This window comes from Anas acuta, chromosome W (assembly GCF_963932015.1).
Source record: "Anas acuta chromosome W, bAnaAcu1.1, whole genome shotgun sequence".
Classification (NCBI taxonomy): domain Eukaryota; kingdom Metazoa; phylum Chordata; class Aves; order Anseriformes; family Anatidae; genus Anas; species Anas acuta.
This window is the reverse complement of record NC_089016.1, coordinates 1544080-1685242: the sequence shown is the minus strand read 5'-3', so window position 1 is coordinate 1685242 and position 141163 is coordinate 1544080. Positions and strand designations below refer to the sequence as shown.

At 46.0% G+C, this 141163-nt stretch overlaps 5 protein-coding genes and 4 long non-coding RNA genes across 11 annotated transcripts; 3 read left to right on the top strand and 6 right to left on the bottom strand.

The window, feature by feature from the left end:
- The first annotated feature begins 14243 nt into the window (after nucleotides 1–14243).
- LOC137847309 (maestro heat-like repeat-containing protein family member 6) lies at nucleotides 14244–18841 on the top strand. 2 transcript variants are annotated; one of them, XM_068665597.1, is made up of 10 exons: nucleotides 14246–14680; nucleotides 14823–14980; nucleotides 15118–15265; nucleotides 15945–16082; nucleotides 16504–16680; nucleotides 17197–17352; nucleotides 17503–17604; nucleotides 17977–18079; nucleotides 18341–18400; nucleotides 18635–18841. In XM_068665597.1, exons 1-10 carry the CDS (start codon nucleotides 14675–14677, stop codon nucleotides 18769–18771), a joined length of 1185 nt encoding a protein of 394 aa, XP_068521698.1. In that variant the 5' UTR covers nucleotides 14246–14674; the 3' UTR covers nucleotides 18772–18841. The 2 variants fall into 2 exon arrangements, with proteins under 2 accessions (XP_068521699.1, XP_068521698.1); XM_068665598.1 differs by lacking the exon at nucleotides 18341–18400 and having other exon boundaries at nucleotides 14244–14680.
- A 26311-nt stretch (nucleotides 18842–45152) lies between these two features.
- Nucleotides 45153–68454, bottom strand: LOC137847158 (maestro heat-like repeat-containing protein family member 6). The gene is made up of 6 exons (XM_068665453.1): nucleotides 68326–68454; nucleotides 67632–67787; nucleotides 67379–67480; nucleotides 66904–67006; nucleotides 45563–45622; nucleotides 45153–45328 (listed from the first exon to the last, which is right to left on the bottom strand). Exons 1-6 carry the CDS (start codon nucleotides 68431–68433, stop codon nucleotides 45189–45191), a joined length of 669 nt encoding a protein of 222 aa, XP_068521554.1. The 5' UTR covers nucleotides 68434–68454; the 3' UTR covers nucleotides 45153–45188.
- LOC137847227 (uncharacterized) lies at nucleotides 51513–53775 on the top strand. Its single transcript, XR_011090875.1, has 2 exons — nucleotides 51513–52751; nucleotides 53181–53775. It is a non-coding gene; the product is annotated as an uncharacterized lncRNA (long non-coding RNA).
- On the bottom strand, nucleotides 60155–61450 carry LOC137847279 (uncharacterized). The gene is made up of 2 exons (XR_011090914.1): nucleotides 61050–61450; nucleotides 60155–60620 (listed from the first exon to the last, which is right to left on the bottom strand). It is a non-coding gene; the product is annotated as an uncharacterized lncRNA (long non-coding RNA).
- Nucleotides 68455–68888: 434 nt separating the features above from the next.
- On the bottom strand, nucleotides 68889–71529 carry LOC137847467 (uncharacterized). Its single transcript, XM_068665736.1, has 6 exons — nucleotides 71428–71529; nucleotides 70801–70905; nucleotides 70494–70649; nucleotides 70186–70337; nucleotides 69654–69801; nucleotides 68889–68966 (listed from the first exon to the last, which is right to left on the bottom strand). The coding sequence occupies exons 1-6, from the start codon at nucleotides 71503–71505 to the stop codon at nucleotides 68889–68891; spliced, it is 717 nt and encodes a 238-aa protein (XP_068521837.1). The 5' UTR covers nucleotides 71506–71529.
- Nucleotides 71530–71752: 223 nt separating this feature from the next.
- LOC137847299 (uncharacterized) lies at nucleotides 71753–73542 on the bottom strand. The gene is made up of 4 exons (XR_011090917.1): nucleotides 73178–73542; nucleotides 72849–72974; nucleotides 72511–72590; nucleotides 71753–71788 (listed from the first exon to the last, which is right to left on the bottom strand). It is a non-coding gene; the product is annotated as an uncharacterized lncRNA (long non-coding RNA).
- Nucleotides 73543–81749: 8207 nt separating this feature from the next.
- On the bottom strand, nucleotides 81750–89811 carry LOC137847085 (uncharacterized). Of its 2 annotated transcripts, XR_011090788.1 has the most exons (7): nucleotides 89284–89811; nucleotides 88126–88274; nucleotides 87138–87286; nucleotides 85914–86064; nucleotides 84769–84849; nucleotides 83028–83281; nucleotides 81750–81951 (listed from the first exon to the last, which is right to left on the bottom strand). It is a non-coding gene; the product is annotated as an uncharacterized lncRNA (long non-coding RNA). The 2 variants fall into 2 exon arrangements; XR_011090789.1 differs by lacking the exon at nucleotides 88126–88274 and having other exon boundaries at nucleotides 89284–89810.
- A 2021-nt stretch (nucleotides 89812–91832) lies between these two features.
- LOC137847160 (nucleoporin Nup37-like) lies at nucleotides 91833–126252 on the top strand. Its single transcript, XM_068665454.1, has 8 exons — nucleotides 91833–92199; nucleotides 99282–99368; nucleotides 107939–108158; nucleotides 109744–109868; nucleotides 111025–111097; nucleotides 117873–117944; nucleotides 124654–124728; nucleotides 126016–126252. The coding sequence occupies exons 3-7, from the start codon at nucleotides 108003–108005 to the stop codon at nucleotides 124657–124659; spliced, it is 432 nt and encodes a 143-aa protein (XP_068521555.1). The 5' UTR covers nucleotides 91833–92199; nucleotides 99282–99368; nucleotides 107939–108002; the 3' UTR covers nucleotides 124660–124728; nucleotides 126016–126252.
- LOC137847466 (uncharacterized) lies at nucleotides 102502–103868 on the bottom strand. Its single transcript, XM_068665735.1, has 5 exons — nucleotides 103448–103868; nucleotides 103153–103329; nucleotides 102902–103057; nucleotides 102646–102805; nucleotides 102502–102539 (listed from the first exon to the last, which is right to left on the bottom strand). Exons 1-5 carry the CDS (start codon nucleotides 103730–103732, stop codon nucleotides 102502–102504), a joined length of 816 nt encoding a protein of 271 aa, XP_068521836.1. The 5' UTR covers nucleotides 103733–103868.
- Nucleotides 126253–141163: the final 14911 nt, after the last annotated feature.

Sequence of the window (141163 nt, the reverse complement as noted above, 5' to 3'; positions counted from 1 at the left end):
TGTCTCCTTCCTGTTTCTAGGTCCTCCCATTCAAAAGCAAAATAATCCCTAGATTTTTCTTCTAATGGACATACCCCATCCTTCAGGCCTATTACACTATACCAAATATGTTGTGGGGTGTCCTGGTGTGGTGGTTTTACCGTGCTGGGCAGCTAAACCCCACAACCGCTCTCTCACTCCCCCTCCTTTAGATGAGGAGGGGGAGAAGTAAAGCAAAGAACAACTCACGGGTTGAGATAAGGATAATTTAATTAAAGGGAAACAATTATAATAATTAAATAAAGACTACCATGAACTAAACAATTTAATTAAGGGGAAATAAAAAGGGAAAGGGGAAAAGGGAGGGGAAAAGGAAAAATAAAAAGAAGGGAGGAAAACAAACAAACAAAATAAATGAAAGCTATATGGAAGTGCAGAGGAAAGAAATTACTCTCTACTTCCCACAAATGAGCGATGATTGACCACGTCCTTGAAGCAAGGCCTCAACGCACGCAGCCGGTGTTGAGAGGAGGACCGACGTCTTCTCAACGAGAGCCCACCCCTCCCCTCTTCTTCCTGTTTCCACCTTTTATTGCTGAGTGTGACGTCACATGGTATGGAATATCCCTTTGATTGCTTTAGGTCAGCTGCCCTAGTGATGTTTCCCTCCTCACTTTTTGCCCACCCCCTAGGAGGGTTAAAGAAAGGCCCGATGCTGTGCCACTGCTGCTCAGCAGTAGACACAACGCTGGTGTGACAACTCTGCTGTTCCAGCTACAAGTACAGAGTACGGCACTGTATGGGCTGCTGCCGGGAAAGTTAACATTCCAGCCAGACCCAGTACACCTGGTTTCAGTTTGGACAGAGTTAATTTTCTTCCTGGTAGCTGGTAGAATGCTACCTTTTGACTTAGAATGAGAAGAGTGCTGATAACATGCTGATGTTTTAATTGTTTGTCCTGGTTTCAGTTAGAACAGAATTAATTTTCTTCCTAGTAGCTGGTGGAATGCTGTGTTTTGGCTTAGGATGAGAAGAGTGCTGTTAACACCCCGATGTTTTAATTGTTGCAGAGCAGTGCTTATACCAAGCCAAGGACATCTCAGCCTTTTGCTCTGTCCTGCCAACGGGCAGGCTGGGGGTGCAGTAAGAGCTGGGATGGGACAGAGCCAGGACAGGTAACTCAAACTAGCCAAAGGGGTATTCCATACCATCTGACGTCATGCTAAACAATATATAGGGGTGGCTAGCCGGGGGGAGGGGGCCGGACTGCTCGGGGTTAGGCTGGGCATCGGTCAGCAGGTGGTGAGCAATTGCATTGTGCATCACTTGTTTGTACATATTATTAGTAGTAGTACTATTAGCATCATTATTGTTATTACTATTATTTTCTGTCTTAATAAACTGTCTCTATCTCAACTCGCAAGCTTCACTTTCCCATTTCTCTCCCTCATCCCAGAGAGGGTGGGGGGAGGGTGAATGAACGACTGTGTGATGTTCAGCTGCCGGCTGGGTTAAACCACAACATGGTATCAAATGATTTAATAGTGTATAAGGATTTGCTACTACCGGGAATTTAGTCACTGTTCTTCAATTCACAGCTCTTAGATCTTGATGGTATGTCCCATCAGCTTTCTTTATGGGTAATATAGGCATATTATGGTGGGACATACGTTTTAAAGACCGTCCTTGTAATAGCCGGTCTATGACTGGTTTTAATCCCTTTCTTCCTTCTAATGGATTGGGATACTGTTTTATAGGTTTCTGGGATTCTGTTATTTCTACCATTAGGGGTTCCATTTCCAACTTTCCCAGTTCCCCTTCCTTATACCATACTCGGGGATCTATATCGCCCTCATCTTTTGTTAATGCATATAACCGGACTTTCCCATTTTCCCCTATAAGCTTTAAGCCCATTTTGATAATCAAATCCCTTCCCAATAGGTTATATTCTGCTTCTGGAACAAGCAGGAGATCATTAAGACCCACATAGGTCTCAGATTCCACCTCAACGTTTTCTAATATTGACACAGGGAAGGACTCCCCTTTTGTCCCTACCACAGACATTTGCTTTTTCCCTTTTTTCAGTCCCCTTGGTATATTCTGAACAGTCGATCTTTCAGCCCCCGTATCTACCAGAAATCAAACTTCTTTGTGGGGACCTATTAATAACTTTATCAAGGGCTCTGTAGATGTTTGGGTCCCCAGAAGGTATAGCCCCTGACACCCCTAATCTTCTTTAAATATTTTCTAAGGTTAGTCATATGGAGGAGGCAAATTATCAAGGGGGTCCCTCCCCTCCTTACCTTCTTCATCCTCCTTTTTGTAATTAAATTAAATATATGAGTGGTGGGCAATACCGTTAGTCCCAACTAGGCTGCAGCATACTTGTTCTCTTCTGCATCCATGGGTATTCTACTATTAACATAAATGTTCAATGCCTGACAGACCCAGTCCTCTGTGGACCCAAATATCGACTAAGATACATGTACATGGGGTCTTAAGGTTTCTTTTGGCTTTTTAACCATACAAAATGAATCATTCTTGCCTTATCCTTATGTTTAGTGCTTCTAAAACTATCCCAATATCTTAACATTAGCCCTAAGGGACTACCCAGTGGAGTATCTGGTAATTTTTCCCCCTTTTTAAACCAGAGGCCACTCCTCAAACCTCCTGAGTCTAAGGATCTGCTTTGTCCCTGACCCATTCCTGGAACTTCTTTTTATACAAAAAAAAAGTTCTGAAACTCATGGCTGTGCCTGTATGTAAAGGTGTCTTGTGAGTGTTATCCCACCACAAATACCTAGAACAATCACTTCGGTCCTTCACCAGCTGAGTCCCTTGCGGGATATTGGAACCGTGGTTAGAAGGCCTCCGCACTCGCTTCGGAACTAAGTTCCATCTCAATCACACCCTTACACACAGTCACACAACTGAATCCACCCAACTGAACGGCATACTCACAAAACGATAAATCTTCATTCACATTGTGAGATATGTTCATCTGATTCGTCTGTCTGTCTCTGAGTCCTGCCCTGGCAATTTAGTTCTTCCACAGATGTGGTTTCTTCCCTTTCCTCCCCGTGTCCCAGTCTCCCCTTCATTATAGTCAATTTATCAAATCTTCAGAAATATTCCTCAAATCCATGAGCCTATTTGCTTTTGTTACTGATTCCAAACTCATTCCTAACAGTTACAGCTTTTTTGCCTTCTTTGTGGTTGATTTAGCACTGCTATAGATGTGACTGGAGTGTCTCTGTGAATGGCCTGTGAGGAATGTTTTAACAATTCGTGAAGTGTCAATAGAGAGCTATCTGTATTTGTATGTTCTTTCTTTGAAGTCTCTGATGTCTGAGGGTTTCAGAACAACTGCTAACAATTAGTAACTGTTATGACTTCTGAATGGGACACTATGCAAGCCCCTGATATCTGGCCAGGAGATTAAGGAGAAGAAAGAAGCTGAAGGACGGCTAGAAGGCAAAACTTGCAGGGAACGCTGTGTAAGCTTTTGACATGCTGCCAAGGAGTACAAAGGGGAAGGACAAGAAAAAAAAACTGAGAGGAAGACTATGAGCCTTCAGCATGAAAGACCCCCGGAGACCCCCAGAGGGACCACCAGAGACTGATACGCATGCTCCAGTAGGAGGGTTTGGATTCCGGAAACTAATTATAATAACCCGTTTTTTTTTAGAAGTAGTAATGAATATGTATCAGCCTAGGAGCATAAAAATCAGCTGCTTGATGTAACTGGTGTGCGTTTAGGTGGAGCGGAGACTCCCGACGCACCCAGCGCTGTTTGCTTACCTCTATTCTTTTAATAAACTGTAAACTTTGTTTATAATCCTATTTTGGGACTGAGCGATTTATAACAGGATCTTCGCGTGCAGAATTATGGGTTTAAACCAGAGAGCTCTTTGTTCTTTACTTGCTTCTTATGTTCGTAATCCTGCTGGGCTCCGTACTGCTTCCTGCAAAGGGCCACAACGAAACAAGGGTGGGGGCACCTCCCTTAGCTGTTCACAGCCTTGGGACCCAAAAGGATCACATTGGGGTCACCAAATTGTTATAAATTCTGAGTCAATTTAGCTTTATAAGATTTATTTATGGGGTCAATAAAAGGCAAGGAAACAGCGCTGGGTGTGCGGGGAATCTGGGCTCCTCCAACACACTCACAAATTACAGCAGGTGGTTGTTTTTTATGTTTCTAGGCTAATACATATTCATTACTACTTCTAAAAAAAACAGGGTTAGTATAATTAGTTCCCAGAATCCAAACCCTCCCACTGGTGCATGCGTATCAGTCTCCGGTGGTCCCTCTGGGGGCCTCTTGTGCTGAAGGCTTGTAGTCTTCCTCCCAGGCTTTTTTTCTTGTCCTTCTCCTTTGTCCGTGTTGGCCGGATGCCAGAGACTTGTGCAGCGTCCCCTGCAAGCTTTGTCTTTTAGTCGTCCTTCAGCTTTTCCCTTCTCCTTAATCTCTTGGCGGATATCAGAGACTTGAGTAGTGTCCTGTGTAATAGTCACAATAGTTAGCAGTTATTTTGAAACACCCCCAGATATCAGAGACTCAAGGTTTACCCTTCAAGCCCTCTATTGACACAAATTGCTGAAATATTCCTTACAAGTGGCTTCTGGTAGATTTATGTCCCACTGTTTCCATGTCCCAGTACCCAATGCTCCTAACATAGTCTTTAACAGTCCATTGTGCCTCTCAACCTTCCCAGAGGCTTGTGGATGATAAGGGATGTGATACACCCACTCAGTACCATGCCTCTTGGCCCAGGAGGTGACAAGATTGTTTCAGAAATGACTCCCATTGTCAGGCTCGATTCTCTCTGGTCTACCGTGACACCACAGCACTTGCCTTTCTAGGCCCAAGATAGTGTTTCAGGCTGTGGCATGGTTTACGGGGTATGTTTCCAGTCACACAGTAGTTGCTTCTATCATGGTGAGTACGTACTGTTTGCCTTGGTGGGTTTGTGGGAGTGGTCTGATATAGTCAATTTGCCAGGCCTCACCATATTGAAACCCTAGCCACCTCCCCCTGTTCCAGGAAGATTTTACCTTCACGGCTTTCTTGGTCGCAGCACAAGTCTCACACTCATGGGTAACCTGTGTTATGACCTCAGTGGTCAGGTCTACCCCTTGATCACAAGCCCATTTGTAAGTGGCATCCCTCCCCAGATGTCCTGATGTTTCATGGGCCCATCAAGCTACAAACAGTTCACCCTTACGTTCCCAGTCCAGGTCCACCTGAGCCACTTCAATTTTTGAAGCTTGATCCACTTCTTCATTGTTCTGATGTTCTTCAGTAGCACGACTTTTGGGCATGTGGGCATCTACATGACATACATACAGGTTTTCTACCCCAGCAGCAATATCTTGCCACAGGGTAGCAGCCCAGGTAGGTTTACCTCTGCGCTGCCAGTTGCTCCGTTTCCATTGCTGCAGCCACCTCCACAGAGCATTTGCACCATCCATGAGTCAGTGTAGAGATATAGTACGGGCCATCTTTCTCTTTCAGCAATGTCTAGGGCTAGTTGCATGGCTTTTACTTCTGCATACTGACTCGACTCGCCTTCCCCTTCCATGGCCTCCACAACTTGTCGTGTGGGACTCCACACAGCAGCTTTCCATTTCCAATGGCTCCCTACCACATGGCAGGATCTGTCAGTAAAAAGACATCCTGCTTTCTGTCTTCTGGCAACTCATTCCTGGGCAATTAGCTTTTCTCATTCAAGTCCGCTGTGTAATTAATGCTATTCACTTACTCCACGTAGCATCAGTCGCATGGTGTGTAGTGGGAATTTTCCCTTTGAACATCAAATGTAACACTGGTAGCTGTGGTGCCAACAGGAGCTGTGCTTCTGTACCTACAACTTCTGAAGCAGCTCGAACACCCTCATATGCCATATCTCTTTTTCAGTTGGGGTGTAATTGGCTTCTGATCCTCAATCACCCCAGCTCCAGAAACCAAGAGGTCGAGTTTCTTCTGGGGTTTTCTGCCAGAGGCTCCAGGTGAGGCCATGCTCTGCAGCTGCAGTGTAAAGTATGTCTGGCACAGCTGGTCCGGTACAGACAGGCCCAAGGGCTACCGCACGAGCTATTTCTTGTTTTGTTCAAAGGCCTGTTGTTGCTCAGGGCCCCACTCAAAATAGTTTCTCTTTCGAGTCACTCGATATAAAGGACTCACAAGCTGACTATAGCCTGGAACATGCATTCTCCAGAATCCCACAAGGCCTAGGAAAGCTTGTGTTTCTTTATTGCTAGTTGGTGGAGACATTGCCGTTATTTTATTGATCACATCCATCGGAATATGGCGACGTCCATCCTGCCATTTTACCCCCAAGAACTGGACTTCCTGTGCAGGTCCCTTGACCTTACTCTGTTTAATGGCAAAACCAGCTTTCAGGAGAATTTGGATTACTTTCTTCCCGTTCTCAGAAACTTCTTCTGCTGTGTTGTCCCACATGAGGATGTCGTCAATGTACTGAAGGTGCTCAGGAGCTCCCCTTTGTTCCAGTGCAGACTGGATCAGTCCATGGCAAATGGTAGGGCTGTGTTTCCACCCCTGCGGCAGCCGATTCCAGGTGTATTGGATGCCCCTCCAAGTGAAAGCAAACTGCGGCCTGCATGCTGCTGCCAAAGGGATGGAGAAAAATGCATTAGCAATATCAATTGTGGCGTACCACTTGGCTGCCTTTGACTCTAGTTCGTACGGAAGTTCTAGCATGTCTGGCACTGCAGCACTCAGTGGTGACGTGGCTTCGTTCAGGCCACGATAGTCCACTGTTAGTCTCCACTCGCCATTAGACTTTCGTACTGGCCATATAGGACTACTAAAGGGTGAGTGAGTCTTGCTGACCACTCCTTGACTCTCCAGCCGTGAACCAACTCATGGATGGGAATCAGGGAGTCTCAGTTGGTGCAATGTTGCCATCAGTGCACTGTTGTGGCTGCAATTGGTACCTGCTGTTCTTCAACCTTCAGCAATCCTACAATGGAAAGGTCTTCTGAAAGGCCAGGCAGGGTAGACAGCTGCCTAATCTTCTCTGTGCTTAAAGCAGCTATGCCAAAAGCCCACCGGTACCCTTTTGGATCCTTGAAGTACCCTCTCTTGAGGCGGTCTATGCCAAGGATGCAAGGAGCCTCTGTGCCAGTCACAATGGGATGCTTTTGCCACTCATTCCCAGTTAGACTCACTTCAGCTTCCAGTACAGATAGTTGTTGGGATCCCCCTGTCACTCCAGAGATACAGATGAGTTCTGTCCCTTGGTAGCCTGATGGCATTAAGGTACATTGTGCACCAGTGTCCACTAGAGCTTTGTATTCTTGTGGTTCCGCTGTGCCAGGCCATTGGATCTACACAGTCCAATAAATCCAATTATCTCTCTCCTCTACCTGGCCAGAGGCAGGGCCCCTCTAGTCCTGGTTGGAGTGTCTACCACTTAATTCTTGCAAATGAGAAGCAGAGGTCCCTTCATCAGAGTCAAGAATAACATCAGCTCTTCTTCTGCCTCTGGGGAACTGCCCAACAGAAACTGGAGCAGCATTTTTCTTAGGAGCCCCTGTTCTTGCTGTTGTATTTCCTTTCAGTTCACATACCCAAGCAGCTAGGGTTGAAGTAGGTACACCATCCCATTTCCTCATATCTTCCCCATGGTCACACAGATAAAACCACAAGGTGCCACGTGGTGTGCGTCTTAGATACTCTCTCTCTTGAGCAGGAAAATACTGATTCTTAGTGGCTGAAATATCACTCTGTCTGGATGAGGATGGGATATTCTCGTTCTACGAGGTGGTCAAGTCATTCAGACAGTTTCTCCACAGCTGAGACACAGGCCCATAGAGGAGCAGAGAGAGAGTCTTCATATTTTTGAAGCTGACAGGACAGATTGTGCACTGTTGGTCCCATCCCCTCATCCCACTGAATTACTGCCAGCGTACTGGCACGTGCTGGTGGTGCACTCTACACCAATTTACGCGACATGGATGTTGTGCATTGGACTTCATCGGTATCTTGAGGTGTCTGGGCATTGTCCAAATCACTATAAATCATCTCCAGCACATCTAATTCCTGCAGATGCTGGAGACCTTTATGCATAGTGGTCCACTTGCCTATTTGATATACCATATCTTCCTTGTGGGTATACTTTTCTTTCACAGCTGCCAGGAGCCACCTCCAAAGGCTGAGAACCTGTGTCCCTCTCCCAATTGCTTTGTCAATTACCATTTCAATTTAGAGAGGGATCCCAGCTGCTTGGCTTCATTGCCTTCTAATTGTTGGCTATTGGCCCCAGCATCGAAGCAGCCAGGTGAGAATGTGTTCACCTGGGCGTCAACTATAATCCTTTCGTATTTCTCACAACTCACTCAGGGATAGGGATCAAGTGGTTTCTGTTTCCTTTATGATTTCCATCTTCCTGCTGTTTTTGTCATGGCTCTGCTTTAGAGATGCCTGCCTTTTCCCCTTCTCCCTCCTTCTTAGGAGAGGCTTCTTTCCTTACTAAACAAGCTGACCTCTGTTTCCGTTGTTTTGACTTGACTATGGGGGCGACTGATACCATGGTTGGTCCTCTGGGTCAGCCACAGCATGTGTTATCTGGTCATCAGACTCAGAGACTTGCTCCCTCTCTTCAAGGTGCTGGATGATGTTAAACGGTGTTTGATAGGAGTAAGCCAAAACCCAGGACAATGCTGCAAGCTGTCGTTCTCCAGCACTATCAGGGTCAGGACATGTGACTCTCAAACATTCCATCAGGTTTTTAGGATTTTGCATTTGTTCAGGGGTGAAGTTCAAAACTATTGGAGGAGACACCCATGACAGGTACCTGCCTATATCCTCCCACACATGTTGCCACCTGTCACAAGACTGTTTCAAGACAGATTCCCAGGTAAGCTTCCTAAACAATCGACTAATCTTAGAGAGGAAACCCGTTATTCAGAATTAGAAATAGCAATATACGGGTTACACACGGATATTCAGAATACTCCAAAACTGTTGTAATTAGCCCACTGTGAAAGAAGGAGGAGGTACCATTCCTGATATTATTCATAAACTGACATCCAGATGAGGAAAAGAAGGCAGTGTAGTTCTGAATATTCTCTAAAAGATAGTTTCCATGAGACCCAAATGATAACAGTGCAGAGCCTGAATGACAGATAAAACTCAAGGCCAGCGCTTGGCAGCACAGTGAATTAAAAAAAATAAAAAATGAACACAGATTGTAGCACATTCTCAGATTGGATATAGAGGAGAAATGAGAACATGACACAGATTGCATGACATATGATCAAACAAGCCAATATTAACATGACACTGAACATGGTGACTAGCAAGTAAGTGTGCTAGTTGTAAGTGTTTTAATCAGTTCTTTTATCTCAACCCTTTGAACCCCACGTTAGGCGCCAAAGTGGACTGTGGTGGTTTTACTGCGCTAGGCAGCTAAATACCACAACCACTCTCTCACTCCCCGTCCCTAGAGGAGCAGGGGAAGAAGTAAAGTATGGAACAACTCATGGGTTGAGATAAGGATAATTTAATTAAAGGGGAAAAAATATTAGGGAAAGATTATTATTAACTAAACAATTTAACTATAGGGGAAAAAATGAAAAGGTACCAACCCCCAGAAGTGATAAACAACACGACAGGAAACACATACAGTAAGTAATGTGCTATATAACTCGGTTCAGAAAGCAGGTATTTAAAATGTAACCTCTTCCAGAACGTAAGCAGCATGAAATAACACTAAAGAACTAAAAGTTCTTTATAGAACTAAAGGTTTACGTCCTCATGAAATAGAATTATTTAAGTACACAGATCTTTACTGCAAATATTTTTACAAATGAAATATACGGATTTTTTTTCTTTTTAAATGGCTCTAAAGAGAACGATATTTGTGAATCAGTTGCATCATTTTTCATATAGGGGAGATAATGAAGCTCGGTCCTCTCTTTAGATTTCGGTTGAATGCATGTCATGATATGATCACTACTCAGCCCGCAATCAGCTTGGATCTTTTGATCGCAGTAAGATGTAAAACCCTTGAGCGTGCATTAACTTCTCCCATTTTCCTTGGCTCCTAAAAAAATAGCATCAACTGCAAGACAATATTAAAATTTATGGAGCCATTTCCTGGGCCTGCATGCAAGAGCAGCCCTGAGAAGAGCTGAGAACAAGGGAGGGCCCTGAGCCAGCATCACCCAGCCGGGGGCATGACATCACAGGAGGACCCTTTGTGACACAGGCCAGTGTCATCTGGCAATAGCTGGTGCTGGCACAACGGCCCCTCCAGTGTCCGTCAGGACAGCGAGGGGATAGGACAGGAGCGAGTGGGACTGGTGAGGTGCCCCCAAGTGCAGCCCACGTCTTTCCTCACTGCCTGTGGCTGTCCTGAGCCTGCCCCCTCCTGACTCTCTCATCACTCGCAATGGAGGAGAGACCCCCCAGCTGCCCCAGGGTGGCCTGGGAAGAGAGTGAGAGCTCCGATGAGAGCAGCTCTGTATTGGAGCTCTTTGAGGTGTGCGAGGTGGAGTCGCTGCAGTCTGGTGAGTGAGGGTCTACGCTGGGGTGGGCAGGGCTGGGGCCAGCCGTGCCCCCTGCTTGAAGCCAGTGCCCCCTTCCCTTGCTTCATCCTGAAGCCCCTCTACAGTAATCCTTGCTCTCCTTCTGTCTTAGATGATAGCTGGCTACCTGTATACGAAGAGGAAGAGGAAGCTGTGGACTTCATCAAGGTCTACATCAAAAACAAAGAAAGGGTAAGAGCAACCCTTTCCATGGCGGCTGTGCCTGCATGTCCTGGCCGTGCCCCAGCTCTGCTGCCAGGCTGCTGGAGGGCTGCTGGCTGGGCAGAGCTGCTGCCCTCCAGGCGTCCCACACAGCTCCGCACCCCACAGTGCTGCGGTCCTGCTGGCTGTGGCTCTCCCCTCACGCTCCCTCTTGGTATCTCTGTGGCTGCCAGGATGATGTGCAGAAGATTATGTTCCTGAGGAATATCGTCACTGTGTTCACAACCGCACAAGAGAAGGGCTTGTTAGAGGGCCTGGACACCTTCTGCCGTGAAAATAAGCTGGCAGCAAACATCCAGGTGAGGGGACGTCTGGCAGGCTGGGGAAGGTGGCGAGGCTCCCTGGGCATTGGGCAGGGGTGACTGGGGACAAAATGCATGGATGTTGAGTTGCTCCCTGTGAGATTGTGGATGCTGCTGGGACCTCAGTGTTGGAAGGTGCAGGGGGCACTCTGGGTGCCGGTGCTGGGCTGGGGACCCCAGGGCTCCTCTCGTCCTGCCCAGCAGTGCTGGCTCTGCTGGCGCTGGGTATCAACGGCTGCCAGGTCCCATCCCGGTTTTGCTCTGCAGGTGCTGCTGGACGAGGAGCCCAGGGACAAGCTGTGCACAGTGGTGCGGCAGCAAGCCATGCTTGCTATCTCTGCCTTGAGGTATGTGCCCTGTCCTTGGCTCAGCTGGCATATCCCTAGCGCATGGTCCTGGCAGATCTGACCCTGGCAAGGAGGCATTCGCCATCCAGGCAGCGCCTCTGCTCTCCCCTGCTCAGGGCTTGTCCAGAGGACAAAGGGAGTACTGAAGCTCTCTGCTGGGAGGTCTGAGGACTACCCTCTTGCCCCGGCCAGCCTCATGGAGAAGGACACTGATCCCAGCAGGGCTCCCCATCCCTCCCTTGGAGTTCTGCCCATGGGAGGTCTGTGTCCTCCTCCCTTTGTCATGGAGGCACTGCTGCCAACACCAGTGTCCCTCTCTTTGCAGCACAGTGAAGGTGGTGCTGGAGGATGAAATGATGTCTCTGTTACTTGCATCCTTCAAGAGCGTGTTCTTTCTTCCTCCGAAAGAGGAACTGGACATTTGCCTCTACGATATGGTACGTGCTGGGTGAGCTACAGGAGCCCCCATATCTCTTTGAGCTACCTCCTGGCTTGCCTGTATTTACAGATGGCTGAAGATCCTTGCTGGGCAGGGTCTCAGCCTTGCTTCACCCCATCACATCCCTCTCACCCTTTCCGTCTGCCTGGCTGTATCCAGCGCTTGAGGCCTGGTCTGCACACAGCACCTTTTCTGCCCTGAGGCCTCCACCGGGCAGCGCGCAGAGCTGCAGCTGTCCTTCCTTGGCAGTAAGGAATGTGGTGGTTTTACCCTGCAGGGCATCTGAGTTCCACCACAACTGCTCTCTCATTTCCTCTCCACAAAGGGAAAAGTGGAGAAAATACGATGGAAAGGGCTCAAGGGTTGAGCTAAGGAAAGGGACATCCCTCAACAACTATCATCAAGGGCAAAACGGGCTCAGAGTAGGAAGATTAATAAAATGTATTACCTATTTCTAACAAGCTAGAGCAGTAACTCAAAAAAACCCGGAAATGCCTTCCCCCATCCACCCTCTTCTACGTCCTCCCCCCCCCAGAGGAGCGGGGGAATGGGGGTTGCAGTCAGTCTATAACACTTTGTCTCCACTGCTCCTTCACGGTCCCTCTCTGCCCCTTCTCTGATGTGGGGTCCCTCCCACGGGATGCCATCCTTCACAAAGTGATCCTGTGTGGGCGTCCCACAGGCTCTTCAAAAACTGCTCCAATATGGCTCCGTACCATGGGGTCCATCTGTCGGGAGCAAACTGTTCCAACATGTGTCTCCCATAGGTAGCAGATGCCCCCAAACCAACTGCTCCTGCTTCTCCTACTCACAGAGGCCACCCCTGCAGACCCCCAAAACCGTGCTATGTAAACCCAGTACAAGGGGGAGTTTAGCACATTCTCTTAGAGCTGTGAAGGACCACTGAAAGCCTGACAACACAAAGATTTGTCCTTCTTGCAGACCCTGAAAAGTATGGACATCATGCTGCAGACGTTGCTGATCAGACCTCCTGCCTCCAGCTTCCCGGAGAATTTGTACAGGATCTTGCAGGTTGGTAGTTTTCACAGTGGCTGTTCCTCACCCTAGAATGAGGTGACATATAACAGTGAAGAGTGCCCCCTGTGCCATGCACACAGACCATAGCGCCTGCCAGGCCTGTGCCCAGCACACTCAGGGGAGCCAGGGTCTGTCCACCAAGCTCTTCTAGGGCCCCGGTGTCCCCTGGCTGCTGTCAACATCCCTTGCCCTCCACACGTCCTTCCTGTGTCACAGCACAGCTTCCCCGCAGCACTCCTGGGCCTCCTCTGCCCGCAGAGCTCTCCTTGCACCAAAGCAGTGGTGGATTTGAGAGAATTTGAGCCCTGCCCTTGTGCACCACACTGGCAGCATCTGGAGCTATCGCCCTGCTTTCCTTGTCCCCTGTGTTTTCCTTGCCAGGTGTGAATGGGGTAGAGTTCTCCTGGGACCTGCCCATCCTGCACAGGAGCCCAGCCCCGAAACTCTGTTCTCCTGTCCTCCAAGTAGACGTATCCCTGTGGCACTGCATAAACCCAGGCCGTTTCTGCCTGCAGTGGTTTAACCTGGCCAGAGGGTTGAGATAAAGCCAGTTTATTAGGACAGAAAAGAAGGGAAAATAATCATAATAATGATTATAGTACTACTAATAATACACAATGCAATTGCTTCCCACCTGCTAACCAATGCCCAGCCTATCGCTGAGCACCCGCTCCCCCCACCCCAGCCAGCCCCCCCTATAATTGTTCAGCATAACGCCAGATGGGATGGAATTCCCCTTTGGCCACTTTGGGTCAGCTGTCCTGGCTCTGTCCCCTCCCAGCTCCTGCTGCACCCCCAGCCTGCCCGCTGGCAGGACAGAGCGCGAAGCTGCAAAGTCCTTGGCTTAGTGTAAGCACTGCTCTGCGACAATTAAAACATCAGCGTGTTATCAACATTATTCTCAGCCTAAATGCAAAACACAGCACCACACCAGCTAGGAGGAGGAAAATTAACTCTATCCTAGCTGAAACCAGGACACTGCTCCAAAAGCCAGCCTTCATGGAGAGGGGACAGAGAACTGTGTTCTGGGGGCGGGAATGGGAAGGAGCCAGGCCTTCCCTGGGATGGCATCTGCCTACTTGCCTGGCTACAGGGTTGGCCTTGGGATTTGTGTGAAGGGACCCCATGGCTCAGTGACCCACTGAGGGCTTTGCTCCAGCTCTGGGAATCCCTAATGAACGTTGTGACTCCAGCCAGGAGTTCAGCAGTGCTGCTTCTGCTGGAGCAGTTGTCAGCTCCCAGAGCACACCAGCAGCTTTGCTTCCTGCAGGTGCTGCTATGCTTCACGAGCTCTCAGAACAAAGATGGAAAGGAGAGAGCCATGGAGAGGATCTGGAGGCTGACTGGTTTCATTTCTACCCGTTTTCATCACGAGGTAAGGACACAGGCACCCTCCAGCCAGGCCGTCTGCCCTTCCCTATGTTCCAGGGCAGCCTGCAGCTCAGGGGTGCCTGTGAGGCAAAGCTGGCCACAGGTGGGGGCCGTCAGCACAGCTCTGCCCTGAAGGGAGGGTCTTTCTTTCTCCTTCCCCCTGATCTTCCCTCCCCAGGTGCTGCTCTCTGACTTATTGTGTCCTGTCTTTCCTCCCTCCCTTCCCTTCTCCCTTCCTCCCTTTCATCCTTTGTTTCCTTCCATAGCCAATTGGAAAATACTTCCAGTCTTCTCAGAGGACAACCATTGTCCTCAGGACACTTGAGACCATTAGAGACTGCTGCATCGACGACAACAAGAATCAGTGGGCCAAGTTCACGCTGGAAGTGGCCGCGAGAGACTCTGCCTCCTGGCTGATGGATGTAAGCAGCGGATTGCCCTGCCCTTGAGACCTTTCATCCCTTGCTCACATCCTGCCTCTCATACCCAGCAGCAGTTCCAGTGGCAGCTGGGCAACTGGCTGCAGTCCAGCGGCAGCCACATTCTCTCCTGTGTCCCTTCCAGGTGGAAAGGATTCTGAGATTCCTCCATGAAAACCTGAAAAGGAGCGACAGCACATCTTTACTCCGGCAGAGCTTCTTCTTAGTACTGAAGGCACTGACTAACCAGTTTCCCAGGGAAGCTCTCTTAAGCGTGCTGACCAACCTTCCGCCACTTGACAGGTACCACCCCAACAGCTCCCTAAGCACACAGCGGGTCAGGGCCAGGGCTGTAGGATAGCCTGGGACCTGCGGGGCTTGTCTGGGTCACAGCTTTGTGGCCAGGGCAGCCCTGCCAACAGAGTGTTCTGGGCTTGCAGCACTACGCTGGACATGTGGAAGGTGATGCTTTCCTTTCCAATGACTTCAGAGAAGATCTTGGAGGAGCTACAGAATGTTCTCGAGGACAAACGGGTGTGCAGGTCTCTGCAAGCCCAGCCTGTGCACACCAGCCTTCTTAAGTTCGCTGTGAGTAACCAGAGAACACACCTTGCTCCTCTTCAGGGCTGTGTGCGCTCCTCCGGGAGAGGCACAGTCCTCTCCCTGCCCCATCTTCCCCAACCTGTCGCCTCTTCCAGGACTCATAGACACAGCCCCTTAGGGCCAGCACCAGCCCCCCTACATCAGCCATATGGGGTCCCTGTGCACAAAGACGAAGCCTACCCCTTTACAGGCAGTGCTCACTTTTCTCCATCTCCGGCATCCCCCTACCTTGCCCTTCAGAATGGAAACCTGCAGCAGTGGCAGGGCCAGGGGTATTATCACAGCAATGGCTGAGGCTGGGACAGAGCCGTGGTCTTTGCACAGCCTGGGCAGGCTGTGAGGCCGGGGACAAGTAGCACCTGTAGCCTGCTTTGTGCCAGTTCATGCTGCTCTGTTGCTCCTCAGAGGCATGGCAGCAAGAGGCTGCGGACAGCCAGAGGGCAGGAGGAGCAGGCAAAGAAAAGGTGCCGCGTGGTGCCATGCACAGGGCACAGAGGGGCCCTGTTTTCTTCTGCAGGCACAGCTGCCCCAGGATGAGCATCTGGACAGGCACCTGGGTGCATTTCCCCCGCACCCTGCCCTGAGCTGCCAGGGGAGCCAGGAGCTGCGTGGTGATGGGCATGCTGCAGGCTCTGCCCATCTCTCACGGCTGTGGTCTTTTCAGATGATGCATCCAACTGAACATGTACTATCGAATTTACGTGACCCAAAAAAGCTCCTGACGCTTCTGAGTCTTAACAGCCTGCCGATCCTCTGGCTGGTGCTCAGAGCCCTCGTCATGCTGTCGGAGACATCTCAGATGGTGAGTCGGACTTTGCCAAACAAAGCCCTGTTGGCAGCCTGGTGCTGGGACAGGAGGCAACACCATGGCTTGTCATTAGCTGGGAGTCAGGAGGTGGGGTGATGGTGGCGGTGGGGCCTGGTGGCTGCCTGTGCAGCGTCCCAGGAGCTTTCCAGATGGATTCCCTGGGGGACATGTGCAAAGCAGGTGACTAAGGGGGAGAAACGGAGCCCTTGCTCTCATCACCTCCCTTCCCCATGCCCTGCTCTCCCAGCTACTTAATCACCACATTCGTGGCCATTGCCTGATGGAAGGTTGCTGGTGAGATTCCCATGGCAGCTGCCAGGAAGTGAGCAGGAGGCTGGTGCTCTGGAACCAGAGCATCCTGGCCAGGGTGGCTGTCCACCTCTTGACTAAATACATACGGTGTCTTTCCGTACAGGTGACGGACGTGCAGGTCCTGCTGCCAGAAGTCATGGAGACTCTGCAGTATGAAAACACGCACATCAACATGAAGGCCCTGACTATCTTCAAAAATGTGATTCGTCATCTGGAGAAGAAGGAGGCCAGCCCCATCGCTCTGACACTGGCTGGGAGACTCCTGCCTCTGTTTAACGATGTAAGACTGCTGTTGGTGACTGAGCCCCGCAGACGGGCACCCTGAAATGGCATTGCCCTTTGGTCCAGGCCTGTGGGCAGCACTCGGGCAGGGCCTTCTCCTCTCTCTGCTCCTCTGGGTTATTGTGGGCTGTCTTCTGGGCTCTGCAGTCCAGCAGGGCTTCTCGCTGTCAGGTATCCAACTCAGCACAGCCAAAAGTTCCCTGTGCTGAGGCAGAAATGCAGAAGCTGAGGAGACAGAGTGTGCCCCAGAAGCCTTACCGAAGCCCTTTCCCAGGGGAGCTCTGCTTTGACATGGCTGGTGCAGCTACTAGCAAAAGTGCGCTGGCTTGTAGCACACTCCATGGTACAGGCACCCCGTGCAGGAAACCTGTTGCTTTGCCTTGTGCAGGCCTCCAGCTCCTTTGTTCCAAACATGAGGCTTCACCCTTCACATGAGCCACCTTACGGCCCTTGATCCCCATGGACAGGGGGAGGCTGGCAGTTGGTGAAATCCTCCTTTTGCCCTCCCTAACAGGTGTCCAGTGAGGTGCGAGAATGCTCCATGCTCCTCTTCAAAGACTTGATGGAGTCTGTGCTGTGGTGGAAAAAAGGAGAAATGAAGAAGACCGTGCACAGGGCCATTATTCCACTGCTTTTCCGGATGAGTGACAACACTGAGAGTGTGGCCAAGGTACAGATTTCAGACCTGGCCATTGACGTGGGCACTGGGTGTGCTGACACCAGAGGGGTATTCCGGGCATGGGGGGGCCAGGGCAGCAGGCAATCAGACACTTTAGGTATGTGTGTGCGGTGCCATCTCCCTGCCTCTGCTTCTCCACAGGTCTCTGCAGTAATCCTACTTGCTTGTGCAAAGTTCCTGAAGTGGAAACAGCTTGAGCAGCTGGCTCAGACTGAGGACATCTGGAAGATTGGGGAGTACTTGGTAAGGAGAACCACACAGCCCCAGGCCCCATATGGACAAGCCTGTCTGACATGCCCAGGCTGCTCCAGCCCAGAGTCCCCCACCTGCAGCTGCATCGTGGCTCCGTTCCCTCCAGCACAGAGCCCCAAGGGCTCCTCTGCAGGCCCCTCTGCCTTCCCCACCCCCAGGATGCGGGAGGAGACCCTAGCCCATCTGGGCCTTGGCAGCGGGACAGAACGGTCTCCTAACTCTTTCCAAACCTCAGCCCCACAGAGCTCCTGGCTGGGAGCTGGGGATGGCCTGGGGGAAAGGGGAAGGGGGGTGCTGGCAGGAGGGAGTTGTCTGGTTGGCTGGGGAGGGTCTGTGAGCTCTGTGCCCTTGTTCTTTCTCCAGCTCAAGCAGAAGAGGAGCAGGGTGGAAGGATACCTGCAGCAGAGCCTGCCATACCTGTGGGATGATCAGACCAGCTTGCGACAGATGGCTGTCAAATTCGTCGGTGAGCCAAGGCCCTGCTTCCCTGTCTGGGCTCTGCCCTGGCAGCAAGGCCCAGCCCTGTGGGCCCTGAAGCCCCTGATTGTACCCCCAGGAGCCCTGTGTCTCCCTCAGCCCCCTGCCCATGCAGGTGGGCCTGGGGTGTGCCTTGCTCAGGTTCCTCCTTGGGCACTGTGCTTGCAGGGGGGCTGGGGGCGGGGGGCAGCGCCTGTCTATACCAGGGGCTGTGATGGGGAGCAGGATCTGACTGGTGCTCTTTTCCTAGCGTTTGCTGCAATGCACTCCAGGGACCTAGACAAAGAAGACCTGCATGTGATCATCACCTGTGAGTGAGGGCAGTGCTGGGGGTGCTGGGACCAAGTGACAGGGGGCAGAGCCCATGCAGTCTGCAGCCTTGTCCTGCTCCAGGGAAATGCTGCAGGGGCAAAGGGACATGCTAGCCGGACCTGTTCCTGCTGGCCCTAGAAGTATACGATGGGGTTGGCATGGTCCAGAGTGATGCTGGATGGTCTCTGTAGGTCAACAGGTTGCATCTCTGCTCTGTGTCTTTCTGTCACAGTCCTCCGAATGCAATGTGACACCCATCCATCGATCCGTATCCTGGCAGCTGGGACCATAGAGATCCTGCAACGTCAAGTACAGCAGCAACCCGCATCAAGATGGGCTAGGCTAAAAGCACTGCGCTGCTGGCCGTGAAAAGCCAGGGAGCTGCAAAGCTTCCCTGGGGAAGATCTCTCTGAATAAAACTGCAACTACATGACCAGTCCCTTGGTATCCTTCAGTATTTGTCTTATGTGGCCAGGTTTTGATAGGGGGGTTCTGCAGGGGCAGCTTGTGTGAGAAGAGCCCAGGGGATACTGCAAGGCAAGCAAGGACCATCCCCAGAGGGCTCCAAAAAGGACTCGCCGCCAGAGGAGCCCATGGAGGAGGAGGTGGATCTGTCCTGAAGGAGGCTGCAGTCCATGGAGAGGCCCCACAGAAGCAGACTCTGGAGTGGAGCTGCTGCCTGTGGAGAGCAGCCCACAGTGGAGCAGGAGGCCTGGGCCCCCCTTCCCCATTCTCCTGTGCTGCTTGTGGGAAGGAGGTAGAAGAGTGCGTAAGCGAGGAAGGTGTTTCTCGTTTGTTTTCGATTCTCACTGCTCGAGTTTGTTATTGACAGGAACAAAGAGAACGATGTTTGGGTGCTTTGGGGAGATACATGTTCCCTCAGATGAGAAGCACCGGTTCACTGGAAACAAACTCGTGTCCCCCTGGGAGGTGTTTGTGGACCACAGGGAAGTGCTGCGGGTCCCCAGGAAAATGCCTGGATGCCCTTGGACGTCGTGCTTGCATACCTTGAGGAGCTGTTACATTGCACAAAGGAGATGCTTGCATGCTCCAGAGACATGCCGGGGTGCCCCTGTGTTGTGCTTCCTTGCCCCAAATCTAGGCTTGGGCACTCTGGGCATGTTCTTGTGTGCCTCCAGGAGAAGATGGTGTGCTCCTGCAAGGTGCTTGGATGCCCTGAGGAGATGCCAGCGTGCCCTAGGAAAATGCTTGGGTACACCAGGGAGATCCTTGGTCTTCAAGGGAGGTGATTGCGTTCTCCAGCAAGGTGTTTGGCTGCCCCATGCTGGTTTACCTTAGGGAGATGCCTGGGTGCTACAAGGATGTTCTTGGGTGCCCCTTTTACACAGTTGGATGCCCACAGATGATGCTGCTCTTTCCCAGGGAGGTGCTTGGGTCCTCCCTCCAAGGAGATGCTTCTTTTCTAAGGGGAAATGCTTTTGGGTAACGCAAAGAGGTTCTGGGATGCAACAGGAGATACTTGAAGGATGTACTTGGGTGCCCAAGGGAGATGATTTGGTGCTCTAGGTAGAATCCTAACTTCTCCAAGGAGATGTTTTTGTGGTGTGGGAGAATTTTTCAGTGCATCCACAGTGAGATGCTTGAGTGCCAATAGGAGATGCATGGGTCCACCAGGAAAATGCTTACGTCCCCTGGGGATATGCTTGGGTGCCCTGCTGACATACTTGAGTGACCCAGGGAGGGGCTCCTGCCCCCTGCAGAAGCTCTGGGGTTCCAAGGGAGATGCTTCCCATCTCCAATGAGATACTTGTGTGCCCCTGTCCTGGTTTCAGTTAGAACAAATTTAATTTTCTTCCTAGTAGCTGGTAGAATGCTGTGTTCTGGCTTAGGATGAGAAGAGTGCTGATAACACCCCAATGTTTTAATTGTTGCAGAGCAGTGCTTATACCAAGCCAAGGACATCTCAGCTTCTTGCTCTGTCCTGCCAACGGGCCGGCTGGGGGTGCAGTAAGAGCTGGGAGGGGACAGAGCCAGGACAGGTGACCCAAACTAGCCAAAGGGGTATTCCATCCCATCTGACATCATGCTAAACAATATGTAGGGGTGGCCAGCCGGGGGAGTGGGGCCAGACTGCTTGGGGTTAGGCTGGGCATTGGTCAGCGGGTGGTGAGCAATTGCATTGTGCATCACTTGTTTGTACACATTATTAGTAGTAGTACTATTATCACCATTGTATTATTTTTATTGTTGTTATTATTAGTATTATTATTTTCCTGTCTTATTAAACTGTCTTTATCTCAACCCACGGGCTTCACTTTCCATTTCTCTCCCCCGTCCCAGAGAGGGAGGGGGGAGGGTGAGCGAACGGCTGTGTGGTATTTAGCTGCCAGCCGGGTTAAACCATGACAGTCTTTTGGGCGCCCAACATGGGGCCTGAAAGGTTGAGATAACGGCAGATCTGACCAGAGAGTGTTAAACTAAAATTGGTATAAGTATTAGATCTGCTTAATAGTTACTTGTCATAATGCTGATTGCTTTAATCTCAAGTCCAGAGAAGGGCGACGAAGCTGGTGAGGGGTCTGGAGAACAAGTCCTACGAGGAGCGGCTGAGGGAGCTGCGCTTGTTCAGCCTGGAGAAAAGGAGGTTCAGGGGCAACCTTATTGCTCTCTACAGGTATCTTAAAGGAGGCTGTAGCGCGGTGGGGGTTGGTCTGTCCTCCCACGTGCCTGCTGACAGGCACCTGGGGAGTTTTAGGTTGGATGTTAGGAAGAACTTCTTTACCGAAAGGGTTGTTAGACATTGGAACGGGCTGCCCAGGGAAGTGGTGGAGTCACCATCCCTGGAGGTCTTTAAAAGACGTTTAGATGTAGAACTTAGGGATATGGTTTAGTGGGGACTGTTAGTGTTAGGTCAGAGGTTGGACTTGATGATCTTGAGGTCTTTTCCAACCTAGAAATTCTGTCTGCCGCTCCTGTTTTCCAAATTGAGTATTATAGCACATTATTTTCCGTATGTGCTCTCTGTCATGTTGTTTATCCTCTCCGGGCCCTGGTTTCAGATCATTATGGTACTGTGTGTTGTAACAGTGGCTTATGAGAAGATGAAATATCTGGTCATGACTCTAACTTGGTATTTGTACTCAGTAACATCGTCGACTCTATACTTTGGAAACCGTATCTCGGAAACTATTAGCAATTATACCTGTTGCCTTTTTTCATCAGGGATCCAATCTGTGGAGGGGAAAGGGGAAGATATTTTTTCTTACTCGATCACTCTCCCTTTCTCCTTCACCACCCTCTTATCCTCCAAACTTGTTACAATAGCTCTCCAAGGTACTAAATATCCTTGGGATACAAGGAACACCCTCAAAATCTAAAAGCTTACCCCACTTGCTTTTCAAAATTAAACTTTTTTAGGAAAAATGTTTAAAGTTTAGACACTTACTCTGAAATAAGGAAATGATTAGATCTTCTTTCAATCCCCCCCCCAGCCCCAAGACACACACACGAAAAATAATTATGGATGCGATTATGGAAGCATTGACAAAGGCAAGCGTGATTAATATGTTAAAATTAGAATCACAAAATATCCAGAGTTGAAGGGACCCACAAGGATCATTGAGTCCAAATCCTGGCTCCACATAGAACCACCAAAATTCAGACCATGTCTGAGCGCATTACCCAAACACTTGAACTCCAGTAAGCTTGGTGCCATGACACTTGGGGAGCCTGTCCCAGTGCCTGACCACCCTGTGGGTGCAGAACCTAACTATGCAGTTCCTAACACCCAGCCTCATCCTCCCCTGTCGCAGCTCCATGCTGTTCCCTCGGGTCCTGTCGCTGTCCCCAGAGAGCAGAGCTCAGCGCCTGCCCCTCCACTCCCCTTGTGAGGGAGCTGCAGGCCACCATGGTCCCCCCCCCCCCCCCAAGCCTGCTCTGCTCTGGGCTGAACAAACCAAGGGACCTCAGCTGCTCCTCATCTGTCTTGCCCTCTAGACCATGTTTGTAGCCTTCCTTTGGAGGCTCTACAGTAGTTTTGTGTCTTATACTATGGTGCCCAAAACTGCACGCAGTACTCGGCATACCACTACTTATACTATACTTGAGTATTCACAAAATATTTGAGAACTGTATCTCCAGCTATTAAAGTTGGCTTTCTATTTCTATTTAGCAATCTCTCCACAAATATCCCTTTTACATCCCAAGGCAAAATAGTAACACCATTAAAACACGATGATTTTACATTAACTTCAAATAAGCTAAAGACTTTCAACACCTCACCAGCTCCAGCTCGGATCCACTAATTTTTCCCTGTTGGTTCCCTGGGATTTCAATAACAGAAGTCCCACTGATTAAAGTTTTCAGGTTTATATTAAATTACAATGCAGCTCTGCCCTTATATCCAAAAATATAAAATTAGAATTACTTATATTGCAGTTCAGGATCCTATAAGAACAAAATTCTCAGAATTTAAGAATTGATAGTTTTGTCATAAGCAAAGAAAGCAAAGACAAGAAAAGGCCATTAAGAAAAGGAAAGATATAAACCTTTGGTAGCTGTGGAATTTCTTCTTATTCAACAGGAAATATGACAAATGTAAGCAGTCAAAAAGAAGGGGCCAAGAATATTTTTATCATACGTGTCACAATCAGAGCACCAAGTGAACCTATTGGTAGAAGTGCTATCTAGGGCATAAAGTCAGTAACAAAGAGAAAAGCACCCAAGTGCATTTTACTGAAACACTCTTATCCTGATGTCAGATTGCTGGGAAGATGCTTGCTCACTTGTTGGGAACTATGTTGAGTTGTACCCAAATATTGTACTGAAACTGACACTCAAGGAGGAAAGCAAGCTTGGAAATGACTTAAGCTTCACCATTTCAAACACTGTTAGACTGATACTGTTTAGGTGGTTGAATCCAGTATCCCCACAAAGTCCTCAGTTGTCTACTGCAACAGATCGGCATTGTCTGCATTTCTACAGCTACCACTACAGTTGGTGCTCAGATTTCTTCTGAAAGTAAATAAGCGTTACTTAAGTTGAAAAGTAAAATCTAAATTTCTCTCTTACCATTTCACTTTGCAGCATCAGGCAAATTCTTTAACTCTCAGTCAAGACAGTATTTGAATGATAATATACTTGCAAAAAATATGTATTCCCTACTGTTTAAAGGCAGATTAAATCTACGTCAAGTCCCTGCCATGAAAGGACTGTCTCCCAGGGAATAAATTTGTGCACTTGCCCCATGCACACGCTCATACCAAAGAGATACAGAGCTTGAATATACTTTAAAAAAACAATATCTTAATAGAAATAACTGGAAAAGGAAACCTGTATTTCATCTTCCATTAAATTTTCCATATCTAAAAAGCATTGAAAAAGAATTTATTATATTTATATACATATATATATGTATATATATATATATATTTTTTTTTTTTTTTTTTACCTTCGCATTGCTCTGGTCCTGTGAAGGCACACAGCCTCTATTTTCTGGTACATTCATTAAGCCAGTAATAAATTCTGGCAGTTGAACCTTTAATAAAAAGAAGTGAATAAATTTAAATACAAAGATGACTGAAACACAAAAGTAGTACTAACACCAAGTAAAGCTACGATTTTCTCCAGCTTGCTAATGTTTTGAACACCAAAAGCTACTTTTTCTTTAGTCTTTAGAAATACAACTGTTCTAAGAGAGAAATGACATGCAAGACTCAAATTAACTCAGGACAACCTTTACAGTTACTGCCCTAAAAGCAGCTGCCTTTTTTTTAAAAAAAAAAAAAAATGGCCTCATGTGTAGTAGTTTTTTTTTTTTTAAAAAAAAAAAAAAAGTTAAGAAAAGCAATTGCATCTTCCTGAATTTTAGTCCTCCTTTATGTCTTTTGTAGAACTGTTTGAGTGCAGATTCTCTAAACTTAAGTAGGCAAGTTTGTTACAAGCATACCTGTCAGACTCATACAACAATTTAGGTTAGAAGGGATCTTTTGAGATCACCTAGTCCAGTTACTTGCTTGAAGCAAGACAAGTTAGACCAAGTTGCTCAGTGATGTCTTATCCCTACAAGACAAATCCCTTACCCCAAGCCAAAGTTAATATCTCTAAAGGCAAGATTCCACATCTTCTCCGGGCAACCTGTTCCAGTATTTGACTACTTTTTCATGGACACAGCTTTATTCCCAACTCAGGAGGAAGAGTTACTCCAAGCAATTGAAATATCCTGTCCTTTACTGACTAATTTTTCCTCTAATAATGCATGTTACCTTCCTGCAAGCAGACAGATAACTCCTCTCTGTAATTTTTGTTACAAGCTCGAAATAGGTGCAGCTAATTCCAATGTTTACTATTTTTTCATTATAAGTTTCCTTTGTCTTTTAATCTTCCCATGCTCTAGAGAGCACAGAATCAAATACAATCATGTGGCATGCTTGTATTTTAAACTTCCTTTAATTGCTACTAATACACAACCATCAGACCCAGCAACACGGGTTCAGGAAAGTCCATCTCACTAATTTGATATCCTTTTATGATAAGATCACACTCTTAGTAGAGGAAGGGAAAGCAGTGGATGTAGTTTTCCTGGATTTTCACATGGTTTTTGACTTTGTCCCTCATGGTCCTTCTAGACAGATTGCCTAACTGTGAGGAAAACAGACTCACAGTAGGACATTTGGACTCAATTTTTGCAGGTCCCTTCCAACTGCATCCATCTTATTCTGATCTTTGTTACCAGATCAAAATATACAACCAAATTTTTGTTATTTCCATAGTCAGACTGCAATATGTACTACAACTTCTCTAGCCTGGAGCATGGCCTCATGTGTAGCGTTATAACATCTGAAGCACAAGAAACTGCAACAGATGCTTGACTGAGTAGCTGAAGTGGAACCTCTTGCGGTCTCTGGAAAAATCTAACATGAAGATACATGAAGAATATGGAGATCTTTTTTTGCCGTTAAGAGCGAGGTATTTTTCAAAATGAAAACCAAAACTATTTGGACTGCCTATCAACATATATCCAAAACTCCATGACACATTAATCACTAAGCTTTGATCCATCTACATCAAGTCTCTACAATTCAGTTTTCAGTTCTGTTTGTGAGAAAGAACAAGATACTCAGTGGAGCTGTGATCTACCCATCCAGCAAGACAGCAGAAATATGCAATTTTTGAATGGATCTAAGATCTCTTAAAGATTTAATAATTTAAAGTCATCTGTTCCTCCAGAGAAAAGGAAAGTCATTTGTGACTAATTCAAGACTTCCGTATATATTTTAGATGCACTGTAAATCCATAACTGGAATCAGAAATATGGTAAAACAGAGATCAAACAAACAAAATACTTACAGGGACTATGCTTTCCTCTTCAGATACAAGTGCAAGAGCATAGCACTTCTGACATATATCTATGATATCTAACATATTGCTGCTTGCTAAGAAGGTATCTGTTAGAGGATGCACGGCCGAAAGCACGACAGACACCAGTAGAGTCAGATCATGCTGCTCCCATTTATTGCCCGAATAGCCTCGCTTTTATAGTGAACTTAACAGGGGCGGATAGTGTCTCACACAAGATTATTGGTCAAAAGCACTCGGACAAACAACTACAAGAAAACAACCCCACCGGCAAGAAAACAACCCCCTTGTGATTAGCAGTCACATAGACCTTGTCCTTGAAGCCAGCTACTGGTAACAATATTTTTCTGAATTCCTCAATTGGGCGATGTGGGAACACTGTCATGGGAACTTCTCATAGTTGCCCTGGTAGCTTGGTTTGCTCAGCTACAGCAGGCCATGAGATTTTCTAAGGCCTACTCCTGGTTGCTTAAGGCAAGCTCAGATCGAACAATTGTTCCACGGACTCACGTCCACGCCCTGTATGCCAATTGCCAATTCCCAACAGGTATCATAGGCTTTTTTAACGTCAGCATAATTTTCTGGCTTTTCCATGTTTTCATGTGATAATCCTAGTTTGTCATGTAACAAATATTTCCAAGTTTCCATCACATCATTAAGTAATACCGTGAAATCTCCGTGGTGCTAATAGGACAGAAAAAACAAACAAACAAACAATGTTTTATGTTCAGCATAGCTTTAAAAGTTACTTTAAAACAAGATACATATATATATATCTTACAGAACAAAATTATAAAGTAAATATTTGCATTTGTAACGAACAAAGTAGTACTTATAATTGAAGTTATTCCGATGCTTTGGTCTTAGAGCTAACTTTTTGAAATAAAGTCCTTTATCCTGATCTTTAAAATGCCAGGCATATATTTTGAACTTTACTCATAAGAAAATATAAGAAAATAAATTGATTTTCACAGGACTACTGCATAAATACAGTTAATTATTTGCAGAAATAGCGTTCATCACAGCAGACATTTACCTTCCAAAAGCAGTAAATAATATTAACATGGTTCAAGTAGTGATCTGGGAAAACATACACCATCTCCCAACCAAAATGAACATTTTTCCCCCCTCCCACGTTAATACTTTACTATAATGTTGATAGCACTGCTACACAGATCTAACAAATGCATTAAAGCAACACACATCTAATTATATCCATATATCCCTTACTAGTATCATAAATAACATCAACCATATGACACTATCTTACACCCAGCTTTGGGCCCACACTCCCTTACAGAATGATTAGATTACATTCCCATGCACCCATCTGCCTCCTTCCTCCCCCCCAAATGAAAGAGAATTATAACTTGACAGTCAATTAGAAGATTTAATAGCAATTAATAGAGTTAAAGTGCAAATAAAGTAGGCAAAAAAATGACATAATGTGGGTAGCACAATAACTACCAGCATGTTTTCAGCAACTGAAGAATCTTTCCCTATTCTAGGCAAAAAATAAAATTTATTTTATTTTTTGTATCCAAGTAATGTAATGTATCCAAGTAATGTAAGAGGCTGGTTTCACAGCTGCAGTCCCTTTCCTTTTTCTACTCTCGAGAGAAGTGCACTCCGTTGACCTTTGATAGACAGAAACAGAAAATACATCAAGAGGAAGGACTAAAATCACATTTGATTTATCTATCAGTTACTTTCCCCCTCCCCTCCCCCCAAAGGATTTACATCAAAATAAGGTCATCTGCTATAAATGCATTTATAAATAGGGGTGCGTCCAATAATGATCCCTAAGCACTTCTGAGATGTGCAAACGCTTGACTGTAAAGCAATAGCTTGCAGTTTTATTATGCAGAAGCCAAAAGGGAAAATATAGAAAATGCTTCTTATTAAGTCTTTACACGGAAGAACCGAAGAGACTAAAAATAAAAGACTAAACATGGGATTATGGACTGCATACAATCTTGTAAATAAGTGGAAAACTTAAGGACCAAAGTTGTTAGCAAAGGTGTCATAGTCGGGGTTTACAAGAACAACAGCAGGGCACAAGCGAAAAGCAAAAAGGTAAAAGTCACAGAAGGCAGGAACAAATAAGGATGGAATTCACAGTTCTAAATCAAAAAGAGTAAGTGACACATCCCTCTTATTTGAGTAAAACTGAATGAGGTCTTAACTGGATTGCAGCCTACAACCTTCATTGTCAGCAAGAAGACGGGAGAGTTTAGGAAATGCTGCACTTGGGTACAGTATATAACACTACTTAGAGGATCTCTTATTTAAAGGAGATGAGTATTGTCAGTGGTTAAAGACTGCAATAATGAGGAAGCCATAAAATAAGTTCAATCCCTTTAAGCAAAACTACATTCACAAAGAATTACAGTCAGAACCTGACTGTAAGTTAAAATACATAGCAAAGGCTTCTGCTACTCTTCTGTCCAACCCCCCCCCCCATCACAAGAAGGGCATAGACCTATTACAATGAGTCCAGAGGAAGGCCACAAAGACAATCAAGGGGTTGGAGCACCTCACCTACAAAGACAGGGTGTGGGAGTTGAGACTGTTCAGAAGAGAAGGCTCCAGAGACCTTAAGGGGTCCTACAGCAAAGCTGGGGAGGGACTCTATCAGACAATGTAGGGATAAGACAAGGGGGAATGGCTTTACACCAAAAGAGGGTCGATTTAGATTAGACCTTAGGAAGACATTCTTTGCTGTGAGGGTGGTGAGGCACTGGAACAGGCTGTCCAGAGAAGCTGTGGATGCCCCATCCCTGGAAATGTTCCAGGCTGGGTTGGATGGGGCTTTGGACAACTGGGCTGGTGGGAGGTATCCCTGCCTGCTGCCAGGGGAAGTTGGAAATAAATGGCCTTTAAGGTCTCTTCCAACACAAACCATTCTATGATATGAACTCTTTCCACTTCAGCCCCTCCGAAAATTAAATATATAATATTATAAGCACAACTCAAAGAGATTAGCAGTTGGTCAGAGAAAAAAAGAGTCTCATTTTAGCTTGGTACTTGTGGAAGAATTTGTTTCAAAACAAAGTAGAACTTCAGTATAGTATTTAGTAAACCAAAGCCATTCCTTGCAAGACAAAGGACATGCAGAGATTAGCAAAGTTGAAAATATTTTTGCAGCACTAATATAAGTAAAATTGCACTCCAGGTATTAACTTTCACGATCAGGTGCTCACTGTGGCAGTGTATTCTATTACTTACACAGTCAATTGTCGCAAGTCCGATGTTAAATGAAAAAATAAGTGCGTGATGGTTTCCAACAAGCATATGCCAGCTAACTAATGTCTAAAGGAAGTTCAAAAAGTTCTGCACTTTCATTCCATGATAGACATTGCAAATATTGTGTTTCATGGGCATAGAAAAAACATGTTATAAAGCATCTTCACTTCCTGTGCTTCTTGATAATGTAGCACATTAAATCTCCTTGGACTCCTATTTTAGCATGTTTGAAATCCAGTAGCAACATTTCATGTCTAAATACACCTTTTTAGTATCGTCTAGGTATTGTGAACTTTCTAGGGCTAACTACATAGCAAAGCCATTTCTATTTTGCCATAGAGTTGTTAAAAAAAAAACAAAACAAACACAAACATGATGCACATTCCAGCAATACTATGGTCTCTCCTACCTTCCCTAAATTAATGGTCATTAACCACTTTTCAAACATGTGCTTTCAAGGTTGCTGTGTTTAACCACCATCGCGGTGTTGTCTCTAATTCTAGTTTTTCAGGCATACTCCTAGATTGCAGTATTCCTGTCCGGCACTCTTCCTGATTTGTGAGATTCTGCAATCTGGCAGTCTCCAACCCTCCACTGAGCTTTTAGTGCTTGCATGTGCTCTCTTCTAAGAGGGAGGCTCCCAAACTGTGGCCTATAAAGCACATTATGCAATATAAAGCAACACTTCAAATGGGTTTCCTATTCCAGGAAATGTTGACAGGGCTGCATGCAGATTTAGAAACCCATCTGTGTAAGAGCAAATCTAGAGACATAAGCATCTGATAGCTGTGACATTGAAGTCTGGCAGAAGCAAAGGCAATGAACTTTCAGGCCAAGATCCCAGGCTTAGAAAAGCCAGTATAACTTGCACAGCTAATGGTTTGGGACTGCACAATGTTTTAGAGGGTAGTCCTCAGTACAAGAGGCACACTGACATACTGAAGAGACCCCAGTGATGAGCCACAAAGATGATCAAAGCACCCCTCCTCTGAAGAGGGGCTGAGAGAGCCAGGGCTGTTCAGCCCTGAGAAGAGAAGGCTCAGCAGGGAATGTGTCAATGAGTACAAAGAGCTGAACAGAGGGTGCAAGGAAGGGAGCCAGGCTCCTTGCAGTAGTGCCCCACTGACATGAGAAGATATAACAGGCACAAACACAGGAGGGTCCATCTGATCATCAGGAAAGTCTGTGAGGGTCACTGAGCTCTGGCACAGCTTGCCTATAAAGGCTGTTATAAATGGCTCAGGATTCAAATTAGGATTAAATAAAAAAATAGGATTTATTAAAAGAATAGAATAAAAAAATAGGATTTATTAAAAGAATATAAAGGAATACCTCTATCGGTGGGATAAGAACATCCCAAATGCTACTTACCTCACTCTGCTCTACAGAGAATGAGAAACCCTCAGCAGAAATACACTGAAGTTGCACAAGCAAACAAAATACACTAGTATTTAAAGCTGAAGACTCGCATACATACTTAAAACACTTCTATCCTCAGCTTGATTTAAGTTATGAAAGCTTTATTTAAGTCATGAAAGTGATCAGTTAGTTAACTTTTAACCTATTCTCCCTTGTCTTATCATTACACTCCTTGACGAACAGTCCCTCCTTCTCTTTCTTGCAGGCCCCCTCCAGGGGAGTGAAGTTGCTTTATTTTACCCCATTTTACTTTGACATGAGCAAAAAGCAGGAGCCATCGCAAACAAAACTGTTGGATAGGTCCAAATCAGCCTAGGGCAGGCATAACAATCTCTCGAGAAGGGGTTGCTACCCCCTCACTCTCCTCAGCGGGAGATGCTTCTGAGGAACAATACAAGTCACTGGGAGCCAGCAGCCACCCTAAGAACCCCAAAAAGCCCGCAGGACAAGCCCTGGACCCTATACCCGGCATTACGAGCCGGCATCGCCGCCAGCACCCGGGACCCACCCCGAGCTCCGAGGGTCCCCCCGCTTCCCCACCGCCCGGCTCCCCGGGCACGCCGCGAGGCCCCAGCGGGCTGAGGCTGCCCCCGCTCACCCAGCTCCGGCCGTCGGGAGGCCGCGGCTGCCGGCAGGGCTCCGGTCCTTTCCGCCGCTTGGAATTGAAATCCTCCGCTGCCGCCCAATGAGGGAGCGCAGGGCCGCTGCCCCGGACGGCCAGGGGGTGGCCCGGGGCTGGGAGGCGCTGCCGGGAAGCGCGGCCGTGCGGGGCCGGAGAGGTGCGTGGGGAGGGCCCGGGGGAGCCGCAGAGGGCTCGGGGCTTTCCCCCGGGCCCGAGCAGGAGCGGGGCTGCGCCGGGGGTTGGGCACGGGCCCGGGCCCTTGCTGGTAGCGTTGTGGGGCCGCACGGTGTGGGGTGGGCTCCTTTGGGGCAGCCGCTGGGCCCCCAAGGGAAAAGGAGGGAGCGGGAAGGTGAAGGGTGCGGGGAGGGGGGCTGAGCCGCACGGCCGGGTTGTCCCCCTGGTGCTGCCCCAAGGCATGGGGTCTGCCGTGGTGGGGAGCCTTCGAGGTGGCGAGGAGTTGTGTTTGGCCTTAGGAGCGTGGCGATGCGAGTTATGTGGCTAACGTCCTTCTGTCAACGTGGTGGTTTGTTGTGTTGGTTAATAAATGCACGCTACCAACGTGGAGAGCCTCTTTGAGTCCCGCTGATAGCGCCATCAAACTGTGGTGGCTCCCAGGCATGATGTTCAGCCTCGGTGCTGAGCCCTTCAGGTCATTAACGCAACAAAATATGACAAGGGTCTGAAGTTGGAAGCTATCTTTCCATGCTGCACGTGGAGAACATGGTCATTTCTCAAAAGGTGTACGCTGATGTCAAATCAGGGATGATCCCCAAATCAGTTGTGTGCAAGCACAGGAGTCTGATTTTCTTGGAAAGTGCTTGAATGGAGTAAAGCATTAATGTTTCGGTATACTTTTGATCCAGTTGAAAATGAACTTTTTCTGTGCAAGTACAGAGGCATAGAGGCACTGTCTGCAGTTGGGCTGGCTTATGCCATGAGACAAGTAATCTGCAGAATCGTGTTTGCATTTAGAGTTTGGTGGTTTTAATTCTGCTTTTAGTTAGATACCGATTGTCCTTTAAAGAGGTACACCAGGGAAGAGAATTTGAAGGTAATAATAGATATGTTGTTGTCATTTGGTTGAAATTTTAAAAATTACGTGGGTGACTTTTCTGGTACGTAGAGTTACTTAATCCCATGTCTTGATAGGTTGCCATCAGTAGCACAAAACCTGCAGTTGTTACTGATGTCTGTAGAAAAAGTTTTGAATGCCTGTTAGTGAATTAGGTCAGTTAGGTTAGTTAATCTCTTGATAGTTGGAATTAGGTGTTAAATCTGGATCTAATGAGCTTAAGTTGACCTTTTGTGTCCATAAATATGGTGTTACAAGAAATCTTGAGTTGTTGCGCCACAAATACTTTTTTTTCTTTATGCAAATACATAATGCATGCTTTTTAATACTTTCCCTATAGGAACATTGACCTCCATCCTGAAGAAGACATCACTTCCACGATACTTTGACATAGTCCCCTGGAAATGAAGCAAGAGTCTACTAGAAATGCTGCTTACACGGTGGACTGTGAAGGTTATGTGCATATGATAAAATTCAATCCATTTAATAGTGGAGATGCATGTTCCCTCATTGCATATGGTGACAATAACTATGTAGTTGCGGGGACACGTAGATTTCGGTTTATTTTTTTGTTTATTGCTTTTATTAGTTGCTTCCTGAAACTGACAGCATGTCTTCTGACAAAGACTAAAGTCACTTTCCTGCGTCTTTCCTTCCCCATTTTTCCAGGAAGTGTTTTACTCCTTTATTACATTAATGACTTTGGGATATTTGGTCTTAAAGAGAAAAATATGTATATATAAATACATAATGGTATTAGCATCCTGCTGGTGTAAAGTTCTTTTTGAGTAGGCTGCAATGAAAACAGGAGTGCTCTACTGGAAGTGTAATCCCAGTTCAGTATTTCTTGCAAATGTTTGTGACTACTACCTGGGAACTTAAGCAGTTAGCTTTGGAAATATGTAACTTAACATTTGCTGTATGGTGTTGTTAGAAATGACTCAATCTTCAAAATAGGATTAAATAAAAATGATGATTTATGAAAAGAATATAAAAGAATAGAGGTAAGCAAACAGTGCTGGGTGCGTCCTGGTGGAGCGGAGACTCCACCAGGCTTTTTTTTAAGGCTTTCAGGTATCTATCAAAGCAGCAAAGATTTCAAATTCCCGGAATAGAAAGGAATAATTAAAATTTCCAAAGTAAGTTTAGAGACATTTCTTTCAAGGAAGGACAGTGGCAAATAGTTACTTAATATACATCTGCTTTCTAGGTTATTATTTTACATCTCTCTCACAGACTGTTAGAAACAGTAAAATAGTTTTTTTTACCTTCACATCATTTCCGGTCACCATATCGTGAAAATTTTTAAAAAGTAAAATAGCGTACTGTGTATATTTTTACGTAATGCTTTTTTTTTTTTTTTTTTAACGAGGCACTTTGTTTTTTCCCCTGGATACCTGGCCTCCTTGCTTTTGTTCCCATTATTTCGCATTGCAGTGTGTGCTTATCATGCTGCTGTCAGTGGTTCTTGTATCTATGCTGATATTGAGCCCAAAGAAAGGGCTCTGCATGTTCCTCTGGCAAATCTTCTTTTTGTGCAATGTAGGTTTGTTTCTGCATTTCAGGCGGCAGAACGCTGAGGACCAGAGCTGATGCAATAGAAGATGTTTGGAGCAAATTTGCCAATGACACTAAACTTAGAGGAGCTGTGGACTCTGTTGAGCGTGGAAAGGCTGTGCAGAGAGATCTGGACACATTGGAGAGCTGGGCAATCACCAACCAGGGGAAGTTTAACAAGAGCAAGTACCGGCAAAGTACCAGCAAGTACCCTCCTTTATCCAGAAGTCTTTTGAGAGCTTCAGTATTCAGCCCCCAAGGTAACTCACTGAAGTGATAAATCAGAAGTCAGCTGTTTTCAGGAGAATGTCCAGTTAAGGTCTCAATATGCTTCCATGCTTCAACTTTTTTGGCAGTGCTGAACGGTTTGTTTTCGTAGTAGTAACAAGCAATTTCTTCCAAATGGATAGAATCCAGAATATCTGTAGATTAAACCTATAAGCAACACCTTCAGTTTTCCTAGCTGATGTTTTAATATGAGAAAACAGTTCAAGAGTGCTATGATTTTACAAAGTTGGGTTGCAGTGGTTTTGTTCAGAGTTTTCTGTACAAGTCAGCTTGACCAGTTTGTAAGCAAGAAGGGATTATCTAGTGGAAGTCAATTGTAATATGTTGCTTGGAAACCCAGTTGTTTCTTCCATCTGCTTGCTTTTGCTATTGCTTTTGCTTCTTTCTTCTTCTTTTTTTTTTTAATCTGAATGCAGGGCATTGCTTTGCCTTCCAGCTTTCTCACTTGCCATCAGCAATAGATGGTCTGAGAGACCAAGCCCAGGAACTTAACGCTTTTGAAGGGAGAATTAAATGCTTTGCTGTCGGATTCTGCCTTTTGTGAAAGCAAGCCTATGTGGCTTGTGACTGAACAGTGAGCTGGTGATTCACCGTTGAGGCCATTCTGAGATTCTGTGCTGACCTTTGCTCCTTTGGCTCCATTTTGCTGTAATCCCCCGTTTTGTCAGCAGTTTTGGAAGTGTCCTTCTGGGACAGTACGCTCTTGTTTGAAGGTTTTGTACACTGGAGTGATCCCCCTTATTCATTCCTCTGGCTGAAAAAAACAAGTTTTCCTGTGAAATCTTGTGGGAATGCAGAACTTGTGTCTGTTTGGACTCTACCTACACTTCAGCTATTATTGCTGTCTTAGGCATAACGTGTTTTGGTTAGGAAAGACGAGTTGTTTGTTCTAGAGACTATGATTGTAAGAGGTACTCCTCACGATGTTTTTTTCCTCTCTGAATCTTTCTTCTTACGGAGGCTGTTTATTCTACGGCTCCTCAGGAACGGGAAAGACGCTGGTTGTTTGTGCTCTTGCTAACGAATGTGGCCGAGGTGAGAGAAAAATATCATTTTTTATGAGAAAAGCTTTGGACTGCCTGAGCCAATGAGTGGGGGAATCAGAGTGTCAGCTTTGCTCATTATTTGAACAGGTAAGGTTGAAATGTGGAATGTATTCTGTCAGAGTTGAAACCGTCATTTTTAATGGCCAACATTTTTAAGTAGAACTTGCTTTTTCTTTATCTATTTTTTTTATCTTCTTAGTTTATTTTCCACTGAAATGGAAATGTGAGTGGTTCCTTTCTCAGTGCCTCTGTACTTTGGATCAGGGGCTTGAAAGTGAGTTGTGCGGGGAAGGAACAAAAGGAGAAAACCTTGCAAAGCGAGGTTTTTCAAAGAGCAGCTCCAGCTCAGAGCTGTTGGGGCGAGCCCTGCCTCCGAGGGATGCTTTTAGTGTATTTTAGGTATTTGGGTATTTCTCTTATCTCCTTGAGCTGTTAGATCATAATGCAGGAAATGAAAGTGCTGCATGCTTAAACAGGGTAATAAAACATATGCACCTGAGGAAGAGACTTAGGACGGAATAGTTTTTTTGAACGGTTAGAGTTTTACATGAATGGCCTGAAAACACCTTAGAGAAAGGTGTGGATTGTTTTCACTTTTCCAAACAAGAAGTAACTGGAGTAAGCTCCCTCCTGCGTGGAACAGAAGTTGCACGTTTGTTTTTGTCAGACTAGCTTTCAGTCTATGAAGAAGTTTCTCTACAGGTGACGCTTTGAAGTGGATAGTTTGAAGTGGATAGCAGAACGATAAACAAGAGGAATGCAGTGGTCATGACAAGGACTTGTGATTTGGTATGGAAAGAAAAATGAATCCACTTTGGGGTGTCTTTTGTTTGTTGGTTTGTTTCCATTTTACAAGAGCAATGGTGCAATCAAGATAATCCCATCTTTACTGTCTCAAAAGATTGTATTTGTTTCTGCATTTCAGTTGGCGGAACGCTGAGGACCAGAGCTGATGCAATAGCTGCAAGGCAAGTGCGTGGAGAAAATGGGAATTTGGAGCCGAAGCTGCAGACTTTGAGGAAGTCGCTACCCTACTACAAATCCATCCTTTCTGTTTGACAACCTTAGAAGAAAGTAAGTCACCTGTTCTTGCAAAGCTACTCAAATGATCTTTCTTAGCAAGCCTTTGTGCTATGGTATGATATTGGCCTCGACTCGCGCTTTCTTTTGCCAACAGAGAGGTATTGTCAGTCCTGGCATTGGGAGTTGAGTATATTCGGGGGTAGGCTGAGACTTCCTTAGGTGCCCCCGTGCATGCGATGCGTTGCTACTGGTAACTACTGGCCACCAGTGACCGTTAGTGGTCATGTGTCACAGGCTTTCGGAATGTTTGGTCTGAGCACTGCAGTGCCTAGCAGTTTTCGTGGTTGGTGAGCGTGGGTGGTGCTCTCATGGTTGCTCTACTAACAGTGGGCTCTTGGCCTCCACAGGTATGTCCTGCTGTCCTTGTTAATAGATGGATTCCTTGAAGTTGTGGTCCTTTGTAGCTTATTGCCCCACTGTTGAAGCTGACTTTTTTGGGATTGGGTAGTCATGGCTGGTTATGTCTGCCTGGCCTGAGAGGGTGTGGGAGAGGATGAACTTGGCAGGTGCTTCATGTCTAAAGAATTTGGGCCCAATTGGTTTAATTTCCGCTGAGGTTGTAGCTGTGGGATTGCCGTTTGATGAGAGATCTTCATCCTGAGCATCTTTTCTATGTGGGCCTAGTGGGTTTCTGGGTTGTCTTCTGAACCAAAACGCTTACTTTCCCTGTGACTTTCATGAGACTTAACTTACCCCGCTCCATTTTTAAATTCATATAGGAAGCTTGCGTCCCGAACCTGTAATGGAATTAAGTTCTGACCCCTACCCCCTTTTTTTTCTTGTTTGTCCGTTTTTTATGGTAGCCAAAACGCTGTAGCAAGTACTGGTATGATTTGTTTCCAAATCATAACTCATAAATTTCAGGTGATTTGAAAGGATCGTTGAAAACAATACTCCAACCCTGCTATCAGCACCCGGTTTGTGTTAATGCACCTATTTTTTTATGTCTTAAAATGAGTCTTGTCCTTAAATGCTTTTCCTTTCTGACTACTCATGGAAGAAAGTCATATGGAATGTAAAAAAATGTACCTAACTTGTAAGTATAATCTATGTTTTTCTACTAGTGCCATTGTCTCAACACTTCTGGATGGCATAGACAACAGAGGGGAGATTGTGGTAATCGGAGCCACCAACAGACCAGGTTCTATAGATCCTGCTTTACGGAGACCAGGACGCTTTGACAGAGAGTTCCTCTTCAACTTGCGAAATAAAGAGGTGAGAACTTCAATTCAGTCTTAATGCTAATGTGGCAAAGTCCAACTTTCTAGAAAAAAAAAATTACAACGTGAATAAAAGAGTGATATGTGGAGACACTGTGTCGTCCCGTGGAGGGCAATTCTGGTACTGGATATATATGGTCAAGATGATAGCATCAAGTAGTTAGTTCTAGAATCAACTCTTTGATTCCCAAGTTTGCTTAATTAATTAATCCGCGTAGGCGCTTTCATCTTGACATTGTGTTCTTGGTCTCAGTACTTCCTGTATGAATGGATAGGGGATGTATTTGCATTTGATTGTTTCCCGGATCAAAGGTAGTAGTTTGAGTCATAATTATTTTCTTCTTTCTAGTAATTGTAGCAGCTTTAAACATAGTGCTCGAAGTGCTTTCTGCAAATTTACTGACTGAAAAGCAGATTTGATGAACTAATGAGACTGCCACAACGCAAGTTTGCTCAATTTTTGAGAAATTTTTTGGAGAAAAAAAGATCTGTTTCTGGATCAATTTTTCGTTACAGTATTTTACTCTGGGTCATTAGGTCTCATATTTTGGAAGCTTATTACAGAAGCTATAAATGCCTTTTCTTTCATTGCAGGTTCCTAGAAAAAGTTTGGTGTAACAAATTAAGAAATACTGGATTTCCAGGTTGAAAATGCAGAGTGTATATTACATAACTGTACAATACTGGAAAGTTTTGCAAATAAGAAAAGTGTATTACTATATGAGGGGTTTTGAGGCCCCTTCAGAAAGAAGGGGCCTTATTTTAATAGCTATTCATCAGCTACAGAATTTGTTCCTCATTTTCTTTATTCTAAGGGGGGAAAAAATCACCAACAGAGTAGCGTACCTTATACATACACATCAGTGGGAGCTAAGAGAGCTTTATAGAGACTTGTGCCGTCTCCTTAGATCTGTGGTGGGATGAACTGTAGGAAATAGCATTCAGTGTGTGCCCTCAAATGAAGAAAGGGTTTTGGCACAGATTTAGAAGCTGTCTTAATGCAAGAGAAAGAGGCACAGGCTATTCAGGAAAGTTAAGAAACCTCTTTTGTCTTTCAGGAAATGTAAATCCTATTTTACAAGCTGATATACTTGACAGTGATGCCGACGCATCCTTAATGTCTGGAGATGAACTACCAGGTAAAATGCCTGACAGACCAGAGGAAAAGTTCCTCTGTTTCAGCAGGCAAAGAAAGATGGGTCGCCATTATGTTTACATTGTCAGGACTGCTGAGTCTTTGTAAACAGTTTCAGCTGTTAGAAGTGTGAGGGGTGGCAGATGAAAGGGGAACATCAAGTTTGTGTGTTGAAGGGTGCTCGCTATTCTCAAGAAGAAAGTGAAGGGACTAAAGTTCTAATGAAGTGGGTTGCTCTAAATGATCCAAGTGAAAAGCCCAGGCTTCTCCTCCTAAGCCAAAGTGATCCACAGACTACTAGAAAAATCCATGGCATTCTTTGAAAGACTCAAGACCACATAAATGTGCCGTCTGTCCTTTTAGCTAAAAATAACCAACTTCCTGGGTTTGCGTTGCCACCTTTTGCCCTTCTGTTACCCAGGACTGTTAAAATGAGTAGCGAACTCTGTAGCAGAAAGCAAACTGAGAAATGGCTTGTTAAAACACCTGGAGAAAAATTCAAAGTGTTTTTATTTGTTACCATTAAACCACCAAATTGTGTTATCTTTTGGTATTTTAATGTGGAAGTCACATAAGCCCACGGTTGGAAAGTTAGATTATGTTGTCACAGTCGGGTCAGTTATTTTTCTCACTTCCTGTTGCTGTGCTGTCCAGAAAATGTGCTGACCCTTTGAGCAAGGTTAACTCTCTAGCATCTTGGATTTAAGGCAGTAAAGGTACAACCTTAGTGTAGTGGGAAAAAAGCAAATGCTTCTTGGGAATGTATTTCCTAGTAGGAAATCAAGATTGCCAGGCTATTAATTCGCAATCTTGGGTTAGTAAAGAATAGGAAACGTAAGGGAAGAAGATGAAACAATTAGAATGACTATGAGAATAAATTAACTGGAAATCTTACATGTGTTTCATGTATTGCTGTCATTGAACCAATCCAGTTATGCCCTGCTTTAGATATGGCCCACATCCATTTTTTTTCTAGAAAAGCTGTTCTGCTCCTTTCTTGCTACCTTCTTCAGTAACGAGGGCCACATTTCAGCTAAATTTGACAGATGTAGAGATCTCTCGGGTACTTAAACTTGAGACCTTCTGAAGATTGGTGTATATAGGAAGCGATGAGATGCAGAGTGGTGTGTGCTGAGAGAGAAAGTTGCTGTGCTCTCCAATATCAGGTAGCAGACCGGGTGTCATCTGTGTATTCGGCTAGACAGTCCACGTGTACACTTGAGGAGTCATTACTTAGCCCAGCCAAATGAATAGCAGACGCGGTAGAGATGGGCAGGATTTCTCAGGGGGAGGTATGGTGCAAGATTGTAAGAAAACGGGCTTTAATGGTCTTCCTGATCACAGAACAGCTTATTACTTGCTGGAATATGGAGGTTATTTGGGGCGGGAGGGGGAAAGTATCTAGGAAAAGTACTTGGAACATCTGTGTGTCTGTTCAGCACCTCATTTCTAAACTTGTTTTCTTATGACTCTTGTTCTAGGAGTGCTTACTAGAAACCGACATCATGTGAGCCTCATCTGCTAATAACAGGAAAAGAGGGATATGGCCAGGTTTCTTATTTGGCACCCGCGGTGTTGCATGCTTGGGAGAAGTCTCCATTCACACCCTGACCCTATCCATTCTGTTCACAAACGTTGCACCGCCAGAAGAAATATGCAGAGAGGTCTCTTTTTTCTTTTTATTCTCATAGGATTCGTTGACTGTATGTAAAGGATCAATTGAGTTGCAAGTAAGGTAAGCAAAATTCATTGGTAATGGAGGTGGCCTTGTTTTCATGTGCTGTTACGTTTGCACTGAACTACCATGGTCAGGGATTCACCAATAATGTATAACCAATCTTACTCTAGGCGTGTTTAATGAGAACTATCATGGCTAGGAACAATGCAATCAAGTGCAATTTATGACAGCAACCGGTACACAGGGTCTTTGGATTGCCAGCGATAGTTGCTGTCTGCAAAAGCAAGCTAGCATGCATGAAATACACAGGTGACACAGGTGCACAGCCTGGAAATTAACATGCTAACAGGCACAAAGACTCTAGAGATTTCTAAGTTTCCGTGGAGACACACAGTATAACCAAGTGTTCAAATCTCACCCAAAGGCGTCTCAGTGGGGCGGGGGAAGAGAGGCTCAGCTCGTCCACTGATTCCAGGGGTCAGGAGGTCCTCAGGATGGTGCATTCCCTTGGGATGGTCCTAACGATGATATCTTCCCCAACGATGATATCTTCCCTAGCGATGATATCTTCCCTAACGGTGATATCTTCCCTAAAGGTGATATCTTCCCTGACATCCCCTCTCTCTTGGGCCAATTTATCTTATTTTCTATCTTTTCGGTGGAGCTTGAGTGGCTCTAGTCAAGCATATCTTAATTACGATTGGTGAAAAGTTCTCCCGTCTCCGTTTAAAGCAATAGGCTCCGAGAAATTCAGGGCGCAAGCTCAGTGAGGGGGGGTCGCACCTTGGAGGCGGGTAGTTTTTGGGCTGGAGTGTGTGTTGGTATTCTAATGATATTATAATGAGCAAAAAGTACAGTAGGGTACAGCATTTGTCAAAACATGACAGGTCCTTGGCTCAGGGTAGCAAAAAGTGCGGCATATCGGTCTCGGTGTGCACAAGAACAATCGAGTCCCCACCTGGTCACAGAGCCTAGCCGTGGTGTCTCCACTCCACTCTACGCTCCGTACTGTTCCTTAGAGCTAGCACACCAGGTTCCCCTAGTGCGATAGCATCTAAGGTTGGGAGCCTAGGGAACGCTCAGGTAATGCAGCTACGCCCTACCCTGAAAGCCTCTTCAGTGCTGTAGATTTTCCTTAAAAAATGTGAATGTTAGTCTTCTTTTCCTAGTTACTTCAGGCAAGTATACCACAGCAGCTTAGGTTAAAAAGCTGCACTTCAAGATGTGTGGATCCAGAGTAACATGTGGAATAGGAGATTTATGCCCTAACATTGCAGTGTAAGATGCGTTTCCTAACGTGAATTGGCAACATGACTGTTTTTTTCCCTCTGTTACCCTTTTCTCTAGTGCTTTTGGTTTGACTGGGGGGAGGGGGTGTTTGTTTTTTTTTGTCGCAGTTTCAAAGTTTAATGGAGCAGTGACATTAGCTGGAAAGAAGGGAGAAGCCAAGTATTTCTCAGTGAAGATGGTAACAGTGCTGTCTCTGTATTTGTAGAAAGAGATGGTTTTGCAGGTACAGGATACTTCACTGAGACTGTATTCTACATAAACCGGAAACCTGACTGAAGAAATTTGTGTCATTCCAGATTCTTACAAGCTTCAAATGGCTCCTACTGGGCATTCCCAGGTAGAACAGCACCAGATGAGTGTTGAGACCACCGTGGAAGCTTCTACAGAGCCAGACAATGTAGTTATTGTGGAGCACTATGAGCTCAAAGTATGTCAAATTCCAACTTTTTTAAATGCTCAAATAGGACATATTCTTGTGACCTGTACAATTACAACTTAAGTCAGTTGTTAAGCAATGCCAATTAAAACAATTAATTGGAAGGACATACAGATTGTGAAGTAATTCAACCTATAATGCACTGTGGCTGTTTAGTTTCCACACCTTGTGTAGATTTCTGTAGGCCACCGTTTGCTTTTGGTCAACTGTAGTTGAGGAGACAGATTCCTTGCCTAATTTTTAAGGTAAAAGGCCTTGTTGAATTTTAAAATACCTCACTGATGACCTGCTAGTACTATTGGTTATGATTGTTGTTTTAACAATTTTTATGATGGGCTTTTATTTGGGGATGTTTATTATGAGTTGTTGTTTTTCTGTTTGTTTGTTTGTTTGTTTGTTTTTTATGCTTTGATGTATTAGGAACATGAAAAGGATCTTTATTTCTTTCAGAGCTGATTTTAAACCTGAAGTTAGCAGGTTGACATAAACAGGGTAGCCATGGATAAGTGACTACTTTTCTGAAATTGCTTCCAAATGCAGTATTAGAATTTCCCATCCATACTATTGCAGTGTACTGAGGGTTTGCCAGTCTCTCCTGGGAGGAAAGTGGTTATCGTAGGCTCCAGCGGGGGAAGTGGGTAAGACTGGCACTAGGTACGTGAAGAAGAACGTTCCTTTGCAGGAGTTGGAGAGGGCATAAGTAAGGACCGTCTTGAGGGGAGAGCAGAATGAGGGAAATTAGAATGAGGCAATTAGAATTGAGGCAAATTGCTAGGAGTCCTGGAGGTTGGCCCAAAGCAGATAAGGGCTGCTGTTTATGTGCTGCGAGAGTCCTGTGTGGGGAGAATATGACCAGATAAGAATCCTCTTGGGTAAAAGGGCTTGTCAACACGATTTTTGTCAAATCCTTAAGCTGTGACCTAATTTGTAGAGGCGATACTAACTTTTCAAAGGTGTCTTGCTAAGGAAGCAGATTCCAGGTTTCTTTGTTGTTCGTGTCTGCCAGTAGATACGGAAAAGCGATAGAGGTTTTTCACAGAGTCGGCTAGGTAAACCTCAAGAAGTAGTTGGATTTCTGTTGTTGCTGTTTGCTCCTTCGGCCTGGAAGTCGATGAACTTCTTGATCAGTGTGCAGCCATCCATATGGTAGCAGTTAGGTACAGTTTCACGTGGGACCTCGAGCCTTCTCAGATTTTCCTTTTCTGTTTACTGCAGCTGAAAGTGCTCTGGGTGTTTTTTGTGTGTTTTATGTCCATGTTGTATAGAACGAAATTGAGGAGAATACTCCAGTTTTGTGCTAGCTGGCGTGAGGGAGGCAGAGGCAGAGTTTGATGGTAAGATGCTAAGCAGCAGTATTTCCAGGGGGCAGTAGTATTTCCCTTTGCCACAGCTGCTCTCTAAAGCTACATACTCACAGTCTCACCGTGATAACGAACAGCCGTGTCAGTGGAAGAAGGTGCTGCCACTAGCTTGTCACTGTTGCCGTGCCAGAGATGATCATCTCTGCATTTTGGTAATACAAATGCCTGTATGGGAGATTGGTAATTGCTACAAGCAGTCTATTTATCCACCCCTGAATGGAAAGGTAGGATTGAGCTAACTAATCTAACTTTGCTCTGCGTGCTTGAGCAACCTGTTCTGCCAGCAGAGTTGTAGGCATGGTACAAGTTTGACTAATGGGTAAATGGGAATCACCTAAATGGGTAAAGGGAATCACCTAGGGATGCTTCCTTCTCCGGCTGGCACAGCTGTACCTACAAGATCTGTAGCCCAGCTTCAAAACGTGCTTTTTACAGCGCGCTGCGCTGCTGCAGCAACTTCTGTAGTGAAATGCAACAGTGGCTTTGCTGTGGCAACAACTATCCCACAAAGAGGATCGTGTCATTCCCTGCTGCTTTGGAAGCAGCCGACTTGCGATTGTGAGCACAGATGTGGTAGACTGATAAGTAATAAAAGATTGTCTGAAGTGTAAGCCTTTCCTTTCTCTGAAGTATGAAGAGTGAACTCATTTTCTCCACTGAAATCGCGTGGGATATTTAATCTGTTCTCTGCAGTGTCACATTTTATTTAATAGTGTAAGAAAAGTAGGATGTCACTTGTATTGTTACTGTTTAACCTCTGGAAACATAAAGAGCGTATTCAGTAGATCTCGTGCTCTTGTAAAGTGTTTTTTTTTCTTTTCCCATTGTTTTCTTCAGAAACTGTTGCACACTGTCCTTGAGCTAACTAAGGGATTTGACGTATTTCACTTGGAGAAAGTATATGTAATGATTAAGCGATATATTTACGAACATTGGGAAGACTGTGACAAAACCGATTCAGTGGAGGTAATTTCTGTTTTGTCTTATAGCACTTTCTGTCACCGTTATTTCAGTATGTGTGCATTCTGGCTCTCATGGTTGTTTAGCGTTGCTCTTTCCTGCTTAGTTGTCTGTGCACAGGCAAAAACAAAAGTCAGACTTTTTTCTTTCAGTCTGGAAGACATCTATCCATATTGCAAAAGCATTGCTATATTTGGCATAATTGTTGGCAGTTTCAGCAGGAAAAAGCTTGACCTTGAAGACAATGTGTTCACCCAGACAGCCCTTCCAAAGCAGTTAACCTTGGTCTGTCAGTAGTTTTTCTTGAGCACCAGTTTGGGAGCGGGAGGGCTATGAAGGGAAGGTGCTTTTCTAAGTCTTTTGCTTCCTCTCTCTCCCTCTATAGCCAGTCGGGCATGGTAATACTTGGTAGTCGTTCAATCCTTGGAGAGAAACTGAAGTATATAACAAGAGTTTGAGACTTCTCTCTAGTCACACTCTAATCTCTATCTAATATGCTTGAACATCTGTAATTTGGGAGATTTCTGCCTGTGCCAGTTTTACATTACATTGAGTCAAGTTTTGCTCTCTACAGATACCTTAAAGGAGGCTGTAGTGAGGTGGGGGTTGGCCTGTTCTCCCACGTGCCTGGTGACAGGACGAGGGGGAATGGGCTTAAGTTGCGCCAGGGGAGTTTTAGGTTAGATGTTAGGAAGAACTACTTTACCGAAAGGGTTGTTAGACACTGGAACAGGCTGCCCAGGGAGGTGGTGGAGTCACCATCCCTGGAAGTCTTTAAAAGATGTTTAGATGTAGAGCTTAGGGATATGGTTTAGTGGGGACTGTTAGCGTTAGGTCAGAGGTTGGACTCGATGATCTTGAGGTCTCTTCCAACCTAGAAATTCTGTGATTCTGTGATCCCCTGGGCTCTTCTCACACAAGCTGCCCCTGCAGAACCCCCCTATCAAAACCTGGCCACATAAGACAAATACTGAAGGATACCAAGGGACTGGTCGTGTAGTTGCAGTTTTATTCAGAGAGCTCTTCCCCAGGGAAGCTTTGCAGCTCCCTGGCTTTTCACGGCCAGCAGCGCAGTGCTTTTAGCCTAGCCCATCTTGATGATGCGGGTTGCTGCTGTACTTGACGTTGCAGGATCTCTATGGTCCCAGCTGCCAGGATACGGATCGGTGGATGGGTGTCACATTGCATTTGGAGGACTGCGACAGAAAGACACAGAACAGAGATGCAACCTGTTGACCTACAGAGACCATCCAGCATCACTCTGGACCATGCCAACCCCATCGTATACTTCTAGGGCCAGCAGGAACAGGTCCGGCTAGCATGTTCCTTTGCCCCTGCAGCATTTCCCTGGAGCAGGACAAGGCTGCAGACTGCATGGGCTCTGCCCCCTGTCACTTGATCCCAGCACCCCCAGCACTGCCCTCACTCACAGGTGATGATCACATGCAGGTCTTCTTTGTCTAGGTCCCTGGAGTGCATTGCAGCAAACGCTAGGAAAAGAGCACCAGTCAGATCCTGCTCCCCATCACAGCCCCTGGTATAGACAGGCGCTGCCCCCCACCCCCAGCCCCCCTGCAAGCACAGTGCCCAAGGAGGAACCTGAGCAAGGCACACCCCAGGCCCACCTGCATGGGCAGGGGTCTGAGGGAGGCACAGGGCTCCTGGGGGTACAATCAGGGGCTTCAGGGCCCACAGGGCTGGGCCTTGCTGCCAGGGCAGGGCCCAGACAAGGCAAAGCAACAGGTTTCCCGCACGGGGTGCCTGTACCATGGAGCGTGCTACAAGCCAGCCCACTTTTACTGGTAGCTGCACCAGCCACGTCAAAGCAGAGCTCCCCTGGGAAAGGGCTTCGGTAAGGCTTCTGGGGCACACTCTTTCTCCTCAGCTTATGCCTTAGCATAGGGAACTTTTGGCTGTGCTGAGTTGGATACCTGACAGCAAGAAGCCCTGCTGGACTGCGGAGCCCAGAAGACAGCCCACCATAACCCAGAGGAGCAGAGAGAGGAGAAGGCCCTGCCCGAGTGCTGCCCACAGGCCTGGACCAAAGGGCAATGCCATTTCAGGGTGCCCGTCTGCGGGGCTCAGTCACCAACAGCCGTCTTACATCGTTAAAGAGAGGCAGGAGTCTCCCAGCCAGTGCCAGAGCGATGAGGCTGGCCTCCTTCTTCTCCAGATGACGAATCACATTTTTGAAGATAGTCAGGGCCTTCATGTTGATGTGCGTGTTTTCATACTGAAGAGTCTCCATGACTTCTGGCAGCAGGACTCACACGTCCGTCACTTGTACAGAAAGACACCGTATGTATTTAGTCAAGAGGTGGACAGCCACCCTGGCCAGGATGCTCTGGTTCCAGAGCACCAGCCTCCTGCTCACTTCCTGGCAGCTGCCATGGGAATCTCACCAGCAACCTTCCATCAGGCAATGGCCACGAATGTGGTGATTAAGTAGCTGGGAGAGCAGGGCATGGGGAAGGGAGGTGACGAGAGCAAGGGCTCCGTTTCCCCCCCTGAGTCGCCCGCTTTGCACATGTCCCCCAGGGAATCCATCTGGAAAGCTCCTGGGACGCTGCACAGGCAGCCACCAGGCCCCACCGCCACCATCACCCCACCTCCTGACTCCCAGCTAATGACAAGCCATGGTGTTGCCTCCTGTCCCAGCACCAGGCTGCCAACAGGGCTTTGTTTGGCAAAGTCCGACTCACCATCTGAGATGTCTCCGACAGCATGACGAGGGCTCTGAGCACCAGCCAGAGGATCGGCAGGCTGTTAAGACTCAGAAGCGTCAGGAGCTTTTTTGGGTCACGTAAATTCGATAGTACATGTTCAGTTGGATGCATCATCTGAAAAGACCACAGCCGTGAGAGATGGGCAGAGCCTGCAGCATGCCCATCACCACGCAGCTCCTGGCTCCCCTGGCAGCTCAGGGCAGGGTGCGGGGGACATGCACCCAGGTGCCTGTCCAGATGCTCATCCTGGGGCAGCTGTGCCTGCAGAAGAAAACAGGGCCCCTCTGTGCCCGGTGCATGGCACCATGCGGCACCTTTCCTTTGCCTGCTCCTCCTGCCCTCTGGCTGTCCGCAGCCTCTTGCTGCCATGCCTCTGAGGAGCAACAGAGCAGCATGAACTGGCACAAAGCAGGCTACAGGTGCTACTTGTCCCCGGCCTCACAGCCTACCCAGGCTGTGCAAAGACCACGGCTCTGTCCCAGCCTCAGCCATTGCTGTGATAATACCCCTGGCCCTGCCACTGCTGCAGGTTTCCATTCTGAAGGGCAAGGTAGGGGGATGCCGGAGATGGAGAAAAGTGAGCACTGCCTGTAAAGGGGTAGGCTTCGTCTTTGTGCACAGGGACCCCGTATGGCTGATGTAGGGGGGCTGGTGCTGGCCCTAAGGGGCTGTGTCTATGAGTCCTGGAAGAGGCGACAGGTTGGGGAAGATGGGTCAGGGAGAGGACTGTGCCTCTCCCGGAGGAGCGCACACAGCCCTGAAGAGGAGCAAGGTGTGTTCTCTGGTTACTCACAGCGAACTTAAGAAGGCTGGTGTGCACAGGCTGGGCTTGCAGAGACCTGCACACCCGTTTGTCCTGGAGAACATTCTGTAGCTCCTCCAAGATCTTCTCTGAAGTCATTGGAAAGGAAAGCATCACCTTCCACATGTCCAGCGTAGTGCTGCAAGCCCAGAACACTCTGTTGGCAGGGCTGCCCTGGCCACAAAGCTGTGACCCAGACAAGCCCCGCAGGTCCCAGGCTATCCTGCAGCCCTGGCCCTGACCCGCTGTGTGCTTAGGGAGCTGTTGGGGTGGTACCTGTCAAGTGGCGGAAGGTTGGTCAGCACGCTTATGAGAGCTTCCCTGGGAAACTGGTTAGTCATTGCCTTCAGTACTAAGAAGAAGCTCTGCCGGAGTAAAGATGTGCTGTCGCTCCTTTTCAGGTTTTCATGGAGGAATCTCAGAATCCTTTCCACCTGGAAGGGACACAGGAGAGAATGTGGCTGCCGCTGGACTGCAGCCAGTTGCCCAGCTGCCACTGGAACTGCTGCTGGGTATGAGAGGCAGGATGTGAGCAAGGGATGAAAGGGCTCAAGGGCAGGGCAATCCGCTGCTTACATCCATCAGCCAGGAGGCAGAGTCTCTCGCGGCCACTTCCAGCGTGAACTTGGCCCACTGATTCTTGTTGTCGTCGATGCAGCAGTCTCTAATGGTCTCAAGTGTCCTGAGGACAATGGTTGTCCTCTGAGAAGACTGGAAGTATTTTCCAATTGGCTATGGAAGGAAACAAAGGATGAAAGGGAGGAAGGGAGAAGGGAAGGGAGGGAGGAAAGACAGGACACAATAAGTCAGAGAGCAGCACCTGGGGAGGGAAGATCAGGGGGAAGGAGAAAGAAAGACCCTCCCTTCAGGGCAGAGCTGTGCTGACGGCCCCCACCTGTGGCCAGCTTTGCCTCACAGGCACCCCTGAGCTGCAGGCTGCCCTGGAACATAGGGAAGGGCAGACGGCCTGGCTGGAGGGTGCCTGTGTCCTTACCTCGTGATGAAAACGGGTGGAAATGAAACCAATCAGCCTCCAGATCCTCTCCGTGGCTCTCTCCTTTCCAACTTTGTTCTGAGAGCTCGTGAAGCATAGCAGCACCTGCAGGAAGCAAAGCTGCTGGTGTGCTCTGGGAGCTGACAACTGCTCCAGCAGAAGCAGCACTGCTGAACTCCTGGCTGGAGTCACAACGTTCATTAGGGATTCCCAGAGCTGGAGCAAAGCCCTCAGTGGGTCACTGAGCCATGGGGTCCCTTCACACAAATCCCAAGGCCAACCCTGTAGCCAGGCAAGTAGGCAGATGCCATCCCAGGGAAGGCCTGGCTCCTTCCCATTGCCGCCCCCAGAACACAGTTCTCTGTCCCCTCTCCATGAAGGCTGGCTTTTGGAGCAGTGTCCTGGTTTCAGCTAGGATAGAGTTAATTTTCCTCCTCCTAGCTGGTGTGGTGCTGTGTTTTGCATTTAGGGTGAGAATAATGTTGATAACACGCTGATGTTTTAATTGTCGCAGAGCAGTGCTTACACTAAGCCAAGGACTTTGCAGCTTCGCGCTCTGTCCTGCCAGCGGGCAGGCTGGGGGTGCAGCAGGAGCTGGGAGGGGACAGAGCCAGGACAGCTGACCCAAAGTGGCCAAAGGGGAATTCCATCCCATCTGACGTTATGCTGAACAATTATAGGGGGGGCTGGCTGGGGTGGGGGGAGCGGGTGCTCAGCGATAGGCTGGGCATTGGTCAGCAGGTGGGAAGCAATTGCATTGTGTATTATTAGTAGTGTAATACACCAGAAATGTTTGTTCATTGTCTTTTGTATTATAAAAACTAGGAGTTCCGTTTGAGGAGCGGGAGTTGCGAGAGCTCCCTGCTGAAGTAAGGAGCTGTATAACGCTTGGCTAGATGCTAGTCTACAGGCAGTTAATTTACAGTGGTCTGATTTTACTTGTGTATCTATATATTGTGGATTTTGGAGGGATTGGGATTGACTAGTAAAGAGCTTCTAGGAAAACGGTGGAATATTGACCACTGTAGATTACAAGAGGAAAAGTTCAAAGCAAAGAAATCCCGAGGAAAAGCCCCCTAGGATGTATACTAACACATTGGAGGGATATAGTGGGGTGAGAGGGTACAGAGAGTAAAAGAACCCTTATCAAATATTGTAATCAGTGGTGGCCACTTTATAAACTAGAGGATGGAGCGGAGTGGCCCCTAAATGGAACTACCAATTATAACACCATATTACAGTCAATGTTGTTTTGTGGAAAGAAGGAAAACAGGATGAAATGTTGTATATTGATGTTGTTTCAGCATCTTGGAGGGAAAAGGTACGGAATTAAGTTGGCCCCTGACTGAGCCTTTGATGTCGGCATTAGAAAAGTAAAGGCTAGAGAAAGATAAAGGAAGTGTTAAAAGGTTTGTTGAAAGTGTTAAAGGTATTCGAAGTTGAATGAGCAGGGAAAGGTGATGTAGGCATTATCTAAGTAACAGTCTAGAAGTTTTGGTATATTTGCATATTTGCTGTGGTGTTTGTTCAGTTTCCCAAGCATCGGGGAGGGGGCAACAGCCTGCTCCACCAGGGGCCTCTCCAGCGGCCGCAGGGGGGCTTCGGCTCCAGCGCCTGGAGCGCCTCCTCCCCCTCCTTCTGCACTGACTTTGGTGTCTGCGGGGGGGTTTCTCGCTCTCCCAGCTGCTGTTGAGCAGCAGGTTTTTGTTTGTTTCTTTGTTTGTTTTCGTGGATGTGCTCTCACAGAGGCACGGACTGTGTTGCTATGGCTTGGCTCTGGGCAGCAGTGGGCCCCTTTAGGGCCAGATGAACTTGTCCCTTATCTACCACGGGGAGGTTTCTGTGTGTTTGTTTGTTTGTTTTTCCATGGGGGCTGCCACTGCAGTTTCCCACCCCCACACCCCTTGAACCTTGCCATCAAACCCAATACACTGGGACAGCTAAGTCCTTACTGACTTGTAAAGTATCAGGGATTAAATTAACTAATGAAACCCTAAATGTGATGGGGGTAGAAGGGACTGGGATAACAGTGCCACTTTGGGGGGATACCAAGCTGAGACTAGGGGATAAAATGATCACTGGGTAATTATTGTATGTATCCAAGGCAGAGACTAACTTGTTGGGAAGGGATTTGATGATTAAATTGGGCATTCAACTAGTAAATTGTTAGACTGGAATAACAGTGTTATTAATGGAGTGCTCTCTGGCCCTGAGAGCAAACATACATGGATATTCACCTCTGACTGGAAAGACCCTGAAATGGGGGTGGAAGCGACAGTATAGGTGGACAATTTTACCTCAGGGGTTTACAGGGCCACCTATCTATTTGGGTAAATTCTAAAGATTTTGGAGCAATTACAACCTCCCAAGGAGGTATCAATGTTACAAATATGTGGATCATTTTAAGGAAAATCGATACTCCCTGATGGGAGAGAAATGCTGAATAAAGTGATAATGAGGCAAATATTAAGTGTTTTCCATCAGAAGAGTCATTGGGAGGTGCAAGCAATGTGTGATGTTGTTCTAAGAAAGCATGTCTGTGTAGGAATATATACTTTAGGGAAGCAGACATGCAGAGGATGTACTACTATATGTCGAAGGGTAAATAAAAAGGTCTTCTGTAACCTATCTAGAGGGGGACGGGAGCCAGGGCTTTGACCTTTCCAAAGTATACAGGTAGACTTTACTGAGTTACTTGTTTGTCCTAATTGACCACGTGACTGAATGGGTGTAAAGCTTTACTGCAAGGATTAAAGCAGGCCTTAGCGATTGAGTGGGATTTTCACAGCCCCTGGCACCCCTCCTCTTCTGGAAAGGTAGAGCGAATGAATGGTGAAATTAAGAATCAACTAACAAAACTTGTGCTGGAAACTAAGGCTTCTTGGGTAAAATGCTTACCCCTTGCACTGTTAAACATATGGATGCAGCCCAGAACTGATGTAGGAACTTCTCCTTTTGAAAAGCTATATGGTATGCCCTATGACTTGGAATTGCCACTTGATCACCCTCAATTCTAATTAAGACTTGGAAAGAGACTTCTTTAACACCACGATGGGGAAGGCCCCTATGTTGTTTTGCTTACCACAGAAACGGCTATTCGAACTGCAGAGAAAGGATGGACGCATGCCAGCCGTGTGAAAGGACCAATCCGGGAAGGTAAATGGGAGGCAGCTCCAGGCCCTGACGACTTGAAGCTGACACTAAGACGGACTCGATAAGTATTGTATATTATCTGTGTATCGTGGGAAGGGGAGGAGGCCCTGTTTCAAAGGCTCCCTAGTAGGTTCCCCTGAAGAACACTGCTGCTGCCAAGAAGAACCAATACCTTGTAGTTCGCTGCAACCGAACTGACAAGCGAGGCAGAGAAGTGAAAACGGTGGGGGACTGAGGGGCCGACGATTTAGATGGGCTCCGACCACCTCCTACGATACGTGGGAGTCAGTATCATTGTTTTGGTCAGCTATGGGTCTGCGCATCCCCATCAGCCTTTTAAATGGAGCTTGATCAGATGGGAGGATCAATTCGTCATCCAGCAAACAACGACAGTGGGTGCTCCCAGTTTCTGCATCACATTAAGTGACCTGGTGTCAGTGCAGCCATGCTTAAACCGATCAGGATTTTATTTCTGCCCAAGTTCTAACCAAGAAAAGGGGTACTGTAAATGCCCGAACGTGTATTATCGTGCATACCGGGGGTGTGAAACCATTGCTACGGACTGGACACTCAGGGCTGGTCGGGATACATTTTTACAAGTGGGATATGGGCCGCAAGGTTGTAACCGACAAGCAGATCCCCGTTCCGGGTGGCGAGGGCATGGTATAGGGTATCCAGGAACCTTCCACGGAAATAAAGAAATTTGCAAGGTTCTATATATAAATATAACAAACTTGGACGATACTAGCTGGGTACTAGGAAAAATGTGAGGTGTCAGATTTTACAAACACCGAACAGATAGGGGAGGCCTCATACTAATAAAAAGGAGGATGCTGATAGGCCCCAGGCAGTAGGACCAGATGAGGTATTGTCAGAAAGTGTCCAGGGAATCCAGCCTGCAGAAAATACTACAGTGCCAACCCTCGGCAGCCCTACGAGCTCAGGTAAAGCTGAGAATGATAACATAGCTGAGAATAACATATGGGGGGGTCATGAATGCCAGCTACCAATTATTAAACAAAACAAACCCAAATGTAACAAAACACTGTTGATTATGCTTTAGTATAAGGCCTTCATATTATGATGCTATCGGGAATCCTGGGGAGCCCTCCCGCACAAATGAGAACAGCCCTCTACATTGCAGTTGGGGAAAAGACATAAGGGTAACACTAACACAAGTCACTGGAGGTGGTAGGTGTGTGGGCACGGTTCCCAGTGGGAAGTGTCACCTATGTAATATCATGGAGAATGGAAAACAATCAACCGAGTGGCTAATCCCAGCCAACAACGCTAGGTGGGTTTGTTCGTCAGTGGGCGTAACTCCTTGTCTATCACTAAAACTCTTCAATGCGTCTCGTGATTTTTGTATACAGGTGATAATTATACCAAGGATTCTATACCACCCTGAGGATTGTATGTACACCCAGCACACAGTGGCAAGGCATCATCTGGAAAGACGGGAACTGTTCACGGCTCTAACTTTGGCCACCCTAATAATCCTGGGAGGAGCTAGAGTGGGGACCAGGGTAGCCTCATTGGTTAAACAAAATCAAGAATTTACTTCCTTACGCATTGCTGTGGACGAGGACCTGACCCAAATTGAACAATCCATCTCGGCCCTGGAAAATCTCTCAGGCCGTTTTCAGAGGTAGTGTTACAAAATCGTAGGGGATTAGATTTGGTATTTTTTACAACAGGGCGGGCTGTGTGCAGCCCTGAAAGAGGAATGCTGTGTGTATGCTGATCACACTGGAGTGGTAAGAGATACAATGGCAAGACCCAGGGAAGGGTTGGAAAAAAAAAAAAAGGAAACGGGAGAATGAAGCCCAACAGAGCTGGTATGAATCTTGGTTTAATTATTCACCTTAGCTTACTACTTTATTATCAACAATAACAGGACCTTTGTTGTTCTTAATAATATCACTAACTTTTGGACCATGTATTTTTAATAAATTGATTGCGATTGTAGAGGGACGTTTAGAAGCGGCACATTTAATGCTCATACATGCCAAATAAGAGCCATTAAGTACCAGCGAAGGAATCGAGGAAACATTAGTTCTTAGTAGCCAGGCATTGCAGAGCTTCAGTGAACAAAATGAGTAACTAAAAGAAAAAGGAGGGATTGTAATACACCATAAATGTTTGTTCATTGTCTTTTGTATTATAAAAACAAGGAGTTCCGTTTGAGGAGCGGGAGTTGTGAGAGCTCCCTGCTGAAGTAAGGAGCTGTATAAGGCTTGGCTAGACACTATGAAAATTCTTTTGCTTAATGTAACAAAAAAGAGAAGCCCCTCCCCTTCTCTCCTTCTGCATCTCAGTTGCCTCTTTTGTTCACAGACACTGTTGCAAAGCTCATGTAACATCTCCTGGTAAATTGTTAACCTAGTGTATCAACATCCTGCCTTCCTGTCTCACGCTGGGCCAACATGACCAAATACAAAAAAAAAGAAGTTGAACCACAACGCCGAGGAAGACTATGGCCTTCATCTTCACGACCACCAGAGGGACAGAGACGGCCCCCCGGCAACAGTGCGCGCAGTCGCAGAATATACCAGGATGTGCTGCGTAATCCCGGAATTACCAAGATATAAAAAGGGACCCTGGCGGGGGTGAGGTGCGCACTGTTGGCGGAGCCGGGACTCCCCGGCCGCCCAGGGCTGTTTTGCTTGCTGTTGGCTTACTCGATAAATTCCTTTCTATTATTAATGCAATGCTCTCTGAAAATTAATTAAGGGGGCAACTTATAACACTGGGATGAAAAAAGGGTTTTGTGGTTGTAGAGTACGTGGTAAACACAAAATTTCAAGGATATGTGTGGAAAAAGAAGGGATCAAACCCCAGCCCCGTTTGGAGAGAATAAAGTTTTAGTTTGGTATATTTTGTTTTGAGACGATAAAGTTTTGAGAGGATAAAGTTTTGAGAAGACATCCTTTTACTTCGGTCAAGATTGATTTGGGGAAAATCCAGCCTTTTCACCTCAAAAGCTCCCTTGGAGGTCAGAAAATCTCCTTAGACCGTGCCCGGAGGAGTTTAAAAGGTTTAGGGGTGCGCTTTCATGAGGCGCTGCTCCAAACTAGGGGGAGAGATCTTTCCAACCTTCAAGATTTTATTTTTTCAGGCTAAAAATACTCTTTGCTTAAGGGACTATAAAATGGCTGCCCTTCCTCAGGGCCCCTCAGCCTCCCTCCTGCACCGGGAGGGGGGACCAAGGCTGGGCCCTCCTTTTCGGGGTCTCCTGGGCCGGGTGTTGCCATTGTTGGGGTCCCGTCATCGGGATCCCTTTGTGACTGGGAGTTCCCTTTGTGACAGGCAGCTCTGCTCCTGGGGCTCACTGCAGAACATCACCGGGAGTGAGGGGAAAATTAGAAAGATCATTGAAAGTGAGTGAGGGGGGATGGGACGGAGGCCAGGGGGGCACAGCGGGGGGCTGTGGGGCGCTCGCAGCGGCTCTCCCTGTGTTCCTCCCGGCCGGGGGGCTCCTGGAGGGGTCTCCCCGGCCTGAGCAGAGGCTGCAGCCTCTCTGCGTCCTCCCACAGTCCTGGAGCCCATGATGGACGACGTGGAGCCCTTGGTGCGTGAAGAGACCGCCTGCTGCAACATCACCACTGGATCCAGCGGCTGCTGGCCTCAGAGGCACAGGTGGAGGCTGAAGCTGGAGCCACAGCCTCCAGAGAGGCCCAAAAGCTCTGGATCTGAAGGGACCTTCAAGGATCCCCCACCTCATTTCTGGGGGGGGGGGGCCTATCTCTCACCCCAGGGGGCTCCCCAGCACTCCGGGTATCTCCCCGTCAGTCTGAGGGGCTCAAACCATCCAATTAATTAAACAATTAATGAAGATCTTAACGAGAATGGGCCCCAGCACTGGGCAAACACCACTCCCGACCAGCTCGATTTCACTACCGCTCTCTGGGCCTGGCCACCTGGCCAGTTTTGAACCACATTTTGAAAGAAAAACATGCTTTTTTTTGGTGAAGCGGGTACTTGTCACAGCCCTGGGCTGCAGCTTCTCCAGGAGAATACTGGGGCAGGCCGCACCAAAGGCTAAGCAGAGGGCATCAGCAGCCCTTCCCTCAGCCAGCAGGGACACGGATTGGACTAGATGATCTTCTGAGGCCCCTCCCGATCCCCCAAATTCTGTCATTCTGTGACATTTTGTCATTCCGTGTCAGTCGGTGGCAGCCGGGCCCTGGCGGCTTTCTCAGCTGCCTCAAGCGGCCTCGCTGCAGGAAAAGCCCCGCACGCCTCAATCCCCCGCTCTGCAGCATTACCCAACTGCCTGGGAGGGTAATTGGGGTGGGGAGAGGGTAATTAAGGGGGTGCTAATTGGGGGGGGGGGGCGGTATTTAATGAGGGGGGTGGAATTGGGATGCAAAATGGCGGCCTCGCCTCACGAAACGGCGGCTGCACCACACGAGATGTCGGCCTCGCCTCACAAAATGGCGGCCTCGCCTCACAAAAAGGTGGCTGCACCACACAAAATGGTGGCCTCGCCTCACAAAAAGGTGGCTGCACCACACAAAATGGCTGAGGGGGCCCTGAGGGAGGGCGGCCATTTTGTGCTCCCTCCGAGCTTTGCTCTGGGGTCTTGGGGCTTCCCTGGGAGTGGTGGGGGGCCCCTCGGGGTGAGGGGGAGCCCCCCAGGGTGACGGGTGGCCCCTCAGAATGGTCGGGAGCCCCTCAGAGTGACGGGGAGACCCCCATGGTTGTGGGGGGACCCTCAGGGTGAGGGTGTGGGCCCCGGGGTGAGGGTCCCCCAAGCCTGGGGTGGGGGATCCTTGCAGGTCCCTTCAGATCCTGAGGAGATCTGGGAGCAGAGCCGCCTGTCACAAAGGGAACCCCTGCTCACAAGGGGACCCCAATGACGGCACCCACCCGGCCAGGAGACCCCAAACACGGGGGCACAGCCTCAGCCCCCCCACCTCACGCCCTCGTCAGCCTCCCAGAACACCTGAAAACCCCTAAATATCCCCCAAATCCCCCAAGGCAGCAAAATCCCCCAACCCCTCCACCCCCCCCCTCAGGTTTTCCCCCAGGCTCGGCCTTGAGCCCTCAGAAATGGGCTTAGAATTGAAAGAAAAGGTTTTGAAACCCACAAATGAGGCTTCGGACCCTAAACACTGGGTCCCCTCGCACTGGGAAATGGGATTTGGTGTGAAAAAGGAGGGTTTAAGCATGCAGTGAGGTTTTGGGGTCCTGGAAAGGGAGGCTTGGATTTAAAAAAGTGGTGTTTGGATATCAAAAAAGCGAGCTTTTTTGATAAAAGCGAGCGAGCCTGGAAAGGGAGGCTTGGATTTAAAAAAGTGGTGTTTGGATATCAAAAAAGCGAGCTTTTTTGATAAAAGCGAGCGAGCCTGGAAAGGGAGGCTTGGATTTAAAAAAGTGGTGTTTGGATATCAAAAAAGCGAGCTGCAAGGATCCCCCACCCCAGGCTTGGGGGACCCTCACCCCGGGGCCCACACCCTCACCCTGAGGGTCCCCCCACAACCATGGGGGTCTCCCCGTCACTCTGAGGGGCTCCCGACCATTCTGAGGGGCCACCCGTCACCCTGGGGGGCTCCCCCTCACCCCGAGGGGCCCCCCACCACTCCCAGGGAAGCCCCAAGACCCCAGAGCAAAGCTCGGAGGGAGCACAAAATGGCCGCCCTCCCTCAGGGCCCCCTCAGCCATTTTGTGTGGTGCAGCCACCTTTTTGTGAGGCGAGGCCACCATTTTGTGTGGTGCAGCCACCTTTTTGTGAGGCGAGGCCGCCATTTTGTGAGGCGAGGCCGACATCTCGTGTGGTGCAGCCGCCGTTTCGTGAGGCGAGGCCGCCATTTTGCATCCCAATTCCACCCCCCTCATTAAATACCGCCCCCCCCCCAATTAGCACCCCCTTAATTACCCTCTCCCCACCCCAATTACCCTCCCAGGCAGTTGGGTAATGCTGCAGAGCGGGGGATTGAGGCGTGCGGGGCTTTTCCTGCAGCGAGGCCGCTTGAGGCAGCTGAGAAAGCCGCCAGGGCCCGGCTGCCACCGACTGACACGGAATGACAAAATGTCACAGAATGACAGAATTTGGGGGATCGGGAGGGGCCTCAGAAGATCATCTAGTCCAATCCGTGTCCCTGCTGGCTGAGGGAAGGGCTGCTGATGCCCTCTGCTTAGCCTTTGGTGCGGCCTGCCCCAGTATTCTCCTGGAGAAGCTGCAGCCCAGGGCTGTGACAAGTACCCGCTTCACCAAAAAAAAGCATGTTTTTCTTTCAAAATGTGGTTCAAAACTGGCCAGGTGGCCAGGCCCAGAGAGCGGTAGTGAAATCGAGCTGGTCGGGAGTGGTGTTTGCCCAGTGCTGGGGCCCATTCTCGTTAAGATCTTCATTAATTGTTTAATTAATTGGATGGTTTGAGCCCCTCAGACTGACGGGGAGATACCCGGAGTGCTGGGGAGCCCCCTGGGGTGAGAGATAGGCCCCCCCCCCCCAGAAATGAGGTGGGGGATCCTTGAAGGTCCCTTCAGATCCAGAGCTTTTGGGCCTCTCTGGAGGCTGTGGCTCCAGCTTCAGCCTCCACCTGTGCCTCTGAGGCCAGCAGCCGCTGGATCCAGTGGTGATGTTGCAGCAGGCGGTCTCTTCACGCACCAAGGGCTCCACGTCGTCCATCATGGGCTCCAGGACTGTGGGAGGACGCAGAGAGGCTGCAGCCTCTGCTCAGGCCGGGGAGACCCCTCCAGGAGCCCCCCGGCCGGGAGGAACACAGGGAGAGCCGCTGCGAGCGCCCCACAGCCCCCCGCTGTGCCCCCCTGGCCTCCGTCCCATCCCCCCTCACTCACTTTCAATGATCTTTCTAATTTTCCCCTCACTCCCGGTGATGTTCTGCAGTGAGCCCCAGGAGCAGAGCTGCCTGTCACAAAGGGAACTCCCAGTCACAAAGGGATCCCGATGACGGGACCCCAACAATGGCAACACCCTGCCCAGGAGACCCCGAAAAGGAGGGCCCAGCCTTGGTCCCCCCTCCCGGTGCAGGAGGGAGGCTGAGGGGCCCTGAGGAAGGGCAGCCATTTTATAGTCCCTTAAGCAAAGAGTATTTTTAGCCTGAAAAAATAAAATCTTGAAGGTTGGAAAGATCTCTCCCCCTAGTTTGGAGCAGCGCCTCATGAAAGCGCACCCCTAAACCTTTTAAACTCCTCCGGGCACGGTCTAAGGAGATTTTCTGACCTCCAAGGGAGCTTTTGAGGTGAAAAGGCTGGATTTTCCCCAAATCAATCTTGACCGAAGTAAAAGGATGTCTTCTCAAAACTTTATCCTCTCAAAACTTTATCGTCTCAAAACAAAATATACCAAACTAAAACTTTATTCTCTCCAAACGGGGCTGGGGTTTGATCCCTTCTTTTTCCACACATATCCTTGAAATTTTGTGTTTACCACGTACTCTACAACCACAAAACCCTTTTTTCATCCCAGTGTTATAAGTTGCCCCCTTAATTAATTTTCAGAGAGCATTGCATTAATAATAGAAAGGAATTTATCGAGTAAGCCAACAGCAAGCAAAACAGCCCTGGGCGGCCGGGGAGTCCCGGCTCCGCCAACAGTGCGCACCTCACCCCCGCCAGGGTCCCTTTTTATATCTTGGTAATTCCGGGATTACGCAGCACATCCTGGTATATTCTGCGACTGCGCGCACTGTTGCCGGGGGGCCGTCTCTGTCCCTCTGGTGGTCGTGAAGATGAAGGCCATAGTCTTCCTCGGCGTTGTGGTTCAACTTCTTTTTTTTTGTATTTGGTCATGTTGGCCCAGCGTGAGACAGGAAGGCAGGATGTTGATACACTAGGTTAACAATTTACCAGGAGATGTTACATGAGCTTTGCAACAGTGTCTGTGAACAAAAGAGGCAACTGAGATGCAGAAGGAGAGAAGGGGAGGGGCTTCTCTTTTTTGTTACATTAAGCAAAAGAATTTTCATAGTGTCTAGCCAAGCCTTATACAGCTCCTTACTTCAGCAGGGAGCTCTCACAACTCCCGCTCCTCAAACGGAACTCCTTGTTTTTATAATACAAAAGACAATGAACAAACATTTATGGTGTATTACAATCCCTCCTTTTTCTTTTAGTTACTCATTTTGATCACTGAAGCTCTGCAATGCCTGGCTACTAAGAACTAATGTTTCCTCGATTCCTTCGCTGGTACTTAATGGCTCTTATTTGGCATGTATGAGCATTAAATGTGCCGCTTCTAAACGTCCCTCTACAATCGCAATCAATTTATTAAAAATACATGGTCCAAAAGTTAGTGATATTATTAAGAACAACAAAGGTCCTGTTATTGTTGATAATAAAGTAGTAAGCTAAGGTGAATAATTAAACCAAGATTCATACCAGCTCTGTTGGGCTTCATTCTCCCGTTTCCTTTTTTTTTTTTTTCCAACCCTTCCCTGGGTCTTGCCATTGTATCTCTTACCACTCCAGTGTGATCAGCATACACACAGCATTCCTCTTTCAGGGCTGCACACAGCCCGCCCTGTTGTAAAAAATACCAAATCTAATCCCCTACGATTTTGTAACACTACCTCTGAAAACGGCCTGAGAGATTTTCCAGGGCCGAGATGGATTGTTCAATTTGGGTCAGGTCCTCGTCCACAGCAATGCGTAAGGAAGTAAATTCTTGATTTTGTTTAACCAATGAGGCTACCCTGGTCCCCACTCTAGCTCCTCCCAGGATTATTAGGGTGGCCAAAGTTAGAGCCGTGAACAGTTCCCGTCTTTCCAGATGATGCCTTGCCACTGTGTGCTGGGTGTACATACAATCCTCAGGGTGGTATAGAATCCTTGGTATAATTATCACCTGTATACAAAAATCACGAGACGCATTGAAGAGTTTTAGTGATAGACAAGGAGTTACGCCCACTGACGAACAAACCCACCTAGCGTTGTTGGCTGGGATTAGCCACTCGGTTGATTGTTTTCCATTCTCCATGATATTACATAGGTGACACTTCCCACTGGGAACCGTGCCCACACACCTACCACCTCCAGTGACTTGTGTTAGTGTTACCCTTATGTCTTTTCCCCAACTGCAATGTAGAGGGCTGTTCTCATTTGTGCGGGAGGGCTCCCCAGGATTCCCGATAGCATCATAATATGAAGGCCTTATACTAAAGCATAATCAACAGTGTTTTGTTACATTTGGGTTTGTTTTGTTTAATAATTGGTAGCTGGCATTCATGACCCCCCCATATGTTATTCTCAGCTATGTTATCATTCTCAGCTTTACCTGAGCTCGTAGGGCTGCCGAGGGTTGGCACTGTAGTATTTTCTGCAGGCTGGATTCCCTGGACACTTTCTGACAATACCTCATCTGGTCCTACTGCCTGGGGCCTATCAGCATCCTCCTTTTTATTAGTATGAGGCCTCCCCTATCTGTTCGGTGTTTGTAAAATCTGACACCTCACATTTTTCCTAGTACCCAGCTAGTATCGTCCAAGTTTGTTATATTTATATATAGAACCTTGCAAATTTCTTTATTTCCGTGGAAGGTTCCTGGATACCCTATACCATGCCCTCGCCACCCGGAACGGGGATCTGCTTGTCGGTTACAACCTTGCGGCCCATATCCCACTTGTAAAAATGTATCCCGACCAGCCCTGAGTGTCCAGTCCGTAGCAATGGTTTCACACCCCCGGTATCACAGAATCACAGAATCACAGAATTTTCTAGGTTGGAAGAGACCTCAAGATCATCGAGTCCAACCTCTGACCTAAAACTAACAGTCCCCACTAAACCATATCCCTAAGCTCTACATCTAAACGTCTTTTGAAGACTTCCAGGGATGGTGACTCCACCACCTCCCTGGGCAGCCCATTCCAATGCCTCACAACCCTTTCAGTAAAGAAATTCTTCCTAACATCTAACCTAAAACTCCCCTGGCGTAACTTTAGCCCATTCCCCCTCGTCCTGTCACCAGGCACATGGGAGAACAGGCCAACCCCCACCTCGCTACAGCCTCCTTTAATGTACTTATACAGAGCAATAAGGTCACCCCTGAGCCTCCTCTTCTCTAGGCTGAACAAGCCCAGCTCCTTCAGCCGCTCCTCGTAGGACTTGCTCTCCAGGCCCCTCACCAGCTTCGTCGCCCTTCTTTGGACCCGCTCCAGCACCTCGATGTCCTTCTTGTAGCGAGGGGCCCAAAACTGAACACAGTACTCGAGGTGCGGCCTCACCAGAGCCGAGTACAGGGGGACGATCACCTCCCTAGCCCTGCTGGTCACAGTGTTTCTGATACAAGCCAGGATGCCGTTGGCCTTCTTGGCCACCAGAGCACACTGCTGGCTCATATTCAGCCGACTGTCCACCATCACTCCCAGGTCCTTCTCTGCCTGGCAGCTCTCCAACCATTCCTCTCCCAGCCTGTAGTTCTGCTTGGGGTTATTGCGCCCCAGGTGCAGGACCCGGCACTTGGCCTTGTTGAACTTCATACAGTTGACCTCAGCCCATCGGTGCAGCCTATCCAGATCCTCCTGCAGAGCCTTCCTACCCTCGAGCAGATCGACACACGCACCTAGCTTGGTGTCATCTGCAAACTTACTGAGGGTGCACTCAATGCCCTCATCCAGATCATTGATGAAGATATTAAAGAGGACCGGCCCCAGCACCGAGCCCTGGGGGACGCCACTAGAGACTGGCCTCCAACTGGACTTGGCTCCATTTACCACGACTCTTTGGGCCCGGCTATCCAGCCAGTTTCTAACCCAACGAAGCGTGCGCCAGTCCAAGCCAAGAGCAGCCAGTTTCTTGAGGAGAATGCTGTGTGAAACGGTGTCAAAAGCCTTGCTGAAGTCAAGGTAGACCACATCCACAGCCTTTCCCTCGTCCACCCAGCGCGTCACTTTGTCATAGAAGGAGATCAGGTTCGTCAAGCAGGACCTGCCTTCCATAAACCCATGCTGACTGGGCCTGATCGCCTGCTTACCCATCAAGTGCCGCATGATGACTCCCAAGAGGATCTGCTCCATGAAATAAACCCATCCAAACCAACAAAGACAGATGAACAACTGGAAAAGTGAAAATAAATGGACATCTCCTGTTCAGTATCAGATAATGATCTTTTTTCTAATGTGTGCTTTATTTCACCATTATCCTCACAAGGTAACATCAAATGCATTCCTACTAGACTAGGGTTAGTTTAAAAGATTGTATGTAGCCTATCTTTATCATGTCATGTGTCATCCTAACAAGCTAATTTTCACAATCAGACACTGTTGTAAGTCAACACCTTTAACATTTTTCTTTCCAACCTGGATTTAAAGTGGGATTAAGGGAGAACATAATACTTCTACATAGAGGACCTCACCTTCTATCAGCAAATAAATGAGACGGACTAAATCTCACTTTACCAACAAGCGAGAATGGAGCGGAGGATACAGAGAGGTGGGATAATGCAAGCTTATGTCAGAATCAGTGTGCCTGCACTTTAGTTCACGTGGTGAACTGGGGTCGGGGGGACTGGGTGCTCAGGGATAGGCTGGGCAGTCAGCAGGTGGCGAGTGATTGCATTGTGCATCACTTGTTTGTACACATTATTAGTAGTACTATTATCATTATTATTATCGGTTTCCTTTCTTTACTGTCCTAATAAACTGTCTCTATCTCAACCCACAGGTTTTCATTGTTTTTCTGATTCTCTCTCCTACCCCAGAGAGGGAGGGGGGGAAGGTGAGTGAACGGCTGTGTGGTGCTTAGCTGCCAGCTAGCTTAAACCACAACATTATTAACAGTTTCCAACAGATGGTTCCAGAAGCACAGAGGTTATGGCCCAACTAGTCTCACAACCAGTAATTTTATCATATCAGAAGGCAGAGTTACACAGCAGAGCAATATGATAACACTAAACCACCCCCCAGAAATGACAGACAGCACAACAGGGAACACATACGAGTAATGTGCCATACAACACAATTCTGAAAGCAAACACAGCAAACCCAACATCAAAACAAAACAAAACAACCACAAAACAAAAACAAACACAAACAAACAAACAAAAGTGATCATCAACTATTAAACTGACCTAATGCTTATAACGTCTTTTAACATGCTCTGGTCAGATCTGCAGAGGGTTACAAAGGGGATCAGGGCTATGACTAGGGCTATGAAGACAATTAGAGGACTGAAGCACCTGTCATACTAGGACAGACTGGGAGAACTGGGCCTGTTTAGCTTGGAAAAGAGAAGACTGAGGGGAAACTTCATTAATGTATATAAATATCTGTGGGGAGGGTGTTGAGAGGATGGAACCCAACTCTTTTCAGTTGTGCCCAGCGACAGGGTGAGAGGCAGTGGGCACAAACTGAAGCCCAGGATGTTCCAGCTCAATATGAGGGGGCATTTCTGCACTGTGAGGGCGACAGAGCACAGGGACAGGTTGCCTAGAGAGGCTGTGGAGTCTCCTTCTCTGGCAATATTCAAAACTCACCTGGATGCCATCCTGTGCAACATGCTCTAGGTGATCCTGCTTGGCAGGGGGTTGGACTAGATGTTCATCAGAGGTCCCTTCCAACCTCAACTATTCTGTGATTCTGTGATCTGTCCTAATCCCTACCCGTCAGGCCCCACATTGTGTGCCAAAAAGGACTTATGTAGCAGGCAGCTAAGTACCACACAGTTGTTTGCTCATCCTCCCCCCCAACCCAGTGGAATGGAGGGGAGAATTGGGAAAAGAAAAAAAAAACAAAAAACAAAGCTGGTGGCTTGATACAAAGACAGTTTAGTAGGACAAAAAATGAAGGGGGAATGATGATGATGATGATGATAAGAATAATAGAATGTGCAAAGCAAGTGATGAACAAGGTAATTGTTGCTACACACACACTGACTGATGCCCATCCCACCCCCAAGCAGTGGTCAGCTCTCCCCCACCAAGCCATTTGGGTAATTCTGGCACCATGTGGGTAATTCGGGAACTACTCAGCTCTGTCCCTGAACTCCAAGTCGCACACCGTGTTCTCCAGATGCACGTGGAACCCCATATCTCCCTACTCTGAGTCTGTCATGATAATTGTTGAGCAATCTCCCTGTCCTTATTTCAACCCTTGTGCCCTTTACGTCCTATTTGCTCTCCCTTTCCCTTTGAGGAGGGGGAGTGAGAGAGCGGCTGTGGTGGAGCTCGGCTGCCCACCTGAGTAAAACCACCAAAGTTTGATACAAAGGCAGCGTAGTAGCACAAAAAAAGGAACACTTCTGCTCACTGCCCCTGGTGGCCCTCAGTCTCTCAACCTCCTTGTTCAGCTCTGCCACCACGCTGACCACATCTCCCACCTGCTTGCACCTCACGCAGGTGCAATACCTGCCTCCCTCCCCTGGCAGCCACAGGCTCTGGCACTCCCTGCAGCCAGAGACCTGTACGGCCACGGTTCTGGACAGGCCTTTGGGGCACCACAGCCTTTTTGGAGCAAGCTGCACCCAGTACATGCTGCACTGCCATGGGCTGCTGGGAAGCGTGGGCATCAGGCAGCTCTTGGAGCAATCCTCATTCCTCCAGGGGCTGCTTTTACCCTCTGTTTCCTGAAATAAGACTTCCACAGGGGTGAAGAAACTCAGCCGCTTGGAGGGCAAAGCGTAATGAAGGGCTGAACTTCTCAAACAATCCTGCAGCCAGGCTCTGCTGATGGAAAGCCCACGGGGGCAGAGGCCAGGAACGGCACCCAGGCTGCTGCCCATGTGAAGGACACAATCAGACTGATTTACTCTTCCAGCTTTAATTAAACAGAGTCATTTGCCCTGGCTATGCAGGGCCAGCAGCAACATTCTGCAAGTCGATCCCATAGAGGTATTGGTGTCTTAATTCGACTTCTCAGTTTTAGGATGGTGTGAGCTGCTGTAATGCACACTGATGGATCGACATCCTTCACGACAAGTTGGAGGGCTGCAACAGGAAGAAATAGAGCAGAGATGAAACCCACATGTAATACACAATAAATGTTTGTTCATTGTCTTTTGTATTATAAAAACAAGGAGTTCTGTTTGAGGAGCAGGGGTTGCGAAAGTTCCCTGCTGAAGTAAGGAGCTGTATAACGCTTGGCTAGACACTATGAAAATTCCCTTGCTTAATGTAACAAAAAAGAGAAGCCCCTCCCCTTCTCTCCTTCTGCATCTCAGTTGCCTCTTTTGTTCAAAGACACTGCTGCAAAGCTCATGGAACCATCTCCTGGTAAGTTGTTAAACTAGTGTATCAACACCCTGCCTTCCTGTCTCATGCTGGGCCAACGTGACCAAATAAAACAAGAAGTTGAACCACAACGCCGAGGAAGAATACGCCCTTCATCTTCACGACTGCCAGAGGGACAGAGACGACCCCCCGGCAACAGTGCGCGCAGTCGCAGAATATACCAGGATGTGCTGCGTAATCCCGGAATTACCAAGATATAAAAAGGGACCCTGGCGGGGGTGAGGTGCGCACCGTTGGTGGAGCCGAGACTCCGCGGCCGCCCAGCGCTGTTTTGCTTGCTGTTGCTTACTCAATAAATTCCTTTCTCTGGTTAATACAATGCTCTCTGAAAAATTATAGGCGGCAACTTATAACACCACGGACCTTCAGAGACCTCCTGGCATGCCTCCAGGCCATGCCAGCCCCACCTGTCTCCTTCCCTGGCCAGGGGGAGCAACTGGGACAAAGGGATCAGCTGGAAGCTGCTGCTCAGGAGCATCCCACGTCTCCCCCATTTCCCTGGAGCATGGGAAGGCATGGCTGCACACTGTGCAGGCTCTGACCCCTGTCCACTGTGCGCAGCACCCCCAGCACCGCCTGCACTCACCTTGGATGAGCTCATTCAGCTTCTCCTCACTCCGAATGCCAGCAGAGCCGACAGCAAATCCTAGGCACAGTGCTATGGTCAGAGCCGGCTTCCCAGCACAGCCCCATGTCCAGCCAGCCTGGCTGCGTCCCCTCCAGCTCCCCGCCAAGGATGGAGCCTAAGGGGGGGCTTGAGCGAGGCACACACCAGGCCCATCTGCATGGGCAGGGGGCTGAGGGAGGCACAGGGCTCCTGGGGGTACAATCAGGGGCTTCAGGGCCCACAGGACTGGGCCTTGCTGCCAGGGCAGGGCCCAGACAGGGAAGCAGGGCCTTGGCTTACCGATGAATTTGACAGCCATCTTTCGCAAGCTGGTCTGATCATCCTCCAGGTATGTCAGGCTCTGCTGCAGGTATCCTTCCACCCTGCTCCTCTTCTGCTTGAGCTGGAGAAAGCACAAGGGCACAGAGCTCACAGACCCTCCCCAGCCAGCCGGACAACTCCCTCCTGCCAGCACCCCCCTTCCCCTTTTCCCCAGGCCATCCCCAGCTCCCAGCCAGGAGCTCTGTGGGGCTGAGGTTTGGAAAGAGTTAGGAGACCGTTCTGTCCCGCTGCCAAGGCCCAGAAGGGCTAGGGTCTCCTCCCGCATCCTGGGGGTGGGGAAGGCAGAGGGGCCTGCAGAGGAGCCCTTGGGGCTCTGTGCTGGAGGGAACGGAGCCACGATGCAGCTGCAGGCGGGGGACTCTGGGCTGGAGCAGCCTGGGCATGTCAGACAGGCTTGTCCATATGGGGCCTGGGGCTGTGTGGTTCTCCTTACCAAGTACCCCCCAATCTTAGAGATGTCCTCAGTCTGAGCCAGCTGCTCAAGCTGTTTCCACTTCAGGAACTTTGCACAAGCAAGTAGGACTTCTGCAGAGGCCTGTGGAGAAGCAGAGGCAGGGAGATGGCACCGCACACACATACCTAAAGTGTCTGATTGCCAGCTGCCCTGTCCCCCCCCATGCCCAGAATACCCCTCTGGTGTCAGCACACCCAGTGCCCATGTCAATGGCCAGGTCTGAAATCTGTACCTTGGCCACACTCTCAGTGTTGTCATGCATCCGGAAAAGCAGTGGAATAATGGCCCTGTGCACGGTCTTCTTCATTTCTCCTTTTTTCCACCACAGCACAGACTCCATCAAGTCTTTGAAGAGGAGCACGGAGCATTCTCGCACCTCACTGGACACCTGTTAGGGAGGGCAAAAGGAGGATTTCGCCAGCTGCCAGCCTCCCCCTGTCCATGGGGAGCAAGGGCCGTAGGGTGGCTGATGTGAAGGGTGAAGCCTTGTGTTTGGAACAAAGGAGCTAAAGGCCTGCACAAGGCAAAGCAACAGGTTTCCTGCACGGGGTGCCTGTGTCTCAGAGTGCAGTCCCAGCTGGCCCACTTTTGCTAGTAGCTGCACCAGCCATGTCAAAGCAAAGCTCTACTGGGAACGGGCTGAGGAGGAGACATAGCTGGCCTTTGATAATTCCTCTGGGGCATTCTAAGACTACTCAGCCTTCATCTTCCTGCCCCCAGAACAGAAGCCCTTGGCTGTCCAGAACTCTCAACTCGACAGGGAGAAGTCCTGCTGCACTGCAGAGCCCAGAAGACAGCCCACCATAACCCAGAGGAGCAGAGAGAGGAGAAGGCCCTGCCCGAGTGCTGCCCACAGGCCTGGCACGAAGGGCAATGCCATTGCAGGGTGCCCATCTGCGGGGCTCAGTCACCAACAGCAGTCTTACATCGTTAAAAAGAGGCAGGAGTCTCCCAGCCAGTGCCAGAGCGATGGGGCTGGCCTCCTTCTTCTCCAGATGACGAATCACATTTTTGAAGATAGTCAGGGCCTTCATGGTGATGTGCGTGTTGTCATACTGCAGTGTATTCATCACGTCCGGCAGCAGGACCAACAATTTTCCTCTCTGTACAGAATGACACCATTTGCTTTTAGTCAAGAGGGGAAGGGCCATCCTGGCCAAAATAATCTGATTACGGAGCACCAGACTCCTGCCCTGTTTCCTGGTAGCACAGACTGTGTTGTGGGGACAGAAGGGCACAGGGAAGGGACTTCAAGAGAGCAAAGATCCTGTATCCCCTGCTGAGTCACCCTCTTTGCCACCTGCTTCCAGGGAACCCATTGGGAAAGCTTCTGGAAAGCTCAGCTGGCAGCCACCAGGCCCCACCACAACCCACCACACCACAACCCACCCCACCTCCTGCCTCCCAGCCAAGGCCAAGCCATGGCGTTGCCTCCTGCCCCAGCACCAGGTTGCCAAAAGGTTCACTTGGCAATATCTCACTCACCATCTCAGGTCTTGCTGACATGATGTCGAGGGCTCTGAGCATCATCCAGAGTATTGGCAGGCTTTGAAGCCTCAGACACATGCTAAGCGTCTCAGGGACACATAAATACACTAGTAGCTGATCCGTGGGGTTCATCATCTGAAACGAACACAGCCATGAGAAATGGGCAGAGCCTACGGGCTGCGCCCTGCAGCTCCTGGCTCCCCTGGCAGCTCAGGGCAGGGCATGAGGGACACGCAGCCCTTCCTGGAGCAGCCATGCCTGCGGAGGAGTGTGTGGCTCCTGTGTGCCCTGCGCCTGGCAACACAGAGCATCCTTTCTTTGCCTGCTCCTCCTTCCCTCTGGCCATCCGCAGCCTCTTGGTCTCACACCTCTGAGGAGCGACTGACCAGCACCATCTGGCACAAAGCAGGCACTGGAAGCAGGTGGCTACAGGTGCTACTAGTCCCTGGCCTCACAGCTTGCTCAGCCCGTGCAGAGGCCATGGCTCTGCCCCAGCCCCAGACATTGTCCTGACTCTGCCCCAGTCATTGCCAGGAGCCGGGGGAAAGACAGCACTGCCAGGAAAGGGGCAGGCTTCATGTCTGAGCACACAGACCCCGCATGGCTGGTGGAGGGGGGCTGGTGCTGGCCCTAAGGGGCTGTGTCCTTGTGTCCTGGAAGAGGTGACAGGCTGGAGAAGATGGGATGGGGAGAGGACTGTGCCTGTTTTCCTGGAGGAGCACACATAGCCCCAAAGGGGAACAAGGTGTGTTGTCTGGTTACTCACAGTAAAGTGAATGATGCTTAAGTCCGCGGCGCTGACTGCAAAGAAGCTGCACACTTCGTTGTCCTGGAGAACGTTCCGTAGCTCCTGCAAGATCTTCTCTGAAGTCACTGGAAGGGAAAGCATCGCCTTCCAGATGTCCAGCGTAGTGCTGCAAGCCCAGAACACACTGTTGGCAGGGCTGCCCTGGTCACAGCGCCATGACCCAGACCAACCCCGCAGGCCCCGGGCTGTCCTGCAGCCCTGGACCTCGCCACCCCGTGCTTAGGGAGCCCTGGGGGACCAGGCTGGGCAGGCAGGAGGGGCCTGAGGTGGTGCTCCCTGTGGGGCAGGAGGGAGTGTGATGGGGTCTCTGGGCTGCCTTGGTCTGGTCTGGATGCTGAGACCCTGGCTGCCCCAACAGGGCTGGCGAGCACCGTGCGATGGAGGGGCCCACTCCACTGGGAGGATGCGCACCATGCGATGGAGGGGCCAGAGATTCTCCAGGTCCTTCTCCCCACATAGAAAAAGCCCCCAGGGCTTCTGGGGCTGGTACCTGTCAAGTGTCGGGAGGTCTGTCAAGATGCTTAGGAGCACTTCCCTAGGAAACTGGTTGGCCATTGTGGAAAGTACTGAGAAGAGTTTCTGGTGGTCTGAATCTCTGCAGTTGCTCAGGCTTTCATGGATGAACCTCAGAATCTTTGGCACCTGGAGGAGATGTGGGAGAGAATGTAGCTGCCACTGGACTGCAGCCAGTTGCCCAGGGACCACTGAAACTGCTGCCCAAGAGCTGGGAATTCGAGGCAGGATGAGTGAGGGATGAAAGGGCTCAAGGGCAGGGCAATCCAGCCACAGGCTGCTTACATCCATCAGCCAGGTGGCAGGGTCTTCAACTGCTATGTCCACCATGAATTCGGCCCAAAAATGCTCATCATCTTCGGTGCTGTAGCTACTCATTATGTCAAGAGTCTTGAGGATGATGGCTGTCCTCTGAGAAGGCTGGAGGTATTGTCCAAATGGCTATGGAAAGAAGGAAGGAAGATATGACACATTCAGTCAGGGGAAAGGAGGAACAAAGACCCTTCAGGGCAGAGCCGTGCTCATGGTCCCCATGAGAATCCATGAGAAGGGAAAGGGAGATGGACTGGCTGGTGGGTGCCTGGCTCCTTACCTCTTTCCTGCAACAGTTGTACAGGAAAGCAAACAGATTCCAGATCCTCTCCGCGGCGTTTACCTGCACAGCTCTGCTTGAAGAAGTGGTAAATTCCAGTAGCAGCTGTGGGAAGAAAAGCTTCTGGTCTGCTCTGGGAGCTGACAACTGCTCCAGCAGAACTGCCTGGACTCACGCTGTCCATCATGGAATTCCTCAGAGCTGGAGCAACGCCCTGTTCACACTGGGAAGGAAAGCACAGGGGACCAGGAAAGCAGAGCGATGGCAGCTCCAGATGCTGCCAGTGTGGTGCACAAGGGCAGGGCTCAAATTCTCTCAAATCCACCACTGCTTTGGTGCAAGGAGAGCTCTGCGGGCAGAGGAGGCCCAGGAGTGCTGCGGGGAAGCTGTGCTGCGACACAGGAAGGACGTGTGGAGGGCAAGGGATGTTGACAGCAGCCAGGGGACACCGGGGCCCTAGAAGAGCTTGGTGGACAGACCCTGGCTCCCCTGAGTGTGCTGGGCACAGGCCTGGCAGGCGCTATGGTCTGTGTGCATGGCACAGGGGGCACTCTTCACTACTATATGTCACCTCACTCTAGGGTGAGGAACAGCCACTGTAAAGCTGATGCTGTGCAAACTGCAGACCTTCAAGATGCTCTGCAACTTATCACCGAGGCTGGAGGCCGGAGGTCTGATCAGCAATGTTCTCAGCATGACATCCATCTTTTGCAGGATCTGTAAGAAGGACAAAGTGTTGTGGCAAGGGTGAGAGGGAAGGGGTGGAGGGAAGCAGTCCGAGACCTGCCTCATCAGGGATCTTCAGTTGTTTCTAAGCAGGAGGAAACTCCATGCAGTGCAGGGGAATGGGGGCTCTTGTGGCTCAGCAGCACATACCGTCATGGTGAACCAAGCGTCCAGATCCTCAGTTCTCAGAAGAAAGAAGACGCTGCTAACGCATGCAGCTACAAGAGACAACATTTCACCCTCCAGTACAGTCTCCACTGTGCTGTAGAGAGAGAGACATTGTCAGTGGGAACGGTGCCTCTACAACAAAGGGAGATGGACACAGTCCTCCAGTGGAAGCGTGGCCATGGGGGTTGACAAGCCCCATGATTGGTGATAACATTGGACTTTTAACGATGAGGCTATGAGGAATGTAAAGAGTTCAGAAGGAACAAAGAAGGGTCATTCAGGAGACGCCTTGCTGGCTCAGACTGCCTGTTCTCCAGCCATTAAGACATGGAAGTTGCTTGGTGTTTGCTGTTGCTGGGCCAAGTTGTTGATCAATGAATAATTAGTAGAAAATACTTCTGTAGAGCAAATGGTATAAAAAGGGAGCCTGTCCTCAATGTCAAGGGAGTGGAAGTTACGCCCTCAATAAAGAAGAAGTTACTGATCCCTTAAAGAACCTTGGTGTCCGTGTGGTCATTACGCCACATCCTCCCATGGGCAGGACTTTGTGGGAGGGATGGGGAGCCCAGCTGGGGGATGTATCCTCTTCTGCAAGGCTGGCCTGGGCCAGAGGACAGTCCTGACACCTCCTGCTTTGGGGCAAAGGCTGAGATGAGTCAGGAAGCTGCAAGGTTCCCTCTTCCCTCTGGACAAGTCCCGAGCATGGAAAAGCAAAGGCCTGCCCGGATGGAGGATGTGTGCTTGCCAGGGTCAGGGTCACCTGGCTCATGCCCTGGGGTTGTGCTAGCCAAGCCACGGGTGGGGTTGGGCACATACCTCAAGGCAGAAGTAGCAAGGAAGGCTTCCTCCCACAAGTCTGTGCACGGGTAATCAATAGGCTTCTCTTCCAACAGCGCCTGGAGAGCACAAATTAGATGGAACCTGGCAGCCACAGGCACACAGCGCCAGCAGAGCCAGCACTGTTGGCAGGGTTGGCAGAGTCCTGGTATCCCCAGCCAAAAGTGCCCCCCTGCACCTTGCAGTGCTGAGGTCCCAGCAGCACCCGAGATCCCACTCGGGGTAGCTGGGTGTCCATGTATGTTTGCTCCCAAACACCCCTGCCCAATGCCCAGGGAGCCTCGCCACCTTCCCCAGCCCGCCAGACGTCCCCTCACCTGGATGTTCGCTGTCAGCTTATTTTCACGGCAGAAGGTGTCCAGGCCCTCTAACAAGCCCTTCTCTTGTGCGGTTGTGAACACAGTGACGATGTTCCTCAGGAACTTCATCTTCTGCACGTCATCCTGGCAGCCACAGAGATACCAAGAGGGAGCGTGAGGGGGGAGCCACAGCCAGCAGGACCGCAGCACTGTGGGGTGCGGAGCTGTGCGGGACGCCTGGAGGGCAGCAGCTCTGCCCAGCCAGCAGCCCTCCAGCAGCCTGGCAGCAGAGCCGGGGCATGGCCAGGACATGCAGGCACAGCCGCCATGGAAAGGGTTGCTCTTACCCTTTCTGGGTTTTTGACGAAGGCCTTGATGAAGTCCACAGCTTCCTCTTCCTCTTCGTACACAGGTAGCCAGCTAGCATCTAAGACAGAAGGAGAGCAAGGATTACTGTAGAGGGGCTTCAGGATGAAGCAAGGGAAGGGGGCACTGGCTTCAAGCAGGGGGCACGGCTGGCCCCAGCCCTGCCCACCCCAGCGTAGACCCTCACTCACCAGACTGCAGCGGCTCCACCTCGCACACCACAAAGGGCTCCAATACAGAGCTGCTCTCCTGGGACCTCTCACTCGCTTCCCAGGCCACCCTGGGGCGGCTGGGGGGTCTCTCCTCCATTGCGAGTGATGAGAGAGTCAGGAGGGCGCAGGCTCGGGACAGCCACAGGCAGTGAGGAAAGATGTGGGCTGCACTTGGGGGCACCTCACCAGTCCCACTCGCTCCTGTCCTATCCCCTCGCTGTCCTGACGGACACTGGAGGGGCCGTTGTGCCAGCACCGGCTATTGCCAGATGACACTGGCCTGTGTCACAAAGGGTCCTCCTGTGATGTCATGCCCCCGGCTGGGTGATGCTGGCTCAGGGCCCTCCCTTGTTCTCAGCTCTTCTCAGGGCTGCTCTTGCATGCAGGCCCAGGAAATGGCTCCATAAATTTTAATATTGTCTTGCAGTTGATGCTATTTTTTTAGGAGCCAAGGAAAATGGGAGAAGTTAATGCACGCTCAAGGGTTTTACATCTTACTGCGATCAAAAGATCCAAGCTGATTGCGGGCTGAGTAGTGATCATATCATGACATGCATTCAACCGAAATCTAAAGAGAGGACCGAGCTTCATTATCTCCCCTATATGAAAAATGAATCAACTGATTCACAAATATCGTTCTCTTTAGAGCCATTTAAAAAGAAAAAAAATACGTATATTTCATTTGTAAAAATATTTGCAGTAAAGATCTGTATACTTAAATAATTCTATTTCATGAGGACATAAACCTTTAGTTCTGTGGAAACCCAAATAAATGTTTATGAACTGCTACACTTCAAACAGGACTTCACTTTGGTAGGGCCTTGTCCTCACTCTGCTCCTCTGGAATCTTGTGGGATGTCTTCTGGGCTCAGCAGTCTGGAAGGACTTAACTCTGTCACACTGATAGATCTGGGTGCTCCAAGAGCCCTGTGCTGGGGACGAGCACAGCCCCTGACTAAAGCATGTGCCACCAAGAATTGCTTGCAGATCATTGAGGGTTCCCTCTTCTGACAGTGACCTGCAGGACCAGGCATCCTCCCCCTGTGCTGAATATCCTGGTTTTGGCTAGGCTAGAGTTAATTTTCCTCCTAGTAGCTGCTATAGTGCTGTGTTTGGGATTTAGGATGAGAATAATATTAATAGCACACTGGTGTTTTAATTGTCACAGAGCAGTGCTTACACCAAGCCGAGGACTTTGCAGCTTCGCGCTCTGTCCTGCCAGCAGGCAGGCTGGGGGTGCAGCAGGAGCTGGGAGGGGACAGACCCAGGACAGCTGACCCAAAGTGGCCAAAGGGGAATTCCATACTATCTGGGGTTATGCTAAACGATATATAGGGGTGGCTAGCCGGGGTGGGTGGACTGGGTGCTCAGGGATAGGCTGGGCATCGGTCAGTGGGTGGTGAGCAATTGCATTGTGCATCACTTGTTTCGTATACATTATTATTATTATTACTATTATTATCATTATCATTATTATTATTATTCTGTCCTAATAAACTGACTCTATCTCAACCCACAGGCTTCATTTTCCTGATTTTCTTCTCCATCCCAAAGAGGGAGGGGAGAGGGTGAGCGAATGGCTGTGTGGTGTTTAGCTGCCAACCAGGTTAAACCATGACACAGCTTGATGGCTGAAATCTTTTCACATATCTCATAGCTCACTCTGGTATAGAAATCATGTGGTTAATCTCTTCTTCTTCATCCTCCTGCTACCTTTATAGCCCAGATTTAGAGTAGCCTGCTTCATCTTCTTCCTCCTTTCTTGTCTGGGTAGGAGTTTCCTTCCATTAAAAAACAACAAAAAAAAATCAAAAAAAAAAACAAACAAAAAAAAATCAAAAAAACAACAACAACAACAAAAAAATCTGACTATCACATCCATTATTTTCTCATGCATATAGGAGCAACTGATAGTGGCACAGGTTGGTTTTCTGGTTCAGCCATGGGGCCCACCACAGGGTGTGGAGGGGTTGCAGTTTTTGTCACAGATGTTGGAGTGTCTGTAGGGCCTGTGGTAAGAGGTGGAGCGTGTGCATGGTCTGTCACAGGGTTGGAGCGGCTGCTGGGTCTGTTACTAGAGTTGGAGTGTCTGTAGGGACTGTCACAGGTTTTGAAGTTTCTGTAGGGGCTGTCACGAGGGCTGGTGTAACTGTGGGGCCCATGTCAGGAGTTGCTGTGGCTGCAGGGCCTGTCACAGGAGTTATTGTGTCTGCAGGGCCTGTCACAGGGGTTGGAGTGGCCTCATGGACTATCACAGGAGTTGGAGTGCCTGCAGGATATCTCACAGGGACTGGAGTGACTGCAGGGGCTGTGACAGTAAGTTGGAGTGTCTGCAGGGTGTGTAGTAGGTGTTGAAGTGGCTGCAGGGTTCATCTTTGTGGATGTAGGGCCTTTCAGAGGAGTTGGAATAGCTGCAGGGCCCCTTGCAGGTGTTTGAGGGGCTGCAGGGCTTGTCACGGGAGTTGGAGTAGCCACAGGGACTATCACAGGTGTTGGAGAGGCTGCAGGGCCAGTCACAGGTGCTGGAGTGGCTGCAGGATCTCTCACAGGTTTTGGAGTGGTGTTGATTGAGACTTGGTAAACATAGGCCAAGACCAAGCATGTTCCAGCGATTTGTGTCTCTTTGGAAATGCCGGGGTGATGACACACCTTTTTCAAGCATTTCAACAGTTTTTTTTAGGATTCTGCGCTTGCCTAGGGGAGAAGTTCCAAAGCACTGGAGGTGACCACAGCTCTAGGTGCCTGCCCATATTCTCCCACACTTCCTGCTATTCCTAACTCTCTTGCCTGGGGACAGATCCCTTAATGACATTCTTAAGCACTTGTTTAAACAAAAGCTGAAACACATTCACTTGACATCACAATATGAACATGCTGGTTTGACCATCCCAAGTATATTCAAAGCTTTGCAGAGCTATTGTAAGTAGCCTGGAGGAGAAGGAGGAGGTGAAGGAGAAGGAGGGAGTGAAGAAGTGATGCCCATTGTTGTTCCCTTCCCACCACTGCCCACCCCGATTGACACCCTGAGGAAAAAAGGTCAAGAGTGTAATTCTGAATAGCTTCCGATATATGGTTCCCAAGGTATGGAGGTGATGGCAATGCCCGGTACAAGTATGAGATTAGTCTCATGACCAATAATTGTATCCTATTATAAGTCAGTGTTATCCAATACAGCAAAAGAATAACCTTAAACCCACACCCAGAAATGGTAAACAACATGACAGGGAACACATACATTTAATAATGTGCTATACAACACTATTCTGAAAACAAGCACAACAGACCCAAGATCAAAAAAATTAACATTGTGATAAGCAACTCTTAAATTGATGTAATGCTGATAACAATTTTCTTTTAACATGCTCTGTCATCTTGTGAGGAATGTTTTAACAATTCCAATTCGTGTCCATAAATTTGTGTCCATAAAGAATAATTCTGTTTGAATCCTGTCTGCCTCTGGGCCCTGCACTGGCAATTTAATTCTTGAACCACAGATGCAGTGTGTCCCAGTCTCCCCCTCATTCCAGTCAATTTATCACGTCTTCAGAAAACACTCCTTAAATTTATGAACCTGTTTGCTTTTGTTATTCCTGACTTCTAGTTCTAACAGTTACAGTTTTTTTTCTATCTTCTTCGAGATTGATTTAACACTGCTATAGATGTTATATAGATGACTGTGAATAGCTGGGAAAGAATGTTTTAATTGCTCGTGCGTCGTCAAGCTGTTTGGGAGTTTCAGAACAACTGATAATAACTGGTGACTGCTGGTGACTGTTATGAGATACTATGTGGATCCTTGGTATCTGGCCAGGGGGGGCCAAGAGATTAAGAGGAAGAAAAAAGAAGCTGAAGGACGGTTGGGAGACGAGACCTGTGGAGAGTGTACAGAGAGTATTCCATAAACTTGGAATAGTGCCGACTAAGTACAAAGGGTGAGAGGAAGACTACGAGCCTTCAGCATGAAAGACCCCTAGAGACCCCCAGAGGAGACTGATGCGCATGCTCCAGTAGGAGGAACTGGACCCCGGAAGCTAATTATAATAATCTATTTTTTTTAGAAGTAGTAATGAATATGTATTAGTCTAGGTGCATAAAAATCAGCTGCTTGATGTAACTGGTGTGCGGCCTGTTGGAGCGGAGATTCCCGGTGCACCCAGCGCTGTTTGCTTACCTCTATTCCTTTATATTCTTTTAATAAATCCTATTTTTTTATTTAATCCTAATTTGAATCCTGAGCCATTTATAACAATGGTCCTTACTTATGCCCTCTCCAACTCCTGCAAAGGAACGTTCTTCTTCACGTACCTAGTGCCAGTCTTACCCACTTCCCCCGCTGGAGCCTAGGATAACCACTTTCCTCCCAGGAGAGACTGGCAAACCCTCAGTACACTGCAATAGTATGGATGGGAAATTCTAATACTGCATTTGGAAGCAATTTCAGAAAAGTAGTCACTTATCCATGGCTACCCTGTTTATGTCAACCTGCTAACTTCAGGTTTAAAATCATCTCTGAAAGAAATAAAGATCCTTTTCATGTTCCTAATACATCAAAGCATAAAAAACAAACAAACAAACAAACAAACAGAAAAACAACAACTCATAATAAACATCCCCAAATAAAAGCCCATCATAAAAATTGTTAAAACAACAATCATAACCAATAGTACTAGCACGTCATCAGTGAGGTATTTTAAAATTCAACAAGGCCTTTTACCTTAAAAATTAGGCAAGGAATCTGTCTCCTCAACTACAGTTGACCAAAAGCAAACGGTGGCCTACAGAAATCTACACAAGGTGTGGAAACTAAACAGCCACAGTGCATTATAGGTTGAATTACTTCACAATCTGTATGTCCTTCCAATTAATTGTTTTAACTGGCATTGCTTAACAACTGACTTAAGTTGTAATTGTACAGGTCACAAGAATATGTCCTATTTGAGCATTTAAAAAAGTTGGAATTTGACATACTTTGAGCTCATAGTGCTGCACAATAACTACATTGTCTGGCTCTGTAGAAGCTTCCACGGTGGTCTCAACACTCATCTGGTGCTGTTCTACCTGGGAATGCCCAGTAGGAGCCATTTGAAGCTTGTAAGAATCTGGAATGACACAAATTTCTTCAGTCAGGTTTCCGGTTTATGTAGAATACAGTCTCAGTGAAGTATCCTGTACCTGCAAAACCATCTCTTTCTACAAATACAGAGACAGCACTGTTACCATCTTCACTGAGAAATACTTGGCTTCTCCCTTCTTTCCAGCTAATGTCACTGCTCCATTAAACTTTGAAACTGCGACAAAAAAAAAACAAACACCCCCTCCCCCCAGTCAAACCAAAAGCACTAGAGAAAAGGGTAATAGAGGGAAAAAAACAGTCATGTTGCCAATTCACGTTAGGAAACGCATCTTACACTGCAATGTTAGGGCATAAATCTCCTATTCCACATGTTACTCTGGATCCACACATCTTGAAGTGCAGCTTTTTAACCTAAGCTGCTGTGGTATACTTGCCTGAAGTAACTAGGAAAAGAAGACTAACATTCACATTTTTTAAGGAAAATCTACAGCACTGAAGAGGCTTTCAGGGTAGGGCGTAGCTGCATTACCTGAGCGTTCCCTAGGCTCCCAACCTTAGATGCTATCGCACTAGGGGAACCTGGTGTGCTAGCTCTAAAGAACAGTACGGAGCGTAGAGTGGAGTGGAGACACCACGGCTAGGCTCTGTGACCAGGTGGGGACTCCATTGTTCTTGTGCACACCGAGACCGATATGCCGCACTTTTTGCTACCCTGAGCCAAGGACCTGTCATGTTTTGACAAATGCTGTACCCTAGTGTACTTTTTGCTCATTATAATATCATTAGAATACCAACACACACTCCAGCCCAAAAACTACCCGCCTCCAAGGTGCGACCACCCCTCACTGAGCTTGCGCCCTGAATTTCTCGGAGCCTATTGCTTTAAACGGAGACGGGAGAACTTTTCACCAATCATAACTAAGATATGCTTGACTAGAGCCACTCAAGCTCCACCAAAAAGATAGAAAATAATATAAATTGGCCCAAGAGAGAGGGGATGTCAGGGAAGATACCACCATCAGGGGAGATACCATCCCGAGGACATACAACATCCTTAGGACCTCCTGACTCCTGGGATCAGCCGATGGGCTGAGCCTCTCTTCCCCCCCCCCATTGGGACGCCTTTGGGTGAGATCTGAATACTTGCTTATAAATCTCTCTAGAGTCTTTGATCCTTTTAACACATTTATTTCTAGGCTGCGCACCTGTAGCACCTGTAACACCTGAATATTTCATGCATGATAGCTTGCCTTTGTAGACAGTCACTATTGCCGGCAATCCAAAACAACCTGATTATCTGTTGCTGTAATAAATCATACTTGATTGCATTGTGATAGCTCTCATTAAGTGCAACTAGGGTGAGGGTGGTTATCCGTGATAGTTCAGCGTTCTGAATCCAACCAGACCCCCAGACGGTTAATGCGTTGTTGGTGAATGTCTGAACGGACCCCCAGACAGTTAATGCGTTGTTGGTGGATGTCCGACTGGTTCAGTACCCTGAATCCGACCGGGCCCGTAACAGTTAATCAGCTACACCCCTTAACACGACAGCTGCTCATTACTGGAAAGTGCCTCGTGCGACAAAAGATTGTCAGTGATTGCTGGCTTTCAGTTAGGCACCATTCGAAAAAACAGACTTTAGAATCAAAAAACCAGCACCTACAGAAACACGTGGGCTTGGCTTACATAATTACAGGAGCAACATCATTACGGAATAAACTGTGTGATGATTTTTGAGAGCTGTAACAGAAAAAAATAGAGTGAAATTGAAGGCTAAAGCTAATAAACAGGGTTATCCTCCTCAGCAAGAATAAGGTGCTAAATGACCTGTTGGACTTTTTACTTACCACTTGAATTTTGCTCTTCAGAATTTAGTTTCCCATCTTAGTGCTGAATGTGCAGGAAGCTTGGCACTCTCCTTTTCAGCATCCGCTTTAGTCATTATCAAAATCTGCCCCGCTTCTCTCCCCGTCTATCCCAGAAAATGCTATTTCGTTGCTCTTTCTCTGTTGTTCTTGAAGAACACTTGCACTTTCTTCCAGAAAATAATTTTGTGTGGACTCACCTTCAGCTTGATATATGTCAGAAACATTTTTTTTTCCAGAAACTCTTCTTCTTCACTATTGTTTTGGTCATCTTCCAGTACTTCATTCTCTTTATCAAACTGAAAACTCCTTCTTCTCCTTGTTGCAGTACCTGCAGATTTGTTCCTTCTGCGCTTTCTTTCTGACACACCTACCAAGAGACAGCATAAAAAGTAATCCAAAGCTTTACCAAAAGAATTCTTTCTTCAAAATCCATTATCTTCATCTTACTTGACTGACAAGGAAAACCAAGGAACTGAGGTCCCATTGTCTGTATCCCTACATATGTTGAGAAAAGAGTTGAAAGTTAATGGGGTCAGCTTGCTATTAGATTAAAAACAAAACAAAACAAAACAACACAACACAACACAACTACATAATTTCATTCCCAGAACAATCACCTTCATGATTTTACATGCAGAGGATTCTTACTTTTAGATGGGAAGTCTCAAGACAATGTGAGGTTATTCTATAAATCACTATGTGACTTATTACGTGAACTAATATAGATGAACATCAGAAAAGCCTTTGGAAATAAGCTCTTCTTCGAGTCTGTTATCAGGCTGCAAACTTCAAAAGCTGAACACGTGTTTGGAAACGTTTAATTAAAGAGACAATTTTGAGGGAATATTCAAAGGAGAAAAAAAAAAAAGTAAAGACTTATACCTCGTATGCTTCCTGATTCAGTTCATATTTTGGGAAAAAAACAAACTTTGTGGTTTTGCGCAACAGAAAAGCCCAACATTTGTAGTATTCACAAAGTATTGCAAAAGGATATGGGTGAATGGGTGAAGTCCATGGCAAAATTCCCACTCACACTAGTTAGACTTCCCTCCTTCAACTGGAATCACGGTATGAAGTAGCAAAGATTTCAGCATTTGGGGAAGGGAGGAGTGGAATGGGGGAAAATACCATTTTGCATAATTACAAACTAGTTGAGTATTCAGAAACTCCTATACACAACATTCTTTACCTCAAGAATTTGTAATATAGGGGCTATTAAATGTCATCCAAGCCAGTTTTCTATATTGTAAACCAACTTGCTTTGAACATGAATTCATAACTATATTGAATGAAGGACCTCTGGATTTCTCTCTCACATTTTTAAGTAAACTCAAAAACATAATTATGCCTCTGGCATAAAGAGCCAGGCATCAGAGAAACCTGTTATGTCACCAGAACAGAGAAGGCAGGAATGACACGAGCAACGGAATGAAATGCAACTTGCCATTCCAAAGGGGTGTACTGGCATCTACAGGTGCCGCTGTCACCTTTGCATTGTCCTTACTCTCTTGATCTGCTTTCTTGTATTCAGTAGCAGCGTTTTGCTCTGGTGTCTCGGAGTCCTTATATGGAGCATGCGGTGGTGCAATTGCCCAAAGTAACTAGGAAAATAAGACTAACATTCACATTTTTTAAGGAAAATCTACAGCACTGAAGAGGCTTTCAGGGTAGGGCGTAGCTGCATTACCTGAGCGTTCCCTAGGCTCCCAACCTTAGATGCTATCGCACTAGGGGAACCTGGTGTGCTAGCTCTAAGGAACAGTACGGAGCGTAGAGTGGAGTGGAGACACCACGGCTAGGCTCTGTGACCAGGTGGGGACTCCATTGTTCTTGTGCACACCGAGACCGATATGCCGCACTTTTTGCTACCCTGAGCCAAGGACCTGTCATGTTTTGGCAAATGCTGTACCCTAGTGTACTTTTTGCTCATTACAATATCATTAGAATACCAACACACACTCCAGCCCAAAAACTACCCGCCTCCAAGGTGCGACCCCCCCTCACTGAGCTTGCGCCCTGAATTTCTCAGAGCCTATTGCTTTAAACGGAGACGGGAGAACTTTTCACCAATCATAACTAAGATATGCTTGACTAGAGTCACTCAAGCTCCACCGAAAAGATAGAAAATAATATAAATTGGCCTAAGAGATTGGGGATGTCAGGGAAGATATCACCGTTAGGGAAGATATCATCGTTAGGGAAGATATCATCGTTAGGACCATCCCGAGGGAATGCACCATCCCGAGAACCTCCTGACCCCTGGGATCAGTGGACGAGCTGAGCCTCTCTTCCCCCGCCCCACTGAGACGCCTTTGGGTGAGATTTGAACACTTGGTTATACTGTGCGTCTCCACGGAAACTTAGAAATCTCTAGAGTCTTTGTGCCTGTTAGCATGTTAATTTCCAGGCTGTGCACCTGTGTCACCTGTGTATTTCATGCATGCTAGCTTGCTTTTGCAGACAGCAACTATCGCCGGCAATCCAAAGACCCTGTGTACCGGCTGCTGTAATAAATTGCACTTGATTGCATTGTTCCTAGCCGTGATAGTTCTCATTAAACACGCCTAGAGTAAGGGTGGTTATACGTTATTGGTGAATCCCTGACCGTGGTAGTTCAGTGCAAATGTAACAGCACATGAAAACAAGGCCACCTCCATTACCAATGAATTTTGCTTACCTTACTTGCAACTCAATTGATCCTTTACATACAGTCAACAAATCCTATGAGAATAAAAAGAAAAAAGAGACCTCTCCGCATATTTCTTCTGGCGGTGCAACGTTTGTGAACAGAATGGATAGGGTCAGGGTGTGAATGGAGACTTCTCCCAAGCATGCAACACTGCGGGTGCCAAATAAGAAACCTGGCCATATCCCTCTTTTCCTGTTATTAGCAGATGAGGCTCACATGATGTCGGTTTCTAGTAAGCACTCCTAGAACAAGAGTCATAAGAAAACAAGTTTAGAAATGAGGTGCTGAATAGACACACAGATGTTCCAAGTACTTTTCCTAGATACTTTCCCCCTCCCGCCCCAAATAACCTCCATATTCCAGCAAGTAATAAGCTGTTCTGTGATCAGGAAGACCATTAAAGCCCGTTTTCTTACAATCTTGCACCATACCTCCCCCTGAGAAATCCTGCCCATCTCTACCGCGTCTGCTATTCATTTGGCTGGGCTAAGTAATGACTCCTCAAGTGTACACGTGGACTGTCTAGCCGAATACACAGATGACACCCGGTCTGCTACCTGATATTGGAGAGCACAGCAACTTTCTCTCTCAGCACACACCACTCTGCATCTCATCGCTTCCTATATACACCAATCTTCAGAAGGTCTCAAGTTTAAGTACCCGAGAGATCTCTACATCTGTCAAATTTAGCTGAAATGTGGCCCTCATTACTGAAGAAGGTAGCAAGAAAGGAGCAGAACAGCTTTTCTAGAAAAAAAATGGATGTGGGCCATATCTAAAGCAGGGCATAACTGGATTGGTTCAATGACAGCAATACATGAAACACATGTAAGATTTCCAGTTAATTTATTCTCACAGTCATTCTAATTGTTTCATCTTCTTCCCTTACGTTTCCTATTCTTTACTAACCCAAGATTGCGAATTAATAGCCTGGCAATCTTGATTTCCTACTAGGAAATACATTCCCAAGAAGCATTTGCTTTTTTCCCACTACACTAAGGTTGTACCTTTACTGCCTTAAATCCAAGATGCTAGAGAGTTAACCTTGCTCAAAGGGTCAGCACAATTTCTGGACAGCACAGCAACAGGAAGTGAGAAAAATAACTGACCCGACTGTGACAACATAATCTAACTTTCCAACCGTGGGCTTATGTGACTTCCACATTAAAATACCAAAAGATAACACAATTTGGTGGTTTAATGGTAACAAATAAAAGCACTTTGAATTTTTCTCCAGGTGTTTTAACAAGCCATTTCTCAGTTTGCTTTCTGCTACAGAGTTCGCTACTCGTTTTAACAGTCCCGGGTAACAGAAGGGCAAAAGGTGGCAATGCAAACCCAGGAAGTTGGTTATTTTTAGCTAAAAGGACAGACGGCACATTTATGTGGTCTTGAGTCTTTCAAAGAATGCCATGGATTAAGCCAACATGTTCTAGTAGTCTGCGGATCACTTTGGCTTAGGAGGAGAAGCCTGGGCTTTTCACTTGGATCATTTAGAGCAACCCACTTCATTAGAACTTTAGTCCCTTCACTTTCTTCTTGAGAATAGCGAGCACCCTTCAACACACAAACTTGATGTTCCCCTTTCATCTGCCACCCCTCACACTTCTAACAGCTGAAACTGTTTACAAAGACTCAGCAGTCCTGACAATGTAAACATAATGGCGACCCATCTTTCTTTGCCTGCTGAAACAGAGGAACTTTTCCTCTGGTCTGTCAGGCATTTTACCTGGTAGTTCATCTCCAGACATTAAGGATGTGTCATCATCACTGTCAAGTATATCAGCTTGTAAAATAGGATTTACATTTCCTGAAAGACAAAAGAGGTTTCTTAACTTTCCTGAATAGCCTGTGCCTCTTTCTCTTGCATTAAGACAGCTTCTAAATCTGTGCCAAAACCCTTTCTTCATTTGAGGGCACACACTGAATGCTATTTCCTACAGTTCATCCCACCACAGATCTAAGGAGACAGCACAAGTCTCTATAAAGCTGTCTTAGGTCCCACTGATGTGTATGTATAAGGTACGCTACTCTGTTGGTGATTTTTTCCCCCCTTAGAATAAAGAAAATGAGGAACAAATTCTGTAGCTGATGAATAGCTATTAAAATAAGGCCCCTTCTTTCTGAAGGGGCCTCAAAACCCCTCATATAGTAATACACTTTTCTTATTTGCAAAACTTTCCAGTATTGTACAGTTATGTAATATACACTCTGCATTTTCAACCTGGAAATCCAGTATTTCTTAATTTGTTACACCAAACTTTTTCTAGGAACCTGCAATGAAAGAAAAGGCATTTATAGCTTCTGTAATAAGCTTCCAAAATATGAGACCTAATGACCCAGAGTAAAATACTGTAACGAAAAATTGATCCAGAAACAGATCTTTTTTTCTCCAAAAAATTTCTCAAAAATTGAGCAAACTTGCGTTGTGGCAGTCTCATTAGTTCATCAAATCTGCTTTTCAGTCAGTAAATTTGCAGAAAGCACTTCGAGCACGATGTTTCAAGCTGCTACAATTACTAGAAAGAAGAAAATAATTACGACTCAAACTACTACCTTTGATCCGGGAAACAATCAAATGCAAATACATCCCCTATCCATTCATACAGGAAGTACTGAGACCAAGAACACAATGTCAAGATGAAAGCGCCTACGCGGATTAATTAATTAAGCAAACTTTGGGAATCAAAGAGTTGATTCTAGAACTAACTACTTGATGCTATCATCTTGACCATATATATCCAGTACCAGAATTGCCCTCCACGGGACGACACAGTGTCTCCACATATCACTCTTTTATTCACGTTGTAATTTTTTTTTTCTAGAAAGTCGGACTTTGCCACATTAGCATTAACACTGAAATGAAGTTCTCACCTCTTTATTTCGCAAGTTGAAGAGGAACTCTCTGTCAAAGCGTCCTGGTCTCCGTAAAGCAGGATCTATAGAACCTGGTCTGTTGGTGGCTCCGATTACCACAATCTCCCCTCTGTTGTCTATGCCATCCAGAAGTGTTGAGACAATGGCACTAGTAGAAAAACATAGATTATACTTACAAGTTAGGTACATTTTTTTACATTCCATATGACTTTCTTCCATGAGTAGTCAGAAAGGAAAAGCATTTAAGGACAAGACTCATTTTAAGACATAAAAAAATAGGTGCATTAACACAAACCGGGTGCTGATAGCAGGGTTGGAGTATTGTTTTCAACGATCCTTTCAAATCACCTGAAATTTATGAGTTATGATTTGGAAACAAATCATACCAGTACTTCCTACAGCGTTTTGGCTACCATAAAAAATGAACAAACAAGAAAAAAAAGGGGGTAGGGGTCAGAACTTAATTCCATTACAGGTTCGGGACGCAAGCTTCCTATATGAATTTAAAAATGGAGCGGGGTAAGTTAAGTCTCATGAAAGTCACAGGGAAAGTAAGCGTTTTGGTTCAGAAGACAACCCAGAAACCCACTAGGCCCACATAGAAAAGATGCTCAGGATGAAGATCTCTCATCAAACGGCAATCCCACAGCTACAACCTCAGCGGAAATTAAACCAATTGGCCCCAAATTCTTTAGACATGAAGCACCTGCCAAGTTCATCCTCTCCCACACCCTCTCAGGCCAGGCAGACATAACCAGCCATGACTACCCAATCCCAAAGAAGTCAGCTTCAACAGTGGGGCAATAAGCTACAAAGGACCACAACTTCAAGGAATCCATCTATTAACAAGGACAGCACGACATACCTGTGGAGGCCAAGAGCCCACTGTTAGTAGAGCAACCATGAGAGCACCACCCACGCTCACCAACCACGAAAACTGCTAGGCACTGCAGTGCTCGGACCAAACATTCCGAAAGCCTGTGACACATGACCACTAACGGTCACTGGTGGCCAGTAGTTACCAGTAGCAACGCATCGCATGCACGGGGGCACCTAAGGAAGTCTCAGCCTACCCCTGAATATACTCAACTCCCAATGCCAGGACTGACAATACCTCTCTGTTGGCAAAAGAAAGCGCGAGTCGAGGCCAATGTCATACCATAGCACAAAGGCTTGCTAAGAAAGATCATTTGAGTAGCTTTGCAAGAACAGGTGACTTACTTTCTTCTAAGGCTGTCAAACAGAAAGGATGGATTTGTAGTAGGGTAGCGACTTCCTCAAAGTCTGCAGCTTCGGCTCCAAATTCCCATTTTCTCCACGCACTTGCCTTGCAGCTATTGCATCAGCTCTGGTCCTCAGCGTTCCGCCAACTGAAATGCAGAAACAAATACAATCTTTTGAGACAGTAAAGATGGGATTATCTTGATTGCACCATTGCTCTTGTAAAATGGAAACAAACCAACAAACAAAAGACACCCCAAAGCGGATTCATTTTTCTTTCCATACCAAATCACAAGTCCTTGTCATGACCACTGCATTCCTCTTGTTTATCATTCTGCTATCCACTTCAAACTATCCACTTCAAAGCGTCACCTGTAGAGAAACTTCTTCATAGACTGAAAGCTAGTCTGACAAAAACAAATGTGCAACTTCTGTTCCACGCAGGAGGGAGCTTACTCCAGTTACTTCTTGTTTGGAAAAGTGAAAACAATCCACACCTTTCTCTAAGGTGTTTTCAGGCCATTCATGTAAAACTCTAACCGTTCAAAAAAACTATTCCGTCCTAAGTCTCTTCCTCAGGTGCATATGTTTTATTACCCTGTTTAAGCATGCAGCACTTTCATTTCCTGCATTATGATCTAACAGCTCAAGGAGATAAGAGAAATACCCAAATACCTAAAATACACTAAAAGCATCCCTCGGAGGCAGGGCTCGCCCCAACAGCTCTGAGCTGGAGCCGCTCTTTGAAAAACCTCCCTTTGCAAGGTTTTCTCCTTTTGTTCCTTCCCCACACAACTCACTTTCAAGCCCCTGGTCCAAAGTACAGAGGCACTGAGAAAGGAACCACTCACATTTCCATTTCAGTGGAAAATAAACTAAGAAGATAAAAAAAATAGATAAAAAAAAAAGCAAGTTCTACTTAAAAATGTTGGCCTTTAAAAATGACGGTTTCAACTCTGACAGAATACATTCCACATTTCAACCTTACCTGTTCAAATAATGAGCAAAGCTGACATTCTGATTCCCCCACTCATTGGCTCAGGCAGTCCAAAGCTTTTCTCATAAAAAATGATATTTTTCTCTCACCTCGGCCACATTCGTTAGCAGGAGCACGAACAACCAGCATCTTTCCCGTTCCTGAGGAGCCGTAGAATAAACAGCCTCCGTAAGAAGAAAGATTCAGAGAGGAAAAAAACATCGTGAGGAGTACCTCTTACAATCATAGTCTCTAGAACAAACAACTCGTCTTTCCTAACCAAAACACGTTATGCCTAAGACAGCAGTAATAGCTGAAGTGTAGGTAGAGTCCAAACAGACACAAGTTCTGCATTCCCACAAGATTTCACAGGAAAACTTGTTTTTTTCAGCCAGAGGAATGAAAAAGGGGGATCACTCCAGTGTACAAAACCTTCAAACAAGAGCGTACTGTCCCAGAAGGACACTTCCAAAACTGCTGACAAAACGGGGGATTACAGCAAACTGGAGCCAAACGAGCAAAGGTCAGCACAGAATCTCAGAATGGCCTCAACGGTGAATCACCAGCTCACTGTTCAGTCACAAGCCACATAGGCTTGCTTTCACAAAAGGCAGAATCCGACAGCAAAGCATTTAATTCTCCCTTCAAAAGCGTTAAGTTCCTGGGCTTGGTCTCTCAGACCATCTATTGCTGATGGCAAGTGAGAAAGCTGGAAGGCAAAGCAATGCCCTGCATTCAGATTAAAAAAAAAAAAAAGAAAGAAGCAAAAGCAATAGCAAAAGCAAGCAGATGGAAGAAACAACTGGGTTTCCAAGCAACATATTACAATTGACTTCCACTAGATAATCCCTTCTTGCTTACAATCTGGTCAAGGTGACTTGTACAGAAAACTCTGAACAAAACCACTGCAACCCAACTTTGTAAAATCATAGCACTCTTGAACTGTTTTCTCATATTAAAACATCAGCTAGGAAAACTGAAGGTGTTGCTTATAGGTTTAATCTACAGATATTCTGGATTCTATCCATTTGGAAGAAATTGCTTGTTACTACTACGAAAACAAACCGTTCAGCACTGCCAAAAAAGTTGAAGCATGGAAGCATATTGAGACCTTAACTGGACATTCTCCTGAAAACAGCTGACTTCTGATTTATCACTTCAGTGAGTTACCTTGGGGGCTGAATACTGAAGCTCTCAAAAGACTTCTGGATAAAGGAGGGTACTTGCTGGTACTTTGCCGGTACTTGCTCTTGTTAAACTTCCCCTGGTTGGTGATTGCCCAGCTCTCCAATGTGTCCAGATCTCTCTGCACAGCCTTTCCACGCTCAACAGAGTCCACAGCTCCTCTAAGTTTAGTGTCATTGGCAAATTTGCTCCAAACATCTTCTATTGCATCAGCTCTGGTCCTCAGCGTTCTGCCGCCTGAAATGCAGAAACAAACCTACATTGCACAAAAAGAAGATTTGCCAGAGGAACATGCAGAGCCCTTTCTTTGGGCTCAATATCAGCATAGATACAACCAGAACCACTGACAGCAGCATGATAAGCACACACTGCAATGCGAAATAATGGGAACAAAAGCAAGGAGGCCAGGTATCCAGGGGAAAAAACAAAGTGCCTCGTTAAAAAAAAAAAAAAAAAAAGCATTACGTAAAAATATACACAGTACGCTATTTTACTTTTTAAAAATTTTCACAATATGGTGACCGGAAATGATGTGAAGGTAAAAAAACTATTTTACTGTTTCTAACAGTCTGTGAGAGAGATGTAAAATAATAACCTAGAAAGCAGATGTATATTAAGTAACTATTTGCCACTGTCCTTCCTTGACACAAATGTCTCTAAACTTACTTTGGAAATTTTAATTATTCCTTTCTATTCCGGGAATTTGAAATCTTTGCTGCTTTGATAGATACCTGAAAGCCTTAAAAAAAAGCCTGGTGGAGTCTCCGCTCCACCAGGACGCACCCAGCACTGTTTGCTTACCTCTATTCTTTTATATTCTTTTCATAAATCATCTTTTTTATTTAATCCTATTTTGAAGATTGAGTCATTTCTAACAACACCATACAGCAAATGTTAAGTTACATATTTCCAAAGCTAACTGCTTAAGTTCCCAGGTAGTAGTCACAAACATTTGCAAGAAATACTGAACTGGGATTACTTTTCCAGTAGAGCACTCCTGTTTTCATTGCAGTCTACTCAAAAAGAACTTTACACCAGCAGGATGCTAATACCAATATGTATTTATATATACATTTTTTTCTCTTTAAGACCAAATATCCCAAAGTCATTAATGTAATAAAGGAGTAAAACACTTCCTGGCAAAATGGGGTAGGAAAGACGCAGGAAAGTGACTTTAGTCTTTGTCAGAAGACATGCTGTCAGTTTCAGGAAGCAACTAATAAAAGCAATAAACAAAAAAATAAACCGAAATCTACGTGTCCCCGCAACTACATAGTTATTGTCACCATATGCAATGAGGGAACATGCATCTCCACTATTAAATGGATTGAATTTTATCATATGCACACAACCTTCACAGTCCACCGTGTAAGCAGCATTTCTAGTAGACTCTTGCTTCATTTCCAGGGGACTATGTAAAAGTATCGTGGAAGTGATGTCTTCTTCAGGATGGAGGTCAATGTTCCTATAGGGAAAGTATTAAAAAGCATGCATTATGTATTTGCATAAAGAAAAAAAAGTATTTGTGGCGCAACAACTCAAGATTTCTTGTAACACCATATTTATGGACACAAAAGGTCAACTTAAGCTCATTAGATCCAGATTTAACACCTAATTCCAACTATCAAGAGATTAACTAACCTAACTGACCTAATTCACTAACAGGCATTCAAAACTTTTTCTACAGACATCAGTAACAACTGCAGGTTTTGTGCTACTGATGGCAACCTATCAAGACATGGGATTAAGTAACTCTACGTACCAGAAAAGTCACCCACGTAATTTTAAAAATTTCAACCAAATGACAACAACATATCTATTATTACCTTCAAATTCTCTTCCCTGGTGTACCTCTTTAAAGGACAATCGGTATCTAACTAACAGCAGAATTAAAACCACCAAACTCTAAATGCAAACACGATTCTGCAGATTACTTGTCTCGTGGCATAAGCCAGCCCAACTGCAGACAGTGCCTCTATGCCTCTGTACTTGCACAGAAAAAGTTCATTTTCAACTGGATCAAAAGTATACCGAAACATTAATGCTTTACTCCATTCAAGCACTTTCCAAGAAAATCAGACTCCTGTGCTTGCACACAACTGATTTGGGGATCATCCCTGATTTGACATCAGCGTACACCTTTTGAGAAATGACCATGTTCTCCACGTGCAGCATGGAAAGATAGCTTCCAACTTCAGACCCTTGTCATATTTTGTTGCGTTAATGACCTGAAGGGCTCAGCACCGAGGCTGAACATCATGCCTGGGAGCCACCACAGTTTGATGGCGCTATCAGCGGGACTCAAAGAGGCTCTCCACGTTGGTAGCGTGCATTTATTAACCAACACAACAAACCACCACGTTGACAGAAGGACGTTAGCCACATAACTCGCATCGCCACGCTCCTAAGGCCAAACACAACTCCTCGCCACCTCGAAGGCTCCCCACCACGGCAGACCCCATGCCTTGGGGCAGCACCAGGGGGACAACCCGGCCGTGCGGCTCAGCCCCCCTCCCCGCACCCTTCACCTTCCCGCTCCCTCCTTTTCCCTTGGGGGCCCAGCGGCTGCCCCAAAGGAGCCCACCCCACACCGTGCGGCCCCACAACGCTACCAGCAAGGGCCCGGGCCCGGGCCCAACCCCCGGCGCAGCCCCGCTCCTGCTCGGGCCCGGGGGAAAGCCCCGAGCCCTCTGCGGCTCCCCCGGGCCCTCCCCACGCACCTCTCCGGCCCCGCACGGCCGCGCTTCCCGGCAGCGCCTCCCAGCCCCGGGCCACCCCCTGTCCGTCCGGGGCAGCGGCCCTGCGCTCCCTCATTGGGCGGCAGCGGAGGATTTCAATTCCAAGCGGCGGAAAGGACCGGAGCCCTGCCGGCAGCCGCGGCCTCCCGACGGCCGGAGCTGGGTGAGCGGGGGCAGCCTCAGCCCGCTGGGGCCTCGCGGCGTGCCCGGGGAGCCGGGCGGTGGGGAAGCGGGGGGACCCTCGGAGCTCGGGGTGGGTCCCGGGTGCTGGCGGCGATGCCGGCTCGTAATGCCGGGTATAGGGTCCAGGGCTTGTCCTGCGGGCTTTTTGGGGTTCTTAGGGTGGCTGCTGGCTCCCAGTGACTTGTATTGTTCCTCAGAAGCATCTCCCGCTGAGGAGAGTGAGGGGGTAGCAACCCCTTCTCGAGAGATTGTTATGCCTGCCCTAGGCTGATTTGGACCTATCCAACAGTTTTGTTTGCGATGGCTCCTGCTTTTTGCTCATGTCAAAGTAAAATGGGGTAAAATAAAGCAACTTCACTCCCCTGGAGGGGGCCTGCAAGAAAGAGAAGGAGGGACTGTTCATCAAGGAGTGTGATGATAAGACAAGGGAGAATAGGTTAAAAGTTAACTAACTGATCACTTTCATGACTTAAATAAAGCTTTCATAACTTAAATCAAGCTGAGGATAGAAGTGTTTTAAGTATGTATGTGAGTCTTCAGCTTTAAATACTAGTGTATTTTGTTTGCTTGTGCAACTTCAGTGTATTTCTGCTGAGGGTTTCTCATTCTCTGTAGAGCAGAGTGAGGTAAGTAGCATTTGGGATGTTCTTATCCCACCGATAGAGGTATTCCTTTATATTCTTTTAATAAATCCTATTTTTTTATTCTATTCTTTTAATAAATCCTATTTTTTTATTTAATCCTAATTTGAATCCTGAGCCATTTATAACAGCCTTTCTAGGCAAGCTGTGCCAGAGCTCAGTGACCCTCACAGACTTTCCTGATGATCAGATGGACCCTCCTGTGTTTGTGCCTGTTATATCTTCTCATGTCAGTGGGGCACTACTGCAAGGAGCCTGGCTCCCTTCCTTGCACCCTCTGTTCAGCTCTTTGTACTCATTGACACATTCCCTGCTGAGCCTTCTCTTCTCAGGGCTGAACAGCCCTGGCTCTCTCAGCCCCTCTTCAGAGGAGGGGTGCTTTGATCATCTTTGTGGCTCATCACTGGGGTCTCTTCAGTATGTCAGTGTGCCTCTTGTACTGAGGACTACCCTCTAAAACATTGTGCAGTCCCAAACCATTAGCTGTGCAAGTTATACTGGCTTTTCTAAGCCTGGGATCTTGGCCTGAAAGTTCATTGCCTTTGCTTCTGCCAGACTTCAATGTCACAGCTATCAGATGCTTATGTCTCTAGATTTGCTCTTACACAGATGGGTTTCTAAATCTGCATGCAGCCCTGTCAACATTTCCTGGAATAGGAAACCCATTTGAAGTGTTGCTTTATATTGCATAATGTGCTTTATAGGCCACAGTTTGGGAGCCTCCCTCTTAGAAGAGAGCACATGCAAGCACTAAAAGCTCAGTGGAGGGTTGGAGACTGCCAGATTGCAGAATCTCACAAATCAGGAAGAGTGCCGGACAGGAATACTGCAATCTAGGAGTATGCCTGAAAAACTAGAATTAGAGACAACACCGCGATGGTGGTTAAACACAGCAACCTTGAAAGCACATGTTTGAAAAGTGGTTAATGACCATTAATTTAGGGAAGGTAGGAGAGACCATAGTATTGCTGGAATATGCATCATGTTTGTGTGTTTTTTGTTTTTTGTTTTTTTTTTTAACAACTCTATGGCAAAATAGAAATGGCTTTGCTATGTAGTTAGCCCTAGAAAGTTCACAATACCTAGGCGATACTAAAAAGGTGTATTTAGGCATGAAATGTTGCTACTGGATTTCAAACATGCTAAAATAGGAGTCCAAGGAGATTTAATGTGCTACATTATCAAGAAGCACAGGAAGTGAAGATGCTTTATAACATGTTTTTTCTATGCCCATGAAACACAATATTTGCACTGTCTATCATGGAATGAAAGTCCAGAACTTTTTGAACTTCCTTTAGACATTAGTTAGCTGGCATATGCTTGTTGGAAACCATCACGCACTTATTTTTTCATTTAACATCGGACTTGCGACAATTGACTGTGTAAGTAATAGAATACACTGCCACAGTGAGCACCTGATCGTGAAAGTTAATACCTGGAGTGCAATTTTACTTATATTAGTGCTGCAAAAATATTTTAAACTTTGCTAATCTCTGCATGTCCTTTGTCTTGCAAGGAATGGCTTTGGTTTACTAAATACTATACTGAAGTTCTACTTTGTTTTGAAACAAATTCTTCCACAAGTACCAAGCTAAAATGAGACTCTTTTTTTTCTCTGACCAACTGCTAATCTCTTTGAGTTGTGCTTATAATATTATATATTTAATTTTTGGAGGGGCTGAAGTGGAAAGAGTTCATATCATAGAATGGTTTGTGTTGGAAGAGACCTTAAAGGCCATTTATTTCCAACTTCCCCTGGCAGCAGGCAGGGATACCTCCCACCAGCCCAGTTGTCCAAAGCCCCATCCAACCCAGCCTGGAACATTTCCAGGGATGGGGCATCCACAGCTTCTCTGGACAGCCTGTTCCAGTGCCTCACCACCCTCACAGCAAAGAATGTCTTCCTAAGGTCTAATCTAAATCGACCCTCTTTTGGGGTAAAGCCATTCCCCCTTGTCTTATCCCTACATTGTCTGATAGAGTCCCTCCCCAGCTTTGCTGTAGGACCCCTTAAGGTCTCTGGAGCCTTCTCTTCTGAACAGTCTCAACTCCCGCACCCTGTCTTTGTAGGTGAGGTGCTCCAACCCCTTGATTGTCTTTGTGGCCTTCCTCTGGACTCATTGTAATAGGTCTATGCCCTTCTTGTGATTGGGGGGGGAGAGGGGGGGGGGCAGAAGAGTAGCAGAAGCCTTTGCTATGTATTTTAACTTACAGTCAGGTTCTGACTGTAATTCTTTGTGAATGTAGTTTTGCTTAAAGGGATTGAACTTATTTTATGGCTTCCTCATTATTGCAGTCTTTAACCACTGACAATACTCATCTCCTTTAAATAAGAGATCCTCTAAGTAGTGTTATATACTGTACCCAAGTGCAGCATTTCCTAAACTCTCCCGTCTTCTTGCTGACAATGAAGGTTGTAGGCTGCAATCCAGTTAAGACCTCATTCAGTTTTACTCAAATAAGAGGGATGTGTCACTTACTCTTTTTGATTTAGAACTGTGAATTCCATCCTTATTTGTTCCTGCCTTCTGTGACTTTTACCTTTTTGCTTTTCGCTTGTGCCCTGCTGTTGTTCTTGTAAACCCCGACTATGGCACCTTTGCTAACAACTTTGGTCCTTAAGTTTTCCACTTATTTACAAGATTGTATGCAGTCCATAATCCCATGTTTAGTCTTTTATTTTTAGTCTCTTTGGTTCTTCCGTGTAAAGACTTAATAAGAAGCATTTTCTATATTTTCCCTTTTGGTTTCTGCATAATAAAACTGCAAGCTATTGCTTTACAGTCAAGCGTTTGCACATCTCAGAAGTGCTTAGGGATCATTATTGGACGCACCCCTATTTATAAATGCATTTATAGCAGATGACCTTATTTTGATGTAAATCCTTTGGGGGGAGGGGAGGGGGAAAGTAACTGATAGATAAATCAAATGTGATTTTAGTCCTTCCTCTTGATGTATTTTCTGTTTCTGTCTATCAAAGGTCAACGGAGTGCACTTCTCTTGAGAGTAGAAAAAGGAAAGGGACTGCAGCTGTGAAACCAGCCTCTTACATTACTTGGATACACGTGAATTTTATTTTTTGCCTAGAATAGGGAAAGATTCTTCAGTTGCTGAAAACATGCTGGTAGTTATTGTGCTACCCACATTATGTCATTTTTTTGCCTACTTGATTTGCACTTTAACTCTATTAATTGCTATTAAATCTTCTAATTGACTGTCAAGTTATAGTTCTCTTTCATTTGGGGGGGGGGGGGAGGAAGGACTAAAGGGAAGGAGGCAGATGGGTGCATGGGAATGTAATCTAATCATTCTGTAAGGGAGTGTGGGCCCAAAGCTGGGTGTAAGATAGTGTCATATGGTTGATGTTATTTATGATACTAGTAAGGGATATATGGATATAATTAGGTGTGTGTTGCTTTAATGCATTTGTTAGATCTGTGTAGCAGTGCTATCAACATTATAGTAAACTATTAACATGGGAGGGGGGAAAAATGTTCATTTTGGTTGGGAGATGGTGTATGTTTTCCCAGATCACTACTTGAAGCATGCTAATATTATTTACTGCTTTTGGAAGGTAAATGTCTGCTGTGATGAACGCTATTTCTGCAAATAATTAACTGTATTTATGCAGTAGTCCTGTGAAAATCAATTTATTTTCTTATGAGTAAAGTTCAAAATATATGCCTGGCATTTTAAAGATCAGGATAAAGGACTTTATTTCAAAAAGTTAGCTCTAAGACCAAAGCACCGGAATAACTTCAATTATAAGTACTACTTTGTTCGTTACAAATGCAAATATTTAGTTTATAATTTTGTTCTGTAAGATATATATATATGTATCTTGTTTTAAAGTAACTTTTAAAGCTATGCTGAACATAAAACATTGTTTGTTTGTTTGTTTTTTCTGTCCTATTAGCACCACGGAGATTTCACGGTATTACTTAATGATGTGATGGAAACTTGGAAATATTTGTTACATGACAAACTAGGATTATCACATGAAAACATGGAAAAGCCAGAAAATTATGCTGGCGTTAAAAAAGCCTATGATACCTGTTGGGAATTGGCAATTGGCATACAGGGCGTGGACGTGAGTCCGTGGAACAATTGTTCGATCTGAGCTTGCCTTAAGCAACCAGGAGTAGGCCTTAGAAAATCTCATGGCCTGCTGTAGCTGAGCAAACCAAGCTACCAGGGCAACTATGAGAAGTTCCCATGACAGTGTTCCCACATCGCCCAATTGAGGAATTCAGAAAAATATTGTTACCAGTAGCTGGCTTCAAGGACAAGGTCTATGTGACTGCTAATCACAAGGGGGTTGTTTTCTTGCAGGTGGGGTTGTTTTCTTGTAGTTGTTTGTCCGAGTGCTTTTGACCAATAATCTTGTGTGAGACACTATCCGCCCCTGTTAAGTTCACTATAAAAGCGAGGCTATTCGGGCAATAAATGGGAGCAGCATGATCTGACTCTACTGGTGTCTGTCGTGCTTTCGGCCGTGCATCCTCTAACAGATACCTTCTTAGCAAGCAGCAATATGTTAGATATCATAGATATATGTCAGAAGTGCTATGCTCTTGCACTTGTATCTGAAGAGGAAAGCATAGCCCCTGTAAGTATTTTGTTTGTTTGATCTCTGTTTTACCATATTTCTGATTCCAGTTATGGATTTACAGTGCATCTAAAATATATACGGAAGTCTTGAATTAGTCACAAATGACTTTCCTTTTCTCTGGAGGAACAGATGACTTTAAATTATTAAATCTTTAAGAGATCTTAGATCCATTCAAAAATTGCATATTTCTGCTGTCTTGCTGGATGGGTAGATCACAGCTCCACTGAGTATCTTGTTCTTTCTCACAAACAGAACTGAAAACTGAATTGTAGAGACTTGATGTAGATGGATCAAAGCTTAGTGATTAATGTGTCATGGAGTTTTGGATATATGTTGATAGGCAGTCCAAATAGTTTTGGTTTTCATTTTGAAAAATACCTCGCTCTTAATGGCAAAAAAAGATCTCCATATTCTTCATGTATCTTCATGTTAGATTTTTCCAGAGACCACAAGAGGTTCCACTTCAGCTACTCAGTCAAGCATCTGTTGCAGTTTCCTGTGCTTCAGATGTTATAACGCTACACATGAGGCCATGCTCCAGGCTAGAGAAGTTGTAGTACATATTGCAGTCTGACTATGGAAATAACAAAAATTTGGTTGTATATTTTGATCTGGTAACAAAGATCAGAATAAGATGGATGCAGTTGGAAGGGACCTGCAAAAATTGAGTCCAAATGTCCTACTGTGAGTCTGTTTTCCTCACAGTTAGGCAATCTGTCTAGAAGGACCATGAGGGACAAAATCAAAAACCATGTGAAAATCCAGGAAAACTACATCCACTGCTTTCCCTTCCTCTACTAAGAGTGTGATCTTATCATAAAAGGATATCAAATTAGTGAGATGGACTTTCCTGAACCCGTGTTGCTGGGTCTGATGGTTGTGTATTAGTAGCAATTAAAGGAAGTTTAAAATACAAGCATGCCACATGATTGTATTTGATTCTGTGCTCTCTAGAGCATGGGAAGATTAAAAGACAAAGGAAACTTATAATGAAAAAATAGTAAACATTGGAATTAGCTGCACCTATTTCGAGCTTGTAACAAAAATTACAGAGAGGAGTTATCTGTCTGCTTGCAGGAAGGTAACATGCATTATTAGAGGAAAAAATAGTCAATAAAGGACAGGATATTTCAATTGCTTGGAGTAACTCTTCCTCCTGAGTTGGGAATAAAGCTGTGTCCATGAAAAAGTAGTCAAATACTGGAACAGGTTGCCCGGAGAAGATGTGGAATCTTGCCTTTAGAGATATTAACTTTGGCTTGGGGTAAGGGATATGTCTTGTAGGGATAAGACATCACTGAGCAACTTGGTCTAACTTGTCTTGCTTCAAGCAAGTAACGGGACTAGGTGATCTCAAAAGATCCCTTCTAACCTAAATTGTTGTATGAGTCTGACAGGTATGCTTGTAACAAACTTGCCTACTTAAGTTTAGAGAATCTGCACTCAAACAGTTCTACAAAAGACATAAAGGAGGACTAAAATTCAGGAAGATGCAATTGCTTTTCTTAACTTTTTTTTTTTTTTTTTAAAAAAAAACACTACACATGAGGCCATTTTTTTTAAAAAAAAAAAAAAAAAAAGGCAGCTGCTTTTAGGGCAGTAACTGTAAAGGTTGTCCTGAGTTAATTTGAGTCTTACATGTCATTTCTCTCTTAGAACAGTTGTATTTCTAAAGACTAAAGAAAAAGTAGCTTTTGGTGTTCAAAACATTAGCAAGCTGGAGAAAATCGTAGCTTTACTTGGTGTTAGTACTACTTTTGTGTTTCAGTCATCTTTGTATTTAAATTTATTCACTTCTTTTTATTAAAGGTTCAACTGCCAGAATTTATTACTGGCATAATGAATGTACCAGAAAATAGAGGCTGTGTGCCTTCACAGGACCAGAGCAATGCGAAGGTAAAAAAAATATATATATATACATATATATATGTATATAAATATAATAAATTCTTTTTCAATGCTTTTTAGATATGGAAAATTTAATGGAAGATGAAATACAGGTTTCCTTTTCCAGTTATTTCTATTAAGATATTGTTTTTTTAAAGTATATTCAAGCTCTGTATCTCTTTGGTATGAGCGTGTGCATGGGGCAAGTGCACAAATTTATTCCCTGGGAGACAGTCCTTTTATGGCAGGGACTTGACGTAGATTTAATCTGCCTTTAAACAGTAGGGAATACATATTTTTTGCAAGTATATTATCATTCAAATACTGTCTTGACTGAGAGTTAAAGAATTTGCCTGATGCTGCAAAGTGAAATGGTAAGAGAGAAATTTAGGTTTTACTTTTCAACTTAAGTAACGCTTATTTACTTTCAGAAGAAACCTGAGCACCAACTGTAGTGGTAGCTGTAGAAATGCAGACAATGCCGATCTGTTGCAGTAGACAACTGAGGACTTTGTGGGGATACTGGATTCAACCACCTAAACAGTATCAGTCTAACAGTGTTTGAAATGGTGAAGCTTAAGTCATTTCCAAGCTTGCTTTCCTCCTTGAGTGTCAGTTTCAGTACAATATTTGGGTACAACTCAACATAGTTCCCAACAAGTGAGCAAGCATCTTCCCAGCAATCTGACATCAGGATAAGAGTGTTTCAGTAAAAAGCACTTGGGTGCTTTTCTCTTTGTTACTGACTTTATGCCCTAGATAGCACTTCTACCAATAGGTTCACTTGGTGCTCTGATTGTGACATGTATGATAAAAATATTCTTGGCCCCTTCTTTTTGACTGCTTACATTTGTCATATTTCCTGTTGAATAAGAAGAAATTCCACAGCTACCAAAGGTTTATATCTTTCCTTTTCTTAATGGCCTTTTCTTGTCTTTGCTTTCTTTGCTTATGACAAAACTATCAATTCTTAAATTCTGAGAATTTTGTTCTTATAGGATCCTGAACTGCAATATAAGTAATTCTAATTTTATATTTTTGGATATAAGGGCAGAGCTGCATTGTAATTTAATATAAACCTGAAAACTTTAATCAGTGGGACTTCTGTTATTGAAATCCCAGGGAACCAACAGGGAAAAATTAGTGAATCCAAGCTGGTGCTGGTGAGGTGTTGAAAGTCTTTAGCTTATTTGAAGTTAATGTAAAATCATCATGTTTTAATGGTGTTACTATTTTGGCTTGGGATGTAAAAGGGATATTTGTGGAGAGATTGCTAAATCTTATTTTTGTGAGGCGAGAATAAATTAAATACCGCCCCCCCCCCAGTTAGCACCCCCTTAATTACCCTCTCCCCACCCTAATTACCCTCCCAGGCAGTTGTGTAATGCCGCAGAGCGGGGGATCGAGGCGTGCGGGGCTTTTCCTGCAGCGAGGCCGCTTGAGGCAGCTGACGGAGCCGCCAGGGCCCGGCTGCCACCGACTGACACAGAATGGCAAAATGTCACAGAATGACAGAATTTGGGGGATCGGGAGGGGCCTCAGAAGATCATCTAGTCCAATCCGTGTCCCTGCTGGCTGAGGGAAGGGCTGCTGATGCCCTCTGCTTAGCCTTTGGTGCGGCCTGCCCCAGTATTCTCCTGGAGAAGCTGCAGCCCAGGGCTGTGACAAGTACCCGCTTCACCAAAAAAAAGCATGTTTTTCTTTCAAAATGTGGTTCAAAACTGGCCAGGTGGCCAGGCCCAGAGAGCGGTGGTGAAATCGAGCTGGTCGGCAGTGGTGTTTGCCCAGTGGTGGGGCCCATCCTCGTTAAGATCTTCATTAATTGTTTGGATGAGGGAATTGAGGGAATTGCCCTCAGGAGGTTTGCAGGTGACACCGCGTCCTGCCTCGGAGCACCGCGTTCAGCTTTGGGCCCCTCGCTCCCAGAAGGCCATGGAGCCCCCCCAGCATGCCCAGAGCAGGGCAACAGAGCCGGGGAAGGTTCTGGAACATGTCCTGTGAGGAGCGGCCGAGGGAACCGGGCTTTGTTTGGTCTGGAGAAGGCTCCGGGGAGACCTCCTGGCTCCCTGCGACTCCCTGACCACGTCCTGGGACGGAGTTGAAGGATGGGGGCCGTGAACGCGAGGATGTGGGACGAGGCGCTCGAAGGACAAGGGGGTCGGGGGAGTCGGGAGGGATTCGGGGATGGCTCCTCCCGAGCTCGCAGCGTCCCAGCAGGCAGCAAGGTGAGGAAGGAGAGCGGCGGGGCCTTCCTCCTCCTGGGGGTGCTCAGGAGGTGGGGAGAGGTCCTCGTCCTCCTCTACTCTGCCCCTGTGGGGCTGTGAGGGGGATATGGCGTCCCGGTCTGGGCCCTGAGCTCCAGGAGGACGGGAGCTGCTCGAGGGAGGCGGGTGCGGAGCTGGGAGGATGCCGGGGGCTGTGGAGGACGCTGAGGAGTGACCCCAGGAGGCTCTGGATAAACAGATGGAATTTCTTTAATTTCTTTGTGGTGGTGGGGGGGGGTTCTGGAGGCTCCTTTCCTGGAGGCATCCAAAACCCCTGTGGGCTGGAGGCCCGCTAGCTGTCCGTGCTCTGGCACAGAGATGAATCCAGGGAGGAGTCTTCAGATTCTGAAGTTTCTTCTGGATTCTTCTGGGGCTCGGGCTCTGGCTCTGGCTTCTGCTTCGGCGCCTGCCACAATCTTCGAGGCAAGCAGCAGTGCACCGCCAGCATGTACCACGGATCCCGCGGGCGTTGCAGCCAGTGGAGATGCTGCCTCACGGTCCGGATGGTGCGGGCGGTCTCTTCACGCACCGAGGGCTCCGCGTCGTTCATCATGGGCTCCAGGACTGCGGGAGGACAGAAAGAGGCTGCAGCCTCTGCTTGGGCCGGGGGAGACCCCTCCAGGAGCCCCCTGGCCGGGAGGAAGGCGGGGAGAGCTGCTGTGAGCACCCCCCCCCCCAGCCTCCCCGAGGCCTGGCCTCCACCCCGTCCCCCCTTACTCACTTGCAATTATTTCGTACACTTTCTCTTTGCTCTGGTCCCGGTGATGTTCTGCCGCGAGCCCTAGGATCAGAAGCCGCCCGTCAGCCTCCGCCCCAGGGAGGGCGAGGGGAGGCCCCGGGGCCATTGTGGGGGCAGGGGGGGACAGGCGGGGGGCAGCTCACCGATGAATCTGACAGCCTCCTTGCGCACCGACGCCTGGGGATCCGACAGGTAGGCCCGGCACCTCTGCAGACGCTCCTCCACCCGTTTTCGGTCCTGCTGAAGCTGGAGAGGCCGCGGGGCTCCGTCAGCCTCCCCCAGCCTCGTTCCTTTCCCCCCGGCCACCCCCCTTCCAGCCTCAGCGCGGAGGCCGCCCTCACCAGGCAGGCTCTGATCCTCCAGGTCTGGTTCATGTGGGCCACTTCTTGCAGCTCGTCCCACCACAGCAGCTCGGACCCGGCCATCAGGGCTTCCTGGGCAGCCTGCGGGGCAGCAGAGGCAGGGAATTGGCGCCGGCTCCTCGCCGCCTGCCTCCGGCCCTGCCGCGAGCCCCCCCCCACCCCATGGGCGCCACTCACCTTGGCCACGCTCGGGTTCTCCTCGCTCATGCGGAGGTAGAGGGTCAGCAGGACGTTGTGCACTTTCTTCCACATCTTTCTGCGGTGCTTCCACAGCACACGCTCCATGCACGCGCTGAAGAGCTTCATGGCATTCTCCCGCACCATGTCGGCCTCCTGGAAGAGGAAGAGGAGGATGGAGGCTGAGCGATCCTCGCCCGCCCAGCCGTGGCACGGGGTGGGTGCCGCAGGAGCCTCGCCCCCCCCCTTACGTTGTCCAAGTAAGGCGTGAGCAGATCGACCAGCCGCAGGGAAGTGATGCTGGCCGACTTCTTCATCAGGGCGCGCAGGACCCTGCAGCACACCGCCAGCGCCGCCGCCGTGATGTGGGGGTTGCCGAACCGCAGGGTTTTCAGGACGTCGGGCAGCAGGATAATCCCCGTTAGCCCCTGCAATGACAGCAGCGAGCCCAGGGCGTGAGGAGGCCGCTGGGGATGGGGATGGGGATGGGGATGGGGATGGGGAAGGGCAGGGTGTGTGGGGGAGGGTGTGGGGGGGTGCGCTCACCATCTTGGGCCTCTCCAGCATCGCCGCCAGCCCTTTGAGTGCGATCCAGAGCAGGTGGAAGTTGGTGTTCCTGATGCATCTCTTCAGGCACTCCACGTCCTGTAGCACGGCGGGGATGGGGTCCTCGGGGCTCAGGGTCTGCATGAGGCCGAGCTGGAGGATTTCGTACTCCTCGGTCATCCCAAAGTGCGCACGTATGGTATTGTCGCGCAGCAGCATGCAAATCTCGTTCAGGAGCTTCTTCGGCATGCCGGGCGTGCTGAAAATCTCCTCCCACATCTCCATTGAGGATCTGCGGGCACAGACAGGGGCTGTTGAGGGGCCCTGCGGGGTGTCGGGGGCCCTGTGGGGTTTTCGGGAGGCTGGGGGGCCGGTACCTCAGTCTTGAGGGGCAGATGAAGAGTATGGACATGGTGACGGAGTGGGGATAGCACCGTGTCATGAGGACCAGCACCTCCAGCAGCTTCTGGCGCACGGCGGGCGTCAGCTCCTCCACCAGCTTCTTGCGGAAGAAGATGACGAAGTGCGGGACCTGGCGGCAAAGAGGACAAACACACACACACACGGGGGGTGAGAAGTGGCCTCTCCTCTCCTTCCCCGGCCTCGTTTAGGGTTTGGGGGGGCACTCACCGACGCAAACCAGCTGATGGGGTCCTCCCGCGCCGCGTTCAGCAAGAAGGAGACCCACTGCTCGTCCTCCTCAGGCACCTCATGTGACACCACCTCCAGGCAGGTCAGCATCAGGTCCGTGCGCTGCTGCTCCAGCAGGTACCTGCCGAAGGGCTGCGAAAAGGGGGGGACACAGCTCAGCCAGGGGGGGCCACGGGGCTGCGGGGAGGGGCACGGGGAAAGGGGAGAAGCCACTGACCTCCAGTGAGGAGCACTTGCCCAGGAAGTCGCCGATCTTGTGGAGCCGCATCATGGCGCGGCGGCGGGGCAGCGCGCTGGTCGAGGTGCAGAAACGCAGCAGTGCCTGCGGGGACACGACGGGAGATGAGGGCTGGGGGGTCGGGGGGGGGACCCTCGGGGGGCTGGGGAGACCCTCGGAAAGCAGGGGGGCAACTTGGGGGGCTGGGGAGACCCTCAGAAAGCAGGGGGGCAACTTGGGGGGGTGGGGAGACCCTCAGGATGATGAGAAGCCCCCCGGGGTTATGCGACCCCCCCCAGGTGACGAGAACCCCCCAGATAAGGAGACCCGCCCCCAGGTGATGAGACCCCCCCCAGGTGATGACAACCTCCCCAGGTGAGGAGAACCCTCCCCAGGTGAGGAGACCCCCCCCAGGTGAGGAGAAGCCCCCCCGGCACGGGCCAGACCTTCACGATGCTCTGCAGCTTGGAGGGGAAGCTGGTGGTGGGCGGGCTGAGCAGCAGCAGCTGCAGCATGCTGTCCATGGCGTGCATCGTCTGTGGGGGGGGAAACCAACGGGTGAGCCCCCGGGAAGGACCCCGGGGACCCCCCCACACACACCCTGCAGGGGGGGGGGCACGAGGAGGGGGCGCAGCACCCACCATGACGAAGTTGCGCGCGCTGAGCTTCTCCTTGGGGGGCAGCATGAAGACGCTCCTGAAGCAGGCGGTGAGCAGCCGCTGCATGCTGTCCTCAGAGATCACCTGCAGCGAGCTGCGGGGGGGGCACAGAGGGGCTGAGGCGTGGCCCCCAGGGCCAGGCCCTCCCCAGAATCCCCCTCCCAACCCCAAAATCCCCCCTCTGTCCCCAAAATCCCCCCTCCATCCCCAAAATCCCCCCCCTTGGCGCCCTGCGCCTACCTGAGGGCAGCGACAGCCAGCATGGCCTGCTCCCGCACCGCCGTCTCCAGCTGGTCCAGGGGCTCCTTCTCTATCAGCCGCTGCGGGGGGAGAGAGAGAGGGGGTGGGAGCTGGCACCCAAGGGTGCGGCGGTCCCCTCGGGTGCCCCCCCGCCTTGTCTCACCCCCCCCCAGCTCACCTGCAGATGTCTGCACAAGTTGCAGCGGTTGCAGAAGTCGGCGAAGCCGCCGGACAGCCCCGACTCGCGGGCGGTGGTGCAGACGCTGCAGATGCTCTCCAGGAACTTCATCTTCTGCTCCTCGCCCTGCGGGATCTGCGCCACAAACCCCCAGTGGTCAGGGGGGGCCCCCAGAGCTGGGAGCACCCCCCCCACCCCACACACAGCCCCCCAGCACCCAGCTTTTACCTCCATCCAGGTCTTGACGAACTCGTCGATGGTGTGCACGGCCTCCTCCTCCAGCACGTACACCTCCAGGTCGTCGAAGGCTGCGGGCAGAGAGCAAGGGGGGCGATCAGGGGGGGTGCTGGCGACCCCCCCGGGGGGTGGGGGGGAGCCGGGTGCCTTTGTGAAAGGGAGGGGGTCCTGCACTCACGGCCACGCGGCACCGCCACCTCTTCCTCCTCCTCATCCTCGGGCGTGATGTAGGAGGACTCGTCGATGGGGGTGGCCCAGCTGTCCACCCAGGCCACGCGAGGCCGACGGGGGGGTTTGCCTGACATGGCTCTCAAGGGGGGGTGGGCGCGAAGGGACGCGATCAAGCAACGCTCTCAGGGCGCTCCGGCTCGCTCCTTCTCGCTCCTGCCCTGTCCTGACAGGCAATGAGGGCACGGAGCCGCTGCCACGGCTTTTAAAGTGAGACCCCCCCTACGTCACAAAGGGACCCCCCCTATGTCACAAAGGGACCCCCCCCCTACGTCACAAAGGGACCCTGGCAACGGCACCACCCGGATACGGGACCCCAAAATGGGGGCCCAGCCTCAGCCCCACCACCTCACGGCCTCGTCAGCCTCCCGGAACACCCCAAAACCCCTCAATCTCCCCCAAGCCTCCTGACACAGCAGAATCCCCCCCATGGGGTGCAGGGTTTCCCCATTAAGCCCTCAGAAATGGGCTTAGAATTGAAAGAAAAGGTTTTGAAACCCACAAATGAGGATTTGGACCCTAAAAACCGGGTCCCCTCGCACTGAGAAATGGGATTTGGTGTGAAAAAGGAGGTTTAATCATGCAGTGAGGTTTTGGGGTCCTGGAAAGGGAGGACTGGGTTTAATAAAGTGGTGTTTGGATGTTAAACGAGTTTTTTGAGCCTGGAATTCTAAAATCTTGAAGGTTGGAAAGATCTCTCCATGTAATTTGGAGCAGTGCCTCATGAAAGCGCAGCCCTAAACCTTTTAAACTGCTCCGGGCACAGTCTAAGGAGGTTTTCTGACCTCCAAGGGAGATTTTGGGCTGAAAAGGCTGGATTTTCCCAAAATCAATCTTGACCGAAATAAAAGGATGTCTTCTCAAAACTTTATCCTCTCAAAACAAAATATACCAAACTAAAACTTTATTCTCTCCATACGGGGCTGGGGTGTGATCCCTCCTTTTTCCATGCAACTTCTTGACATTTTGCGTGTTCCTGCATGCTGTAAAACCACAAAATCCCCTTTTCCACCCCAGTCCTTCAATACCCATTTTTTTGGTCAAGAAGACCCCAAAAGGGGGCCCAGCCTCACCCCCCCCCCCCCCTCCCGGCACAGCCCCAGGACAGAGGCTGAGGGGCCCTAAGGGAGGGAGCCCGGAGGGCCCTGAGGGAGCATTTTGTGCTCCCTTAAAAAGTTACTAAAAAGTTACTTTTTTTTTTTTTTTTTTTTTTAGCCTAAAATTATAAATTCTTTACAGTTGGAAAGAATCCTCTTTGAGGTGGAGGTTTTACCCTCCCTGGGCTTGTCCTCAAGCCCTCACAAATGGGCTTAGGCCTCGAAAAAGAGACAAAAAATAAAAAAAAGTACTTTAGAACCGTCAATTGAGGCTTCCATCCCCAAGCACAAGGTTCGCAAACACTGAAAAATGGGGTTTGGGGTGAAAAAGTCGGGTTTAAGGAGTGTCCCTGGCCCTCAGGGTGCCTGTGGCGGCTTCGGGCTGCCCCGCGCCGAGCGCTCGTCAGCTTTCCACAAAAGCCCCTTTTCCACCCCAGTCCTTCAACATTTCCATTTTGTTGGTCAAGAAGACCCCAAAAGGGGGCCCAGTTGGGCTGGCTTATGCCATGAGACAAGTAATCTGCAGAATCGTGTTTGCATTTAGAGTTTGGTGGTTTTAATTCTGCTTTTAGTTAGATACCGATTGTCCTTTAAAGAGGTACACCAGGGAAGAGAATTTGAAGGTAATAATAGATATGTTGTTGTCATTTGGTTGAAATTTTTAAAATTATGTGGGTGACTTTTCTGGTACGTAGAGTTACTTAATCCCATGTCTTGATAGGTTGCCATCAGTAGCACAAAATCTGCAGTTGTTACTGATGTCTGTAGAAAAAGTTTTGAATGCCTGTTAGTGAATTAGGTCAGTTAGGTTAGTTAATCTCTTGATAGTTGGAATTAGGTGTTAAATCTGGATCTAATGAGCTGAAGTTGACCTTTTGTGTCCATAAATATGGTGTTACAAGAAATCTTGAGTTGTTGCGCCACAAATACTTTTTTTTCTTTATGCAAATACATAATGCATGCTTTTTAATACTTTCCCTATAGGAACATTGACCTCCATCCTGAAGAAGACATCACTTCCACGATACTTTGACATAGTCCCCTGGAAATGAAGCAAGAGTCTACTAGAAATGCTGCTTACATGGTGGACTGTGAAGATTATGTGCATGTGATAAAATTCAATCCATTTAATAGTGGAGGTGCATGTTCCCTCATTGCATATGGTGGCAATAACTATGTAGTTGCAGGGACACATAGATTTCAGGTTAGTTTTTGTTTATTGCTTTTATTAGTTGCTTCCTGAAACTGACAGCATGTCTTCTGACAAAGACTAAAGTCACTTTCCTGCGTCTTTCCCACCCCATTTTGCCAGGAAGTGTTTTACTCCTTTATTACATTAATGACTTTGGGATATTTGGTCTTAAAGAGAAAAATATGTATATATAAATACATAATGGTATTAGCATCCTGCTGGTGTAAAGTTCTTTTTGAGTAGGCTGCAATGAAAACAGGAGTGCTCTACTGGAAGAGTAATCCCAGTTCAGTATTTCTTGCAAATGTTTGTGACTACTACCTGGGAACTTAAGCAGTTAGCTTTGGAAATATGTAACTTAACATTTGCTGTATGGTGTTTTATTTTTTTAAGTCTTTCAGGTAGCTATCAAAGCAGCAAAGATTTCAAATACCCGAAATAAGAAAGGAATAATTAAAATTTCCAAAGTAAGTTTAGAGACATTTCTTTCAAGGAAGGACAATGGCAAATAGTTACTTAATATACATCTGCTTTCTAGGTTATTATTTTACATCTCTCTGACAGACTGTTAGAAACAGTAAAATATGTTTTTTTTACCTTGACATTATTTCCAGTCACCATATCGTGAAAATTTTTAAAAAGTAAGATAGCATACTGTGTATATTTATATGTAATACTTTTTTTTTTTTTCTTTTTTTTTTTTTCCCCTGGGTGCTTGAAAATTGATAGTAGAACACTCTCATCTTTGGAATCTATTTTTACTTTCTTTTTCTTGAGCTCACTTCTCCTTTACATGGTACTATTTTTATACTTTACTATCTAATACAGAAAACAGTATAACTGGTCTTTATTATTCCCCAAAGTCTTAGTGTTGGAAATTTTCTGAAAATCACCTAGGTCCTTCCTAGCATCTACATTATGCAGAGTGTATACAGAAAGATTTTTTTCCTTAAAGCAGAATTGTGCCATAGAGAACATTTCATCAAAATAGCCTTCCTACATTTTGAGGTACTACGCAGGATGTTTTGAGAACTTTTTGGAGATCAGTTGATTCATTAAGTCCACAATCCCAGCAATTGTTTCATCTTTGTCACCATCCAGTTCCCTCACCATTGGGAAGAATAGCCAAGGTAGTAATTTTGGTCATGTTAAATGATGAAGGGTACCTTTCTACCTGCTGCTGTTCTTCCAGACCAACCAGGTTGTTCTAGCATTTTTCCATAAAGTAAAACCAATTGCGAAAGAAGATAACCTACATGGCCTCCTTGCTTTTGTTCCCATTATTTCGCATTGCAGTGTGTGCTTATCATGCTGTTGTCAGTGGTTCTGGTTGTATCTATGCTGATATTGAGCCCAAAGAATGGGCTCAGCATGTCCCTCTGGCAAATCTTTTTGTGCAATGTAGGTTTGTTTTTTTGCTATGTTGACTTTGGTTTGGAACTGCAATCATTTCATGGATTTTTACTTACTTACATATTTCAAGTAAATACTTTCTTTATCGCAGCAGACACATCTAACTTTCAACTTCATATCAATCTGACTTGTTAGAAGTCATCAACCTGTTATTCTGAATTAGCTAACTACAGTATTTCTGTAGGAAGAGGATGCAGAAGTGGAAGGCATGCTATATGAGACACTACGAACATTTTGTCATGGAATCAGTGTTGATGCCATAGCAAGGAGTCCAGAAACTAGACTTGATGCTTTACCTCCCCAGATAAGGTATTTCGAATAAATTACTATAATGAGTCCTTGTGTCATATCTGTTTTCTCATATCTGTTTTCTCTAAGTCCTTAGTATTGAACTAACTTTAATGCTTACAGCTGAAATCTAACTCTGAAGAAATTGCTGTTGGAAGTCTGTGAACACCATTGGAACAACAGTTGAATTCTTAGTCATCCTTATATATTTTGTTCTGCTTCCTGAGCCCCTTACTCTTTCCTCCCCACAGTAGATTCACAGTAGACACTAGATTTTTAGATTTTAATCGACCTGTAATCTAGTTAGTCTTTTTGTTGTATGTATCTGTATAATGTGTATGTATCATTGTAAGAATGATACTAGTATCATGGCCTGCTTTGTAAAATTACACGGGATGTTCTCCATAGTATGGGCTATGTTTAGGAGTAAGTCGGATGCTATTTGTGAGACCTGTCAAGCTGTAAGTCTAGAAAAATGGTCAATTATTAAATATGCACTTAACATGAATTCAGATGCTCTCAATTGCTTGTAAGCCTCTTCAAAACTATACTGGTTGCTTACTGCTGCATATTTTTACAGTCTTTTGTTTAAAATAAGTTGGAGACTGGTTAATAAATTAATCCCTAGGTAATTTAAAACACTGATGATGAGGGTTCTGTTTTTTCTATCAGCCACTTCCTCCAAGGTAAATTCTGTGGCAGTTATAAGAGAGATTTCAGGTAATTCATAGTTGATTCAGATTTAGCTTTGTCAAATGTTTTGTATTACTTTCCATTAAAAAGTATTCTTGGCACTTGATACACCGTATTTTATAGGCAAGTTCCAATTATAACTCTGAATGGTTGATGCCAAAGCAGAAAAATTAGAATATACGTTTGATTGAAAATCTAAATTTCCTTTTGCATGTCATTTTGCAGGTTTAAAATGGGGTGAAACTCTTGATTGATCTGGTTTGGTTTGTTCTTTTTTCTGTTTTTTTTTTTTTTTTTGTTTTTTTTTTTGTTTGTTTGTTTGTTTTGTTTTGTTTTGTTTTGTTTTGTTTGTTGTTGTTTGTTTTTTGTTGTTGTTGTTGTTCTTGTTTTGTTGTTGTTGTTGTTGTTGTTGTTTTAACATTAAAAAAAAAAAAAATTGCAGTGCTACCTGACAGAAGGGCTTTTCTTTTTCTGTTGAGTGTAGGTTTTGTACAGCAGCTTCTGATAGGAAGTTAAGGCTATTTACTTCAGACCTGCAGGACAAGAATGAATATAAGGTAAGGGTAACTGAGCTGATATTGAATATTTCTTTAGTCTCTAATGGAGTCTAATCTTTCACTGAGCTTGTGCTTCACTTTTCTTAATGTACAGTATGATGTAGAACACTAAACTCTGGCAGACCCATCATCTCTAGCAAAGATCAGTGTATTGAATATACCTTTATATCTTTAAAGTGGGCATAACTAATTATCAGCTATATTATATTTTGATTTAAAAGTATTTATGTAACAGCCAAATTGACAAAAAGTAAGTAGAGGTTTATTTGTGGTCTAAAACATGGTCTAAAAATATTCTACAGGTGAATTTGAAGTACTGTGTTGGAAAAGGTTCCTTTACATAGAGACCTGTAAAATATTATGTGGTATCGTTTATTAGACTTGTCTTTATGGAGAGCAAATTTAATGCTTTGTCTCTTTCCTTGGGAAACAGGAAAGTTGCAATGAAACCATTTTGTACAGTACAAGATTTAAAGAAAGAATATTGAATTTTGTACGTAGCTGCAGACAGTTATATAAAACATGGCCATGGGCCAGTACTTGTTTATGTCTAAAATAAAAAGAAAGGGAATGACTCCTTCAAATACGTCTTCACTTCCTGTTCTTTCAGTGTAGTGTTCTTTCACCGGTGATGTTAAGAGGTGTCGGGTCTAAGAGATTTCTGTTGTTTGTAAGGCATTCTTGTCTTTGTAACTCCTACGTCACTTGGGTATGTACATACTCTTCAAAATTTTGCCTTTGAAACGATACCCCAGTCCAAATATTAATATTAATTAGATGTTCGTTTGAATTTGTTTTGTTGAGGTTTCAGACAAGAACAAGCAAAGCTAATCAATGCTGAAAAATCAGGGGTTAGGGTTCCTTCTTTAGTGCTTTGGAGTATGATAATGCCTCTGAGAGTTGTGTATTCAATATGCAGGGGAAAAGAACTGGCTTTCCTTTGTGGTTTGGCAGTATGTATTAGTAAGACAATATTTGTCATACAGAAAGTAAATTAATTGCAGATGTCACTCTTGGTCAAATAATAATGGAGTGAGTAAAGCTATATATAAGTAAAAATGGACATTACTAAAAAATAAAAAGTATTTTAATTTCAGAAAAGATGTTCTATGTTACTTCATGCATGCACCTTCCCATTTTTTCCTTCCTTCGTGCTTGGTCCATCACCTTGTATGGCCTCGTCAGCCAGGAAGTAGGATAACTGACATGGTTGCAAAGAGCTTGGCTGGCACTTCTAGCAAAATATTTCTAGAAATTGTTAACGTTGTTTGCTTGTAAATTGATGTGTGTCACTCCTTAACCAAAGTTACCATTTTATATAATATCTGTCAGTTTTATGATATTGTAGACAAGCAGCTTTGATGGTGTGAGTTAATCTTTTAACTTTTTTTAGCAGAATATAAAGTTACTTTACTCATTACGTATGTCTGTTTTAATTCGAGAAATTTATAGAATTGTCTATAAGCACGCGGAAGAAAGAGAATAGGTAGAGTCATTAATAACAGTATAGACAATGGAATGGTTACTTAGTGGAAATAATCAACACATAGAAGAACCTGGTACCACAGGCTCTACATTCAGCTGTCTAGTGTCTCTCTCTTTTTTTTTTTTTTTTGGATTAACAATGGGCCTGACGGACTGTCTGCTAAAATCAGTGACAAGTCTCTTCATTTCAGCATGGTTCAAGGCATGAATGAGTGTTTTTTTTCCTTATGTAATGAATACGAAAGCTTTAATTATTGGGTGTTAACAACCAACAAATTTTTGTGTTTTTGCCAAAAATTGTGAAAAAGTGACAGCTGTGATAGTTCATAGCCTTCATACCTCTTTTTGTCTCCTGTCTCTTATCATCTGGTCTTTAGCTGAAGGTGCTCTTTTATACATTCCGGAGCAGACTTCATGCCTATACTAGCTTTCAGACTGTTGCACATTGATTTAGGACTCCTTCCAGACTAACGCTAGGAATTCTCAATGGGATATGCTGTTTTCCTCAATAGGAACCCATTGCTTCCAGTTAAATAAATACATATGATAAATATTCAGCATTACAACTTCACACAAATGCATTTTTGATGCATTATGAACTTAAACTTTTTTAAAAATAGAAGTTTAAATAAGCAAGTTTATTCTAATGAAGAATTATATTAGGCTGTTTATTACTGAATTATATAAGATTACAAAAAAAAAAAAAACACACTTAAAATAATCATTTTGAATATATCTGATGAGACAGTTATTTTGTAGTTTACTGTCAATGCATGATCAATATTAAAACCATAGAAGCAAAGGAGGCAATGCTGTAGCACAGTCTGTGCTACTATTCTATTCTATTCTGAAAAAATGCTGTTTTTTCAAAATAGAATTTCTGTGATGGGTTACTGTTTTTCCCAGGTCTAACAAGTTTTTTTTTCTGCTATGTGACCAACACAAATTAAACTTTAAAACATGTATTTCTAATTTAGCGGAATATATTACACAGTAGCTTTGTCTGGGTGCCTACAAATAAATTTAAAATGCCACACTTATATTTCTATTAAGATAGCAATTGTTTTTCATACAAAAAGATTCTTTGGAGAACTGATTCTTCTACCCTTAGGACTTCTTTCTAACACAAACTGTGCTGACCTGCAGTTACAAGCTTCTACTGCAAAAGTATGTCAATTACGTAACACATCTGAAAAAAAAATATGACAAGTTGTGAGTGTAATGATCATAGAGGATGTATTAATACAAGAGGCAATACAACTGTGTGGCCAGATGAAGCTACAATAGATGGTTTATTTTTGACGCAACAGAATACTAAAGACCATTTGGGGCTTATGCTATGCAAATGAGAAGTTTTGGCTTCAGTTTAGCAATGAAGTTATTAGCACTGTTTATGCCAATTTCACCACTGGAACTTAGTCTAAGAACTTCATCAAGGGTATACTGAGACTGAGGAAGAAGTAAAAATTCCTGTTTTTACTGGATCGGGCTTGCTCTTAAAATGATCAGAAAACAGCCTAAAATGTGGATTATTACCTAACAGTGAGAATGTCATTAGTGAAAAGGAATAGTGTGCTTATATTGGGGGATTGGACTAGATGATCTTTCAAGGTCCCTTCCAATCCCTAACATTATGTGATTCTTTGGTAAAAATGTCTTTAAGCACGTTCCAGGCTTTTGTTTGTTTGATTGATTTTGTGTGTGTGTGTTTTTGTTGTTGCTTTGACAAAAAGTGGAGAAAATACTTTCTCCAGGTAGTCATCATAGTTTCTTATACTTGGATGATCATTGAGCTATATACTTCTTGTGATTGAAAAAAAAAATAACACCTGACTCCCATCTAAAGTATTTGGAAATCTCAGAGGTTCACAAATATTCTATGAGCTATGCCGAGTTAATTCTAAACAGTTTGATAGAATGGTTTCTTAGTATTAGTCAATCAAAACCTCAGAAAAATTATTTCATGAACCTAAGGTTGAATACATAGTGAACACATGGAAGACTTTGATCCATTGTACAGTGCACACTTTATACGTGAGGTTTCAAGAGAGGTACAAAATGTGCAAAAAAGCTGAGGGAAGTATGTCATTACAGTCAAAATGTAATCTCTGAACATTTTGTCTTTTATATTAAACAATTAGTATGTGTTGCTTCTGGAGGGATAGGCAGAATAATCTTGCTCTGTTTTCCCAGTGGAAAAACTGTCTCGATGTAATTATCAACAAGGAACTTCAAGCATACTGAGTTTTCCATTACTTTGTCAACACAACTAATCCAAAATTTATGGGCTGGATCAAGCCCAGAACAAGAAACAAAAGGTAAAGTACAGTTGATGGATCTTCGTGAAATCTTTTCTTGTTCTCAGGTTTTCATTTGGAAATGAATTGTGGCTTTCTTCTCCTGCTTCAGATTTTGCTTAATAAAAAGCATATTTCATCAAAACTGTGTATGTAAAATGAGGCAGGATTTTTGAATTCTGAATGCTGAAAATTTTCAAAAGACTTGCATTTCTGTCTAAAGAGTTTGGCATCATCTTAGGATGTATTAGTTCTAGTGAAATCCACAAGGTTTTATTGAAATTAGGGGCTGTTGGGGGAAAAAAATAACTTGGCTGCTGAAAGTGGTTCTGTATTGAACTGATGTATTGAACAGTCATAACTTTTTAAAGGGGCAGCTTCATTATTGTGCATGGTTTACAGATTTATTTTTTTCTTTTTGATCAGTTGCATAGCTCGTTCTGAGGAACAAACACAGAGAACAGTATTTTGTTCTCTCAGAAAGCTGAGAAGTGATTGTTTTCATTCAACCTGTTTTTTCCTTGCCATCTCTTCATGTCATGCCATTCTCCAGTGGATATTTTTGTGTCCTTTTTATGATACTTTGGGCAAAACAATAGCATCTATGCCTAGTGACTTATTCAGTGAGAGTAAAGAGGATGAAACAGTAATAGATCCAGCATCTACATATGGACTTCAAATAATTGACTTCAAATTTTAAGTGATTTAAGTAATTATAATTGATTTTTTTGGCATAAAGACCATAGTGAGAGAAAACACACACGAATCCTCAGATTGAACAAACTGATACTTACTAGCTACAGATTTTCTAATGAGATCAGAGATGATGTACTCATACCTAACAAACATGTGAATGAATTTGAATCATAACATCATAGAATGGCCTGGATTGAAAAGGACCTTAAAAATCATGTAGTTTCAACCCCCCTGCTCTGGGCAGGGTTGAAAAAGTATTTCAGCAGGGTTGAAAGTACTTCAGACTCAGCTTAAATGAGATGAGTTTTGCCTGCTTGCTTAATGCTGAATGTGCATTTGATCTTTAATTTAGATGTTTGAAGATATTGTAAAGCTCAAAAGATTGCTGATATCTGTAGATAAGTACAAAACACTTAACGGAATTGAGAAGAAAATGGTGTTGTGATTTTATGGCTAAGACAGCTGAAAAGCCTTCCGAATATGTAAAAAATGTCCTTTTAACTTTTACTGAAAACTGTGATTCTGCTTCTCGTTCAGGGAAGCTATGTTACTAAGTTGGTTTTCATTATAGATAAATTATTCTCAGTACTTTGAAATAAAAATGTCATGATTAATACATTTCAGCTGAGGACAATTACATAGTAATAGTTCCCTTTGAAATGACTTCATGCTTTCTGATACAACTGTGAATGTTTGCTTTTGACTGCTAGTTCATATGTACATTCACACCATGGGTAATTAGATCCTATTATTTGAAAATGGATGATCTATTACTTTCACAGTGTGCACTATGCCCAATTTTCCTTACTCTTCAGTACAAGAGTATATAAAGCAAAGAGCATAAAGTACTATGTTAGTTTCTCTCAAATGTTTAACAGAAACTGTGATTAACTGCTGTGATACTGTGTGGCCAGCTTGTTTTTCACGTGCTGTTGTTCCTCACTTTTAGTTTTCATGAAGCCTTCAGCATGCATTGTGACTTGTTTCATTGAGACTTTTTTCACTTTTTATTCTTGTACTGGGTCTGGCTGGAATGTTAACTTTCCTGGCAGCAGCCCATACAGTGCCGTACTCTGTACTTGTAGCTGGAACAGCAGTGTTATCACACCAGCGTTGTGTCTACTGCTGAGCAGCAGTGGCACAGCGTTGGGCCTTTCTCTAACCCTCCTAGGGAATGGGAGAAAGATCACTAGGGCAGCTGACCTAAAGCAATCAAAGGGATATTCCATACCATGTGATGTCACACTCAGCAATAAAAGGTGGAAACAGGAAGAAGAGGGGAGGGGTGGGCTCTCGTTGAGAAGACGTCGGTCCTCCTCTCGAACACCGGCTGCGTGTGTTGAGGCCTTGCTTCAAGGACGTGGTCAATCATCGCTCATTTGTGGGAAGTAGAGAGTAATTTCTTTCCTCTGCACTTCCATATAGCTTTCATTTATTTTGTTTGTTTGTTTTCCTCCCTTCTTTTTATTTTTCCTTTTCCCCTCCCTTTTCCCCTTTCCCTTTCTATTTCCCCTTAATTAAATTGTTTAGTTCATGGTAGTCTTTATTTAATTATTATAATTGTTTCCCTTTAATTAAATTATCCTTATCTCAACCCGTGAGTTGTTCTTTGCTTTACTTCTCCCCCTCCTCATCTAAAGGAGGGGGAGTGAGAGAGCGGTTGTGGGGTTTAGCTGCCTAGCACGGTAAAACCACCACAATTCTAAAGGTAGTCTTTTGGTCCTTTGCCATCTCTGGTGGATATCTGCTCTTGAGGAATTTATATATTGACTGCTTGGGAAAGGGAATATACTGGACAAGTGATTGGCTTATTGCTCCTTCAGGAAAAAAAACCCTCTTGCTGCTTGCAGGAATTCCTATTAAAAACTCTTGTTTAGAGATGAGTTACTTATGAATAATTGGAGTTCTTTAAAATATATAAATTATGTGTACATTGACTTCCTGTTGATTTTCCTCTTTTTTTCTGAGATTTATTATCTTCTACCTTCAAAATTCAGTGGTTGAAAAAGAATAAGAAGTTGTGGTGTGATCCACTTACTAGAGCATCAAGCTGACCTCTGTGGTAATGACAAGGAGGCAGTGGGGTTCCGTTCACCTACAGTGTAAATATACACAAGCGTTAGAGGTTTTAAATATCTCCGGTTTTACTAATGAATATTTTTCCCTTCCATGTAGAAATGATAACTTTATTGTACACTCAAATCTTTCATTGAGTGGTTCTGTTGAATATATATTGTTAACTAATGGTGGAACAGTCTGCTCAAAGTTAAAAATATTTCTTTTTTTCTGGTTGACAGACATTTGATGGCCACTCAGATTACATTAATGATCTGGTGTTTTCTCCCAAAGAAGGTCAAGAAGTTGCAAGTGTAAGTGATGATCACACTTGCACGTATGCATTTTGCTCAAAATATCATTGAAATATCATAGAGGGCTGAGCAATCACCAACAATATGAAGTTTACAAGAGAAGTGCCGGATTCTGCACCTGGGAAGGGACAACCTTGGATGTATGTACAGACTGGGGGACGAAAGGCTGAAGGGCAGCTCTGCAGAAAGGAATTTGGTAAATGACAGGGAGGGCCAAGCACATCCTGAGGTGCATCAAGCACAGCACTGCTAGCTAGTCAAGGGAAGTGATTGTGCTGCTCTACTCTGCACTGATGCAGCATCATGTTCAGTATACTGTGTGCAATTTTGGGCACCATATAATAAGAGTCATACAACTGTTAGAGAGTATCCAAAGGAAGGCTACAAAGATGGTGAAGGGTCCAGACGGCAAGACAGGAGGAACGGCTGAGGACCCTTGGTTTGTTGAGCTCCGTGCAGAGCAGGCTTGGGGGGGGGGGGGGGGCCTCATGGCGGCCTGCAGCTCCCTCACGAGGGGAGTGGAGGGGCAGGCGCTGAGCTCTGCTCTCTGGGGACAGTAACAGGACCCGAGGGAACGGCATGGAGCTGGGACAGGGGAGGATCAGGCTGGGTGTTGGGAAAAGTTTCTGCACCCAGAGGGTGGTCGGGCACTGGGACAGGCTCCCCAAGGCAGTGGTCATGGCACCAAGCTTGCTGGAGTTCAAGTGTTTGCATAATGCTCTCAGACACATGGTCTGATTTTTACGTAGTTCTTTGTGGAGTCAGGAATTAGATTCGATGATCCTTGTGGGTGTCTTCCAAGTCAAGATATTCTATGATTATGTTCACTGTCAATTTCCCCAGGTGGGACAGAAATAAAAAAACGATCTCCAAGAATAGGAGACATAAGACATGATGTACAGCTCTGAGCTGTACAGACTCTGTCCATCCATTCTATCTTCAGATGAGTCAAGTTTAAAACCAGTATACTCATGTGAAATTGTTTGCTTACCTGAACTCATTAGCCTTACTGGGAGATGCAATTATACAGCCTAAGGACAGTATCATACTGATACAGTGATACCAGCAGCTTGTAATACCATGATCATAGCCATTCCAAACCGATATATTTAATTGTTTGCAACTGGAAAGAAAAGGCAAACACAAATCACAATCGTTAAGGTTGAAAAAGACCTCCAAGATCATCTGGTCCGACCATCCCCCTACCACCAATGTCACCCACTAAACCATTTCCCTAAGCACCACGTCCAACATGTCCTTGAACACCCCCAGGGACGGTGACACCACCACCTTCCTAGGCAACCCATTCCAATGCCTGACTGCTCTTTCTGAGAAGAAATGTTTTATAATTTCCAACCTGAACCTCCCATGGCACAACTTGAAGCCATTCCCTCTGATCCCATCACTACTCATCTGAGAGAAGAGGCCGACTCCCAGCTCCCCACACCTTCCTTTCAGGTAGTTACAGAGAGCAATATGGTCTACCCTTAGCCTCCTCTTTTCCAGACTAAACAACCCCAGTTCCCTCAGCCACTGCTCACAGGACTTGTGTTCCAGGCCCTTCACCAGCTTAGTATGCTAAAAAGCACTGTTTTGTAGTGCACAAGTTTGTTTTTCCTTGGCAAAAAGTCCCCCATCTTACACTTCTAATAGTGCTTGTGAATCTATAAAGCTGTTGGTCTTCATCCTTACAGCGCAGCTAAAAGCTGGAGAAGGCAGCACGGCAGCTGTGCAGGCTTAGCAAGCCATTGCAATAGGGGAAGAGGCTTATGAGAAAGCATCATCATTGACTATTCTTGGTATAGCTGTGACAGTTTAAAATTTGTCTCAGTTAAGGAACTGTTTTAGTTTTTCTCTGATTATATGAATTATATATTTGCTCTTTGAAGTTATGACCATATTGATTGCTATATAAATGACCATTTAATGTTCAGGGGAAGAAAAAAAGTGCTATAAGAACAAAGGAAAAGATCTTGTGTTTGAAGCTATCTGGTAAGAGAGAAAGAAATAGCTGTTAGGATGATTATTCTGTGTATGAGGTTTTGTAAAGGGCAGAACATCAACTGGTGTAAATCACAGTCCAGTAGCATTAGTAGAGCTACTCTGTCTTATGTGAATTGAAAATCTAAAAGGCCTGTGATTTTTCAAAACCCCTAGGGAACTCAAAAATAGTACTTTGACCAGCAGGCAGATTTTCCACAGCTGCCTTGTCTCTATTTCCAACAAAATCATTAGGAATGAGTAGTAAAAATGTGTATGACTTACTCCTAGCTTGTTCCAATTTATTCTCTATTCTTGATTTTTTTTTCATTAGATATAAACTAATGTTGGGTTTATTCAGCAAAGAGGTATTTGAATATGTAGCATGTTTTGTTTATTTTATGAAATGCTCAGTGTTTCTGAGATAAGAGGACTGTTTTAAAAACAATAGTCTGATACTAAAGGAAAAGGAACTACAAATGATTTACTTAGTGTGTGCTATCAGGAGTTAATAACTGAAAGACAGTTATGCAGTAAACCTTAAAATCAATGGTTCAAAGCTATGTGAAGTAAGCAGGATTTTTTTTGGCTACTTGAGTTCTTATTTTTTCCATTTGTGCATGTGGAGCATGAAGACTTTTTTTTTTACTGAACTTAAAGGTTAAACTTTCAAAACTAATGGAAAATGCATTCCTTCAGACTTACCAAAATTATTCCTTACTTACTGTGTAATTTGCTTCGGCAGTAATGTAAGAAGAGGAATAATTTTTCAGTCTGTACTCAGTTTCTACTCAGAAATTTTTCTCAGGATACATCGCCTGTTAATACCTTTGGAATGAAGTAGTAGAACAATCAGCACAAGAGCAAGGAGTTTCAAGTGTGTCAGTGTTGTTCTGTTAGAGTTCCACCTCTGTGTCTTGATATAATTAACACTGTGCCTCAGTATGTATATCATACAGAGAGACAAACAAGTTCAGATCTTCCCTTCTCTTCACTCGGGTAAGTTTAGCAGAAATACATAAGGAACACAAGTTTTCAATTTTAATGCATTAAAAATCTTGCCATGAGCTGCTGCAACAGTTACATCTCATGGCTGGCTTTGGTCTTTTGTTGTTGTTGGAAGACAGCGTTAAGTCAGATACCAGTTGAGAAGAGGCTGTGGTGATGCCTTCAGCATTCTTACCTTTAAATTGTTAGTTCAGGAGTTCTTGTTGCTTTTACATGTAGCTTTCTTGGTCTTGTTGGTCTCACAAGACCAGCTGCAAAGTAGAACTGATTATTTAAGACTGTTTAAAAATCCTCGAGCATCAGAATAATTGCAGTTGTTTTCTGTGCCATGTAGTCGTAAATTGAAGGGCATTCATTGACAAGAGGTGTTGGTTTATAAATATGATGTACACTTTAAAATTACCATGATTCTCTGCACTGACAATCTCAAAACTAATATAATCTTAGAAAGTATCTTTTTTTTTTTTTTGAAAGAATGCACCTTTGCAGTATTTATCAACCCCACCATGTTACAGTTATTCACAACAGTATGTATATACAAGATCAAAATTCCCACAGCTGTAAAAATTACAAAATAAATAAATAAAAGATTAGAAGTTGCAAAAAAGTTGATTGAAAAATTCAAACCCTGTGTTCTATATATTGTGCGTTACCTTCCCAAGGATGGCTAGATTCCAAGATGGATGAAGCAGTTCACAAGCCTATGGTTTACTTATGTATTTGGCAGGCTATTGCAAATTTTGAATTTTGCTTATTCTATATTTTAAAGTATAATATAGAGTAAACTAATGAAGAACTTGAGGGATAATTCCTGTATTTCACTTTTTTAAGCATTTCATAATTGTTTTACTCTTTCATTAAGAACAGAAAGAAATATATTTTTTTAATTTGATAGCAACATTGTAAAGAAAATGGTTAAAAATGCTGGTAGAGGAAATAGCTAAAATAACTATTGTTAAATTATTAATTGCAGTAAAGAAAAATGTGAATCAGTTTTATCGATGAGTCATATGTGTTAATGTGGAGCACAGTTAAAGTAAAATATAAAGAATCATAGAACAGCTTGGATTGGAAGGGAACACCAGCTAACTCCAACATTTCTTCCATGGGCAAGGAAGCCACCCACCGTATCAGGTTGCCAAGGGCCTCATTCAACCTGGCCTTGAACAGCTGCAGGGATGGGGCATCCACAGCTTCTCTGGGCAGCCTTTTCCAGTGCCTCACCACCCCCTGAGTGAAGAATTGTCTGACTGAGCAAAAAATTGCTCTCCATCTTTTTGATAAGCCCCCTCTAAGTATTGAAAAATTGCAATGAGGTCACCCCAGAGCTCTTTCAGCCTTTCTTCGTAGGAGAGGCGCTCCAGCCCTCTGATCAACTTCATGGCCCTCCTATGGATCCATTCACACAGACCCACATCCTTCTTGTGCTGGGGGCTCCAAACTTGGACACAGTGCTCCAGGTAGCATCTCTCAAGGGCAGAGTAGAGGGGGACAATCACCTCCCTCGGCCTGCTTTGATACAGCCCAGGATACGGTTGGCCTTCTGGGCTGCAAGCACGTGCTGCTGGCTCATGTTGAGCTTTTCATCTACTCCCAGGTCCTTCTCTGCAAGGCTGCTCTCAGTGAGTTCTTCTCCCAGTGTGTACTTATGTCTGGGATTACCCTGACCCAGGTGCAGCACCTTGCACTTAGACTTAGGTTCACATGGGCCCACTTTGCAAGCTTGTTCAGGTGTCCAGGCTTGTCAGTCACTGTCAAGTCCAGTTTTTGTTGCACATACCACAAATATCAGTCCATCAGGAGGTTAGTTTTAGTCTCTATACAGAGATTCCTGGGGAAAGGTTTGATATCACTGGAAAATAAATATAACTAAAGTCACAACCTTTATTATATTGTTTGTAGTTTAGTTGTTTGGTTTTGTTTCATTTTTCTACCTATAGCATGTTTGTTTCCATGGTACTCTTATGTCTTAGTTATTTTGCATAGGTATTTCACTAGACAGTAGACAAGAAAAGTCAGTGATAAATTATTTGTTATTTTTTGTTGGTTTTATTGGTTATTTGGTGTTTTTTCTTTCTTTCTTTCCTTTTTTTTTAGTGTTTTCAGTGCTTGTTGCATTTGTGTCTTACTTTGTTAGACCAATTCAGTCTCTGGCCATATTGTGAAGTTGCCTTTCTCACTTATTCCTGCCTTAAATTTATATTTCATTTGTATCTTCTCATTTTGTGCAGTCAACTATAGATTTTTTTTTTTAATAAAGTATTTTATTCCATGTTCTGTGTTCATCAGTTTGTTGTGATAGAATTCCGCAGTATTTCTGCATACAAGAAATATGATAGCAAAATAGTTATCCTTTTTGAGCTATGCTGATAGTGCTTATCAAGCTAGCTGTGCATTTTAATTGATGAAAAGAAGTTGGAGTCTTGAATTATTTTTAGGAGTCTAGCTTGTGGCTTTGCATGTTTTTTATATGCATCCCTGTGTGTCCCCCCAAAGTCTTCCATGATACTTCTTATACCTCACAGTCAAAACCAAAATATTAACCATCAATTTTGGTTATGCTTTTGGTTATACAATTGCTATGCGAGTATGTCTGCTGGAGAAACAGAGAAACTTTAAGGATATTTAAGTCAAATTTTAAAAAGAAAAGGAAAACACAAACAAACAAAAAACACACCAAAAAATGTTGGTCATTTGTTAGGAAGAATTTCTTTTCTGAAAGGGTTGTTAGACACTGGAACAGGCTGCCCAGGGAGGTGGTGGAGTCACCATCCCTGGAAGTCTTTAAAAGACGTCTAGATGTAGAGCTTAGGGATATGGTTTAGTGGGGACTGTTAGCGTTAGGTCAGAGGTTGGACTCGATGATCTTGAGGTCTCTTCCAACCTAGAAATTCTGTGATTCTGTGATTCTGTGATTTATAAGAGTAAGTCAGACAGTTCAAGGATAGCCAATACTGCTTTGTGGTGAGCTGTTAGATGGTATTAGATGTCACAGAAAGATACTAGATGTTCTGTGCTCCAGCCCCACTCACAAAGATTGCTAGAAACCTTACGTTAAAATATATGTATTTTTTTCTTCCATTGTCTGAAGATTTGAGAAATGCCTTAAAGTTACAATATGGTTTTGTTCTTATACTATTCTTTTTGATGACTTTTATTCATTTATAATTTGGTTTTGCTCTCTAGCTAGAATTATTCATTATTCAGAAAGTTAGAATGTACAATAAGGGTAATCTCTATTGCCACAAAACAGGTTTTCAGATATTCCAATGAATACTTTGGCAATTTTAATAAAAGTCCATTTTGTGGTAAAATTGCTGCACATATGCCGCATGTCATCATGCACATTCATGTATACTACATAAAATATAGTTGTTCCAACGTAGTTTGAATAGCTCCATGCTTTGAGATAACTGCAGTTATCATTTGTTTGTTTAATCACAGAATGTGAGTGATAAGCGGAGTATACTAATATTTCAAGAGTTTCTCTTGAATGACATTTGTAGCTATCGCTAACTTTGTATTAGTTTAAATAGTTGTTAATTACACTTTGGGAAATAATAAATAAATAAATAAAAGTGGTGCGAGAGGCGGGAAAACAGTGCATTCCCAAGGTAGATAAAACACTAGAATTAAACTGTAATGTAGAGATCTTGTTCGTAAGATACACATATGTGAATTCAGCTTAAAGGTCTAAATTCAGGCTTCTCTCATGTTGCAGGAATGACAGTGAAACCTCTGCACACTGTCAAAACAGCACAGAACCAATAAAAAGGATGTCCAATGTATGTTGCAGGTGAGACGTTTGGTTCTTTGTGATTTTTTTTTTTTTTTTCATAGATGGTTGTACTTTTGGCTTTTAGAGAACTTACCCAGTTAAGTTAATCCATATTGCTTTCTTTTCCTACTTCATGCATTCAGTGTATCTTTAGATATATCTTGAAATTAGGGAGCTTATACTGGACTCACAGGAAAAAACAGGAGCTGCAATCCAGATGAGATGTTAGTGTCCAAGATGTGTGACTTCTTTTAAAGGTCCAGCACCCTACTGCAAAAATGCTTGTGAAGGCTTCCCACGTGCAAGAGCAAGAAGTTGGAGATGGAACTAGCTTTCTCCTTGTTCTTGATCAAGTCCTTCAGGAATTAGCCTAAGACCTTCTGAGGCTGGGATTATCAGTCTCAGAGGCAAGCTCTATTGTTACTGCCGTTCTGGAGATTTAGTTCACACTGCCATTGGTCATAGAACTGTGAATAGTCTGCTTCCTTCCAAATGAATTTTTAGTCAGAGGTGTATGGGGAAGAGCACTGTATGTTTTTGTTGCTTATGATTGTTTGCTTCCCTTGTAAGCTTTTCCATTTGTTTATCTTTTATGGCCCTTTTCCAAGGAGGTAGAAGCAATACGAATGCACAGCCAGGTGAAATATTTGTTGTTTGCTGCACAGGTGAGTGAAAGATATGAAAAAGTTGGCAAGGAGGCCCTAGAAATTCTTCCAGACGTGGTGTGCTGTTCGCAATGAACCTTGGAGATTTTGAAGTGGCATCTGTGTTGCGTATTTCAGTGATACGCAGAAAGGATGGCACTGAAGGCTTCTTTTGTAGAAGCTTATTGCTCAGGCCTGTAGTAACTGGATAAGGACATACCTGTGCACACATCTAAAAACTTCAGTGGCTTGACTAACTTCTTCATAGAAGACAAAAGTTGTGGTTGATCAGGGTAAACTGATGGAATACATCAGCCTCTGAAATTAGTATGACATTGAACTCTTTGCTGACACAGTGGCTCAGAAAAGACCTGTACTTTCTACTAAATCTTTACAGAAATAGCTTACTGCTTTTATCTTTCAAGCAGAAAACCATTTTTCATAGACTTTTTTTTTTTTTTTTTGCGTTGTGAGGATACATGAAGGGAATTCTGCAGAGAGGGGTGTGATTTAAAAGGCTAAGAGAACACACTGAGTGTGTTGGCTTGCTTTCTAAATTGCTAACATATCCAATCAAAGCATCGGAACTGAATCAAGAAAGGAGGGGTTGCACGTCTTCCGTTTATGGCATTATCAAAATGTACGTAGTGTCTTGTTCTAGTTGGACCTACAGAGCAGCCTCTGGCAGACCACTGACATTGCAGAGCATCACCTTGCTGAAGCAGCGCTATTGAAGGCATGAAGCATTTGCAAGTAACAGTGACAAATTGGTAAGAGATTGCTGTTTGCTTGTGTTAACCTTGCCTGCCTGGGAGACTGATTGCCCTCCCCAGCTGGAGAACCAGGAGGGACATCAAGGAGGCCAGAAGGGGGTTATTCAGGGGACCACACAGGGCAGGGGAAGCAACAGCCAGGTGAGGGGTGATTCCCTTTAAATAACTTTATTTGCTTCTTGGCTCTTGAGTCAAAACACCCATAGCTATGTTGCAGGACCAGCAACATGCCTGCTCTGGCTGCTCCAGCCAGAGCCACACTGTGATATCATCACTGGGTCGTCATGGTGACGTTTGAGCTTCCCCCACCAGAACCCCCAGACAGTCCATTGAGCCTCACTTGCTCACTGGCAGGACCAAAAGGAGCCTCTCGCAGAAATGGCTGCAGATGGAAACTCGAGTGACAACGAGATAAATGACATTAAACAGGAGCCACTTCCAGAAGACATGTCGTACATTTTTGCTCCAGATGAGCTGTTTGAGTCTTTGGACTCAATCTTCGGTTACAATCATCTGGCCAAGCTTTTAGTTAGAAATGATGCTGCTACTATCTTGAAAGAGCTGGAAGCGAGTTTTCCTAGAATAAGATAGTTCGGTTGGAAGGGACCTTCAAAGATCGAGTCCAAATGTCTGACCTCTTCAGGGCTAAACAAAAGTTAAAGCATATTCTTGAGGGCATTGCCCAAATGCCTCTGGAACACAGGAAGGCACAGGGCACAGGAAGGCACAGGGCAGGGAAGATAAGGGCAGGGCAGGCAAGGCAAGGCAAGGCAATTCTGAAGCAGATAACAATTTCAGCTTCAGAAACAGAAATAAACAGCAGACACAAATGCAGAATCATTAGAACTACTTCACTTTGACTGTATCAAACTGTCCTCAGTTTCTTAACCAAGCCTTACATTCCCTTTTATAACTATGGAACTAAAAGTGCATTCAAAATGAAGGCACTTCTGATACTAAGAAAATTGCTCAATGGGGAAAGTTAAATCTGATGAAAGTCACAGGTAAAGTAATCATTTCGGTTCAGAAGACAACCCAGAAACCCACCAGGCCCATATAAAAAGCATGCTCAGGATGAAGATCTCTCATCAAACAGCAATCCCAAAACTACAACCTCAGCAGCAAATTAAACCAATTGGGCCCAAGTTCTTTAGACATGAAGCTCCTGCCAAGTTCATCCTCTCTCACACCCTCTCAGTCCAGGCAGACTTAACCAGCCACGAATGCCCAGTCCCCCAAAAGTCAGGTTACACAGTCTGGCAGTAAGCTACAAAGGACCATGACTTCAAGGAATCAATTATTACCAAGGAGAGCAGGACATACCGGTGTAGGCCAAGGAAAGAGCCCACCGTTAGTAGAGCGACGAAGAGAGCACCACCTACGCTCACCAGCCATGAAAACTGCTAAGCAGTGGAATGCTCAGACCAAACACTCCCAAAGCCTCTGATACCTGACCAGTAATGGTCACTGGTGGCCAGTAGTTACCAGTAGCAATGCATAACACACAGGGGGGCACGTAAGGAGGTCTCAGCCTACCCCCAAACACACTGAACTCTCAATGCCAGGAGTGACAATGCCTCTCTGTTGTCAAAAGAGTGAGCGAGTCAAGGCCAATATCGTGCCAGAGCACAAAGGCTTGCTCAGAAAGATCATTTGAGTAGGCCTGCAGGAAAAGAAGACTTACTTTGTGTCCTGGTTTCAGTTAGGACAGAGTTAATTTTCTTCCTAGTAGCTGGTAGAATGCTATGTTTTGGCTTAGGATGAGAAGAGTGCTGTCCTAACTGAAACCAGGACACTTTCTTATATATTTGTCAAGCAGAAGGGATGGATTTGTAGTAGGGTAACGACTTCATCGAAGTCTGCAGCTTCGGCGGACCTCCAAATCCCCATTTTCTCCATGAACTCATCTTGCAGCTTTCTCATCTGCTCTGGTCCTCGGCATTCTGGCAACTGAAATGCAGAAACATAGACAATATTTTGAGACAGTAAAGATGGGACTCTCTTGATTTCACCGTTGCTCTGGTAAAATGTAAACAAACAAACAAGAGACACACTGAAACGAATTGATTTTTCTTTAAATACTGTCGTGGTTTAACCCGGCCGGCAGCTAAACACCACGCAGCCGTTCGCTCACCCTCCCCCCTCCCCTCTCTGGGACGGGGGAGAGAAATGGAAATTGAAGCCCATGAGTTGAGATAAAGACAGTTTAATAAGACAGGAAAATAATAATAACAATAGTAATAATAATAATAATAATACAATGATGATAATAGTACTACTAGTAGTACTTATAGTACTAATAATATGTACAAACAAGTGATGCACAATGCAATTGCTCACCACCCGCTGACCGATGCCCAGCCTAACCCCGAGCAGTCCGGCCCCTTCCCCCAGCTAGCCACCCCTATATATTGTTTAGCATGATGTCAGATGGTATGGAATACCCCTTTGGCTAGTTTGGGTCACCTGTCCTGGCTCTGTCCCCTCCCAGCTCTTACTGCACCCCCAGACTGCCTGTTGGCAGGACAGAGTGAGAAGCTGAGACGTCCTTGGCTTGGTATAAGCACTGCTCTGCAACAATTAAAACATCGGGGTGTTATCAGCACTCTTCTCATCCTAAGCCAAAACACAGCATTCCACCAGCTACTAGGAAGAAAATTAATTCTGTTCTAACTGAAACCAGGACAAATACCAAATCAGAAGTCCTTGTCAGGACCACTGCATTCCACATTTTTATTGTTCTGCACGTTGAAACTAACTACTTAAAAGCATGATCTGTAGAGAAACTTTTTCATAGACCGAAAGCTAGTCTGACAAAAACTAATGTGAGACGTTTGTTCCACACAGGAGGGAAGGTTACTCCAGTTACTTCTTGTCTAGAAAAGTGAAAACGATCAACACCTTTCTCTAAGCTGTTTTTCACTCTGTTCATGTAGAACTCTAACTGACAGTGTTCAAAAAAAACTATTCCATTGTAAGTCTCTTCCTAAGGTGTATATATTTTATTACCCTGTTTTTGCATGCAGCACTTTCATTTCCTGCATTATGATCTAACAGCTCAAGGAGGTAAGAACTGTTTCAAGAGAAATACCCAAATACCAGGTAGCTCCAACTCTTGCTTTTTAGAAAAAACTCTGCCCATTGTTTTCCATACGGCATTTGGGAAACAACACATTCCTTTGTGCCTACGAACAAGATGGAATTCATACTGCTCTCTCCCCAAGCCTTCAAGGAATTCATAAAATATCCTCCTATTTGCACCTACCTCTCTTCACAGAAAAGTCACTGATGAGAGAATGAGCTGACAAGGTTAGAAGGTTTGGGGGCCAAATGAAATAGATGGAGTGACCAAGTGCCATCCTTTTCAATAACCAGCATGAATAGGTATCCTAGGGAGTTACAGCCTCTTACCTGCAGTAGATTCTCTTTTTCGGTCTGATTCTGGCTTTGTCAACGGCCTACATTAAGAAGAGGACAGAGAAGAGATGGAAGAAAAGAATTCTTGGATTAGACCCATTGAGAATGGGAAATTTCACCACGTTTATAAGCCAGTGTTCCACAGTATGCAAAGAAAATTGTGGTATTCTGGGAAAAAAAGTCTGGGATTTTCAGGGAAAAAAAAATCAGCTAACCATTTTCTTGTGGATAACTTAAGCTTAATATCCTTTGCAAAAAGATATTCCAGCAGAACTTTTCACATAAACTCGGTGTTTCATGTATAAACAAAACACAACAAACAAAAAACAACAACAGCAAAACACACTTCAAATTAAAGTGGTCGGTGGAACAGTCGAGCTTGACATTATTCATTGCAGAATTAAAATCTAGTTAGAGTTTTTCTCCCGTCTCCATACCTTGCTAAATATGTTTATGAGGTGCTCTCTCCAGAAAAGAGTAAGGTTCATTACACCAAAGCATAGAACCCTTCTTACTGTTGTTGAGCTTCGTCATATTGCTGCTCCTACAAGGATGAGTACTATCATTTTTACTACAGGAGGGAAGTTGTGATAACCTCGAGGGGGGGCTCGTTCTGCTTACAAAATGAAGTTTCATTAAGAGGATGTCAAACTAAATTTCACTCTAAAGTCAGAAAATAGACAAGATTCTTCTACTCCTGGAATAACTGGATATAAATGGCTTGCTGATATTGGGGAAACTGCAAAAGCTGCTACCACCAAGTCTTTGTGCATCACAAAGTTAGGGAAGAGACATTTGGACTTGAACGTGCAGCTAGGAGCAAGATCATCACCTCTGTCATCTAGGGCACATCTCCGCAATTTGAGTGCTTCAGCAAAGCCTGGCGGTCCTCCAAATGAACCAGGAATGGCTCTGTGCCTCGAAGCATGGGAAAGTTCTGCAACCAGGGGAAAAGCACCACGAAAGAAAACAAACCAAAGCTATCCTGCTGCCTCCCCGCTCCCCGCCCTCACAGGCCGCGCGGAGCGGCTTGGGCGCTCCTCAGCCTTGTGCTCTGCCCCCCTTCAAGGGGGGGATGTTGTGGTTTTGGGCGTTCTGCTAAACGGCTGGAACTTCATTGGATTTGGGATATCGAGTTGCTTACAGAAGGCGTCCCGGCCCCTAAGGAGAGGGAGGGGAGGAAAAAAGGGGAGGGGAGGCCGGAACAGCAGGCAAGGAGCAAGGAAATCGCATTTTCTGGGAGAGACGGGGAGAGAAGCAGGGGAGACTTGGATGGGACTCAGCCCGGTGCTGACACGGAGAGTGCCGAGCTTCCTAGGCATTCAGCACTAAGGTGGGAAACTCCATCCTGAAGGGCAAACTTCAAATGGTGAGTGAAAAGTCCAACAGGTTGGTTAGCACCTTCTTCTCGCCAAAGACAATTAGCTTTAGCCTTCACTTTCACTCTGTTTTTTACTGTTACAGCTCCCAGAAATCATCCCATGGCTTATTCCGTAGTGATGTTGCTCCTCTAATTATGCAAGCCAAGCCCATGTGTTTCTGGAGGTGCTGGTTTTTTGATTTTAAAGTCTGGTTTTTCAAACAGTACCTAACCGAAAAGCAGCAATCACTGACGTTCTTTTATCATATGAGGCACTTTCCAATAACGAGCAGCAGAAATGTGCAGTTAAAAAGCTACACTTCAAGATGTGCGGATCCAAAGTAACACGTGGAACAGGAGACTTATGCCCTAGTGTAGCAGTGTAAGATGTGTTTCATAACCTGAGTTGGCAACATGACTATTTTTTTTTAAGCTGTTACCCTTTTCTCTACTGCTTTTTGATTGATTGTGGTTTTTTGGTTTGTTTGGTTTTTGTCTTAGTTTTTAATTTTTATGGAGCAGTGACTTTAGGTGGAAAGAAGGGAGAAGCCAAGTATTTCTCAGTGAAGACGACAACAATTCTGACTCTGTTTCTGTAGAAAGAGAGTGTTTTACAGGTGGAGGGTACTTCATTGAGACTGTATTCTAGATAAACAGGAAACCCGGCTGAAGAAATTTGTGTCATTCCAGTTTCTGGACACTTCACATGACTCCTGCTGGACATCCTCAGCTAGAACAGCAACAGATGAGTGTTGAGAACACTGTGCAAGTTTCTACGGAGCCAGACAATGTAGTTACTGTGGATCACTACGAGCTCAAAGTATGTCTAATTTCAGCTTTTTTTTTAATACTCATGTAGGACCTCTTGTGACCTGTACACTTGCAAATTAAGTCAGTTAACCGATGCCAAATAAAACAATTAATTGGAAGGACATACAGATTGTGAAGTATTCAACCTATAATGCACTGTGACTGTTTAGTTTCCACACCTCATGTCGATTTCCGTAGGCTGACATAAACCAGCTAGCCATGGATAAGCGACTACTTTTCTGAAATTGCATCCAAATGCAGTCTTAGAATTTCTCATCCGTGCTATTGCAGTGTAATAAGGGTTTGCCAGTCCCTCTCGGGAGGAAAGCGGTTATCTTAGGCTCCAGCAGGGGAAATGGGAAAGAGTGGCCCTATGTACGTGAGGTAAAAGGTTCCTTTGCATGAGTTGCAGAGGGCATGAGAAAGGACCGTCTTGAGAAGAGTGCAGGACGAGGGAAATTAGCAATTAGAATGAGGAAATTAGAATTGAGGCAAATTGCTAGGAGTCCTGCAGGTTGGCCTAAAGCAGATAAGGGCTGCTGTTTATGTGCTGCGAGAGTCCTGTGTGGGGAGAATATGACCAGATAAGAATCCCCTTTGGTAAGGGGTCTTGTCAACACAATTTTTGTCACATTCTTAAGCTGTGATCTAATTTGTAGAGGCGTTACTACTTTTTAAAGCTGTCTTCCTAAGGAAGCAGATTCCAGGTTTCATTGTTGTACATGTCTGTCAGTATATCCGGAAAAGCCATAGAGGTTTTTCACAGAGTCAGCTAGGTAAACCTCAAGAAGTAGTTGGATTTCTGTTGTTGCTGTTTGCTCCTTTGGCCTAGAAGTTGATGAACTTCTCGACCAGTGTACAGCCATCCATATGGCAGCAGTTAGGTACAGTTTCACATGGGACCTCGACCTTTCTCAGATCTTCCATTTCCATTTACCATAGCTGAAAGTGCTCTAGGTGTGTTTTTTGTGTGTTTTATCTCCATGTTGTATAGACCGAAGTTGAGGGGAATACTCAAATTTTGTGCTAGCTGGTCTGAGGGAGGCAGAGAGGCAGACTTTGATGATAAGATGATAAGCAGCAGTGTTTCCAGGGGGCAGTAGTATTTCCATTTGGTATGCCTGCTTTCTAAAGCGACATACTCGGAGTCTCACAGAGATAATGAACAACTGTGGCAGTGGAAAAAGGTGCTGCCACTAGCTTGTCACTGCTGCTGTGCCAGACATTATCATCTCTGCATCTTTGGTAATAGAAACGCCTGTGTGAGAGATTGGTAATTGCTACAAGCTGTCCCTTTGCTCTTTGTCCACCCCTGAACTGAAAGGCAGGATTGAGCTAACTAATCTAACTTTGCTTTGGGTGCTTGTTCTTCCAGCAGAGTTTTGGGCATGGTACCCATTCGGCTAATGGGTGAAGGGAATCACCACAGGATGCTTCCTTCTCCATCTGATACAGCTGTACCTACAAGATCTGCAGCCTAGCTTGCAAACATGCTTTTTAGAGGGCCGTGCACTGCTGCAACAGCTTCTCTAATGAAATGCATCAGTGGCTTTGTTTGTGGCAGCAACTATGCTACAAAGAGGATCGTGTCCTTCCCTGCTGCTTTCGAGGCAGCCGACTTGCGATTATGACCATAGATGAGATAGAATGATTTGTAATAAAAGATTGTCTGAAACATAAGCCTTTCCTTTCTCTGAAGTATGAAGAATGAACTCATTTGAGAAATGAACACATCCATCCCCAGGCAGAGCTGCAGGGATGGATGCTACTTGCTGCTCCTTGACAGGGAGGGCAATGCCCCCTCCTCGTGTCCCCAGCCTGTCCTTCCTAAAGGGCCCACGTCCTTCCATTCCAACACACCAGTCATGGGAGGCATCCCCCCGTGTCTCCTCAGTGCCAAAGAGGTCATTTCATAGCAGCGGGCACAGATGGGGCTGAGGGACTCCGTGCCTTCTTTTTCCTCAGTCTTTGCCAAAAATCTCCCTCTCCTCTGTGCTCGGGGATACGGGAGAGAATCAGAAAATGGAAAGAAATTGTCGGTTAAGGTAAAAACAGTTGAAGAGGACAGAAAAGGAAGGGAGGATGATAACAAAGGAATTGTAACCAGCAAGGACAGCCAGCAGTGTACTGGGCTGTGTGAGCTGGGAATGGCCAGGGAATGCAGGGTAGGCATGATCCAGAAGACGGCTCCTGATTTTCGGGTCTCCAGGACAGGAGGGATGTCAGCAAGCTGCAGCAGGTTTAGCACAGGGTCCCCAAGATGCTCTGGAGAACTCTGCCTGTGAGGAGAGGCTGAGGGTGCTGGGCTTGTCCAGCCTGGGGAAGGGCAGGGCGAGGGGGACCTCCTCTGGCTGTATCTCTGGGGGGGTTGTGGAGGATGTGGAGCCAGGATCTTCAGCTGGGTTCAGGGTGGGAGAACAAAAGACAACAGCTGTGAAGGTGAAAGAGGAGAGCTTCAGGCGAAAAAGAAGGCAAAAAGCCTTCTCACCATGAGCTCAGCCAGGCGTCACCCGGAGGCTGTGCAGTCTCCGTCTTTGCTGGTTTTGCAAAATGCAACAGGATCAAGCCTTGAACAGCCTGTTCTGACCATGCTTGTGACAGCTTGGGCTGCAGGCCTCCTGAGGTCCCTGCCAACATGCCTTATGGTCCTTTGACCTCAGGCCCAGTTTCTGGTGGTGCCAGAGGAGATGCTGTGGAGCCTGAGTCCTCCTGTGCTGTAGGGGACCATCTAACGCCAGGCAGGTGAACATCTCCTCTTCTCCCTTGGCTGTAACTGTAGCCTGGGAGGCACTGCCTCAGCCATCTCTGCATTACACCTCCAGCTCCTGTCTTCCAGCTGTAAGCACCTGAAAGTCCATTGCCTGGATGTGCTCTGAGGTGTGGGAAGAGATCTGGGCTTTTCTGGGGTGTTAGTTCTCTCCCTCTGCACGCTGCTCCTCTCGGAGACGGTCTCATTTTTCACTTTCTTTCCTACCTGGAGGGAAATGCATACTCTGTCCTGGCCATAAAGCTGAGCATGTTTTCTACTTTTGCCACACTTCCACATCTCCTGGATCTGTCACCTGGAAAAGTGAATATTGCGTGCATGTTCGTGGCCCTGCTTTCCTCCATCTGTGCAGCAAGGTCCACATCTCAGTGTTATGTACTTTTTTGCAAAGACTGTGAATTGTCATGGATATGATAAGATTCTTCCGGGGGGCACAGGGCTTTGTACAAGATGCAGAATGATCTTACTTGATGGTGTTGGCCTAACAACACTAGAAATGCTTTGAAATGTCGTTTAAAAAAAAAAAAAAAAAAAAAAAAAAAAAAAAAAAAGAAAGAAAACAAAACTAAACAGAAATAAAGGCAAACTTCTAAAGCATTGATAATTTATGGATGCACATTTCCACTTTTATGATTTTTGTGACTTTGTTTTCCTTTGTTTTCATATTTATTAATGGCCGGTATCAATCCTTTGAGACACGCTGCCCAGCCTCCACCTGCAGCTCCTGAGGGCCTCCGGTCTCCCACAGGTCCTCTTGACAGCTGCCAGCCCCAGAAAAACACCTCCAGTACAGAGGGGCCCCTGAACCTAGCAAGGTCTGCCTGGAAAGGTGAACAAATTATTCCAACATAGGAAAGAAAATAAAAATAAATAAATATATAAATAAAAGAGCATGTGTTCATCACTTCAAACACTCTGCCTAGAACAGTCCTTATATGGCCATCCCTTGGGGAAGGTGAACCTCATTAGCTGCAGCTTGCACTGGGCACACAGCTGAGGAGAGTGTTTTACTGTTTACTGAACTGCACCACACTTAACTTTGGTTGGTTTTCAATGGGGAACAGTCCTTCTGTGCCTGCGTGCAGGCAGTTCTGTGGGGAAAAGGGCTGGGAGTTGGTGCAAAGGAGCTGTAACATGCAGCTGCAGTCCTGACTGGAGAAGTCTGATGGGAGGAGAAGTGCTGCAAGTCCCCCATGGCTCCTGAGAGAAATGGTGGGGCTGGGAAGGTGAGGAGCAAGGTTGCCCACGGAGTGCCTGGCCTCAAGGGACTGCCTTTCCAAGCTGACCAGGCCTCCTTAGGAGACCCTCTGGATCAATAGCAAAGGAAGAGGGCAGGGAATTGAAACAAATCAATAAAGAATCCAGCTTGAAGGGAAAGCTTCCTTATTATCAACTGCCCATTGAAATGTGCCTCATTCACTAGCTTTCTGAAATCTCCCCAATTAGACGTAAAAGCCCTGAAGCCTTGAAGGAACTGCTGGGCAGCAAGAGGGCACAGGAGGGCTCTCTGCATTGTGCCAAGCCCCAGGGTGTATTTGGCGCTGAGTCCATGCACCTCTGATGCTGAGAGGAGATAGCACAGGCTGTTCAAGAGGTTAAGGCCAGGAGAAATGCTGAAGGTTCTGGGAGTGTTAATTGGTCCCACTGGGGGCCATTACCACCACAGCTCCCCCATGGACTTGTTAGCAAAGGAAACGGGAGGCAGTGATGATAGGCAGGCAAAGGCAAAGTAAAGGTGGCCCTGATGGCAAGGAAACCTTGATGTGTTTTATCAAAGCAAGCACCAAGGCCTGACACCCAGCTCTGGGAAGAGTGCTTCTGTCCCTCACGCTGCTCTTCAAGGGGCAGTGGGATCTGGGGTGTGTGATGGCAACTAAAGGACAACAGTACAACTCCAGTGCACAGGGCTGCAAGGAGGCCACATGGTTCCAGTGCCAGGAGCACCATGTGTCATCTCATAGGCCCCAGCGGCAGAGACAACAGCCAGAGCCACGGGGACAAAGACTTCTGCTGTGTCAGGGCCTTCCAGCCCTGTCAGTGCCCTTGGACATCTCCCCACAGGTTGTCCTATCCTGTCCCATGCATGAACCATTTTCCCTGCAGCTTGGGGACATCCAACCTGCTTCCCCACCACAGCATCTCCCTACCCATACTAGGGACTCCTTGTGCTCACTGCCTCTGACTTGAAACACAAGCCATGGGCTGAGGCAGACTCCCTCTGAGTCACCACAGCACTGCCCTTGGAGTGGCATTTCTTTCTCCTCATCACCACTCTGGACCTCCAAAACAACCAAATTATGGTGGATGGATTTCCTTTCTCATGCTCTTTATCCTTACCCAAAATGTGCCATCATCTCTGAAAGCAGATTTCCATCTGTCAGGAGCTCCTACAAGGGTGCCCTGAGCCTGTGCGTCACCAGGCCTACAAAGCACAGGGCTCTCAGCCTCCACACACATGACCCCTAGCCCTGTCTTGGCACACCTCCTCTGAACCCTCTCCATCCCTCCCTAGTCCTTCAGAAAAGGAGCCTCACACTGGGAAGCCCTCTTCCAGTTAGGGCCACACCAGTGTGGAGTCATGGAAGAGGAGAAGTCCCTTGCCCGGGTGGACACACTCCTCCTAGAGCATCCCAATGTGGATGTGACCATATCCGTGTATACACTGCTGGCTCATATGGCATCCCTGGTTGTGCCCAAGCTCTCTCCTCCTGGTTGCTCTTCCTGCAGTCTGGTCTAAGCCTGCTGTGATGTATGGAGCTGTTCTGACCCTGATGCAGAGCAGAGCATCACAAGATGGGAAAGAGAGGCTCTCTTCTCCTTGGAAAACAGAATGAGATTTATTCACCAAATCCCAGCAGTTCACGAGGTCATCTGCAAGGAACACTTAAAGTTGATGAACAAGAAACCGGAGACTGCATGGAGTCTCCTGAATCATCCTTCTTTGTTCCCTCTAAACTCTTTTACATTCCTGATGGCCTCATCATTAAGAGTCTAATGTTATCTCAACCACGGGGCTTTCCAACCCCCATGGCCACACTTCCAAATCTCCCCCTTCTTTATTAATATCAACCATTTTCTTGACACGAATTACCACTCCATATATAACAATCTCTCCTCTTCTTTTGAATATCATTAATTTGTGTCTTGGCTTCAAATTTGGCAAAGGCCAATTGAACCACAAGAGAATGCTTTCGCAATATTCTCTGCAAGATTTATAAACAAGTTTTTAGCAATGGTTGGAATCCCATATATAGAATATTTCACCCAACTCATTGTTCCACAAGGTATATAATAATCATCACTGGCAGAATCACATACATCAAATTTGATTGATAAGGGCTTACTAAGATTTGTGGTGATGCGATTTTTCCCAATTAACTCTCCTCCTTCATTACTAGTTCTTACCTCTATCCACCATTGATAGGGGACCTCTTTTGGCTCATAACTGGTTATCTTATCACTTTCATTACATCGAGCATACTCCAGTTTCCATAGCATAGGTTTAACAGGCATAGTAGTGTTTGTTCCTGAATTCTTCCTCTCCGGGTGTTAACAATACATTCACTGCAATTCTGAGACCAATAGCATGTAATTAGGAGCGGTCCGGTAAAGGCCACGTTACCCAGTGGTTATTACCCTAGAGGCTTGCAGCCCTTGGTAAACCTTCTTGAGCCGCAGTACTGGTCCCTTCTCTGGTTTTGCCCTCTCTCCGATGCTTCTTAGGAAATGGTCCAGACTTGCACACCCGATGGTTCTCCTATTTGCATTCAACTTTTCCACGAGTTAGTGGGGGCTCGATTCAAAGCAAATAACCAACCATCTAGGTAAATTTTCCCACCTATTATTTCAATCACTACAATTAGCATCCAACAGGGGTAGCTATGCCCTGATATACTTCAAGTTTCTGTATGGATCCCTTTTCACCTGACCCATCCTGGAACCTTCAAATAAGTTCTGAATCCCTGGAACCTTCAAATAAGTTCCGAATCCCTGGAACCCTCCCTCAAAAAGGTTCTGAACCCCCGGAACCCTCAAAGAGGTTCCGAATCCCTGGCCAAATCCCTGGAAGCTTCAAATAAGTTCCGAATCCCTGGAACGCTCCCTCAAAGAGGTTCTGAATCCCTGGAACCCTCAAAGAGGTTCCGAATCCCTGGAATCCTCAGAGGTTCCGAATCCCTGGCTGTGTCTAGAGGTGTCTTGCAAGTGGTTAACCCACCCACGAATTCTTAGCTTCAGAACTAAATTCCATCTCAGTTACACCCCTACACACAGTCACACAAACGAATCCACCCAACCGAACGGTATCTTCGTTCAGGTCTTCGTGCGCAGAATTACGGGTCACAAAATAAGAGCTCTTGGTTCTTTACTTGCCTCTTATGTTTGAAATCTTGTTGGACTCCAGCACCACTCTCGGCAAGGGCCACTATGTGGGGCACCTCCCTTTACCGGTCACAGATCCAAAGTCCAAGAGGATCACGTCGGGGTCACCGATTTGTTATAAATGACGTCTCAACTCAATCTGAATTTAGTAAAATTTATACTTATAAAAGGTATAAAAGGCAAGTAAACAGCGCTGGGTGTGCGGGGAGTCTACGCTCCACCAACACGCACAAACGAACGTCAAACATTCTAAATACATAGAACATCGCTTTACATACTAAACGCAAGTATGCCTACACATTTGTACAATCAGAAAAGGTAACAAACAATCCTTTAAGTTCCATGACTTACCAGTCTCCATTTTCCATTCCTTTTCTTGATTACAAACAACAGTCTCCATTTTCCGTTCCTTTTGAACAATATGTCTCGCTTTAAGTTGTCAAGCAACTCGGTCTTCAGGCCTTATATATCCCGTTCTTCCCAGATTGAAGAAAAACATATCCATCTCCTTTTCAAGGCCAATGAGGCCTGGGTCAAAAGGCACGTTCAGGTCAACAGGGAGCGTAACAGCAAAGGCCTTCGATGGCTGTAGCAGCAGAGGGGCCCATGGTGTAGCAGTCGGATCAGTAAAGGGGCCCACAGCTCCCTCACTGTCTGGTAAACCACACGTTTGTGATTGTGGTCCCACAGGGCTATTTAAGGCCTCAGAGATTGCTCGCCAGGCGCCAAGCAATCCCACTGCAACCTTGTCGTTTTTAGTTGCAGAGTCCCACACCTTGACCTCAGTTTGGTCCCATATTTCAGGCTCATAAACTGTCCGATTGTTAATAAGGAGAATAAGCTGTAAGGTTTCAGGACAGTCTTTGTTTCTAAGGACGTGTGATTCCCCATAATGTGCAGCTGCTTACCAGTCAAAAGACTGTGCTTGTATATATTGGTCAAGGCTGTGTGTGTTTAAGAACTGTTTGTGCTTTTGTAGAAATAGATAAGGAGAACATAACTCCCCCTAGCAAAAATTATTCTAATTTCTGTATTTGTAACTTTGTTAGAATCATCGGGTGTAATTTTCTATATTTGGTACCAGTAGTATCCCACCAGTTGACCAAGTCTAACAACACAATGTATCACAAGTTATTACTTACACCTACTGGGATGAACCTCACGATGGTGAAGGAACTAGTTCAGGAAAATGGAGAGCAGTCTCTAATCACTGTCCATCATAATACAAAGGAAATAAGCAGAGTTTTGCAAAGAGTAAAACAAGACACAAATCACAACTGGTGGGACACACTCTTTGGATGGTCACCAACTGCAACTGGGATTTTGAACACATTGTGTCACCCAATTATTGTTTTATTGATATTAGTTGGTATAAGTTTAATATTGTCCTTTGTAATACTTGTTTGGAATTGGAAATTGTTACAACAAATGGCTATATTATCTTCCTTGATAAAAGTACATGGCAAGGCATTGAGGGATACATATCACAGAGATTGGGAAGAATTTTGTATTAGGTAAAAGAATTTACTAGATTTTCTAGAAAAGGGGGGACTGAAACATGGAATTAGAAATTAGAGAGTGATTGATTAAGAATGAATATCTGCTACATTTGTGATGTACTGTGCTTGTGCTGCGCTTAGACCTCCAGATAACAGGAGCCCCTCGGACCCCAAGAACCAGATCAAAACAACCTCATGGTTTGGACTTTAACCAAGGGGTCTGAGATAAGGAGGACTGGTCACAAAGGGACAAGATAAAGAATGTCAAATGTGCAAGGCCTCGAGATAACAGGAGCCCCTCAGGCCCCAAGAACCAGATCAAAACAACCTGATGGCCCAGATTGTGACCAAGGCCTCAGAGAGCATGCACAAAGAGATGAGGTGAAAAGTTCAACCCTGATGAAGACATCTTACTTCATCCCCACGACCCTCAGAGCCCACCACCACAAGGCACCGCGCAAGCGCAGACAAGAAGAATGTATGGAACTGACATCTTGTAGCTAATTTTAATATTAAGCGGGGACAGATTATGCATATGTATAGTTGTATTGGGAAACTTCATGCATATGTAATTCTTTACTGCATATAACCAAAGCAAGTTGCTGCGTCAGGTGCGCACAACTTTGGTGGGACTACCCCCGTGCTGCCCAGTGCTGAATAAACATACCTACTTCACAATCTTACTGATTGTGGAGTCAGCTTTCCGCGAGTCAACAGGGTAGGCCTCTACCCAATGGGTTAGTTGATCCACTACCACCAACAAGTTGAGGGATTTTTGAAACAGCAAGGAGGCCATGACTTGC

Bases quoted from the DNA above. Each gene is read 5' to 3' on its own strand.
- LOC137847467 (XM_068665736.1), bottom strand. From the start codon at position 71,505: ATGGATGTCATGCTGAGAACATTGCTGATCAGACCTCCGGCCTCCAGC. The intron at 70,650-70,800 runs GTAAGGAGCCAG...TTCTTTCCATAG, and splicing joins ACAACTGTTGCAGGAAAGAG to CCATTTGGACAATACCTCCA. The intron at 70,338-70,493 runs GTAAGCAGCCTG...CATCTCCTCCAG, and splicing joins CTGCCACCTGGCTGATGGAT to GTGCCAAAGATTCTGAGGTT.
- LOC137847309 (XM_068665597.1), top strand. The intron at 16,681-17,196 runs GTAAGACTGCTG...CCTCCCTAACAG, and splicing joins TCCTGCCTCTGTTTAACGAT to GTGTCCAGTGAGGTGCGAGA. The intron at 18,080-18,340 runs GTGAGCCAAGGC...CTCTTTTCCTAG, and splicing joins GATGGCTGTCAAATTCGTCG to CGTTTGCTGCAATGCACTCC.
- LOC137847160 (XM_068665454.1), top strand. From the start codon at position 108,003: ATGAAGCAAGAGTCTACTAGAAATGCTGCTTACATGGTGGACTGTGAA. The intron at 108,159-109,743 runs GTTAGTTTTTGT...GTATTTCTGTAG, and splicing joins CAGGGACACATAGATTTCAG to GAAGAGGATGCAGAAGTGGA. The intron at 109,869-111,024 runs GTATTTCGAATA...TGTTGAGTGTAG, and splicing joins GCTTTACCTCCCCAGATAAG to GTTTTGTACAGCAGCTTCTG.
- LOC137847158 (XM_068665453.1), bottom strand. From the start codon at position 68,433: ATGAAGGCCCTGACTATCTTCAAAAATGTGATTCGTCATCTGGAGAAG. The intron at 67,007-67,378 runs GTAAGGAGAACC...TGCTTTCTCCAG, and splicing joins CTAAGATTGGGGGGTACTTG to CTCAAGCAGAAGAGGAGCAG. The intron at 45,329-45,562 runs GTGAGTGAGGGC...TTTCTGTCGCAG, and splicing joins CCTGCATGTGATCATCACCT to TCCTCCAAATGCAATGTGAC.
- LOC137847466 (XM_068665735.1), bottom strand. From the start codon at position 103,732: ATGGAGATGTGGGAGGAGATTTTCAGCACGCCCGGCATGCCGAAGAAG. The intron at 103,058-103,152 runs GTAAGGGGGGGG...TTCCTCTTCCAG, and splicing joins TCACGCCTTACTTGGACAAC to GAGGCCGACATGGTGCGGGA. The intron at 102,540-102,645 runs GCTGGGGGAGGC...TCGGATCCCCAG, and splicing joins GCCGGGGGGAAAGGAACGAG to GCGTCGGTGCGCAAGGAGGC.